General features: G+C 42.0%; 3 protein-coding genes across 7 annotated transcripts; 2 read left to right on the top strand and 1 right to left on the bottom strand.

Annotated features, from left to right (window-relative positions):
• The first annotated feature begins 11,055 nt into the window (after window positions 1–11,055).
• On the top strand, window positions 11,056–12,099 carry LOC127226884 (serine/threonine-protein kinase 16-like). Its single transcript, XM_051191004.1, has one exon. It carries the CDS (start codon window positions 11,367–11,369, stop codon window positions 12,042–12,044), a length of 678 nt encoding a protein of 225 aa, XP_051046961.1. The 5' UTR covers window positions 11,056–11,366; the 3' UTR covers window positions 12,045–12,099.
• Window positions 12,100–16,168: 4,069 nt separating this feature from the next.
• Mrpl40 (mitochondrial ribosomal protein L40) lies at window positions 16,169–20,211 on the bottom strand. The gene is made up of 4 exons (XM_051191003.1): window positions 20,057–20,211; window positions 19,387–19,470; window positions 17,681–17,839; window positions 16,169–16,558 (listed from the first exon to the last, which is right to left on the bottom strand). Exons 1-4 carry the CDS (start codon window positions 20,107–20,109, stop codon window positions 16,234–16,236), a joined length of 621 nt encoding a protein of 206 aa, XP_051046960.1. The 5' UTR covers window positions 20,110–20,211; the 3' UTR covers window positions 16,169–16,233.
• A 697-nt stretch (window positions 20,212–20,908) lies between these two features.
• LOC127226881 (protein HIRA) lies at window positions 20,909–99,083 on the top strand. Of its 5 annotated transcripts, XM_051191001.1 has the most exons (26): window positions 21,028–21,112; window positions 37,833–37,895; window positions 39,126–39,150; window positions 39,675–39,785; window positions 40,920–41,010; window positions 41,976–42,070; window positions 55,838–55,933; window positions 57,223–57,383; window positions 60,454–60,621; window positions 63,314–63,427; window positions 66,492–66,562; window positions 67,043–67,148; window positions 69,554–69,769; window positions 71,123–71,208; window positions 76,679–76,873; window positions 78,606–78,767; window positions 84,506–84,710; window positions 85,533–85,637; window positions 86,638–86,786; window positions 88,642–88,803; window positions 89,105–89,163; window positions 89,532–89,637; window positions 90,519–90,641; window positions 91,108–91,271; window positions 93,109–93,197; window positions 98,345–99,083. In XM_051191001.1, exons 4-26 carry the CDS (start codon window positions 39,707–39,709, stop codon window positions 98,459–98,461), a joined length of 2,919 nt encoding a protein of 972 aa, XP_051046958.1. In that variant the 5' UTR covers window positions 21,028–21,112; window positions 37,833–37,895; window positions 39,126–39,150; window positions 39,675–39,706; the 3' UTR covers window positions 98,462–99,083. The 5 variants fall into 5 exon arrangements, with proteins under 5 accessions (XP_051046956.1, XP_051046955.1, XP_051046958.1 ...); XM_051190999.1 differs by lacking the exons at window positions 39,126–39,150; window positions 98,345–99,083 and adding an exon at window positions 96,928–96,949 and having other exon boundaries at window positions 20,909–21,112; XM_051190998.1 differs by lacking the exon at window positions 39,126–39,150 and having other exon boundaries at window positions 20,911–21,112.
• Window positions 99,084–115,751: the final 16,668 nt, after the last annotated feature.

The raw sequence follows: 115,751 nt of genomic DNA, 5'->3' as shown, positions 1-115,751 counted from the left end.
GTGATATTACCATTGCAAAAGCTTCGCATAGGTTTTTGTTCTGTTTTTGAGACAAGGTCTCACTATGTAACTTTGGTTGTCCTGGATCTCACTGTGTAGACCAGGCTGGCCTTGAACTCACAGAGATCTGCCTACTTCTGTTTCCCATGTTCTGGGGCTAATGGTGTGTGGCACTTTGCTTGGCTATCACATGGGTGTAAGGAGTACGGGTTTTTCCGCCTGCCGCCTGTCTTGTCCTGCCACCGCGCCAGCCCCAAATAATGCACAGAGCCAGACCCAAATAATGCACAGAGACTCTGTATTTGATATAATGCTGTTGGCCAGGTGCTAGTTTCTAATCGGCTAGCTCTGCCTTAATTATTAACCCATTTCTATGTATTTCCACGTGGTCTCCTTACTGGGGAGTGAGGCAGGCATCTGGTCACCCTGGTCTCTCCATGCTGACTCCTCCCTACTTCCTATTTCCTCCTTGTCTCCTAGTCCCTCCTATCTTCCTTTCCTATTGGCCAACAGTGCGTTATTATTACCCAGTATGAGAAACATATACAGAATGACATCTCCCATCACATGGGTTCTTATCTAAACAGTGGAGAACACGTTGCTATTTTCATGAAGCTGATATGCATATAACGGCAACTTGGATAAAATCCAAAGTAAGTACCCTGGTTTTTTAAAAAAAATCTTAGGGGTCTGGAAAGATAGCTCAGCCATTAAGAGCTGAGCTACTTTTCCAGAGGACCTGGGTTCAGTTCCCATCACCCACATTGTGGTCAATAACCATCTGTAACTGCAGTTCCAGGGATCCAATTCTGCCTTCTGACCTCTGCAGGCACCAGGCACACAAGTAGTGCACACACATGCATGCAGGCAAAACATTCATTCATAAAATAAAAGCTGTAGAAATATAATAAAGATTATAATCTAGTATTTAAAAAAAGAAACACATCTTTAAAGGATACATGTAGGAGTCACAAGGCAGAGCTATGGGAAGAGAGAGGCCAGTCAGGGCAGACCCATGGTGAAAAATCCACACGTGTGGAAGGTTGGTGATTCTCCAGGACTATGTGATGAAATGTGTACAGCCAGATGCACACACACATAGATGAATGCTGATATAACTGAAGAAATTCAGATGTTTCTGAATCCTAACACTCTTCTTCAGTGTGTTGTTTAAACACATTAGTGAGTGTATCAGTGTCCCATTAAGGAAAATAAATAAATAAATAAAAGTACTTATCCTTAGAGATGTTTAACCAAGAACAAGTTCATATTTGAATTGTCTACTTTCTGGTCCCTGTGCCTCTCTCTTCTGTCTGCTGTATGAGTCTGTTCCTGTGTCTGTCTGTTGTTTCTATGTGTCTGTTTCTAACAAAGGTTTTTGTTATTGAACCACATGAAAAGCATCTTGTGGTGGCAGAATGAGGGACACTTTACAGAAGTATTTAACAGGGGATTAAGTGACCCAGACAACAATAAGAATTACAAAAGTCACTGTTTATCAATCAATATACAAATGTGTTCAGTATTACCCTTACATGCTGTGTTCAACATCTATGGTAGCTATTCATTTTATAACACTGTTTTCTTTGCTGGTTTCAGCAGAGGACACATATGCATTCCTCTGGTCAAGGGTATGGAAGAGTAGCTAAGATTACAGCTGGACATTAGTTTAGGTTGTAAAAGTTGATTACATGGGAAATCTAAGGCAAGTAAAGTTGATCATTACATTGTTCTCTGAAAGGCAGGTTACCCAAACAGGACAGCAGTCTTAAGTCTTAGTAAGCTCAGGATATATTAACTCTGGCTATGAAGTCCAGAAAAAGTTCTGGTCTCTGAGGAAGTAAGAGGTCTTCACAATATCACCACAGTTTCTCCTTTTTTTTTTTTTTTTTAATTAAAGAAGCATGACCATGGAGGTGGTCACTGATGAAGAGTTGGTTAAATTATGGTATACTACTGTGGGAGCAGGCCAAATTGGTGTCACCTCACTCCAGGTGGTCCCTTTGGAAAGCTGACAGAGACATGATAGAACTTTGAGAGGGAGGCAGACAGACAGAATGGCTATTCCTGTAAAAGACCACATCTTAAGATTTAATCCTGAAAGTCAGCTACAAGTACTTAGCCCTTTAATTATCAGTTTAGTTGAAGATAGGAATTTGCAGTGGCTGTGGTTTGGGTTAAAGCTACTGCTGCCATGTAAGTAATAACACCGGCAGCTGTCATAGCTGCCAGAGTCATCCAATTCATCTTAAAAAAAAAAAAAAAAAATACATTCCAAAGCAGAACTAAGTTGCCTTAGAGAAGATTTGCCATGGCAGGGATGAGTCAGGTTAACAGGAATCCAGGCATGATTCTGTCTAAGAATTAAAGCCAGGAGACAAAAGTACAGTGTGATGAGAGGAGACTTAGTAAATGGAGTAGAATTAGGAGTGACAGGCAGTTTGCATGTGAAGTAAGTGTCCCTCTTTTGTTACAAGGTTGTTTCTGGGTCAGAGTGCATTTCTTTGGCTCTGGTTACAGGGCCAAAATGTGTTTCTTTGGCTCTGGTCAGGGTGTGTTTCTTTGGCTGGTCCTTTTTTTCTACATAAAGCTTTTACCTTTCTTTTACCTGGACATATCCATCAATTTTAACATTCATATATAAATCCTTCTTTACTAGAATCTTTCCATCTTTCCATCCATTTAGCCCTTTTAAAAGATTTACTATTTTCCCCTCTTAATATTTTGCTTAATTATTAAGAGTAGTCACTGAGAAGACAAACCCCCCCACCCCTTTTTAAAATAATTTGAGCATAAAGGACTAGTAAAAGGCATTTTGTTTTGTTTTTTGAGACAGGGTTTCTCTGTATTGTTTTGGAGCCTGTCCTGGAACTAGCTCTGTAGACCAGGCTGGCCTCAAACTCAGAGATCTGCCTGCCTCTGCCTCTGGAGTGCTGGGATTAAAGGCATGCGCCACCAACGCCTGGCAGTAAAAGGCATTTTAAAAGTCAGCAGCATCAGGATAGCAGGGTCTCGCCTATAATCCCAGTACTCAGGAAGCAGATGGGGTGTATATCTGTAAATTCGAGGCCAGCCTGGTCTACAGAGGGAGTTCCAGGAAGGGCAGCCTGGGCTACAAAGAGAAACCCTGTCTCAAAAAACAAAACAACAAAAAAGAAAGAAAGAAAGAAAAAAGTGAAAGAAAGAGAGGAAGGAAGGAAGGAACAGCAACAAAAGCCAGCAGCAACAATGTGGTAGTTGAGTTTATTTTTCCCCCCCCACTGAACCTTGTTTGTGAGTTTCCCTGTCTCAGGAGGAAGGCTGTTAGTTCCTGCCAAGGCCTGTTTGTTACATGTGAAACATTAAGTCTAGTCAGAATGGCAGAAGCAATCTCTTTACTATCTGTTGTTTTGTAGTTTATAGAACAATTAAGAAGTCTGTAAAGGTCTTAGCAGGTTTTTGTCTGTTAATGGAAGAAGATTCTGAGTATGTCTTAAGAGCAAAGACATTTATTTACTTGCTTACTTATTTACTTTAAGCCCCTGTGGCAGAGTCCAAGCCTGTTGGGAGGCTCCATTGTCTATTAACCACTGAGTAGGGAACTGAGCCCCAGGTTTGAAGTTTTCTTGTTTAAGAGACCCAGGTAATTAAACTTCCCTTGAAGCCAGAGTACCGAGCTTGGTAGAGGATGTCAGGATTGAAACACTTAACAGACCACCATGAGAAGCGAAGAAGAAGCTGCTGCCATTTATTACAGAGAGTAATGGGCTTATATACCCAAGCAAGGAGATGGGCTAAGCATAGCAAGAAGTCATGCACCACCCATACCTGGGGTCAAGACACAGGCACTGCACACTGGAAAGTTCTGAAAACAACCTTGTTTGCTCAACCCAGTTTGCATGGAAGTTCTATAGCTGACTGGGGAGGAGAGAGCTGTAAGGGGCAAGTACTTAAATTTCCCAACAGTCCCACTGTTAGAACTGCTGCACCAAAGGGAGACAGCAGAAGCAGCAGGGAGCTACAGAGCATCAAAGGAAGGGGGCAGGAACAAACACTGGAGTAGTATAACAATTCATACCTAGCTTGGATGAAAGTGAAGGTCCCTTGCCAGTTTCTCCCTAGCAGATACATCAGGAACAAATGGAGTTGTAGGGTGGGAACAGAATGTTTTATTTGGGTAAAGAGGGAAGTTCAGTCAGTAAACACAAGTGTAGGATTAATAAGAGAGAAGTGCTGGAGGGGAAGAGCCAGAGCAGGAGGGAACCAGAAGCCCATACATAGGAGAAGGCTTGTGGCCGAGTGTTTTCTTGTCCCTGTATTTTTGGGTCCCATCTCAATCCAGTTAGTTTATTGGTGTGGAAGCAGCATTGCTCCTGGAAGAAGTTAGTTCCCTTTATTAGCAGGAGTTAGAAGTGGGCTTGGAACACTGCAGCAGTCAGTTGAGTTGGTCCTGAAGGATGCTAAGCTGATCCAAATTTTCTGTAAGGTTTTTGAGCAGTAGTGAGACAGAGAGGTTAACAAGGTCCATCTGCTCTGAGTCCTGAAAACAATGCCTAGAGTTGCAAGGGAAGAATGAGTTCGATGGCCCATGGCCCATTAGTCCCCTTCCACAGGCCATCCAAACTGCTTTCAGGATTTGAGGGCACCATTATCTCTTTAACTGCTTCAAGTTGACAATGTGCCTCAGTGGAGGGTCATTTAAGGGGATACAGTGAAACTTAACAGATAGCAAACATCCAGAGCATAAGTCAGGAAGCAGAAACTGTACAACCTTGTGGAGAACATTAAGAAACAAAATTCATGAGAAAAAAAAAACTTATGGCTTTTTAAGATAGGGTTTCTTTGTGTAATAATCCTGTCTGTCCTGGAACTCACTTTGTAGGTCAGGCTGGCCTCAAACTCATCAAGATCTACCTGCCTCTTCCTCCCAAGTGCTGGGACTAAAGGCATGCGCCACCATCACCCTGTATGAAGAAAATTTTACATTAATGTAAGTAAATTTATAAAATTAACATAAGATTAAATGCTCTTGTACAACTGCTGGACCATGTATCAGAGGTCTGTAGAAGGGTAAGGTAACTGTAATCAGCTGTTTGTTATATCAGACTCCTGCATATGGAACAAGCTCCTGGAAGCTTTGTAAAAGAAGTCAGTTAAAGTCAGCATCTAACTGACAATTTAAAAGAGAAATGGAATCCCAGTGAGTCATTTGTATAGGATTGTCTAGCAAAGTTTCAAAAGACACCCCTTGGAGACTCTTATTAACTTTCCAAAGCTGTGAGTTTGATGACAGAGGATTTGACAGCCTCCTTTAATCAGGGGACATGTGTGGTTGGGATACATGATGTCATTATTATAAAACTATGAGACATGCTCTTCTAGAACAGGATATTGTTACCAGGAAGAAAATCATTAGTGAGAAATAGTTGTTCAAATAATGCCATATATGGTTGAGGAATGTCTGAGGACTGTTAAAGGAACATATATATTGATAATTTTAATCCTGGCTATACTTTTCTTCTGGGTGTTTAAGACCATGGAGTTGGCCAAGTCAATCACTTTCTTTTTACTGCCAGGATCAGTTTGGCTTGGGAGGAGGCTCTGGGTCTTCTAGTCTGTCCTTTGCCAGTTAGTCCATCTATGTGAGACTAAATTCAGGCCTTCCTTGAAGGCCATTGTTTCATTTGTGGAAGAATTTTCTTCTTTGTTAACTATCATCCTTGCAGACTGCACACTGATTAGACTTTACTCAGTGGTGTCTCCATGCCTCCCTGAGCAAGAGAAAGGTGGCTTTCCATAGTTACAGGGCATTTTTGAGAGATGCCTCACTGTTTTCTGGAACGTAGCTGACCTTGGGTGACAAGGGGAAAATAGTTCCTCTGACCACATCAGTGTAGGCCTCCAAGCGTGGTTATTGAACACCCAGTGGGTTAGTTGCAACAGTTTGGTAGTTTTCTGTTTGTTTGTTTTTGTTTTGTTTTTGCTTTTTTTGATTTTTAAGCTAATGTATAATGTTTAGGTAAAGCTTGAGTAGAAACTAAACACTTAAAAATAAATCTTGATTAGACACACCTAAGTCTACTACAGCTGGACTCTGAAAGCACTCATCATGATTTTCTTTCTATTGAAAAGAGAGTACTATTTAAATTAGGAGATCCTTTTCATGATTCATCACATGTAAATTGGGTTTAAGTCCCTGTAATCTAGAGGGTAGTAAATTTAGAAAACAAAGCAGCACTTTGAAGGTGATTGTATAAGGTGATGACATGAGTGTTCCATGGATAAGGGGAAGGTTTTCATTGTGGATATGAGAGAGAGAACAGCCAGAAGTATCTGGAAGAGTCCAGAGCAGAAAAAAGAAATAGATTGAAAATGGTCAGGAAACTGGACCCAACCATGAGAGAAGCAGGAGGAGACAAGAGAGGGGAGGAGAGAAAACTGGGGAAAGCAAGAGATGAAGACAAAGAGTAGCCCAAAGAAGGAGCATAGCCAAAACAGCAGGGCTATAAGAAGCTTGAGTAGCTGGGGAAGGAAGCCTGGAGCTGGGCAAGTTTAAGGTAGTCAAGGAGGTGAGAAGAGCTAAGATGCTAGTGTGGGCTTTGAAATGCATAATAGATACTTGTGATACTAAGGGAGATTGAAGTCCACATGCAGTTTGGTATGCAAATAGGCACCATAGGGTAGTAGCCATTTGTACCTTCTGCCAGTGAAAAGGGAAATGGTTCCTTTTGGTAAAGGGGAATCAGAGTCACACATTCCTGAGGAATGCTGGCTTTTTTTTCTACCTCCAGAATATGAGGGAATGGAGTTTTCTTTGGACTTGACAATGACCATGTGAAGTTGTTTCTTTTTGTTAACTTTGAAAGACCCCAAGAGTTTGGAGCCTGTCAGGGGGAAGGCCCTTGCCCCCAAGAGACAAGACGGGACCACTGGATGCAAGTGTAAGAGGTTATTTATTGTTTACACACAGGTACCTATGGACGCCCTAGTCTTTCCAGAGATGGAGAGAGCGTGCCTGGTTAAAGCATATGCAGTTTATATAAGGTTGGTGTAGCAAGAAGCAGGCTTACAGAAGCAGAAGCATGGTTACAGGGACTTCATTGTTTCATCTAATGTAGCAGTTGTAGTTAACCAAGGACAGTTGGTTATTCGGGTTGGGCACAAAGAATACAAAGAATTCAATTATGACTCTCTCAGCATCCTGGATACCGTCCTGCTGACCTTGCTTTGGTCCAAGCTGCAGACCACAGATATCTGGTTGGCGTTGGATGAGAGCAGCACCTGGTTCCCTCCTGTACTTTTCTCATAACTTGACCTTGGCAAATTAGCAAGAGCAGTTTAAACAGGCAATAAGCATAGTGGAGGTCTTTCACCAGCACTTGGAGTGACACTCCTTTAATCCCAGCACTAAGGAGGTAGAGGCAGGAAGGGATATGGATGGGCAGAGAGGAATGTAAGACTGGAGGACACAAGTAAGAGATGTAGTCTGAGGATTCATAGAGACAGATTCAGTCTAGGCAGTCAGTCTGAGGATGCAGTCTGAAGATTTTCTGGAGACAGGATCACCTATTTGGTTTGAGATAGGGGTAAGAGCTAGTGGCTGGCTGATTTGCTTCTCTGATATTTCAGCCTACTCCCTCCTCCTAATATCTGACTCTGGGTTTTTATTATTAAGACTTATTGGAACTCATACTACATCTGGAACCCAGCTTTGGGAGTAGCCTGGAACTACCTGTGGTTGGAGTCACTGCTCACTGGCTAGGTTTTCCTTTCTTCTCTCCTGCTGGGCTTTCCCTGGACCCCCTCCTTGAGCTGCTGCCAAAGGTAGATACCTTGAAATCCAGTCAGGCTTATACTGTTCTACTAGAGAGCAGTCAGCCTCATATCTTCATCATCATCATTGACATATTTGTTGAGAAAATTGGGAATTCTTAAAGGGAGAAGATAGTTAAAAGAGAGAATTTTTTCCATGTTAAAAAATGGGAAACACAGCGGGGTATTGGTGTGACATGCCTTTAATCCCAGCATCTGGGAAGCAGAGGCAGGTGGATCTCTGTGAGTTCAAGTCCAGCCTGGTCTGCAGAGCTAGTTCCAGGACAGGTTCCAAAGCAATACAGAAACCTTGTCTCGAAACAACACCCCCTCCCCCCACCTCACCCCCCCAACCCTGCGCCAAAAATTGGGAAACATTATTATAATGGAGAAAGCTAGGTCTCTGTATGATTACACAATGGATGGTTTAAAATTAAAAATGATGGTTTAAAATTACAACAATTAAATGGATAATCAAGTTAACTGGGAATGACATACTGTTAATTATCATTTTGATAATCCTTGTTGTTTTGGTAATTCTTGGTTTATCTCTTAAAAAGTTGTTTGGTATGAAAGCCAAGACACAGGCCTTAGAAAAAACTTAAATTTAATTATAGCGATATTTGAATCCAAAGAGAGGAATTTAAAGAAGAACCAATCTCAACATTACATTATAAGGTTAGAGAGGAACAGCCTAAGGTTTTCAAATAACCAACATTAATATATTCAGTAATCTTTAGGAATTGTTAAATGGTAGAGGCTCTGTAAGAGCTGATTGGACTCCTGTGGCAATGTTAGATTAAAGAGATTCAAGGAAGTGATAGTCTCATATGGCATGCATTCCCTTTTGTGAAGCAGATGTTAAACTTATGGTCAACTTGTAATTTATCCCTAAAGACTGGAAAGGCTTGGGTAATGTTCTTATAGACCTGGTCCACAATTATATTGGAGGACCTGGTTCAATTAAGACTATTGAACCATGTGTAGATCTAGACGTATAGAAATCTCCCAAGATCACCTTCTTAGAGAAGAAGATTATGCTACTATAGAGAAGCAATCTCTATATGATGGCCACACCCTTGCTTTATGCCATTTAGCACTTTTGAATGCTTGGAACAGATTTGAAGAATAGGAAAGAAGATTAAGTCATTTATTAAAGTCTTACAGGGCCTGAAAGAAATCTTTACTGATTTCTTACAAAAATTGACATCAGCAGTAAGTAGAATGATACCAAATTTAGAAGCTAGACAAATAATAACTGAATCTCTGGCTTTTGAAAATGCTAATTCTCAATGCAAAAGGATAATTGGGCCTTTAAAGGTAAGGTCAGTACCTTTGAAAGAATGGAGCTGAGATAAAATCAATATTGAATCCCATGACCATAATGATGCTTGGATAGGAGAGTTAATTTCCAGAGATTTGAAGAAAAATGGAAATGTCAAGTTTCAATTGTGGCAAACAAGGTCAACTTAAAAGGGATTGTAAACAAGCCTTTCTAGATTATGCAGAAGGTATGGCAAAGGCAGGCACTGGTCATTCAAGGTAACCCTTTGTTGCTGGAAAACTCCTTGAGTGTCCTCTTGCAGGTCCCTATGACAGATTTGATTCAGTCACTTCCTGTCATTGTGGAGGGAATTCCTCCCTATAGCAATTGAAGAGCTTAATTCCTATTGTAAGAAATTGATACTGAGAACAATTGATGGAGAGAACAAAAAATTCAGGAAAAATCATCAAGTGATTATTTTGGCAAACATATAAATGAGCAAAGACCAAAATTAAAAGTACAAAAATTTGACATTATCATTGAAAGTCTGGTAGACACTGGTGTGGGTGTAATAATAATTTTACTGTCCTGGGAAAACAGCATAGGACCAACCCAGACCCTCTGAAAGTGGGTGTCAGTTAGGAGGCCTGGGCAGTCTAAGAGACCTCTGGTGGTGGAATAGTATTTATCCCTAGTGTACAAATGGACTTGGGGAGCCCATTCCACATAGAGTGATACTCTCAGCCTAGACACACAGGGGAGGGCCTAGGCACTGTTCCAAATGATGTGATCCTCCATGGAAGATCCACCATGGAAGGTCTCACCCTCCCTGGGGAGCAGAAAGGGGATGGGATAGGGAATCGGTGGGAAGCAGGGGAGGAGGGGAGGGAGAGGGATCTGGGATTGATATGTAAAACAAGATGGTTACTCACTTAAATTAAAAAAATATATAGAAGGAAAAAAAAAATACTTTCACCAGAAACTTGGCTTCCAAATTGGCCTCTTCAGGAGATAAATGTTTAACTTTTAGGAACTGGAACTTTATCTCAGGTAGAACAGAACACAATATGGGTGGAGTGTACAGGATCAGAAGGACAGAGAGGAAAATTGAAGACATATGTGGCTGACATAACAATGAATTTGTGGGGATGTCATTTATTACAACAATGGAATACTCAGATTAATATTCTCCCAATCTTAGAAACAAACTATAAATTGACATATGTTTCTGGGAAAATATTACAATATATTATAAAAGTTGTACAAGAATAGAGCAAAACAGCTGCTGATCTGTCAAAGACACTAATAGCCCTACCTTTAAAATGGTTGGCAGACAAACCTGTATGGGTTGAGCAATGGCCTTTAACAATAGAGAAACTGCAAGCCTTAGAACAGCTAGTACAGGAGCAACTAAATGCTCAGCATACTGAGGAATCAAACCAATCCTTGGAATTCTCTTGTATTTGTTATTAAAAATAAATCAGGAAAATAGAGAATGGTAGCAGATCTAAAGAGCTGTTAATAAGGTGATACAGCTAATGGGCTCTTTACAGTCTGGAATTTCTTTGCCTTCTCTATTACCTAAAGGATGCTCTCTTATAGTAATTGATTTAAAAGACTGTTTCTTCATTATACCTTTACAAGAAATAGACAGAAAAATTTGCCTTCACAGTTCACAGTGCCTACTTATACTAATTCTCAGCCTCTTAAGAGATATCAATGGCAGAGTCTTCCACAGGGAATGTTAAATAGCTCCACCCTGTGCCAATATTTTGTATATAAGTAATTGGAAATGATACGTAAGCAATTTCCTCAGTCTGTACATGAATAACATTTTACTGTCTGATTCAAATGTAGATAACTTAAAAAGAATGTTTGAAGAAGAGAAATTTGCCTTGTTGAAGGTTACAAATTTTTCCTGAAAAAATACAGAGGAGAGGTGGCTTCCGGTCCCTGGCCCTTTTGCTCAGGCCCGAGCCAGCATGCTCCGCTTGTCCCCCCAGCCCATTGCCTGGAAGAGCCCACTCTCGCTAGAAGAAAGACCATCCTTGAAGAGGATGACTGAGACATTATGGGCCACGCACTTTGTGTCTGCTCCCGGGGAACTGTCATCATTGACAATAAGCGTTACCTCTTCATCTAGAAACTGGGGGACGGTGGGTTCAGCTATGTGGACCTAGTGGAGGGGTTACATGATGGACACTTCTACACCCTGAAGCGAATCCTGTGTCATGAGCAGCAGGACCAGGAAGAGGCCCAGAGAGAGGCGGACATACATCGCCTCTTCCATCATCCCAACATCCTTCGTCTCATGGCTTACTGTTTGAAAGAACGAGGGGCTAAGCATGAAGCCTGGCTGCTGCTACCCTTCTTCAAGAGAGGTACACTGTGGAATGAGATAGAAAGACTGAAGGACCAAGGCAACTTCCTGACTGAAGACCAAATTCTTCCATTGTTGCTGGGTATCTGCAGAGGCCTTGAGGCCATTCATGCCAAAGGTTATGCGCACAGGGACCTGAAGCCCACCAATATTTTGCTTGGTGATGAGGGGCAGCCAGTTTTAATGGACTTGGGTTCCATGAATCAAGCATGTATTCAGGTGGAGGGCTCACACCAGGCCCTAGCTCTACAGGACTGGGCGGCCCAGCATTGCACCATCTCCTACGGGGCACCTGAGCTTTTTTCTGTGCAGAGCCACTGTGTCATCTATGAGCTGACTGATGTCTGGTCCCTAGGCTGTGTGCTTTATGCCATGATGTTTGGGGAAGGCCCTTATGATATGGTGTTCCAGAAGGGTGACAGTGTGGCCCTTGCTGTACAGAATGAACTCAGCATCCCACAAAGCCCCAGGCATTCTTCAGCATTGCGACAGCTTTTGGCCTCTATGATAACCGTGGACCCCCAGCAGCGCCCTCACACTCCTGTCCTCCTCAGTCAGTTGGAGGCATTGCAGCCACCTGCTCCTGGCCAGCACACCACCCAAATCTGACCAGAATCAAGGGGCATGTTGGAAAGATGACCTTGAAGTTTTCATCCCTCATTGGAACACTTTCCATTCTTCCCAGGACGGCTCTTACAGCTAGGGGCAAAGATGGCATGTCCTTGTGTGCTCTGCTCTTATCCCAGTACCTGGGCAAGGAGCCTAGGGTGAGTTGGGGGAAAGTGAAACAGAAAATAGGGCTCAAAGCTGGACTGCTGGACACACATCATGTTCTGCCTCCAAATCTGGGAGCAGGAGAATACATAAACAGGAGAATAAAGTGAAAATAGACCATGAAAAAAAATACAGAGGAGATTTTATTTAAGCTATAAAATAGGTTTACAAAATATTAGACCCCCAAAAGGTACAAATTAAGATTCAATTGCAGATTCTTAATGACTTTTCAAAGATTCTTTGGAGACATTTTCCATCTATAGCCCCCTATTGAGATCAGACCTGATGAACTGATTAATTTAAACAAAACCTTAGACGGTGACAAGGACTTCCATAGTTCCCAGGAGTTATCAGCTGAAGCTGAGAGAGAACTGGCTTTTTGGAAGAGGAATTACAGAAGCACATGTGGATTGTGTGGATCTGAAGCATACCTGCATTCTGGTCATATTACACTCTAAGCATCCCCTACAGGAATTTTAATGCAGAGGGAAGATATTATCTTAGAATTGATTTTTTTATCCACATAAACAGAGTAAAAAAATTAAAAAAACTTAAGTGGAAAAGTTCTCTGATTTAATCCTAAAAGGAAAATTGAGACTTCATCAATCCAGAAGGAATTATAGTATCTTTTAATCATGATGAAACTGACAAATTATGGGCAGAAAGTGAACCTTGGCAAAGAGCCTGCAGTAGTTTTTTTGAAGAGATTAATAACAAATATCTTAAAAGCAAGAGAATTCAACCTATAAAGAGAACTAACTAGATCCTTCCTCACATTGTATGGGAAACACCCATATTTGGAGCCCCTACATTCGATACTGATGCAAGTAAATCAGGAAAGGCAGGTTACAAATCAGAAAATTTAAATAAAGTGGATCTAAGGCCTTGTAATTCTGTCCAAAAGTCAGTATTATATGCTATTCTCATGGTATTAATGAATTTTATGGAACCTCTCAACATAGTTACTGATTAACAATATGCAGAGCTGTTTTCCATATTGAAACTGCTGAATTCATACCAGATGATACAGAATTGACTTTATTATTTATCCAATTACAAGAAATAATCAGGAATAGGAATCATCCCCATATATAAAACACACATTTGATCCCATATGATTCTACCAGGTCCTCCGGCACAAGTCAATGAAGAAATTGATCAACTATTGATTGGAAATGTGATGGAGGCCTCAGAATCTCATTAAAAAACAAAACAAAACAAAACATTATGTCAATAGCAAAGGTTTAAAAAAACTCATTACTTGGCACAAGTCAAGAAAATTATAAGGAAATGTCCTACTTGTTCTTTATACAACCAAACACCATTACCTGCAGGGACTAACCCAACAGGTACTCAAAGGAATGAAATCTTTAAGATGGATGTGTTTCATTTGGTAGGATTTGGAAAACTAAATATAGTCAACTGCTTTGGGTTTTGAAAAGGCCGATTCTTTAATCACATATTTGTTAGAAGTTATGGTCATCTTGGGAATACCTGTGCAAATTAAGACTGACAATGCACCAGCATATGTCTCTCGTAAAATGAAACAGTAAAGTACAAACTAAAAACTCAGCTACAGATATTGGGATTAAAGCTGAAGATCAGAGAAGCAAAGTGGCCAGCCACTAGAAAAGTTCTCACCTCTACCAATGCTCAGACTGAAGGGGCAATCCACTGAACCTCAGACTGCAATGCTCTCCACCAAACTAAGTCTGAGGAGGTGAGGGAGAACACTCTTTTGCAAGCCGCCCAGTGATAGGAGGACTTCCGAAGGCATTCTTGGAAGCAGGAACCTGCTGGTGTTCACCTATGTTGTGAGTTATTTCTCCCTGAATAAACATCTGTTTGGCCTGATTGTTTATCCTGATCCTTATTAAACCGAGATAATGGAGTTTACTTTTTTTGTGGCAAAAGTAAGCCACTGGGTAAGAAAGTGCCCTTGCCTCAATTTCTGACAGTATACTGTTCAAATTGGACCAGCAGAACACAAAAGGACTGCCAAACTTTGCCAAGACAAGGTATGACAGCCCTTCAAAACTCCTGTTCATAGAAGTCTGTCGAAAATTCTAGGCCTTTAGGCCAAAAATAGATGCCCCATTGTTGCAGAGGAACCTTGGCAGCCAGCTGTTTTGTCATTTCTCACATTTTTTGGAAGTCACTTGCTTGTACTTCCTGTTTACTCAGTTATTATTTCCTTCTTGGGTCTCTGAAGGAGACAAAATAATTACAGTTATAATTTTCCTTGTTTACCAGAAAAGTTTAGTGATATCAAAAGGTATTTTTGGATGGTGATTCAAGTTATAATAGAAAGTAAATTAGGTACAGACTTTGGACTTACCAAATTAGGATATAATGGAGTATTTTCTCTGAATTTGTCAAATGCAAATGGATTAGACATTGTTGATGTACTTCTTGCCTGTACATATGGTATATCGTTATTGTACTTATTTCATTGTTTTGTTAAAAAAGATTTATTATGTATATAAGTATGCCTATACACCATAAGATGGTACCATATCTCATTATAGATGGTTGTTAGCCACCATGTGGTTGCTGGGAATTGAACTCATGACCTCTGGAAGAGTAGCCAGTACTCTTTTCTTTGTTTGTTTCTCATTTTTTCGAGACAGGGTTATCTATGGCTTTGGAGGCTGTCCTAGAACTAGCTCTTGTAGACCAGGCTGGTCTCAAATTCACAGAGATCTACCTGTCTCTGCTTCCCGAGGGCTGGGATCAAATGCATGTGCCTCCCCTGCCGGGCTGTAGCCAGTACTCTTAACCTCTGAGCTACCTCTCCAGCCCCATGTAGTTTTTCTTAAACCAGTTATAGCTTTATTTTAGACAAAAAGGGGAAATGTAGTGATATTTTGTTTAACAAATAAAGCTTTCCTGAAGATCAGAGTGCAGAGCTAAGCCAATAGAAGCCAGGGAGTAGTGGCACATACCTTTAATCCCAGGATTTGGGAGACAGAGGCAGAGGGATCTGTTATTTCAAGGTCACGTTGGGCTACATGAGATCGAATCTGTGTAAAAGAGAAACAGAGCTCACACAAAGGTGATCTTGGTGTTGCTCTTTTGTTTCAGTTATAGGATAAAGCCGGAAAAGGGGGAGGGGGTCCCACATCAGGGGATAAAGCTGGAAGGGGTTGACTGAGGCAGAGGGATAAACACACCAGGCAGACAAGAACTTGAGTGAGAAGTTTTATTAGAAAGAGGGGTGAGGGGCAAGCGAAGAGAAAATAGGTAGAGACATAGAGACGGGGGTGGGTGGGGGGGTGCTTGCTTAAAAGGCATACTGAGTCCTTACTTAACTCCTCCCCCCCCAACTCATGATAGCCATGATGTGGCCACACTGGGCATGTGTGTCCCATCCATCGTTTGGGGGCAGGGTCAGCAGAATGGCAGTTTCCAACACTTGGCACTTGGGAATCCCATGCCTTTAATTCAAGCACTAGGGAGGCGGAGGCAGAAGTGATATGGCTAGTTCCAGAGAGGAATATAAGATGGGGTGAGACAGAAGCTCAGTGCAGTATAGGAAGTCTGTGTGAGGGGTCAGTCTAAGGATGCAGTCTGAGGACAGGATAGACCCTTTGGTCTGAGCATTGATATGAAAGACCCCCCACTATGCTTATTGCCTGTTTGAATTGCTCTTGCTAATTTGCCAAGGTCAAGTTATGAGAAAAGTACAGGAGGGAACCAGGTGCTGCTCTCATCCAACGCCAACCAGATATCTGTGGTCTGCAGCTTGGACCAAAGCAAGGTCAGCAGGAATAGAAGGTCCTGGGAGCATTCTATCGAGACCACCATAATTTCCCCACTGGAGGGTCAATGTGTTTTTGTCATTGTTTCACCATTGTGTGAAAACCCCACCCAAACTTAGGTGGATTCATTTAGGTTGAAATAAAGGACAGAGGCGCTTTTGATTTTACTTTATTTGAATGTATCTCATCTGTGGAAAGTAGACTTTAGCTCGGTCACTCTGACTCCTTGGGCCAGCATCTTCCAAAGATAGCAATTTTTAGTTCTATCTTTTGAATTCTATTTGTGTGTATACCTTGGTGATGTCATTGTACCTTCCTTCAGGGGCCTGGTAGTTAGAGATTGGTGGCGTGTGGTGTGGCCCTTCTTTCTCAAAGGGGAATAGGCTGGGGTCCCGCTTTATGGCCTCCGAGTAGAGCTCTGGAGACTCAAGCTTCAGTTCCTGAAGCGCTTCTTGCTGGGCTTCCAGCATGGCTCTGATGGCATCCCTCTCTGCTTCATGTTCCTGCTGCTTGTATAGTGCCCACCTCTTCAGCAGAAGAGCTCTTTGCTCACTCTCCTTGAAAGAATGCTCCTCCTGAGGTCGCTGTCTGTGAACACACAAGTCCAAAGTTGTGACCCGGAGGAGTACTGACTGTGCTGCAGAGGGACCCTTGTGACCAACTGTACATGACTTCACTGCTCAGTGTTAGGTACACCCAGGGTTCAGGAAGATAGTAAACTTGGGAGTAAATAAAGGGCTGGAGAGATGACTTGGAGGTTAAGAGCATTTACTGTTTAGAGACCAGAATTTCTTTTGTAACACCATATTAAATTGGCTCACAGCTATCTGTAGCTCTAGAGGATCTGCTGCTCTCTTCTATCCACTAGAGAATTTGCAATCACATGAACATACAACATACACAAGAACACATAAATAAAAAAAAATTTTTTTTTAAAGATGTATTATGTATACGGTGTTCTGCCTGTATTCTTCAGGCCAGAAGAGGGCTCCAGATCTCATTACAGATGGTTGTAAGCCACCATGTGTTTGCTGGGAATTTAACCCAGGACCTCTGGAAGAGCAGCCAGTGTTCTCAATCTCTGAGCCATCTCTCCAGCTCCTATAAAAAGAAATCTTAAAAGAAGAAAAAAGGAACACAGTATAGAACATGGCAGCAGTTGCTGTCCACCAGCAGCAGAAAAGAGAGCACTCTGAGAGAACTATGGTACCACTGTTTTTGCCCCATACAAAGCCTCCTTTTGGTTAGAAGGGTACAGAAGCAACAAACACCAAAATCTCAGAGACAAGAGCCTAGCTGGTCTGTCTTGGTCCCAACTTGCAGGGCTTTATAAACTGTTCATTCTTCCAGAAGAGCATGAGCTAGCTGCTAAACTTACACATAACACAACTGCAACACATACCAACTATGAACATTTGTAGGAGGGGCTGAGAGTTTTCTACAGTGGTGAGAGGGTGAGAGCCGTGGAGTCAAGGTCTATGTCATAGTTACAATCAACACTCATGGACATGAACACATGACCCTTGGAGCAAAGCTGATCCAAACTCTTGAATGTCTTTCTCCAAACCCCAAAAGCACAATCAAGATGAAAAAGACTTAGACTGGGGGGTCCACCCCACTCACTTGTTCCCATGAGACATGAACTTCAATCAGAACTACTCAAGGGAATTCCTTTGCATTGAGGATGTCAACCCAGAGGAGAGCCTTTACCTTGACTTATCCAAGAACCTCACAGGGGTAATAAAATCCTCAATAGGAATTAGTTCTTGGGTAGCTTTTTCCAGTTTTCGGATCCTCCTTTTTAAGCGATCCTTTGCCGCTTGATCCTTTCTAGGGTCTACCTTCTTCTTCTTCCGTAGAGGTTCTGCTCTAGTGGATAAGAAACAAACACTCAACGCTTCTACTTCAACCTCAGGACAGACATGATGCTAAATGAAGTGCCTACAAGAAAGAGTTATTCACAGTCCTGACTCTATGAGCTCAGTGACAGTTAACTCCAGGAAGCAGCACAAAACTATAGGTACTTACTAAGGGGAAGTGTTAATTTTTTTATTTTAAGATACATTCTCATAACCTTGGCTTGCCTTGAACTAGCTATGTAGTCATGTCCTGGAACTCTGATCCTACTGTCTACCTCCTGACTGCCAGGATCGTCCGTCATTTTCTACCAATCCTTGTATTACAGTGCTGGGGGCTAAACCGAAGGTTTTGTGCATGCTAGTCAAGGACTTAATAAACTGAGCTACAGTCTTTCTCTCTCTCTCTTTTTTTTTTTTTTTTTTTTTTTTTGAGGCAGGGTTTCTCTGTGTACTCACTCTGTAGACCAGGCTGGCCCTAAACTCAGAGAGATTCCCCTGCCTCTGCCCCTGAGTGCTAGGACTAAAGGTGTGCAATACCATGGCCAGCTCTTAGAAGTCTATGATTCAACGATACCCTGAAATTGCCTTGAGAAGTGAACTTACTGAACTATAACCAACTTACTTCAATGGATTAAAAATTCATTCACATTTTAAAAGAATTTGTGCTTTAAAAAATGCTTTAAGCATAAAAGAGACAGGTTAGTAAAAGTGACTGGCCATATCTTATTTACTTCTCAGAATTTGTTACCAATTTCTGGGGTGTTGAGATGGCTCAGTGGTTAAGAACACTTCCTCTTGCAGAGGACCTGTGTTTGGTTTCCAGAACTCAAATGGTGACTCACAACCATCATTAATTCCAGTTCCAAGGGAACTGGTACCCTGCTCGGGCCTCTGCGGGCATCAGGCAAGCAATGTAAACCCATACATGCAGATATAACACATTAAAAAAAATTCCATGTCCTAATTGCTTTAGGAATTTTCTAGTTTGCTTTAAGGTACACATCTCCCAGATATAATTTACCATTAGGAATATGTGATCTGGGGCTGGCTGGAGAGATGGCTCAGTAGTTAAGAGTTCTTGCTACTTTTGAAGACTGGAGTTTGGTTCCCAGCACCCACATCAGAGCCTCATGGATTCCTATAACTCTACAGGATCTGTAACCCCTGTCTGGTCTCTGAGGGCACCTAAAAACATATGTGTATACATATGACAGGCACATATACATAAAAACAAAACACCCAAAACTTGCTGGACGATGGTGGCACATGCCTTTAATCCCAGCACTCAGGAGGCAGAGGCATGAAGATATCTGTGAGCTTGAGGCCAGTCTGGTCTACAGAGCTAGTTCCAGGACAGCTAGGGCTGTTACAGAGAAACCCGGTCTGGAAAACAAAACAAAACAAAACAAAACTCCCAAAACACAGAAATACAGTGTGAGTTCCAGGGAAGCCAGGAGAGAGGCATCTACCTACATTTAATTAACTTGATAAGCTGATCTGCTAACCAAAGGTTGGGCAGTCTTGCTTTGTTTTGGTTGAATGCATGTTGAATTTTACCTCATGGGGATGAGCTCCCAGAAGGACAGCAAGGAAGCTCTCTGGTGGGTGTGTCTGGCCTGTGTCCGGCAGATTCCAGGGATCCTGAAGGAGAGAAGGGTTATGTATAAAGATCCAGAAAGCACATACACATAACTTCAGGACTCCCCAAAACCTGGAGGGCGTTTGCAAGTATTTATTTTGATTTTTTCAGACAAAAGTTTCTGTAATTCTGGGTCTTGCCTAGGGCTGACCCACCATGCCTTGTTCATTTGTATTAGGCTAGCAAAGTCAAAGTGAGTATTTTTCTGAACTCCGTTTCACATTTGGATAGGGCCTCTACTTACCTAAGCAGGATTTTTGCTTTTTCTTTTAAATAGAGTGTAATATTGCCTAGGTTTTACACGTGCTACGGAGCAGTTGATGACCTTGAATTTCTGACCTAGCCTCTAGCCTCTACCTCCAAACTCCGGGGATTACAGGCGTGCGCCGCCACGCCCAATTTTTTTTTTTTTTTTTGGTAATACTAGGATGGAGCCTTGGGCTCCAAACTCCGTAGGCGAGTAGTCTGTTTTACTGAGTTACATTCCCAGTTCAGATTTTCATCAGCAACAACGCAAGCTGCGAGCGCCAGAGCAGCTAGAGGCCGCGCACGCGCCCTGCGCACTTCGCCACCCGCGGCGGCACTCACCTGTTCAGCGACCGCAGAGCCCGCGCAGCGCACAGCACCACAGCGGTAGTCATAGCTTTTCACGCCACCCGCAGGTGGCCAGCTTCCGGGAGCGCGCCCCTGGGCCGTCTGACCTGCGGTACCGAGTAGGGTCAGGCCGCAGCCCGGAACTCTCCGGTCCCGGATTCGGAGAGGCGGGTCCGCTCCTGACCCCGCCCCTGACGCAGCCCCGCCCCGATTGAGCGCGGCTCGCTTCGTAGCGCCTTGTGGCTGGCGTTCCGCCTCCTGTTGGTGCTGCGGTGTAGGCCTGCAGCCCTTGCCCAAGTGTCTCCTGTGCTGGTGTGGCTGCTCTCTGCTTCGCCTGGCCTATGTGTTCACGTCTATTCAAACGCCCGCTCTTCCAATAAATGCCCCTCTACCCCTCCACCGGGTTAGCTCTTTTCGGCACCCATTCGAGCTCAGGGCTGTTGCCGTCTGCCGCTAGCTGCATGCTGGCACCGGCCGGGATGGCGCTCACGAGATGCCTAATGGAGTGTTGATGGGTGACAGAAGCTAGTTACTTAGCTGGACTCGAAGCCGTGGAGGCAGAGCTAAGACTTGGACACTACATTGGTCCCACATCGCCGGGCGGAATCTCGAGCTCGCTAGCCCGTTCACACAGAGCCTCACAAGACACCGCCGGTGCCGGACCAAAAGCGGAGTAGTCTCGCGCTCCCCCTGCCAGCCAAAGAGCCGAGGCGGCCCCGTCCGCGTAGGGAGCGGTTTCCCGCCGGGGCGATTTGGCAGGTGCGCGCCGTGACTTCCGGCGTTGCCCCGGAGCCGCCGGAGGAGGAGCGGCGCAGGGGATGCGGCTGTGGCGGCGGCGGCGGTGGCCGAGCGCAGAAGGCGGCTGTGGCGGCGGCTGGGGGCGCGGGCCGGAGATGGCGCGGCGGCGCTGAGGGCAAGGGTGGGCAGGCGGCGCTGGAGGAAGCGGCAGAGGCTCCATGGCCCAGGCGCGCTGAGGGACACGGCTCTGGCCTCAGCCCGGCGTCGGCCGAACAATGAAGCTCTTGAAGCCAACCTGGGTCAACCACAATGGTGAGTGCGCGCAGGAGTCGTGGGCGGCCAAGCCTGCTTCGGGGTGGGGTCTGGAGTTGGCCTTTGGCGCGCTCAAGCCCAGCCCGCCTTGCCCAGACGCCAGTGCCGGGTGCCGGAGCTGCAGAGCGGGCTGGAGCAGACTTTGTCCTCGGCTCCGGGATACCGGCGAGCCTGGGCACGTGCTTCGGGCTGGTTGCTGTGAATTCCGCCTTCGCTCCAAGCAATGGCGCTGAATCCTGCGCCGCCCACCCCTAGTCTGGAGCGCTGGACGCCTGGCTTCTGTGAGCCGGCCTGGTGCTGCCACCCGGCTTCACCGTCCAATACGTGCTCAGGTGGTTGAGGTGAGTATGAAACTGGGGCGACATCCCCCTTGTGGCCTTTCAGTGGCTCGGTGGAAACCTAGAATCTGCACGAGAGACGGACTGAATGTACTGCCGCTTCTGAGGCCTGGAGCTGCTGACAGTGCCCCCACTCGGGCTATTGCGGCCCTGGGCGCAGGGTCCTTTGGAGGGCCAGGAAAGATCCACATTTAACGCAGGGTCGGGGCTTCAGCGTGACCAAGATCGGGACCAATAGTGCACAGGTTATTTTATAAGAGCGACTTTGGATGTGTGGTAGTGACTTCAAAGAACAGACACACACCCTGGTGGAGAACGCTGATGCAAAGCAGCCGGTGACATCCAGTTTTGTGGAGGGCTACTTGCCTGGAGCCCTCTTCCAGCTGTTAGTACTTGAGTCTCTGGAAGCACCCGAAGGCTGCAGTAGGAAGCGACCACCCTCTGATCAAAGAGAGAAGAGTCTCCCTGATACTGTCTTGTTCTTCGTTTCTACTTTGTAATACATCTAGAGGGAGCTACGGTTATTTCATTTATTTCATTTATTTCATTTATTTATTTATTTATTTATTTATTTATTTATTTATTTATTTTGTAAAGCAAGACGAGTGGATGCAGTTTTCCTTTTTAAAAATCCACGTGGCCTTTTCATTTTGTATTTGGTCCGGGAAGCTTATTACTCCTACAGCCAAATATCTGTGTTTTGTTTGTTTGTTTTTTGTTTTTTGTGTGTTTTTTTTTTTTGTCACAAGCAAGGAGAGTGGTGTGGATATCTGCTCTCTGCTCTTCACGGTATCATTGTGAAGTAGTTGAGCTAAGCATAGAAACATTAACGTTCTCAGCCTAGAAAGTGCGTTAAAAATAAATCTAAGTAAGTGATGGGGAGGGGAAGGTATATGATCAAAATACATTGTATGAAATTTTTTAAAATTAAAAATATTGAATCGACAATTTTTATTAATAATAAAAGATGTTGAGACTTAAGCAACTTCTTTTTTAAATCTAAAGGCAACCTCCCTTTCTAAATTGTGTCTGTTTTGGAGAGGATGCTGTTGAGTCATTACTAAGCAGGCCTTTAAAAATGGCAGTGAGTAGTGGAAGTTGCTTGCTTGCCAGACATTGAATGGTAGTAGCTAGTAAAAACAAGTCTCCTTTTGTATGAATAAATGGCCCTACTGCATTGGAGGGATGCATGATTGTATTTCCTGGGTTTCTCACTCAGTAGTTGTGTTTTCTGTCTCCTTATACAGCATGAACATACTTTTCTGGAGTCTGAGAGTTCAGAGATGGGGGAAAAAGAGAGTGGAATGTTTTCCCAAAGACAACAGGGGATCCACTTAGACAAGGTAGCTAGAAGAGGTTAAAGGAAGAGAGAGAAGTGTTTGTTGGTCTTCATCTTTCTGCCCTAGTACTGAAGAAACCTCTCAGAAAGGATTCTTCCACCTGGGCAGTCACACAACTGTTTCAGGTCCTGTCTTGTATGTTAAGTGACCCTTACTTACCACCTACCACCATAACTGCTCATTTACCTGAACCTGTGACATTGCTGATGTCCACTTGTTAGCCCAAATCACTTCCACTTGAAATGTTCTGGTCTGTGGTCATCAGCATGTTAGTAAATCTTGACATTGTCATTTTGCGATGAAATTTGCCCTGCATGTGGATTTAAACTGAATTCAAGGTAACATCATTTACTAGTTAAGGAGTCTTGCCTTTATTAAGTCTCAGCCTTGGTAAAATCATGTAAAAAAGACATATTTCATCACCTTGTACTCAATATAAATGATTGCCCTAAAGTACAATGCAAAATAACAATTAGTATCCATTGTTTATATCGATGCAGTACACTTTATACACATACAGTTTTGAGATTAATCCTGCTGATTATATTTTATTTATTGAGACAAGGTAACCCTGGCTGTCATAGAATTCAGAGATTCTCCTGCCTCTGTCTTTTACTATTAAAGGCATGCATTATCATACTTGGCCATATAGCTTACATTATTCATGGCCAAAGTAAGTTTCATTTCTGAGTAAGGTTAAGATTATGTATTGGGTGCTAGCTGTGGCATACCTCTACAATTATAGTTTATTGGGGAGGCTGAGGCAGAAAGAGTGACTTAAAGGACTTATCTCCATGTGTGAATGCACTATGTAGATTAGTTGTTCTTGGACAGATCAAAGTCCCACCCATTTAGGAGACAATGCTGAAGAAGGTGAGCTGGGGAAGGAAAGATGATGTGGCTGGGGGATGGGTGGGGGCTTTCTTTTTTGGGTTTGGGGAGAGGAGTGTTGAAATTTCTGAGGGTTTGTATACCTAGCCTGTGTCTTAAGAAGTCCTTGTAGGACTTAGAAGGTGGTCTAAGTTTGAGAGAGAGAGGGAAGAAAATTCAGGGGTAGCGAGATGGAGAGGCACTGATACAGGAGCTTAGCCATTACATGCACGTATTGTAGATTCATGTCATTTTTTAAAAATTTATTTCTTAAGTGTTATGGAGAAAGAAAGATGAGAGATGGGCAGTGGTGCATTTGGAATGAATGTCAAATTCCCTGCTTTATTACCACTCTGTTGCTTACATTCCTGAGACAGGGTCTCTCACTGAGTCTAGAGCTACTCTGGCAACCAGGAAGTCCCAGTGATTGCCCTTCTTGCCCATCTCATCTCCCCTAAACTCGAGTTAACAGGTGGACATTTTTGGGTTTTTATATGGGTGCTAGGGATTTGAATTTAGAACCTCATACTTGTGTGGCAGGCTCTTTTTCATTCATGGAGCCATTTCCAGAGGGCCCCCCCAGTAGAATTCTTTCAGACATTTGTATATTTGTTTGCTTATTATTTGTATGTTTGTGGGCATGTGCATGTGCTTAGTGTGCCAGAGGTCAGTGTTGAGTTTCTTTTGTTGCCCTCTCCCTCTTTCAGACAGTGTTTCTTACAGAACTGGAGCTCATCCTTTGGGCTTTGACTGACTGGCCAGTGATCCCAAGATACCCTGTCTTTGCCTCCCAAGTGCTGGGATTGCTGGTGTGTGTGACACCTGGCTTTTTATGTAGACACCAGTGACAGAATTCAGGCCGTTGTTCTTTCGTGGCAAGCACTTTACCAACTGAGCTCCTGCCCCCCAGCCCCTTAAATATTTATTGAAATCTATTAACTATATGGTGGCTTATGACATTAAACCCAGAACCTAGGAGGCAGGAGGATTGCAGTGAGTTTGAAGCCAGCCTGGGCTATAGATTGAGATCTTTCTCGTATGTATGTATGTATGTATGTATGTATGTATGTATGTATGTATGTATACACACACACACACACCCTCTTTCCAGTCCTGAATGTTGAATCCAGGACTTCATGCAAGGCAAGTAATCTACCATAAATAGATATATAAATTTTTTTTTGTGAGTGTATGTATTTTTCATTTTAGAATTTTAGTCCAATAAATGGTTGAAAATATACTTTAAACTTTATAAGGAGATTCAGAGTTATGCATCTGGGAGGCACACCTGGGCAGTCCCTGGCTCTGACCAGTGAAGCTAAATGGAGGGCCTGATGTCATTGTTCCAATCTTGGTTATTGTGGGTGTCCATGGAAAGTATACATATTGTGTCTATCTTGACCCCACAATTTACCTAGATGTTGCTAGGTAATCCAATTACTTTCAGTATTTACTTATAGATTGAGAAGCCTCGCAAATGACACAAATCTGGACTAAGTCCTGGTATCTAAAAATTGATGCAAAAACATTTTAGTTCTTGCCAAGATCAGCAACATTACCCAGAGGACTGGGTGTGGTTGTTAAATAGTGGGAGGGGGAACTACTGTCCTCTTCTTTGCTGGCAGAACCTCAGGGCTCCTTTTGTTTTCTGCAGGACAATCTCTAGGCAGGGACACATGTGCTAATGCTCCTAACTTGGTATGCCCGTGAGTGCCAAGGGCTTGTAAAATTACTGCCATGAAATACTATTTCTAGGTAGCAAGGTATTTGTAGGGGGCTTCTAAGTCCAGCTTCTTCTGCAAGACTTCACTGGGTCTGAATGTGTCAGCTAGTTTATAACCAAAAGGACAGGCTCACACTGAGGTCGACGGGAGGAAGATGGAGATACTTAGCTCTTTAAGTTGCTCAATTGCATTAATAAACTCAGAAGTAGTGTACCTATTTCAGGACTTGCCATTCAAGCTAGTGAAATACTCTTAAGATTCTGAATAACTTGAATCAGAAATACCTGAGCAGTACAAACTTGCTGAGTTCTGCAGCCTTCTCTAAGATGCTAGTAGTTATGAAGGAAATGAGTTGGTAATCCTGTCTAGACCAACTCAGGGTTCTTCTTTCTAAATTGCCAAATAATGGTCTCATGTTGATTCTGACCACCTCTGTCTCCCTGGAGAGCTTGGGGGCCATTTTCTCCTTCAGAAGGACAGCTTTCAGAAACTGAGTGTACTTGGTATAAGGAATATTATTCTTGGAGGTCATTGTTCTGTGTCCAGTTTTGTAGTTATTTGGTACCTTGGTTCTTCCAACCTAGTAGATTTCATTTGAGTTGACTGGAGAAACTTCTCTGGTCCTGGGGGAAGCAAAGCTGTTTTGTGGGAGGAGCAGACCTGTGTTCCAGCCTTGGACCTTGAGTCTTCCCTGTTAGCCTGATTGGATCTTCTTGGTTATATGTCTTCTCTTGCCCTGGTTACTATTGCCTTCTTGCTTATATGTGTAGAGATAGATACTTGAATAAAATAAAATTTGAACCCACTGGAGACTGCCTACAGAGAATTAGCTCCCAGAAAGCAGACACTTTGTCTTGGCTCATGCTTTATTGCCAAAGCTGAGAATGGCCTGTGGCATATATATACTACAGCATTCACCTAATCCAATTAGTAAATACTTATGTGTGGGGATCCTGGAAGAAGGGGATGGTGGCTGTGTGGCCACCATTCTTGTCTTGCTTCTTGTTTGTCCTAGCTGTGTCTTTGTTTCTCTTGAGAAGGATTTCTCTGTGGCTTTTGGAAGCTGTCCTGGAACTAGACCAGGCTGGCCTTGAACTCAGAGATCCACCTGCTTCTGCCTCCCTAGTGCTGGGATTAAAGGTGTGTGCCATCACCGCCCAGCCTAGCGTGTCTTCTTATAGGACAGGTTTCTAGGTGGAATCTCCTGGGGCCTCCAGTAATAAGAAAATGTTTTGTCTAAGCTTCTGCCTAAGGAATTCATTTATGTCAGGGCTTCTTAAATTTTATGTATCTGTTTTTGTGGGGAGGGGAGAGAGAGAGAGAGAGACAGATAGACAGAGACAGACAGAGAGAGAGACAGAGAGAAAGGAAATGGAAATAAGGAGAACTTTTTATAAAGAGTCAATTCTCTCTTGCTACCTTGTGGGAACCAAGGATCAAACTGAGCCATGAGCCATCTTGCCAGCCCTGTTAGGGTTTAAACTATTCCACTCCTCAAAAAAATTTTATTTATTTATTTATTTATTTATTTATTTATTTATTTATTTATTTAAAGGCAGGTTTCACTGTATAATTCTGGATGTCCTGGAACTTGATCTGTAGACCAGGCTGGTCTTGAACTCAAGAGATTGATCTATCTCTGCCTCCCAAGTGCTGGAATTAAAGGTGTGTGCCACCATGCATGGCAACTATCCCACTCTTGACCACTTTTCACCCAATTTTTTTTTTTATGTGATTTTGGCTATATAAGTATATTAAATAGGTATACAAGTCAACATTTACTGATTAATGATATGTTTTATTTTAAAACAATTTTATAATACATAATATTACCATATTGAAGACAAGCAAAATTATATTTACTGAGATAGATATGTTTATTTTTACATGAAGAATTGAATTAGCTGAATAGTTGATACTATGTGATGTAAAGAATCTTAGACATCTTTCTGAGTTGTTATTTTGATTTTACAATTGTCAATGCTGAAAACTACTTCTAATGCTAAACAGCTGAAGTATCTTTAGGGACATTTTAGGAATTGTTGGGAGTATTATTCTGATGCTAAGTCCAAATTCATTAAATGGTTTCTTGTGACACTGAAATTAGTAACTCAAATAGCAACTTTAAAGTCAGACATTCTAATATGACACAGTCCAAACTAGTATCTTTCTATAAGCTGGAAACACTGTCAGCACAGTAAGAAAAAAAATGGTTCATAACAGAATAATCTTGACTCTGAGCTGAGATATTTCAACAGTGCTACTTTGTGTGATTGCATGTGCAGTGAAAAGTGTGTATATTGCATGTTTAGAATTGAGACTGCAGTGCCTTTGTGCAGGGCAACATAGGGAAGAACTGCCAGAAATACTCAGAACCATTACAGGTTTAATTTTGATTTTTGGTCATTGTGCTATTAGAAACTTTTTGTGGCTACAGTTCAAGAATCTGGGTCATATTCTGTAGTTTTCTATATTAACGAGTAATAGAACAGATGGCAAATAACTGACAATCACTCCTCCCCTGGCAAAAAGAAAACCTAATTAGGTCAAAACTTGTTTCTAAAACTAACATCTGCTTGGTGCATTAACCAATATAAGATAGACTAAGCTTATAGGGAGATTGCTTTGGAAAACATCATGGTAGTGAGGAATAGATTAAAGGGGCCACACGTTTCCTTTGAGGACTAAAGATAGTTGTTTGTTGGATCAGACATCAGGGCTATTGCACTTTGCAAAGATCATTCTACAGAGAATATAATAAATCTGTCCATTTGACACATACCAAAGGCTAACTGTGCTGGGGAGTGGACTAAGAACTAGAAACAGTAGGAAATTAAACAGCATCCCAGACTGAAGCCATCCATCTAGAGAGCCTGGGGTCCATCCAGAGAGCCTGGGGTGGGTATCTTGTTCACAGGAAAGAGGTAGTATAGGGAGAGAGCTTCCAGAGTAGTCCCTTAGCAAGTGATGGCTTCTGGGTCTGAGGAGGATGGAAAACCATCAGTGTCTGCTTGGCAAGTTTGTTGATAAACAAGTATGTTGTCATGTGAAAATGACAAGGACAACAGCATTGCAGGTAAGGCCAGAGAGAGATCCTGAGCAGGAGCTATCAACAGGGAGGAGGTAGGTCAGAGTGGAGAGTAACAACAGACAGAGACAAAAGCAGCACTAGGGAGAGATGGGCATTAAGAGAATTTAAGCTTTAAGTTCAAGAGGTCCTCCTGCCTCCCATGTTTCTGGGACTACATATATGTGGGTACCACCTGGAGTAGGAATATTATAAATAAAAGGTGTTTTGGGAAAAGCCTGAATAAGAAGAGTTGCCTGTCTGAGAGTACTGTATAAGGGAGGATTATTGGAGAGAATTCTTGGGAGTCACACAAGTGTGAATTTGAAGTGTTTGAATAGATGGTTAGCTGGAGTGGTGGCAGAGTGAGAGCCACAGGTGGCCTTGTGGGGAGGAAGTCGCTATACCACAGCAGGAGGAAGTGGGAGCCAAGAGACTTTTAGGAAGCTGATGGTCCAGGCAAGAGATGATTATATTTGATTGAAGTGGTAATGATCCTGATAGTCACAAGTGGTTTTATGTGGGTATGTATGGAGCTGAACTGTCCCAAATCAGACTGAGGGGTCAAGGCCTTTGTACTCCTGTGTGCACAATTGCTGAATGGGATGGATCCTGCTGAGGACAGCACCTATCCAAATAAGGACTGCTGGAGGCTATCTTGGTGCTAGCTCCATATTTTAGAGTGTGCCTCTTCCTAAAGGGAGGAGGCTGCATCTCTTACAGGCTTGTGAAAGTGGAAAGTGCCCAATGAGGGAATCACAGTCTAGTTAGATCTACCAGAACTGCCAGGATTTTGAAGAAAAGTACTGATGGCATTGTGGTACCAACAAATGGCAAGGGCCCACAAGAGCTGAGGGCAGAAAGTGAACAGTGGGACTGCATCTGGGGTGATTTGACTAGGGTCTTGGAGGGGTGCTGAAGTTAGATTGGGAGTGTGTGAGGTCTCTAGGACATTCATCTGTGTACCTCAAGTGGGGGCACTGACAGACCAGAGAATCAATTTTAAAAAAAGTCCATGTTGGTGAAACAATGAATTTATTGTGGTTGGTTATAGGAGCAAAGGGACACTGTTCTCCCATCCTCAGTCAGCTATATACTCAAGTGCCTTCCACACAGCCCAGAGACAGGAAGGAATTCAAAAGGAATCTCAGGTTAGGATCCTGTGACTCTACTGCTCCTTTTTGTGAGGGAATTATAATAGCTCCATTGCTGCTAATCATAGACTTAGTCTAGTCATCATTGACTTCCCATCTCTGACCTTTCTATCACTGACTTGGTCAATACTGCAAATTTTTGCTTATTTCTTTGCTGTGACTTTAGGACCAGGGTATTCTGTAGGTCATCACTGAAACCTCTGCATCCTGATGGTCATGGTCATGTTATACCCAGAGGGAGTAGCTGCACCCTAACAGGAGGAAGAGGGAGCTGGAGACTCCCAGGAAGCTGTATGGTGATCCAGGCAAGAAATAGTATATCTGAATGAGTTGATAATCTTGTAGTCACAGATTATTTCATGTGGGTATGTATATATGTATAGAGAGGTATATATACATATATAATCCCAAATGCAGGATGCTCCAAAATTCAAAGCTTTTTCAGTGCCACTGTGATATCACAATGTACAAATTCCATACCATGAGACATGATTTAAGATACTGTGTATGTGAAGTAAAAAAGAATCTCCTATTTTAACTTGGATCCAGTTCCCAAGAGAATTTATTATACATATAAAGTTAGACTGTAGTGGGATGTGGTGGTATACACCTATAATCCCAGCACTCAGGAGGCAGGCAGAGGCAGTCAGAGCTTTATGAGTTTGTAGCCAGCCTGGCCTGTATAGTGAGTTCTTAGAATCTGAAACAGTCACAAGCCTTTCAGAAAAGGAGTATTTTACTTGTATTATATACCATTCATTTTATATAATGTGCTTACATATGAATCGTACATAATATTATAACTAAGAGTTAGTATAACATATCATATACAGTGTGTCTGTACTCTTAAGGCAAAAACCACAGCTTTCAAGAGAATAAAAGAGTCTGTTCTGAATGACCACAGCCTGGGAAGTGGATTTAGGTTACCCTAAATGCTGTGTTCCAGCGGGGCAGAAGTTTTATAGTAATAGAGCAGAGAAAGTTATAAATCAAGATACTTTTGAAATACATTGGTGGAAACATTAAGGAGGTGGTTACAGCAAAGCATGGGAAGTTTCTGTTGTAGGCCTCAGATAATTAGTATAAACTGGGGGTCTGTATAGTTCAGAATTCTTTACTGAATAGTCACAAGGATATTAGGTCATAGAGAGATGGGAAATACATGGCTATTAAGGGTTCTAAATATAGTTCAAGATAACAACCCAACTTTTAATACTCCAGTTCTCTAATAATCAGTTGGTTTTTCCCCAAGAATTCTAATTCTCAATGTATGTATGTATGTATGTATGTATGTATGTATGTATGTATGTACACACACACACACACACACACCCTCATTCCAGTCCTGAATGTTGAATCCAGGACTTCATGCAAGGCAAGTAATCTACCATAAATAAATTTCTTTTTATTTGTAGTTTTAAGAATGTACATTGTTGTATTTTTTGTTTTAAATAAACTTTAAAACTTATTTTTATTTTATATGTATGGATATTTTTGCCAAACATACTACCATTCTATTGGTAGTATTTCCTTTATGTACATACATTAATTTTTAACGAGGTCCAATTTGTTATTTTTGTGTATTAGCTTTATTTTATTACATTTTTGTGTGTAGGGGTATATGTATGTTTATTACAGGGTGCACTGAAGGTCAGAGGACAGCTTATGAGATTCAGTTCTCTTGTAACAAGTGTGTTATGTGGCACTATTCCTGGGGAGATGAGAACAAATTTTTACTCAGCCCAGCAAAGGAATCAACAATAGACTAAAGTAAAGATTCCAACAAAGTCCATCTTGCTAAAACAGTGAGTTTATTGGTGCTATTTAAAGGGGTATAGATGAAGGATTGTTTTTCGGAGGAGGAATGACTGAAAGATAGCTGAATTTCCAAAAGCTCATTCTAGTGAGAGTGACAGCTCTTGAAAGCTGAAACCCAGGAGTTAACTTACTGCAGGGCTTGTAGGTAGCTCAGTGTCTGAATAACTAGCAGTTCTTAACTGGTCAGTTTTAGGGACTTGCTGAAACTTAAGACTTTTTTTCTTCCTTACTTTCAAGGAGTTTTATCTTTAGAATATATAGCCCTCTCCCCATCAAATGACCTTGTCAGGACTACAGCTCTCTCACTGGGCATATTAGCTTAAAACATGCTGTGAATGTTCTGGGAACTGGAGTCAGGGTAAATTTAAGGACTTCACTTATTGCATTCTGCCCCAGGAATTGCCCAGTAGAGCTTGGCTCAACAAATACTGATAATTTAAAATTAAGTGAAGATAAGCCAGGAGTGGTGGTGCGTACTTGTAATACTAGCACTCAGGATGCAGAAGCAGGCACAGCTCTTTATGAGTTCAAGGCCTATGATCTACATAGTTTCAGGTCAGCCAGAGTTACGTAGTTAGACCCTGTCAAAAAAAAAAACAAAACAAAACCAACTAACCAACCAAAAAACAAACAAACAAAACAAAAACAAAGACAACCCCCCCCAAAAAAAAACCAAAAGCAAAATTAAAAACAAAACAAAAAAGATACTCAAAACAAGTTTAATATAGTTTCTTACCAGAACTCTGGTAATGTTTTCTGTTAGAAAAGCCTTTTTAGAAAAGCCTTTTTAGAAAATTCTTCAAGAATTTTAAGGACTCCCTCCCCCCACAAGAGACAGGGTATCTCTGTGTAGCTTTGGAGCCTGTCCTGGAACTAGGTCTTGTAGACCAGGCTGGCCTCAAACTCACAGAGAACCACCTGCCTCTGCCTCCCAAGTGCTGGGATTAAAGGCGTGTGCCATCAACGCCTGGCTTAAGGGTTTCTTTTTTCTTCCTTGTTTTGTTTTTCAAGACAGGGTCTCTATGTGTAGCCCTGGCTGTCCTGGAACTCACTCTGGCCTTAAATTCAGAGATCCGCCTGCCTCTGCCTTCTTAAGTGCCAAGATTAACTCCTATTCACTGCCACCACCCAGCAGTAAGGATTTCTTAATAACCAAAATAACCTTAAAAAATAAAGTTATGGATCTTATACTTTGTGTTGGAAATAAAGCAAAACTATAGCAATCAAAACAATAGAACAGTGGAATAGACTGGGCAGCCTGGTTGAATATGGTCAATTGATTTATTGAAATTTGTTTTTGTTGAATATGGTCAATTGATTTATTGAAATTTGTTTTTGTTGGCACTAGAGATTGTACCCAGAGCATCACAACCCTGAGCTCCTGATGCTTACCAGCTGACTTTGAACCCATAGAGATGCACCTGTCTCTGCCTCCCAAGTTCTGGGATTAAAGGCGTGTGAATCTTGCATGGCTATTCAGTAGTGTTTTTTTGTGGGCTGAAGAGGGATGGCCTGGAAGCAAATCCTTGGAGAAGAACTGGCCTGTGATACAGGAATGTTCTAGTTCAGGTTGACTTGAAGAAAAGATACTGCCATCTTAGGGTTTCCATTTGCTGTGAAGAGACCATAATATGGCAGCTCTTAGCCAGGCATTACTCCTTAGGTGGCACATGCCTTTAATCCCAGCACTTGGGAGGCAGAGGCAGGTGGATCTCTGTGAGTTTGAGGCCAGCCTGGTATTGACAAGGTATAGTGACTGCTTCCCTGGGGCTGAGAGGCCTAAGCTCTGTGGAGTTGGGAGCCAGCATTTCACTGGCAGTGCTATGTAGGGCCACTTCTCTATTTCTTCTAACCTGTGATGGATACAGGTATCAGTAAGGAAGAAAAAGGGGTGTTAGGAAACCAGTCATATCTTTCACTAAAGTATATCCTAGTCTGAGAAATTTTAAATTCCGAAGTAGATGCATCTTAGAAGCATTGTGATACAGTATCTTGATTTGCCCACAAGGGACAGGTATTTGTAAGCTGAGCATGTCTTTGCCTCTTCTACAGATTAGGAAACTGTTGTTTGGGAAAATTAAACAATTAAAGTTGTATAACAGGAGGCAGGACTGAAGATTTAGTCCAGAGAGGCCAATGTTAAAATCAAAACCCGTTCCTAGTCTTTATTTCCATCTTCCTCTGGAGCCTTGAGTGTCCCCCTCCCCCCTTCCACACACATCATTTATTGAGCCAGGATGTGAATATGACGTTGGCATTGCTCCATTAAAATGGACCTTTTGAATAGGGTCTAAGCTCAAGAACTCTGGGGCACTTTATCAGGCTGCTTCTTGATTCAATGCTATGTGTCTTCTGGCTGATCCCACTCTTCTGCCTGACTTCCCCTCACCATTGGAACTTAATTCTTACTTCTGAAGGAAGCCCCAGGCTAAGTTGTGTTTTGTTTTTAAACTGTGTAGCTATCACTGTACATCTTCCATTTAGGTTTGTACGATTATCTTTAATTCTGGGAGCTTCCTATAGGTAAGGGCTATCATATGATATATGTTTTTATACAAGAACAGTGTAGATGTTTATAAGTGTGGGTTGGTGGAAAATTGTCTAGGTGGTGCTTTAATGTACATGTTCTAAAGGACATGGCTATAACTGGTGTCTGTGTAGTTGGTAACAAGAATGGTTTGTGGCATGCAAATAAGTACATTTCACAGACTTACATTCTTCTCTATGCTTATTAAAAGATGTAGAGCTTTTTTTTTTTTTTTTTTAAGTTAAAATTACAAATGCCTACCTTAAGTTGTCTGAAGCTAAAAGGTAGATGAATTGGCTTTTTGGGTTATTCCTTGTGTGACATATTGCCCTCTAGGCTTATTGACTTAAAACAGCCATTTTAATGATTTGCTTAGGATTCCACAAGTTGACAAGGCTCATCAGGTTGACATTACCCCAGATTTATTGAGTCTGCTGGGATGGCAGCTGCAGTTTGTAGCTAGAATGCCTCAACTTGTCTGAGCTCAGGGTCTTGATTCTCACTGTTGTGTGTAACCATCCATTCTCTCTCTTTGGACAGCTGAGGTCTCTTCAAAGTGTGGTAGTTGAACTGGGAACTAGATTTTTCCAGACAGCAAAAGCTGAGATACTAGACCTTTCTAAGGTTCAGCCTAGCATGGGGCCAGTCCCAAGTGCCAAAGGGCCTGAAGTGGTATGTCCAGCAGGTCTAAGGCTCACATTGTGGCATGAGGACACACTCATATTCTGGTCCACTCTCCTGCCCTTCTTTGCTTCCTTCCTGTTCACAGTGGTGGAGCTGCTTAGCTAGGTACCATATCACAGTCTTCAAAGCCTCAGGCTTTAGAGCTGGATGATGTGTGGCTCTGGGCAAATTGTTTCTTCGTAATGTAAAATGAGAATGTTAGAGTATTTATCCCAGAAAGTGGTATAAAATTTAGAAAATGCCTGTGGCTGAAGGCCCCCCCTACCCCATCACAGAGTGTTAGAAGCAGATCAGATATGCAAAAAAGCATGCTCTGCTAGTGAGGGTTAAGTGTAGCCTTGGAGAAGCAGCATTCACCAGGTGCATCTAGCATGGCCCTGGCTCTTTATCCCCCAGGAAGCCCCCAGTAGAGGTGGCTGTTGTTATCCTTTCCATACTTGGATCAGTAGCCTGACCTGAATGCTACAGGCCTTCTTGGTGCTAATTTGCCTTGGTATCTGGCAGGACTCATTGCCTTGGCCATTGGAAAAAAGTACCTGCATGAATTGAGATTAAACCCACAGCTCCAAATGTCTTTTCTGGTTTCTCAAGCCTTGAGGCACTCTTCTTAGATTGGGTAGGCAAGAAAGACACTGTCTTGAAGTCCCTTTCTTTAGCCTTTGGGTAAGTGTGATGCCAATGAAGAGCATGACCATGCCAGTGTGGCCCTGTGCGGGTACATTGACAGTGCACCAGGTGGAGCCCTTCCACTCTTCCTTACCTTGCTTTCAGGATGAACCTTCCTTTATGCCACCAGGTAGTTTTCTGTATCCTTTTTTTTTTTTTTTTTTAAACTTTTTTAGTTGTGTGGGCATGCACATTTGTGTGTCTATGTATATGTATCAATGTTTGTATGCTCTCATGTATGTGTGTGCGCGCACACGTGCATGCATGTGTGAACAACTTTCTTGAGTTGGTTCTCCCACTATGTGAGTTCTTGGAATTGAATTCAGGTTATCAGGCTTGGACTGACATGGGCCATCTTGCCAGTCCATGGGTTCTTTTCTTGAAGAGTAAGGCAAAACTAATTAAGATCTGCTCTGTCTGGAATCTGGGCAAGACTGACTTGCTTTTCACCTTCTACCTCTAAGTGCACCTACTGCCATGTCTGTTCTTTCAGAGTTATCTAGAGAGTGAGCTCTGTGGAGGATTATCTCATGAAGCCCAGGAATGAAAGGGTGTCAGAAAAAATGAAGACTGCTCTGTGTCAAGTGTTCAAGATAGTTTTTTTTTTAAACAATTAAGAAAGGTACCAAGCTGTGCTTATCTAGATGTGGCCAATTTTGGTAGAGTTCTGGCTCTTAATTAGCCTGGAGATCACTAAGGGGACTTGGGGGCCAGGCAAGGGCTGCCAGTATGGTGATGGGTGTCTGTTGTGTTAGCTTTTGTTAATTTGGAATTCAGCATTAGAGATCATGGAGCACATAGTGTGATTCCCAAACTTTCCAAAGATTTCTGTTTGTATTTGGTACACCTGTTCTGTATTGGTTTTGTACAACTGTTTTTCCCACTACTCCTGTGTTGTGGGAGTTCATGCTTGATTTGATTGCCCAGGTAAGACTCTGGAAAATGGTGCCAAGGGGCATCATCAAAGACCTGCATTTGTTACTACCTTTGGGTACCACATGGTATTTTTCTACACTGATATGGGGTCTCTCAGATGCACACCGTGGGCTTCCACCTTACTCACTTGATAAATCACCTAGAGCTGATGACTTTTCATCCCTTGTTGTAGTTGCTGATATTCAGTTGACTATCTGAGGATGTAGTATGAACTCAATAGCAACTGCTATGTCTCATGAAGCTTCTGTACTTTTGGCCTTGGAAGCACACTAGGGAGATGGACATAGATTACTTTCCACAGACTACTTGATTTTAGCTTCTTTGCCTTACTTGGTCTACCCTGCAAGCCATAAGTTCCTTAGCCAGGCTTGCGTGCAGAGGGGCCCTTTGTGGTTTTTGAGAATCTACTTTATTTAACCTTTTATTCTCAGGAACTGAACATCCAATTTAACAGTGTATATACTTTAATAGAGGGCACACATTTCCAGATGGAAATGCTGAGGTGGTCTCTCTGTGTTGTTGTATGACACTACTCTTGAGGGAATGTGACCAAATGTCTACTTGTACCATATAGGGAACCAGTGACCATCCAAAGTAAGGATATCATCAAAGTCCAAGTTGGTGAACTAGTGACTTTTTTTTTTTTTTTTTTTTTTTTTTTTTGTTGTGGGGGGGTTACTTACAGGAATATGGATGAGGGTTGCATACAAGACTCAAAGACAGCTGCATCTCCAAAAAGCCTACCCGACATGGGTGACAGCTCATGAAAGCTGGGAACCTGGAGTACACCACACAGCCTACAGGGAGCTTGACTTGGGGAGAGTTTTCTAAGATCCTTAGTTGGCCTAAACCTCTTCTAGGCATTTGTCAGTAGTTCTTAGTGCTTATATAAACTGAAGGAAGGGGGATAGTGTGTTTCTTAGGTTCAGGATTTCCTAAAAATTTTTTATTTACTTTGTAAGTTTTAAGAAACTTCACTTTGGTATGGAATGTTTCACCGCCCATCAGATCATTCTGAGTCTTAAGAGCTTCCCTCCAAGATTGAGTGCTTTATCTCAGAGGGAATTGCTACATACTATGTGTGTAGTATAGACTTATAGGACCACTGAGGAACCAAAAGGAAAGGGACAGCCCTAGACTTAATGAGCCATTGGGCCTGCTCATGACAGCCGGTCAGTCAGAATGGATGGAGAGGGCCCTTCTTTCGAAACTGCCAGCTAAGTAGAGACCCATGTGATAGGGAGATGTCCTTAGGTCACAGGAACTTGTGACTTGAGCTTATTGCAGACAGTTTATAGCCTTCATATATTAAGGTTTCTCAGTGATGAGATGCTTAGTCATCACTGTTGGATTTCATCTGTCTAATGTTGCTTAGTGAATCTCTAGCAGTTTTGACTAAATGAAGTGGTTAGATCTCTCCGTTCTTACCCATAGGTAGTTTTATCTGTAGCCTGTTGTTTTGTCCTAGGTGTAAAAATTAGAGATGTTATTTGAGTAATCAATATTAAAAAAAAAAAAACAAAAAACAAAAAGAGACTTTGTTGTTATTTTCCAGTGAATAAAAGCCAGACTAGATGTGTTTTTCTTTGTTTCCAGGCAAGCCAATATTTTCAGTTGATATTCACCCTGATGGGACCAAGTTTGCAACTGGAGGACAAGGTAAGTTTGTAGAGTGAACATCACTTCCATGTTATTCTCTGCTTCTCCTGGTGACCCATGGTTAGCTGTGAAGAGACAACTTGTTGCCTTGCAATATGGCTGTGACTTAGTTTAAAATACACAAGTTGAACAGGTTAAACCACAAACTTTTTTTTTTTTTTTTTTTTTGAGCTGGATATGGTGGCACAGGCCTGTGATCTCAGTACTTGGAAGACAGGAAAATATGAATTGTAGGCCAGCTTAGACTACAAAGTGAAGTACTACTTGAAGGTGAACACTTTTTGGGGTCTGTAAGATGATCTTATAAATATTGTGAAGCTGGCTTATCATTCTAATTTATTTCTTTCTTTCCTTCTTCTTCTTTCTTCTTTCTTCTTTCTTCTTCTTCCTTCTTCTTCTTTTTTTCCAGACAGTGTTTCTCAGTAGCTAAAAAGCCAGGCCTGGAGCTTGCTTTGTAGACCAGGCTGGCCTTGAACTTACAGAGATTCACCTGCCTCTGCCTCCCAAGTGCTGGGATCAAAGGTGTGTGCCACCACTGCTTGGCATTACTATTTTTTGTGTCACTGCATCCAGGGTTATTAGGTATAAATTTGCAGGAGGCCCCTAAGACAAAGACCAGCTACAGAGGCACAGATTCTGTCAGTGTTGTATTCAGTAGAAATGAGGAGTGGATGCTAAACTACCTGTTTTCTGGACATAGGGATTTGACTGTGCCACTGTGTTACTGAGAAAGAAAGAGTGCCCAGAACATTTAGAAATGCCATCCATAGTGCTTTATGCAGCATCTGTTGTAATACTGAGATAAATGGCTCTATTTGGAAAGATAGCAAATACCATTTTATGATAGGAAACCAAGCTTTTATTTATAGTGGTCAGAAGTAGCATTTGCTCAGGACTCCCACACCTTCAGGGTGTATTATTGTAGGCTGCTTTGCCCAGAGAGAGGTACAAGGAGGTTATGGTTAAGGCAGCTTTTTTCTCTTGTCTAGGAGAAATATTTAGGCAAATTTTTACATATTTGCAGAGAGGAGGTTTCAAGCATTTTGTAATCACTTTGGAACATCCATTCCAGACACTCATTTTTTTTTTTTTTTTCCTTTCATGATTTGTGTTATAGAGATAGAGAACAAACAAAAATAATTATTAAATGTATAGATAGTTTTTTCAGGACAGCTGGCATCAACTTGTGACCCTCCTAAATTCCCTCTTTTGGTTGATCTCCATCTATAGGTGACTGCAAAGGGCAGATAAGAAGGTAATGAGCCCTTTTTCCTGTGTTCAGGGCACATTTCAAATTTGGGTCTCAAAGCGTCCAGTCAATTCTGGAAACAGCCATCGGATCCAGGCAGCACCTTGAAGGGGAGGGAGACCCTGGTAGGGACTGCGCTTTTCTCCTTTTCCTCAGTGCACATGCACAGACCTGAAAGGGCCTGAATAGGCCCTCTTTGTTTTGTAGATGAGGAGTCTGTGTGTTCTGGATAGGAATGAGAATCTCAGAGGCCAGACAGGGGCTCTGTCCCCTCCTAATTTGTAGTTTAGTCAGTATTCTTTTCAGGCTGGCCTCAGCTACTATTAAGTCCCCTCTCTTTTGGGTCCCTGTAGGTCCTTGTTTTTTTCCTTCACCTTTTGTGTCATTTACATTAATAATTCAAGATAAGCCTGCTTAGATCTAGTCAAGTATGATTTGTAGAAACTAAATGAGCATTTTCTATAGTTAATGTTATCAATATCAAATTTCCACTCTTTGCATATTAAGCTTTTTTTGCTCCTTCATTCCAGGGCAGGATTCTGGGAAGGTTGTGATCTGGAATATGTCTCCAGTCCTCCAGGAGGATGACGAGAAGGATGAAAATATTCCCAAGATGCTTTGCCAGATGGACAATCACTTAGGTATTACAGAATGGCCTTTTGCAGGCTTTGCGTGTTGGCAGAGTGCCCAAGGTTAGCACATGTGTTTGTAATTAGAAAGATAAGGCCCCGTGCGTGTGGCGGCGTTAACTCCCCTCGGCCTGCTGTCTGAAGGCACAGATGTTGGCTGCACACCTGGGTGAGTTATTCAGCAGAAGACTCGGCCCGCCCACAGAACCATCTTTGGACAGTCTGCAGGTACCTCTGGTGATTTCCTGCTCATGAGTCGTTACTGCCTGATTCCATGGGGCTTTGGGGCCAGCGACTGGACACAGTAGAATTCTGGGGAAGGGACATAAGAGACAGCTCACCAGATGTCTCAGATTGGTGCTGTGTCAGTAAGAGTCTCTCTGCCAGGACCCTTTAGACTGGAACAATTTCATGTTTTCTTTCCTTGTTGTATGCAATGTAGTCCCATTGACAGTTACTATGTTTCAATATTTGTCCCTTTTTCTGTGTTGTGTGCTCTTACCCTGCCAGCAAACCTCTCAGAGTCACTGGGTCTAGAGCATAAATTGCTCACAGACCATGCATTAGCTTCAACTTTTTTAGGGCCCATCATATTTCATATCTCCTGAAGCTTCTGGAGAAGTCAGGGGGGACTCCTGTTGTACTTTAACTACACACAAAGTCATTCGTCTCCTGTGCTGATAAGTTTGGGAAATCCAAATTTAAAAGGTCTTGCTGGATAATTGAGGTTATTCAGAGCTGTATGTTCTACCCAGCAGCTTCTTGGAAAGTTTTGGAGAAGGCATCTTGGCCTTCCATAGTATATTTTTGATATTGAAAGTAATCCCTATTAAATTCATCTCATCAATAAAAAAACCCTTTGGAAATAATGAAGTTTATTGCTGTTCATAGAAATAAACCTCCTGTTGTCTATTTCATTTGGCACAGTTCTCAAGAGTATGTGTATATTTCCCCTGTAGACTATTCTGGTCATTTGTTACAACACAAGATTAGTAGTGTTAACTGAATTGTTTCTCTGGGACTCTTAAACAGTAGATGCTAGTAGAGTAGGCAGTTTTATAAGTCTTTTACTTCTTGCAGATTTTGTGTAATGCAAATGTTCATGCCTATTGGATTTTTCATTATCTTATTTTTTTTTCTTCCCAGCATGTGTGAACTGTGTGCGGTGGTCAAACAGTGGGATGTATTTAGCTTCTGGGGGAGATGACAAACTGATTATGGTGTGGAAGCGGGCTACGTAAGCATCATTTTCCTTTTTCACATTTAAGTTTTAGAAGCTTCTTTGCTGGCCTTTATCAAAGTTATCTTTCCCATTCTGGCATAGAAGTCCCAACATTATAAGTAGCCAGGAGTTCCCATAGGTCAGAAGTGATGAAGCCTGATGAGTGAATCGGAAAGGCTTCCATTCTGCCTGTGGGCCTGGTCAGCTGCTCTCTTGTAGGAACACACGATTTAGCTGAGAAGGAAGGGTTAATTCTTACAAAGATGTTGACATCTGGCTTCCTCTTACCTTCTTATTCAAATAAAATTTGACATGGGACCCTCACATACACAGCTAAAGTATGGTGGAATTGAGGCTGGGAATCTTTGCCTCACTTTGTGGTAACCTTGCCTTGTGGCACCTCCTGCTCTGCACCCAAAATTAGCCAAGGATCACCTGAGGGAATTTTCTCCTGAGTGCTGAGATTACTGGTATGCATCACTATGCCTGAATATTTATTTATTTATTTATTTACTTATTTATTTGTGATATCCTATCTTATATAGCCAACATAAACAGCATTTCATATACAATTTTGAAATGTAAAAGATAAAAATCTCTTGTAGTTCCACCACCTAAAGAAAGCCATGGTTAAAATTTTGTTTTTTCTAGTGTATATTCCTTTACTGTATTCCATGTGTAGAATGTATGTTACATGTATTTTTTACTCTGTGTAAAAGATCATATTGTAGATGATGTCCTGTAGTCTGCTTCTTTCACTTAGTCTGTCTTGAAATATTTCCTGTTCAAGATTTGTAATGGCTGAGTAGCATTTTTCAAGTACACGATTGTACCTGTGCCACAACTTTTGTATAACAACCTAGTGCTTTTTAGCTACTATCTGGTTTTGCTTTTTCTGTGATAAGCTGTGCTACAGGGAACATCCCTGAATAGCACCTGGAACACTCCATGAGTGCATGTCTCATGCCTCTTTCACACAGGTACATTGGGCCAAGCACTGTGTTTGGCTCCAGTGGGAAGCTTGCCAATGTGGAGCAATGGCGGTGTGTTTCCATCCTTCGGAGTCATTCAGGTGGTAAGTAGCTACTGGTTGGGGTGAGTGAGTCCCTGGTAGTTGCCTGAGGTAACCATTAGCACCTCTATGTCCCTTTGCTACTGTTGGTCCTTAATGTTCTATCTGGGATTTCCTTATCACCACTTGTCCCTTAAGATTTATGCATTGACTGGCTCTACTGCATGCCTCCACATGCATTTAATTACCAACACACACTCTTAGCATATAAGTATATGTGTTTAACATCTTTTCCCAGCCTCTGTTGTTTATTCTGTGGGAGTACTCTTGGATCACTAAGTCCATAAACACATTTTATTTATTCCCGAGAAACAGGCCTGTAGGTTCTCATTGGAAATTTTTTTTCTTTTTACATACATACATGGCACTCATAAGTTTGTGTGTGTGAACTCATATACCACCGTAAACATGTGGAGGTGAGTTTGCCTGACTTGTTTTCTTGTTTTACAATGTTGGTTCTGGAGATCAAAGTTAGATTGTCAGGCTTGATAGCAAATAACTTCACCCATTGAGCCATCTCACTGGTCCTATTGGAGACTTTCTTCCTTCCTTCCTTCCTTCCTTCCTTTTTTTTTAAAATTTTTTTTTAAAAATTTTTTTTTTTTTGGAGACAGGGTTTCTCTGTGGAACTTTAACTTGACTTTGAATATGTTTGTAAAATGGTTTCAATAGGTTTAGTTTGGAAAGAGTAACATTTTACGTAGTTAAGCTGAAGAGGAGGAAGTTTGGTCTTCAATCAGCAGATTGGCAGCAGTATAAATCCTGTGCACTTCAGGTGCCAAATGGCATGATCCACATCTGCATTATTTAGACTTCTTTGAAGAGGGCTGTGGTCCAGCCCAGCAGACACTGTGGGCAGCAGAAAAGACAAAGCTGGCTTGGGTGTGAGTATCAAGGTGGATATTATTTTAGTTTTAGTTTTTAAACCATAGCCTGTCTTCACAGGTACAACAGGGAGCAGCACAAGTGAGTTGTGAAAGATTTAAGTTGTTAAGAGCATTGAAACATGAGAGAGATTTATCTGACAGCTCTGTGGGAAGAGCTTGTGTCAATGCTTCAAATTAAAGCTGTAAGGGCCTGTGTCACTGTGAAGTGTAGTAAAGAGTAGAAAACCAGTTTGTAAAAAATGGAGGAGGGTGTATGTATCCTGACTAGGTGCTTGCACAGTCTGCAGTGTTCTCTGCTGAGACAGGCTTATGATACTTATGAAAGTGAGTATCAGTTTAGTGTGGAATGATGGATGGATTTGAGGGGTTGGGGAAGAAACACCAAAACTAAACCAAACCAAACTGTTAGGATCGAGCCTTCACTAGCAATATATGCCCAGAAAATCCTTGTAAACTCATTTCTGCAAAAAATATATTTAGAGATTATTTTTATCCTGGGTGTATGGATGATTTGTGGCATGTTTATTTGTGCAGTGCCTGTGGAAGCCAGAAGGGGAATGTTAGATCCTCTGGAACTAGAATTAGAGATGACTGATAGTCACAATGTGGGTGCTGGGAGTTGAACCTGAGTCCTTTGGAGTTGTAGCCAGTGTTCTTAACTACTGACCCATCTCTAGCCAGCCCTGACCCCTCTCTAAAAGATATTAATTTATTACTCAGGCCAGGCATGGTGGTGTGTGCCTTTAATCTTAGTACTCTGGAGACAGAGGCGAGAAGATTGTTATGAGTTCAAAGTTAGCTTGATGTACATAATGAATTCCAGGCTAGCCAAGGCTACACAGTGAGATCCACTCTCAGAAAAATCAAACCAAATAAAACCAACCAAACAAACAGACTTCCACCCACCACCAACCAACTAAACATAAAAACAAACAAAATAATGTAATTGTTGGGTGTACACATGTGAGCCCAGGTGCCTTGGAGGTCAGAGGCATCAGATCCTCAGGATCTGGACTTACAGGCTGTTTGAATTGCCCTGTACGGTGCTGGGAACTGAACTTGGGTCCTCTACAAGTGTTTTATATGCTCCTAACTCTTGAGTCATCTCATTAGCCTTCAAAGTGGGAAACGAATCATTCATTTTGGTTTATTTTCTTTTGAGATAGGGCTTCCCTATATAGCCCTGGTTGTCCTAGAATTTACTGTGTAGACTGGTGGGCCTCACACTCATTTCTTTTGGCCTCTGCCTCCTGGGTGCTGGGATTAAAGGCATGTGGCACCACCATGCTAGCTAAATTCATCTCTTAACAACCAAAGGTTGAACCTTAGTAACTGCACAACTGTGAGAGCTAAAGTAGTAAGTGTGTATTACAGTTTGATAACAAAAATGCTATTTCATAGCATCTTACAGGGAGTCTAGTTGGGACTCACTGGAGCTTGGTTACAAGTACCTAAAAGGGTGTTTAAGATTAAGTAGGATGTCATGTGAGCATTGTCATGGGGCCTTAACCTGAGACTCAGGCTGAGCTGTAATGTGAGTATTTCACCTGTACCACCACCCTTGGGTGTTCTTTACTAGGTAAGTGGGTTGGCTGTCTTCAAGTTGGCAGATTTCATACTTTTGTTCACTGGTTCTTGGCAGGTCTGGGCAGAACTGTCCAAGAAGGAATGCTAGTGAAAAACAGACATAAATGAGAAAGATGGCTCTGGGTCTTTGAAAAGCAAAAGCTGAAAATATATACTTGACAAGTTTAACAAGGTTTTTTTTTTTTTTTTTTTTTTTAAAAAAAAAAAAGGACAGAATTAGGCTGGGCAGTGGTGTATGCCTTTAATCCCACCACTTGGGAGGCAGAGGCTTTGAGCCTGAACTACAGAGTAAGTTCCAGGACCCTGTCTCAGAATCAAATACCCCTCCAAACAAACAAACAAACAAACAAACAAAAAACAGAAACCAATTTCATTGGTTCTCTGTGAGAAAGTTGGAAACCAATGAACCTCAAGATGGTTCTGGCTCTGACCCACTTCAGTGGTTGCTGACCTAGGGCTTCATGCATACTCCCTCATGCTGTATTCTCTCATACCCACACTGGGCTTGAACTCACTAAATTCCGGCCAGCCTTGAGCATACTGTCCTCCTGCTTTAGTCTCTCAAATTGCTGGGATTATTGGCCTGCCCAGTAGTCTCAGTTCTAAATTATGTATTGATACATTATTTCAAGTTTTTGAGAAACATTGTACAGAACATAGAAATATTTATTCTTCAAAGGAAGATAGAATACTTGATTTCCAAAATGTAATAGAAAACAAATGTAAAACAAAACTAACACAACTAAACATAGAAACATCAATAGCAATACTAAAGAATATAATATTCAAAAAATTACTCATAACAATGAAATTTGATCCATGTAGAAGTATTTTGAGTAGATGGAAACCTTTTATAACCTATTAGTAGATTTAAATGACTTATGATACATTGTTACCATAGGTATTCTAACAAGAATATTAGCTAATTAGTCATTAGTCTCTAATAATTATGCCTTTAAAAAGGTGCTCACAGAGTGCTTTTTCTTTAACATGAAAAAAAATCCTGTGTCTTTAAAACTAATGGCAAACTGGGTTCAGTGGCACATCCCTGTTATTCATAGCATTTAAGACACTGCAGCATGAAGGTTGTGAGTTTGAGGTCAGCTGGCAGTGCATAGACAGATTCTATCTAAAAAAACAAAACAAAACAAAACAAAACAAAAACAAGCAGAAAGCCAGGTGTGGTATAGCAGACCTTTAACCTCACCTGGCTTTCTGGAGTCAGAGGCAGGTATGAATGTTTCTGGGAGCTGGAGGCTAGCCTGGTCTATGTAGTGAGTTCTAGAACAGCCAGAGCTTCATAGTGAGACCCTTCCTTTAAAAAAAAAAAAAAAAAAAAGACAACAAATAGGCAAGTATTACAGTTCACAGTTAAGTCTAATTCCCTTTTATTTTAAGAATAGATAGGAAGAATTCAGCTATGTATTTTGCTCTGGAGGCTAGCAGTATAGGTACATAGGAATTAGAAGAAGGCAGGCATGCTAGAAAAACAGAAGGAAGTGAAGCATCATGTCATATCCAGCACAAAAACCTCTTAGAGCTGCTAAAGAAAGTCATTCAGTTTCCTCATGTGAAAATATGCCTTTTATTAGTAATAGCCAAGTAGAATATGTCATGATTTAAAAGAAATGCCTCATGCCCAATAAGATAAAAAAATTGTGTATAACCAGGAATAATATTACTGAGAAATCTATGATATCTCTGATTTAAACTATAGATTTATTGGGCTGGAGAGATGGCTCAGAGGTTAAGAGTACTGGCTGCTCTTCCAGAGGACACAGGTTCAATTCCCAGCACCCACATGGCAGCTTACAACTGTCTGTAATTCTGGTTTCAGGGGATCTGATACCTCCATACCAATGCAAATAAAGTTAAATAAATTATTAAAAAAAAAACCTATAGATTTATTTTAAGAAGTTTTATAGTGCTGGGCATTGACTCAGAGTCTTGCATATTAGTCAGGCACCTGCCCCTGAACTATAATTCCAGGTGTTCTCTTTCTTTTTGTCTTTTCTTTTTTAAATGAAATTGAGTCTTGCCCTGATCTCCTAGGCTCAAGTAGTCCTACTTTTGCTTCCTAAATAGTTGAGAAGGATAACAGGTGTATACTATCATCACAAACTTTCTTTTAAGAACGAGGCAAACTCTCACCAGTGCTATCTGGAACTTGCTCTATCTCCAAGGCTGGCCTCAAGTTCATAAGCCTCCTGCCTCAGCTTCTTGAATATTGGGATTATAGGTTTGAACCACTCTGCTTGGCTTCACAGTCTTTTTTGAGAGATGCATAATTTATAAGCAGACTAAATAAAATACATTGTTTATTCTCAGTGTGATTACTTATCCATATAACAATTAATTGATCACATGTTGTGTTCTAGGTTCTGTGGTTCCCTCAAGGACTGTTTATAAAAAGGACAGTTTTAGGTAGACTTAGCAGCATGGACCTGTAATCTGCTCCTTAGGAGGCTGAGGCAGGAGGGTCAAATTTCAAGTCCAGCCTGGGTAATTTAGTGAGATCCCTTCTGGAAATCAAAAGAGTGCTAAGGATATAGCTCACTGGTTATGAGGTTTAATCATCATGCAGGAAGAAGGCTAAAAAGGAGGGGTCAGTAAGCTAGTGATGTAGTAAGAAATGTGATGAACACCAGGGACAGAACCATGGGAACAGTTGGCAAGTACTAGAAACCAGTGAGGAGGGGAAGATGCTTTTGTGAGCATCTCCCAGTTACTGAGTTTGGTGACCTCTGAAGGGAGATGTAAGAGAACAGGCACAGGCAATCTAGATGGAGAGAATAGCTAGAGCAGACATCATGGGGTGTGAACTTGTGCTTGTGGTATTCAGGGAGCCACTAGTGGTGTTTGAGGGAGCAAGTTGTAGCTTCCGGGGTTGGGACTTTGAATCACTCTGAGAGCTTTTGTCTGAGTGTTTTGAAAGAGCAAGGTCAGGAGATTTTGCAGTGAGAATCTGAAGCCTGTGGCACTCTCTCATGGCCAGGGTAAAGGTGCCCCTGGGGAGAATTTCAAAGGGGGCTGATATAGGTGAAAGGCAGTGCTGGATCCTTACTTGGAAGTGATCAGAGGAGGAGTTCCTGGTGTATCTAACACAAATTCTGAGATATTTGGAAGAATTCAGAGAAGACTATGTTATACTGAACGTGGAGAGGGTGTCCATATTCCATATTCATCTTGAACAATGGAAAGGATATCCTTTCCAGAATTCAGAGATGTCTGTATGTGAGGAGGAAGGTTTCAGAGACTGGTTGTGGATGAGAATTTGGAAGTAGGAGTTCTGAACACAAGTAAGAGACAGAATGAAGGTATGGAATGATGAAACCATCAAGAAAGGATGAGTTAAGAAAGTGTATGTGTGCATTTCTGTGAGTCCTAACCTCTCCCAGTAAAGAAGGGCAACACATTGAGATCCCCAAATGTTCATTCAAATATTGCTAACCTTATGCTGCTTCAAATGTTAGTTGATTGTCCTCCCTTTAGTCTTCTCTAACCATTCCCTACTTCCTATCTTAAAATATTAAATTCATTTGAATCATTATAATAGTCATTCATTACACATTTTCTTATATCATTAGAGATAGCACCACTTCCAGAGTAAAGCTTGAATGTTGGCTTAAAAAACAAACAAACAAAAAACACAACCAAACAAAAACCTGTGTTACAGGGCTGGAGAATTGGACCAGTGATTAAAAGTGCTTGTTGCTCTTCCAGGGGACCCTGGTTCACTTCCCAGCACCCACATAGTGACTCACAAGCTGTCTGAAACTCCAGTTCCAGGGCGTCTGATGCCCTCTTCTGACCTCTACTGGTTCCAATATGCATGTAGTGTACATAGATACTCAGGCACACATACATACCACCATCAATCAACAAATATTTTTAAACCCCTTGAATTACAAAGTGTGCTACACCAAACTCAGGCTCCCTTGCAGATCTGCTGTGTGGTGGCTGGAAGAGCTTCCCTGGTAATTTCACACTCCTAAGTTACAATGGTAATACCTAAGCTCACACATTTATGTATTTCTCTAAGTTACATGAGGTAGCATATTGCTACAATTGCAATATAAAAAGGTAAATCGGGGAAATCAATTTAGAGATTTCAAATGACCCTTCAGGATAATAGGAGTTATGAATGATTTAACAGTGTAAGTCATCATAATGCCTTGTTTATAGAGAGCTAATTTAACTCATTTTTTTAAAAAGCAGTGATTAATTCAGTGGTCTTAGGACTTTTGTTCTTTTATATGAATTTTATGGCCATTCTATTTCTGTAAAGAATGACATTGGCAGCTGGGTGTGGTGGCACATGCTTTGAGACAGGCAGATCTCTGAATTCAAGGCCAGCCTGGTCTACAGAGTGAATTCCAGGATAGCCAGGGGTACACAGAGCAACCCTGTCTCAAAGAACCAATCAACCAGCCAGCCAGCCAGCCAGCCAGCCAACCAACCAACTAACCAACCAATCAGCAAAAAGAATGACAGCGCAATTTTCACTGAATCTGTAGGCTGCTCTAGGTAATGTGGCTATTCTCATAACATTCCTTTTTTTTTTTTTTTTTTTTTTTTAAGTTCCCTTTAGACTAGGGGAAATAAAAATTTTTTTATCTCTTTTTTGCCCCTCTTTCTCACTTTCCTTCCCTCCTCTCCTCTCTCTGCTTCCACCCTCTTTCCTACTCTCCCAATTTACTCAGGAGATCTTGTCTATTTCTCCTTCTTAGGCAGATCCATCTATATCTCTGCCAGGGTCCTCTTTGTTACCTAGGTTGGTTATCTTTTGCTTTATGTTGTGAGTGAGTAGATACATATTTGTCTCTCTGAGCTTGGGTTACCTCACTTAGGGTAGTTTTTTTTCTAGTTCTGTCCATTTGACTGAAAATTTCAAGATGTTATTGTTTTTTCCCCTGAGTAGTATTCCATTGTGTAAATGTACCACATTCTTCTTACCCATTCTTCCATTAAGGGGCATCTAGGTTGTTTCCATGTTCTGGCTATTACAAATAATGCTGCTATGAACATAGCTGAACAAATGTCCTTGTGGTATGATTGAGCACACTTTGGGCATATGCCCAAAATGGTATTGCTGGGTCTTGAGGTAGATCTGTAACAAGTAAGTTTTTCCGTCTGCCGCCTGGTCTGGTCCCGCCACCGCGCCAGCCCCAAATAACACACAGAGACTCTGTGTTTGATACAATGCTATTGGCCCGGTTACTTGTTTCTTATCCGCTAGTTCTATCTTAATTATTAACCCTTTTCTGTTGATCTATGTATTTCTTTTACTGGGAAGCCGGCCGGCATTCTGCTTTCTCCAGACTCTCCATCTTGGCTCCTCCTTACTACTTCCTCTTTCCTCCTTGTCTCCTAGTCCCTCCTATCTTCCTTTCCTATTGGCCAACAGTGCTTTATTCATCAACCAGTATGAGAAACATATACAGAATGACATCTCCCATCATCTCCTCTTTTCTGTCTAAATAAAAAGAAGGGTTTTAAGCTTAACATAGCAAAATATATAACACAACAGTTATCAATATTTAGTCCATTAACATTTAGTAAGATTTGAAGAAAATATTCCATCATCTATTTTATCTAGTGAGTCTAAAGTCCTATATGTACCTTATCATTGAATCCTAACTAAGGAAAACTATAACCATAACTATCTGTCTTCAACTCCTTCAAGGACCACAGAAGGATAATATATAAACTCTAGAAATGACTGAGACATCTTGCCTTTTCAGTCACCTGAAGTTCTACTGTAATCTTCCATCTTCAGCCCATAGGCCATAGTGTGTCTGGCAGACTCTTCAGCAAAGCAATAAACTTTAACTTTATTGGCAGTTTGTCATTCATTTTTCTTTGTGTCCTGCAGACTGTCTGTTAGACTCTTCCATGAAGCAGGAACTCTATAGCAATGTCCATCTTGCATCAGCAGTCACTTTTCTGTGGGTCCTGCATGTCCATTTTATACAGCATAAAGTCAAACAGTCCAGACAAGAGCAGTATCTTGTCCAAATGGCTAGTCTTGCCACATTGGAGGCAAACTCCATAACGACTTTCTTCAATATCCATCTTCCTTTCTGACTCAGGTGGTGTTGCCAGGAGCAATTGTGCCTCACTGTCAAGAAAAACCCTAAACCATTTTAAATGCCATATTCTGTAGGTCTTTGAAAGGTTTGAAGAATGCCTAATCCATCTCAAATACATCTCTATGTATCTAGAAAACCTAACTCACCTGCTATAAGTTTTGACTATTATAGGTAACTATCTAAAATCTGTACTACATTATACAATACCTTTCTGAATGAACTATATAAACACAATACCTAAACAAAAGGAGAAATATACACATCACAAAATTGACCTTAAATTGTATCAATAAATGAAAATCTGTTCCAAAACATAGATCCATTCCCAATTTTCTGAGAAACTGATTTCCAAAATGTCTGCACAAGTTTGCACTCCCACCAGCAATGGAGGAGTGTTCCCCTTCATATCCTCTCTCAGTTGTCATCGGTGTTTTTGATATTAGCCATTCTGATTGGTGTAAGGTAGTATCTCAGAGTTGTTTTGATTTGTATGTTCCTGATGACTAAGGATGCTGAATAATTCCTTAAGTGTTTTTTTGTCAATTGAGATTTCTCTGATGTGAATTCTCTATTTAGACCTGCACCCCATTTTTTAAATTGTATTATTAGATGTTTTTGTGTCTAGTGTCTTGAATTCCTTATATAGTTTGGAGATCAGCCCTCTGTCAGATGTGGGATTGGTGAAGATCTTTTCCCATTCTGTGGGCTGCCATTTTGTCTTGTTGACAGTGTCCTTTGTTTACAAAAGCTTATCAATTTCAGGAGATTCTATTTATTAATTGTCTATCTCAATATCTGTGCTTCTGGTGTTATATTTAAGAAGTGGTCTTCTAGGCCAATGAGTTCAAAGCTACTTCCCACTTCCTCTTCTGTGAGGTTCAGTGTGGTTGGATTTATGTTGTTGTGCATGGCGATAGACATGGATCTATCTGCAGTCTTCTACACACCAGCATCCAATTATGCCAGCACCATTTGTTGAAGATGCTTTCCTTTTTCCACTGTATAATTTTAGCTTCTTTGTCAAAAATTAGGTGTTCATAGGTGTGTGGATTAATATTAGTTTCTTCAAGTTGATTCCATTGATCCAACTGGTTGTTTTTATGCCAATACCAAGCTGTTTTCATTACTGTAGCTCTGTAGTAGAGTTTGAAGTTAGGTCTGGTGATGCCTCCAAATTCCTTTATTGTACAGGATTGTTTTGGCTATCCTGGGCTTTTTGTTTTTTCATATGAAGTTGAGAATTGTCCTTTCAGGATCTATGAAAAATTTTGCTGGTTGTTGCATTGAACATGTAGATTGCTTTTGGTAAGATTGCCATTTTTACTATGTTGATCCTACCTATCCAAGAACATGGGAGAGCTTTCCATTTTCTGATATCCTCTTCAGTTTTGTTGTTCTTCAAAGCCTTAAATTTCTTGTCTTACAGTTCTTTCACTCTAACTAGAGTTACCCCAAGATATTTTATGTTTTTTTGTGGCTATTATGAAGGGTGATGCTTCTTTGATTTCTTTCTCAGCAAGCTTATCATTTGTATATAGGAGGGCACTCTTTTTTTTTTTTTTTAGTTAATTTTGTAACCTGCCACATTACTGAAGGTGTTTATCATTTGTAGGTATTCCCCTGGTAGAGTTTTTGGTGTCACTTATGTATACTATCATATCATCAGCGCAAAGCGAAAGTTTGACTTCTTTTAACTTGTATCCCCGTGATTTCCTTTTGTTGTCTTACTGCTCTAGCTAGGACTTTAGGTACAACGTTGAATAGATAAAGAGAGAGTGGACAGCCATATCTTGTTTCTGATTTTAGTGGAGTCACTTTGATTTTCTCTACATATAGTTTGATGCTGACTGTTGGCTTGCTGTATATTGCCTTATGTTTAGGTATGTTCATTGTATCCCTGATCTCTCCAAGACCTTTATCATGAAGGGTTATCCATCCTCCGGTATCTTCTTGGACATCTTTCTTCAGTGTTTTAAAGTTTTAATTGTAGAGGTCCTTCCCATCTTTAGATTTGTTCTCAGAGTTTTGTTATTTATATATTTGTGACACTGTGAATGTGATTGTTTTTCAGATTTATTTCAATCCATGTTTGTAATTGTTATATAGAAAGACTACTGATATGGGATGTTTAGTTTATTATAACCAGTCATTTTGCTGAAAGTTCAGATCCAAGAGTTTACTGGTGAAGAATTTAAAATCTCATATATAGAATAAGCTGCAAACTTGTCGTGTGTGTGTGTGTGTGTGTGTGTGTGTGTGTGTGTGTGTGTATGTATAGGTATGTATGTGTGTGTGTGTGTAACATGTGAGCGGACTATTTACTGAGATAAAGTGAGGGTTGATTTGAACTTAACAGGGAAGTCATTTGTGGATTTCAGCAGTTGTAGGTTTTGTTGGTGGCATTGGGTTAAATAAAGCCTGTTGGAGGTGCTCAAGAAAGACAGAGAATGGAGCTGACCTGTTGGGAACCGGTGAAAACAGATAAAGGCAGGGTAGACTGGTAGAAGGAATGCATTGTTGGAAGGCAGCCTGGACTGCTGTTAGATGTGAAAATGACTGGATTTGGAAGCTTGGAATCAAGATCACAGGTATTTTAGTAATCTGCCTTGGAAGGTTTCTTGGCATGACTGTGGGTATGGTTGTAGAAACCAAGGGTTTGGAGGAATTTAAACAAGCTAGTGCCTTGTGTGTTGGAAGAATCATCCTCTTGGAATTGCTTGAATGATAGTGGCCATAGTGACCAGAAATTCCATCATAAGGGGTGTGGTCGGGGGTAGTAACTCAGGTTTGTTGATTGTAGCCAGAGGGAAAGGAATGGCATATACAGTTTAAAGACAAGCTCCAAATCTGGAGTTCAGAGAAAATTATTACAGGTGTGGATTCTCTGAGAGTCTAGACATAGATGTTAGAATGGCCAGTGGATAAATACTGTTAGAGCTGAGAACATTTGCAGTGTCAGCAGTTGACACATTTGTAAGCTTTGGATAAAACAACACTGAGGAGGCTACACTGTGTTGAAGAACTTGGTATATCACACGGACTATTCACTTTTCAAAAAGAGAATGGATTCTCTTCACATATCTTACAGTAATGTAGAGCCTCAATAAATACAACATAAACCCAGATAAGTAGAAGATAAATACTAGATAATTATGCCAAGAGTAGAAAGAAGTGAATATTCATTACATTTCTAGCCTAGGGACATTTTTCAAGGTTAGCAGGAATAGAAGAAAGTATGATGGATTATAAAGTAGTATGACAGACTACTTTATTAAGATCCTACAGTATGGGGACTGAATAGATGATAGTAGTGTCTTAATTTCTGGTTCCATTTGACTGCATCATTATGTAGACCATACTGGGTTTGAACTCAGAAATCTGCCTGCCTTTGCCTCCTGAATGCTGGGGTTAAGGGTGTATACTACCATACCTGGCTCCTGACAACATCTTTTCTGCTATGGATTTGGCATTATAGAGAAACACTGGAGCTTATGTGTCTACACCTGTAGAACTGTAAGCTCTTGTTCTCTTCATCAAGTAGACACTGAAGTCAGTTATATTAATATCCACTACTCAGAATGATTTCCCAGTAGACAATCATAAAACATGAGCAAATTAAACTTTAGATAAATAGTTTTCCTTTTACTAGCAATCTAATAATGCTTATATTGAAAAAGGGTAATAAGTTAGATGGAAAAATAGTCACAAGTCTTCATTGCTAATTAGGGAGTTTTGAAATAGATGTGTGTAGAAATGTAAAGGCACAAAAGTCTTTTTGTGTTTATCTTGAGACAGGGTCTTGATATTTAGCCCAGGCTGGTACCCACTATACCTGGCTCATAGAGGACTTTGAAAATAGCCTACAGAGCTATGGGCAGTGACAGACATCTGCCATTCTAGCAGCATATTGTGTTGAAGACTAGCATGGGTTACAGAAGTAATATCTTATCTCAACAAAACAACCTGCCTTAGAAGTTCAGTATTAATTTAGATCTGTTTGTAGTAATGAATGATTGCTATGTAGACTATAAGGTAAAACAAAGAAAGCTGTGAAGATGTCCTAGGCAGAGTATGAAATGAAGCATGCTGGTATATATGAATTGTGATCTATCAAACACAATGCAATGAAGGGAAGTCCATTAGGATGTCACCAAAGGTTAAAAATGCTAGAAAAAGTTTTAAGAGAAACTTGGAATATTTTTCTTCTATCTTAAAACAATTTCTGTATGGAAAGGACTAGGTGGCAATTAACTGTACCAGGTGTTGGTTTTAGGAAAATATGTGAGAACACATTCCTTACACCAGGGCAAGATAAGAATGGCCATTGGTACCAACATGGCTGGTTTGTCAATGTTTTGAAGTACCTGGTACTATACTATTGCAGCTTTTCATATCATCACAACATTCTTAGGAAGGTAAGATTAAAAAAAAAAAATCATTATTTTATAGTCAAGAAAACTGAGCCACAAAGAAATGAGTATTAATAAGTTGGACATGACAGCTCATACTCATAATCTCAGCACTTGGGAGGTAGAGGCAGAGTGGTCAGGAATTCAGAGTCATGTCAACCATGACTATGTATCTAGGCCAGCCTGAACTATGTGAGACCTTATCTCAACAAACCAGAAGGAAGTAAGGAAAGGAGCGAAAGGAAAGTAAAAAAGAAATGTCACTTGTTCCTGTTGGTGCTCAGTAGGGAAAGAATATTCCCTGTAGATTAGTAGTGGGACAGGCCTTCATGACATTCACATAATCACATGCTCTTGATTTAATTGTGTGTTGTGCTGCATACTGTCTCATCTAGTGCTGAGAAGTTCTGGAGAAGATCCACCTATGACTGTAGAAGCAAGTCAGCAAGCCAAAGAGCAGCTGTGAGGCCACAGAAGCAGGGAATGTCATGGGCTTGAAGCCACATGACCTAGAAGTTCTCCTTACAGGCTGTGTCCTCAGTTGTAAACAATGTGGGACACTATGGTCAATTTAGTGCATGAAATTCAGTGCCCACTGAAAAATGTTACATTGGATTTTTTTCCAGATTGGCAAAAATAAAAGTAGTTATAGTCTTAGGCTAAGAGTTCCCATGTATGAAAACCCCAGGGTTAGTTGACCTGGCCTACAAAAATAAGCTGCTGCTAAGACCCCACCATCACCCAAGTGTATACCAGGTAAGTGATCTTACCATATAGCACTCTGTCTTCTTTCAGATGTGATGGATGTAGCATGGTCTCCCCATGACGCCTGGCTAGCCTCATGCAGCGTGGATAACACTGTTGTCATATGGAATGCTGTGAAGTTCCCAGGTCTGTGTGGGGTTTCCCTCCTACTGGTTTAACAGCAGAAAAGGGCTGTTGCTAAACAGTAATGCCTGTCTGTTTGTGGAGCAGAGTGGGGATGGGGAATGGAGCCCAGAAAATTAAGTGGTCAAGGATTTTCTGTCTTGTCAGCCAGTTTTGCTATGCCTTATCAACTATATTTGTTTAATGTTTAAAAAGAGAGTTATGCTAAAGCTAGCTGAGTACTAGCTTGGGTGTTTCAGAGTTCATGAAGGTGGCATGTGGGCAACTGGCATCGAGAGATTGCTGGCACTCCACACACTGTTTGTACTTTAGTTACTGTCTCTGAAACTGTCCACCAGATGCATGTGGGCTACCACAAACTCAGTTTTTTTTTTTGCAAGAGAGTAAAATTTCTTGTTCTTTGTATTTAAAATCATGAGATGTTATGCAATTTGGTATAGTTTTGTAGTGTATAACTAGTAAAAATATTTGTCGTAGTTGTTGTAGCTGGGTGTGTGGTAAATGCCTTTAATCCTAGCTTTTAGGAGGCAGATGTGGGGAGATCCAATTTGAGGTCAGCCTGGTCCACAAAGGGAGTTCCAGGACAGCCAGGGCTATATATCCCACATTATTTTAGGGCCCATTTTTACCACTGGATAAAATACATCATCTATTGAGTGAATTCAAGGGATTTTAATTCCTTATGAAAGCTACTAATAGTATGTGTGGGGACACTTGTTTCAGCCTTAACAGGATCAGTTTTAGAGTGGTATAACATTGGCTACTGATCTGAATGCTCTTGGACATATTGTGTCTTCAGTACAGTGTTATAACTCACTTAAAGGATAATTCACTTTGAACTGATAGGCCTGCTGCCTCTGGGGCTGTCTAGGAGACTCACATCAGATTGCTAGAGGGCCTTCTAGATTACAGATATCTATGCCTGCTACAAATAAGATATGGAGTCAGAATTGGCAGTTGTGGCTCCACCTTGTACCCTCATTGCTGTCTTTTTGGGGCATGCATGACCCCCATAAGTGTGAGCTCATGCTGGCCTGCTTGTTGTAGCCATTCAGTTTGCTTTTGCCTTTGTGGAGGTGAAATATGGGACTATTCTGCTTGTATTTAGGGTGGGGACTGGTTAAGATAGATTACTTAGGCCCCCTCAGGGTTATTTTATGGACCATCACAACTTATGTTTCCTATATAGTATTATTTTTCTTATAGAAAAAAAAATACCTGCTCATTTTTTATATTTTTTTTTCTTTCTTTTTTCTTTTTCTTTTCTTTTTTTTTTTTTTGCTTTTTCACAGAAATTCTTGCAACTCTGAGAGGTCATTCTGGCTTGGTGAAAGGGTTGACTTGGGACCCTGTTGGTAAATACATTGCTTCTCAAGCTGATGATCGAAGCTTGAAGGTATGGAGAACGCTAGACTGGCAGCTAGAGACCAGCATCACCAAGCCTTTTGATGAGGTAACTGGGGACAGTTGATTAGAATTTGGCCTCAGCCCCTGCTATGCTTCTTGAGCAGACAAGGAGCTAGCCATGGTTCGACTCTGTGAGTGCATACAGTCTAGGGGTCTGAGCTTTAGTTTTATGAATTAGGTAATTACAACTCTTTCCTTTTTAAGAAAGTGTTCAATGCCCAGCTTTGGAATAAAAAATATATATTGATCTTCCTCTTGCCTCCCTAATTTTCATGCTCTATCTTGTAATCTTCTTTTTCTGATAGCCTCCTTTCTGCTCCCATGTTTTGTGTTTTGTTGAGTGTTCTACTTTCTTAACGGCTCTTTTTCCCATTTTGTGGTCTCCTTTCCAGTTTCATGACCTATATTCACACACACACACACACATACACACACACACACTCACTGTCTTTCTAAGAGAGAACAAACAATATTTGTCTGAGTTTAGATTACTTTCCTTAATATAATAATTTCCAGATCTATCAATTTTTCTGCAAGTTTCAGAATTTGATTTTTCTGTGTAGCTGAATAAATTTCCTCTTTGTGTAAGTCTACCATATTTTCATTATCCATACATTTGTTCCTGGACATCTGGGTAATAATAAATATGGGTGTACAGGCCTCTCTGTGGTAGAGTGTAGAGTTGGGTACTTGCCAAGGAGTGATAAAGCTGGATCATACAGTGTTATAGTTTTTATTTTATTTTTTATTTTTGTATGTTTTTGGTTTTCAAGACGGTTTCTCTGTGTAATGGGTCTGGTTGACCTGGAACTCACTCTGTAGACGAGGCTGGCCTCAAACTTACTGAGAGGTCCTTTTGCCTCTGCCTCCCAAGTGCTGGGAAAAGGCATGTGGTACCACTGCCTGGAAGTTTTTAAATTTTTGAGACACCACTGTACTGATTTGTATAATGGCTGCACTATTTGCACCCCATCAACATTGAATAAGGGTTCTTTTCTCCCATACCCTTATCAGCATTTGTTACTGCCTCTGTTCTTGATGATGGACATTCTGACTGGGGAGTGTGAGGTGGAATCTCAAAGTAATTTTAATTTGTGTTTTCCATATGGCTAAGGATAGCAGACACTTTTTAAAGTATATAAAAGTATAAAAGTATTCTTCTTTTGAGTCATTCCCTTTATTAACTCATTTATTGATTAGCAGTTTTACTTTTTTTGGTATTTAGTTTTTGCATGAACATGGCTGTTGAGTTATTTACTGCCTCCTGGACACATTACCAGTGGCTATACTCCTGAAGAAAAATGGCTGTCTTTCCTCCAGCAGCCATTTGCAGTTCTTTTATATTCTAGATATTAATATATATATATATATATATATATATATATATATATATATATATATAAAAAGCAGTAGAGATTTTTCTCCCATTCTGTAGGCTGTCTTTTGCTGTGCTGATAGTTTCCTTTACTGTGTAGAAGCTTTTTGATCCTATTAGTTTATTCTTAGGGCCATTTCCTTTCTTGTTAGAGTACTTATTGGTAGATTTTTAAAGCTAAAGAGAACCTTGTAGCTGTCTTTGTAGCATTGTGTGCCTGACTTTTCTTATCTTGGGGAATTAGCATGAGTCACTTTATAGTATGGCCATGTGGAGGAGGCTCTCTTGGTAGGTTATTGTTGTGCTTTTGCTTTGTCTGTTGACATTCCCTCTATAGGCCAGCTGACCTCTTTGTTGGGAAAAATCCAGCTTGTACATGTGGAGAGAGATCAGACTGCAGTAGCTTCTGTAGTACTGGACCATCTATTTGCATTCTGATTTCATGTGGCTTCTGAGTAAAGATGACTGTTACTCACTAGACATTAAGTATCTTATGTTTGTAAAGCAGTATTAGGTATAGGGAAATAAAAAGAGATTGTGATGTTATGTCTCTCCTTGATGTTTATTGCCCATGGTAAAGGCAGAGATAACCTAGGTAAGGGATTATATCAGAGAAGACCTTGTAAAGCATACGACACAGGAATGAATATTTGCAGAGACAATTAATCGTTTGCTTATTGGCCATGGTCAGTTGAGGTAAGAAACTTAAAATTACATATTTAGCTCCCCCTGAAACAACACCAGCTGCTGGGGGAGGTCTAGGACTAAGGCCAGATTTCACCTTTCTTACCTTATCTTCCTTGCCCACAGCTGCCTGGTGTAATGGACGTGGCTACCACGCCTAGGGTTTCTAGAGGTCTTGTCTGCCAGGGATGGACTTTTGTGAGCTGCATTCCTAGAATGGCTGTCGGAGGGTCCTGCATGCCAGTGAGGTCTGCAGTGCTCTGTAGCCTCTGTTGCAGCTGTCCTCACAGAGGGTTAAGGAGATACTTCCACTGTGCTGGGCCCAACTCTGTTACTCTGGGACCATGAAGTAAGACCTTAACTCTGGTCTTGAAGGCTAACTCAGGTTGATCTTGCGTTTGACTCTAGACCTAGTTCTTGATTTTTGTAGGAGTAATCCTATGAAGGGATACCTGCCCCAACCATCAAGCCAACACAGGACTAGTTCCTTTCTACTGTGCTTATCTTATATAAGGGCTGTACAAACCTCCTCTCCTTCACAGGTATCCTCACTACTCTTAAGAAGTGGAGACAACCTCAAGGAAGTGGGTTGCAAATTACTGTCACCTACTGTGCTACAGGCACAGGTTCCAGTTTGGCTTATGGGTGTCTGTAGGTTTTTTTTTTTTTTTTTTTTTTTTTTCCCTTCAAATTGTTGCATTTCTTGAGGATGCTTTGTAGATACTCTGTGCTGGGGCTAACAGACTGGGCAGAAGCGGCAGACCAGTGGCCAGATAGATTTGGCCGAAGTAGAGCTGTTGGTTTAAAGTAAAGGAATGGTCTTTCTGCAGATTCTGTTTCTGGTGTTTTATATTCAGTCATGTGGGTAAGTGGCGACTGGATGATGTCACAGTTTATTTGACAGAGAGCTCTTTCTGCTTTGTCACATGGAGCAACTAGAGTTCAGGCAGAAATGTGGTGTGTATCCCATGAACATTTGTTTGTAAATCACAGTTCACTTTATCCTTGAGGCTAGAGTGTTTCTTGAGCTGCTTTTAAACTCAGATGTTCTTTACAGTGTGGAGGAACAACACATGTACTTCGGCTTAGTTGGTCACCTGATGGCCATTACCTGGTATCTGCCCATGCCATGAATAACTCTGGCCCCACTGCTCAGATCATTGAACGAGAGGGCTGGAAGACCAACATGGACTTCGTGGGGCACCGGAAAGCTGTGACTGTTGTGGTGAGTGTCCCTCATCTCAGAGATCCTAGATTGTCTACTGCAGGGATCTGTATGTGCCTTCCGAGCTCAGGGAGTACTGACTTCCCCTCTAAGACTGTGTCTCCTTAGACAGAGTAATGCACTCTGAGAGGCAGTGCATTATGGTGCATCATTCATCATTGTAAGCATGCTTGAATATCTTAAGGCTATTTTTTTTTTAATAAAACAGGATATGCATGTAGGATTGTTTTATATTGCCAAAGTCTAGAATGATAAATGTCTTCTGGATCAGTCTTAGGAATTTTGTAGCTCAGCACTGCCCTGTTTTTAGGTCTGTGCTTGCCCAGTTCCTGTGAACAAAGAGCATTCTGGGCACCCTTGAAATGCTGTGGTTCTTCTGTGTCCAGCAGCAGGGGATGCGTAGTTGACTGCCTGTGCTGAGAGCACTGGGGTGTGCATCCATTCTTTGCTCCTGCTTTCAGTGTTGGAGCCCAGGCTTTGTGTGCTTGGCAAGTGCTTTATCACTGAGTGTGGCTAAGCCTATGCATGCAGAGAGCCATTGCTTATCTTCTAAGCTTGAGAGAACATCTTCTACACTGGGTGAATTTAATTAGAATGTTTTGAGAGTGCTCAAGGCAGGCTATTAAGGAGTTACAAATAACCTCTTAGAACCTGGATTTTTTTTTTTTTTTAATGTAGAGTGACTAAATAAAAGAGATTGATTGATGGTTAGTTTCACAACAGTGAAAGATCATCCAGAACCTGATTACAATGGGCTTTTGATTACATGGGTGTTGTTGTTGTTGTTTTTTTTTAAGACAGGATTTTTCTGTTTAGACCTGACTATTTTGGAATTAGCTTTGTAGATCAGTCTAGCCTTAAGCTCACAGAGATCCACTTGCCTCTGCCTCTTGAGTACTGGGGCCAAAGTTGTGTGTCAACTTTGCCCAGCTTGATCACATGTCTTTTTTTTTTTTTTTTAAGATTTATTTATTATGTATACAGTGTTCTGCCTGCACACCAGAAGAGGGCATCAGATCTCATTATAGATGGTTGAGAGCCACTATGTGGTTGCTGGGAATTGAACTCAGGACCTCTGGAAGAGCAGTTTAGAGCAGTCAATGCTCTAAACCTTCGAGCCATCTCTCTAGCCCCAGATCACATGTCTTTTAAATTGATTATAAATAAATGTAATATACTATACCTTAAATTTTTTTTTAGGAATAAAATAGAATATTACCCTTTAAATTTGTTTTATGTTGGGAGGTCATGTTGGATTTTGTTTAAGACTAGGGCCTTCTTGATCAATGTTTGAAATTACTGATTCATATTTAGTACAGTGGTTCTGTGTCACTCTCTTATGTGTTCTTCAGCAGCTCTGTAAGAAAATGACACTCACCTTACCAGGACCCACAAACTTGCCAAGACTCTATAGTGTAATCAGTGGTTATAGAAAATCAAACCAAGGACATACACCTTCCACGTTCCATCTTGTCCAACATTTGTTCTTCTGGTCATTCTGGCCTGCCCTCAGGAGGAAAAACCACTTTATGCCATCTGGTATCAGACTCTCAAGATCTACCCTTTTCAGTTCTAAGAGCTCTACTTTTAATCTATGAACGTGGAACAGCTCTCACTTTGCGTTCCCATTTTTTATTAAGGCATCAGCTTTCTAGGCCAGCAGGCAATTAAGGAGGCCATTGTCCATCAAGTCAAATAAATACATGGAGGGGAGAAGGAATTAAGAGGACCCTTTAAGAAATATGTCAAGAGGCTGGAGACATGGGTCAGTGGTTAAAATCACTGACTATTTTTCCAGAGGAAGAGTTCAGTTCCTAGTACCTATGTGGCAGCTCACAGCCATCTGTAACTCCAGTTCCATAGATCCAAACACCATCCTCCACAGGCACTACAAGTTGTGTATCAGCATGCATGCAAACAAAACTCTCATACCAAAAAAAAAAAAATGTAGTGAGCAGGCCATGGCATGGTGTGTGAAGTCCCCTGGCAAGCTCAACTTGTCAGATCCCAAGGTGAGTCTGCTAGGTGAGGGTGGATTGAGAAGGTCAGTTGACCTGTCTACTGGCTTCATAAATAGAGTGTGTGGTAGTACTTCTTCAAAATTTGATTTTGCCATTTTATGCATTTACTTTTTGACCTTGAACTTTCATTTGCATCATTAGCAAAATACCTTATTGTAGTTTTCAAGGTGGAATCATGCATACTCAGTGCCAAGTTTGGGGTGTGGGCTGGGAATTTGGTGTGTTTCTGATGCTTGGTGTTCCTCTAGTTTCCTTCCTCCTGCTCTAATAAACAACCCACAGCAACTTGAGCAGGACGTGATTTATTTGGATTGCACGTTCTGACTGGAGAAGTCAGGGCAGGAAGCCATGGAGGAGTGCTGCTTCCTGGCTTGCTCTCCATGGCTTGCTCAACTTGCTTTCTTATACAACCCAGGACCACCTGCCCAGGGGTGGCACTGTTCCCCCTGAGATGGGCCCTCCCACATTACATCAATCATTAATCAAGTAAATGCACATAGACACACCCAAAGGTCAATCTGATGGCAGTTCCTCAGTTGAGATTTCTAGTTTGTGTCAAGTTGACAAAACAAACAAACAAACAAAAAAACAAAAACAAACAAACAAACTATTCAGTACCCTTAAGCATTGGTACTTGATTATTTATTTTAATCTTGGTTGTTTGGCTGTAGAAATTCAACCCAAAAATCTTCAAAAAGAAGCAGAAGAATGGGAGTTCTACAAAGCCCAGCTGCCCATACTGCTGCTGTGCTGTTGGCAGCAAGGACCGCTCACTCTCTGTCTGGGTAAGCACCTGAGCTTTGGTTCCAGGGGGGTGGGTTGTGGACTGGGATGATGGTGTATCTGGATGACTTGGAGGGAAGAGAGACCCACTATTTCTGATGTGCTGAGTTTATTCCTCACCCTGTACCTGGGGTCGGTCAGCTCCTTTTCAGAAACATGCTGGCTATCCTGCTATTTAGAGAGAAGCACTGGCACTGGGTACTGGCCTGGCCAAGAAAGGGCATCCTGAGCCCCAGCTAGACTGCCTTCAGTTGTATCACAGCTGACATGGTGTATTTGCTTTCTGCTAAGACATTCTTTGTGTCTACATATAACAGATAAGTATGTTCACCTGAAAGACACAGTTAAATGAATTGTCATGGATGTGTGTTCTAGTGTCACTACCACCTTAAATACTTCTAATCCCTATCGTTAGCAAGGCAACTTCGCTAATAGCCTTTCAAATGGATGAATGGATGAGTTTGGCCTGTTCTTGAACTCAATGTAAATGCTGTTGCTCAGTGCATACTTTTTTTTGTTTTTGTTTCTTTCTTTTAGTTTAGTGGGTTTTGAAATTCTTGTGTATTATATTTAACAATAGTTTTTTTCTTCCTCTTCTTATTGTGTAGGATTTAATTGTATGAACATATCATGAACTGTTCATGTGTTTTCCTGTGGACAAATATTAAGATTGTTTTAGTTGAGATGATGAGGTCTTTTTGTTAGGCCCATGTTGCCCTTGAGCTCCTCTTGCCATCCTGGCCTGTCAGTATTGACTTCTTTATGTAATCAGTTAGTACCTTCATTTACTTGTCCATTTGGTTAAGACTATATGTCTTGTTCTCCTTGATGGGCAGTAGCAAATAGCAGTAGTGCTGGAGGGAGGTGCTATTTAAGTCTTTTTGGACCTAACTCAGTGTGATCCATTGTGCAGATTCTCGGCATATATTTAGTGATGGGTTGAGAGTGAAAGTTAGGGCTTTGAAAGGTTAAATTCCTTATCACCAGAGGCTGATGTTCTGTGACCTGAGACAATTCCACATTCTCTATGGACTGTGGTCAACCACTAGCGTACATGCCAACATTCTGAAAGTCTCTCTGTCTGTCTGTCTGTCTTGCTCTCGCTCTCTCTCACACACACTTAAAAAATTAAATTAAACCTGTTTCTTCAAAAGCAGAATATATTTGAGGCTATGTATTTGGAAGTTACCCTCTGGCTACATACATTACAATTTGTACAGAGATATATTGCTGGAAGGGACCCAGGTAGCATTCACTTCACACCTACTCTGAATCTTTGTTCATGGCAGGCTCTTCTGGTGTCCCTCCTACCTCAGGCCAGAAAGGGTTTTTGCTTAAGGTTGATAGAATTCTGTGATCAGGTAGGTGTACATACTCTAGATATCCATGGGAAATGGACAAAGCTGTTGTTTTCTGGAAGCGGAATTATGGTGGGCCAAGATACTTAGTATAGGATCCAGGTAGCTCAGATTCAGTTTTCCCTTCAGCTCTCAGATGGTTGTATTTCATCCTTGTCCACACATGAGGCTGCAGGTGGCACAAGGGAAGGCCATGATTATATGAACAACAAATGCATTTTTTTTTTTTTTTTTTGGTAAAACCAATAGGAAATATTTATCAGTCAGCAGAGATTACATGATCTCAGTGTAGTACCTCACCTTTCTCAGGGTGAGCTTCTAAGCACCAGAAACATTTCCTAGGGTGACATACTTCAGTTAACAAGAACAGTAAGCCAGAAGCAGAACTATAGTAGCCAAAATGCAAAGTCAGTAAGTACATTTAGAGCCTTTCCCAGAAGTATGGACTCTGATGGATTAGGTCTTGTACAAATGCACCCTTACCACATCATCTACGGGACCTGAATCTGGGCCTGTATTCAAAGTAGTCGGGCACTGGTTATGTTAGAATGAGTAGCTGGTGAACACCTACTGAATATTATATAATCACCTGCAAAGATTTTCACCGGATATTCATTGACATGTTCATGGTATGTGGAATATAAAGATAGCCACACACATACTTTATTTTGAAGACTAAAATAAATATTTACAAGCTTATCAGTTTTTTAAAAAGACTTATTCTTATTTTATGTGTATGAGTTTTGAATACATGTCTGTATATGTATCATGTGTGTACCTCATTGCCTGTGAAGGCCAGGAAGAGGGTATTCTGGAACTTAAATTTTAGTTTATTGTTAGCTTCCATGTAGCTGCTGGGAACTGAGCTTGTTGTAAGACATTAATTTGCTTTAATCACTGAGTCATTTCTCCAGACTCCTTTCCCCATTTTATCTCTCTCTCCCTCTCCCTCTTCCTTTCCCTCCCTCCCTCTCTCTCTCTCTCTCTCTCTCTCTCTCTCTCTCTCTCTCTCTCTCTCTCTCTCTCTCTCTCTCTCTCTCTCTCTCTGTGTGTGTGTGTGTGTGTGTGTGTGTGTGTGTGTGTGTTTGCTTTCATGTGTTCATGTTTCAGTACATGTGTATTGTGGCCAGAAGGTGTTGGATCTCTTGGATCTGGAGTTACAGGGGATCTTGAGCCATCTGAAGTGGGTGTTAGAACTGAACTCAGGTCCTCTGGAAGAGCAGCAAGCTCTTGATTCTTGCTAAGCCATCTCTCCATCCCCTCACTGAAGTTTAACAGTTTACTTTGTGTTTGGACCAAGAACAGTTTGTATTGGTGTATGTTTGTGAGCTGACACACAGGGTGAGCTTGGATGATTTGTGTAACTATTTACAGGAGCCTTGGAGAATGTGGGCCAGAGCTCAGTGCCCAGAGAAGGTGAGCTGGGTACTTTCTGAGACCATCTCATCCTGCTCTGTAGATCCTCTGCTTTTGCTGTTGCTGAGTGTACAAAGCTGTCCCGTCGCTAGGCTGTAGCTTTTCTAGTGTGTGAATTCCTGCCAGGCTTTGGTTTTAGCTTGGGGTTTTGGCAGATGTGTCTGGATTGAGTTGAATATGCTGTATATGTTAGTGGAGGTGACTGAAACCCCTGGCACATAAAGATGGTTTACCTGAGTGCGTGAGCTCGTTCTCAGTGACTTTATTAATTTTGACTTTTTCCTCCCCATAGCTCACATGTTTGAAACGGCCTCTGGTTGTTATCCATGAGCTGTTTGACAAGTCCATCATGGATATTTCCTGGTAAGATGGATTCTTACTGCATACATTGCCTATAACAACATGAGACCTCTTGAGTATATTAGGGCCAGGCAGCTTGTTCACCTTCCGTTGGTAGTGCAGACCCCAAGGTACTGTTTGCTCTCTACTCAGGCAGCAGCAGCAGTTCTGTCCTGCTGCTGTGAGAGTCACCACAGGTAAGATTTGTTAGGGAAATATTGCTTGGATAAACTGAGTTTCTGGCAGGTTTATAGCAAATATGCTTCTCAAGATTTATAAAACAGGAATTGAAAATGTTTAGAAAATTTGGTAGGTAAGCAATTCTTTGCACTGGTGCTCAGCCCTAAAGGGCACCAAAGGCTGTGATTATTGCCCTTCTTTGTCTGCCCCTATGCTCAGGTCACAGAAGGGAGCCTTGAGCACCTTGATGGTTCAGTGGTGTGGTGGACTACCATCTCAGGCTCATTGTCCCACCTAGGCTGCTGACAGCTATCTCTCTTTCAGGACTCTGAACGGGTTGGGTATCCTGGTATGTTCCATGGATGGCTCTGTGGCATTCCTTGATTTCTCCCAGGATGAACTTGGAGACCCCCTGAGTGAGGAGGAAAAGGTAGGTTGTGGCTTAGGAGCTGCCACAGTAGCTCTTAGGCCCTTTTAATTGGGTTCTCTTCTTACAGAAGATATAGACACATGTTTGCTTTTTATACATTATACAATCCTTTTTGAAGAAAAAAAAAAAGGATTAGTAATAAACACTTATGTCAGAAGTAAGTATTAGAACAAAGAATAAAATGAGCATCTCTGCCTAAGCTGAGATAGGCAGTCTCCATAAGGAGGTTTCCACTCTGGGAGAGAGTTTAAGTCACTTCTGTGGGTTCTTGTGCATGTCACTGTCTTCATTCTATTGTTTTATAGTAGCAGTTGTGTGACCAATATATACTGGCCGTTCTTAGCATCTGTGCCAGGCTCTGGGCCAGATAGAGGCTTTGCATATCATTCAAGCTACAATTGCTGGGTGCAGTAGCATGCATCTTTAATCCCAAAGAGGCTGAAGAGACTTCAGTGCCAGCCTGGGCTCTACAGTGAGTGAGGCTAGTTTAAAATGAACACAACAAAAATATGCAAGGCGAGGCTTGTAGACACTGGGGATCGAGTCTAGAGCCTCATACATAGTAAGCAACATGGTGAGCAAATGCTGTACCCACTGAGTTCCAGCTTTAGCAGTTTATATTTAAGGTATTTTAAAGAATGTCTGTAAGGTATTCTTGAGGCATACCAAGGGACAGACTTTTTTTTTTTTTTTTTAATAAAAAGTTAAAAAAAAAAAAAATAAAGTTGAAAACTTGGTAGAAAACTTGCCAAGACATTCTTTGTACCTAGAGACCAAATCCAATTATTGAAAAGTAGGAACTGGAATAATCCAATGATTATATGGAGATCTGTTTGTTATTGTTTCTTAACATTGTGTTTGACTTGTGCCCTCTTTTTTCCTAGTTTGTATTTTTTCCTCCTTTCTTCCTCAGTTTCTCTGTAACCCATTTCTTCCTAGATGCCATAATAAAGGACTAGTTATTTTATAAAAATAACATTTATAAAGCAGGTCTCATCTGTTTCATTGATGAGATAACTAAGCCTAAGAAATAGCATGGCTCGTTGTCAGGACCATTTTGTCCTTGGTACAAGAGTGAATATGTGAACTAGGCCTGCTGCCTTTGAGCCAGGCTCCTTCACCTATGTCTCTCCTCAGAGCATGGGGCCACCCTATACTTCTGTACGGGCTTTGGGAAAGGCTCTGCTTTACCTGCTGTAGACACAGAAACTGTTCTTTCTACCGACAGACTTTTGCCACCGTTAATGGGGTATTATATCCATTTGTCTGAATGGAGCTCTGTGGAAGCCCAGAGCAGGTCAGCAGCTATCCTCTTAGTGATGCTGTTGCTGGGGGTAAGCTATTCTTAATCTCCTGTGCGACGCCACCACCCTCAACTGAGATGTAAATCCCTGGGGTGGAGCTCTACCTTATGCACTGTGTCTGGAATGGGGGGCAGCCTGTCCACTTTTTTTTTTTTTTTTTTTTAAAGGAGTAAATTTCTGAGTGATCTCAAATCTTCATTCTGCTTTTTCCCTGTTATTAACGACTGTTGGATCCTTCATTGCCTCTTGGAGAGTCACTGTGAGAGTGTATGGAAGAATCCTGTGTTTCTTATCATTTCCCAGATCATTGGCAGTGAACCTTTGCTTAAGGAACTCTAGAAAAATTTTGGCTTGAGATTTCAGAGGTTGGATATGAAAGAGTGGACAGGAGACAGGATGGTAGAGGGGAAGATTCCTGGGACTACCCAGGTCCTGCAGGACTTAGTCTCAAAATTCCTGTTGTAGAAAGCTGCTTACTAACTGGATATCATCTGGCATGAGGCAGATACCCATTAACTGTAGTTCCTATCACCTAGGGATAGACAGGCAGGATACAGCACTGTCATTTGCACATCTTCCTGTGTATCCACTTCTTGACATGTTTTTATGAAAACTGTTTGCTATGGTGTTCTGAGATGCGGCCCCTCCTTTCCTGAGGTTCCTGTCTAGCTCCTTATGGCATAGGATTAACAAAGGCCTAGGCCTGGGAGGATATCTTGCTTGGAAGGACCATGATGGGGGAGCTGAGATGCCTCCTGTGCTCTTGAGATACAATGCTAGTTGCGTGGGGGATATCGTGCTGTGGTGGCTGGCATCCACAAGAGCAGAGAGAACAGGTTGGTGAGAGTGCTGAGGGTTCAATGTAAAAGATGATTTCTTGTCAGGATCTCACTGTAAGTCCATAGGAGGCTATAAATGTCTTGTGAGAGATGAGAGATTTTTAACAGATATGTCTAATCAGTGACAGGCAGTTGAGTGGGAACTGATGGTGAGCTGGCCTCCTGGGCTGTTCTGCTTTTAGAACCAGGAGAGTCAGCACTGGGTAACTATGGCCATGTGATGCTCATACCCATGTGTCAAACCTCTCCCTACTTCCTACAGAGCCGCATTCACCAGTCCACCTATGGCAAGAGCCTGGCAATCATGACTGAGGCCCAGCTTTCCACAGCTGTTATCGAGAACCCTGAAATGCTCAAGTACCAGCGGAGACAGCAACAGCAGCAGTTGGACCAGAAGAATGCCACAGCTAGGGAGACAAGCTCAGCATCCTCAGTCACGGGTGTGGTCAATGGGGAAAGTCTGGAAGATATCAGGAAGGTGAGGGCATGGTCCAGTGACACTAAAGACATTAGCACATGCACAGAGACAGGGCAAAGGGAATGAACAGATGGAACATAGCTCAGGAGGCCCACACAGGGTACAAAGATAGAACCAGGGCATGAATGGTAGTGAAGAGGGCATGTGGCAAGTGTGGGGCTGGACCTATAGCCAGCTGGGACCACACTAATGCAGGCTTGAAATACTGTCATGAGAGGTTTTTACCCCCAGGGAGCCATAGAAAAGGTTGTCCTTTGCAGGAACTGCAAGGCCTCCTCTACTCTCTCTCTAGGCAATTGTAGATGCTGAGAAATTAGATTACTTGCCCTCAGAGTTGTATGAGCTCCCTTTCTTCTGGAAGCCTGTATTTCTCTGGTGGATAGGGATAATGGGACTGGGCAGCGTGAGAGACATGGAGCTTACTGAGAACTTAGGTTCTGTCCAGGAGCTTAGGGAGGTCAGGCAGTGAGTCCCAAGTCACTCTGATGGAATGGATGTGTGACAGGGAACACAGTTAGAAGCCTTCCATGAAAGGAGGCAGCTGTGAGAAAGTCAGCATGGAAGCCGGCATGGTGGGTCATATGTATATTTCTAGCACCTGGCATGCTGAGGCAGGAGGATCACTGCAAATGTGAACCCGGCCTGGGCTGTATAATGTGTTCTAGTTCACAGAGTGGTATAGAGTGACACTTTTTTTTTTTTTTAAATAAATTTAAAATAAATAAAGTTGGTTTTCAAATCACCATTTTGTGATTGATGAATGTGGCTCACAGGTTTAGACCTTAATCCCAAGGTCCCTGTAGTACCTAATGGCTATTGAATGTCATGTGTTTATAACCTAAGTCTGGTCATGTCTGGTACTGATGACAGGGAAGAAGGCTCTTAGAGCCAGTTCATCTAGAGCTTTGTTTTTGCTTCTTCACTGTGTTTAAAATCAAGCACATGCCTTCAAGAACATGTCTGTGCTTGAGAGCTGCTTGACCAACAAGGTTACAAAAGAGTTAGAAGACATCTCCTTAACGGTCTTTATTTTTCATCATGACATGCCCATATTTAGTGCATATACCCTAACAGCGAAATAGACAGAAGCACAAATACTGCCTGATGACATAGGTTCAGAGAGGAGAACAGTGGGTGCCAGGGGCTTGGAACACAACATGAACACAAGTCTCTGTCCTGAGTTCTGTTGTGCAGTGTGAAGACTGCAGTTATTAATACTGTAGTTCATACTTATTTCCTAAAATAGCTAAGTGTTTTCATTATAAAGGGAAAAGAAAAAACAACTTTATTTTTTGATATTTGGATGTGGTTACTTGGAAATTTGTATTCACTTATTTGACTCTACTTTGCCAGAATCTTTTGAAGAAACAAGTGGAAACACGGACAGCAGATGGCCGCAGGAGAATCACACCTCTCTGCATAGCACAGCTGGACACTGGGTACTCATTCGTTCACCAAGCTTTCTGTGACCTTGTCTGGGGAGGTCTTCTTTTCTTCTTTTGCCAGTTAGCCAGCTAGGGTCTTGGAAGACTCTGGGGCCAACATGGGAGTATGAGAGTCAGGTCCAACTGCCTCATGCTCAAATCCCATAAAGCTGCCCACATACACATGTGGAAGCGTAGGAACTGAGTGGCCTAAGGCCAGGATGTCTCCATTTGTTGGCCACCTACTCTGCCTTGCTGTTGGCAAGGTACTGCAGGACAGGAAAGGAAGTTACATGTTCTCCCTGATTGTGAACGATAGTTGGAAAATTAGAAAGATAGTAAAAACTTCATTCTGCAGCTTCTGTTGTCATCTTGATATCTGTATTTCCAGTCTTGCCCACTGTTTCTGTATCTTGACCTTTCATCCACTAAATAAATAGTCCTCTAAAGCATTGCTTGCTGATTATCTAGATTCCTGTCGTTCGAATGCACCACGAGTTAACGAACCAGCTTCTTAATTGTAGACTTCTAGTTGTGTTCAGTTCTTGTGACTGTTAATCTTTGAACACACACGTGACTGGCCTCTTGGGTAATTCCTGAAGTGAAACTGATGGACAGAGGGTAGGGCTCTGAGATACATGGTTTGCTCTGTAGAGGCCTCTTTACATTTGTTGTCTGAATATGTGTGGTCAGGCATGTGTTTGTACTGATTAGTCTCTGGAAATGATTAATGCCAAATCAAAGGATACCGAGGCCTTTTGGGAGAGCAGTAGACCCCGTTGTCAGCTGGCTCTGAGTTTAAGACCCACACAGTGATCCACTCAGGGCATCAGGACATCTTTCACAGAGACCATACAGTAGTCTTGTACATTTTGCAGTTGCCCATCCATGAATTGTTCAGGTTTTCCTTGTCTCTCTCGAAAGCTAAAGAGGCTTAATTCATTGTGCTAACCCTGACTCTTAGGCTAGGTGTACCAGGTACCTGGTTCAGAATTTGCTTTCATGACTCCTTTCAGAGGGGGTATTTGAACTTTACTACCCTATACCCCTTTAGAGGAGTAAGGCCATTTGCCTAATTTTTATTAGAATCAAGTGTGGAAATGTGCTTTGAACACACTACAGGCCTGTGGTAGGCAGTGGTGGGGCACCTTGATTCAGTGAATCTTTCCATGCCTTACGTGGAAGTTTACAACAGTGAAGAGGCAGAGGAGATAGGGCCTTTCTGACTGGCACTTAATTCTACTATCAGAACTTGATTATTTTTGTTAAAGCTTTTTACCCTTCTGATTCCTATGTCAAAACACCTAGACATGTAGCAAGTTATTAGTTAATAAAGAATAAACAAATTTGCAAGGTAATTATAAGTGGAAAATAATCGAAAATAAGAATGAACCAAAAAACCAGGAGGTGGTAGCTCACGCCTTTAATCCTAGAACTCAGGGGCAGAGGCAGGTGAATTACTGTGAGTTCGAGGCCAGCCTGGTCTACAAAGTGAGTACCAGAACAGCTCGGACTGTTATATAGAGAAACCCTGTCTGGAAAAACTAACATAAATCCAAAAAACAAACAAAAAAGAATCAAAAGGATGAGAGACTTTGCTAAACTCTGAAAATAAATTTATATATGTATATATAAATACAAATAAAATTATGAAAATTGAAATATTGCTAGAAAAGAATTGTGTTTACTCTCCAGATTAGGAAGCCTTCACAGGAGAATTCTAACATGTTGTATATTCTAGTACACAAATAACAAAGAAGCTTACATCCATATGTAACACAGGTGGTGATTCACTGGTGTATCACATAGTCCCAACTGTTCAGGAGACTGAGGCAAGATGAACACTGTAGCTCAGGCTTGGACAGCATAGACTTGGTTATCACAAATTGCTTAATACATTTTAGGTCCAGGCCCATGTAGTTTCTGGATGTCAGTGCAAAATCTTAAATAACACAGTAATATGGAGAACCTGATAATGTGTTGAGATGCTAATATCAGGGCTATAGAGCACTGTAGATGCTAATATCAGCACTGTAGAGGCAAAGGAAGGCAGAAATCTGTGACTTTTAGGCTTGTCTTGTCTGCATAGGGATTTCCAGGCCAGCCAGGTCAGCATGCCTATCTCAGAAAAACAAAAACAAAACAATCAAATAAGGCTTATTTTAGCTAAGGATTTCAATATTGTTGAAATAATCTGTCTACTCATCAGCTGATCAAAACAAATAAATGGAATAATCACCCCCTAGAGGTATTTTAAGAGGCATTTTGATAAAATTCAGCAATCTTTTGACTTAAATTTAATTAAATGAAAGTAGGTAGGAGCTTCATTAAATAGTAAATAGTCTTCTGTCATAGTACATTTAGGGATGAAGTGACTTTTTACTCCCTTGATCATTATTTAATGTTCCTCTTGAGGCTTTTTGTAGTTAGTCAACACTGAGCTCCAAAGGACAACATGAAACATGTTATACAAAGTCGTTATGATCTCAAGAGATGCCCTGGGCATGTTGTGGATAGCAGAAGAGAGTACTAATGCTCATTGTGCTGTTTTATGCTGCTTTCCTGCATTTAGGAAGGAGAGGCAATCCAAGCTACAGAGTAGGCCCTGTCCTGAAGAATACTTGTTAGAAAGAAAGGAAATGAGATAAGTAATACCTTTAGAAGCAGTTCCTTCAGAAGATATAAAGGAAGGAATTGCATTCATAAATGTGTTTTTTCTTTCTTTTTTAAAAGGCAGTATCTGACTATGTTGCCCAAGCCAGTCTTGAACTTGGAGGTACAAGTAACCTTTTCACCTTACCCTCTTGAGTATCAGGGCTTATAGATGTATATTACCAGGTGTAGCTAGGAAATGTAAATCTGAAGAAAAATTTAAGGATTCTACTTAGTGGGCTGGGGAGATAGCTCTGTGGGTAAAGTACTTGCCACACAAGGTTGAGGACCTGAGTTCCTATTCCCAGCATCTGAGTAAAACACAGGTTGCTAGTGTGTTTCTCTCTGTGTGCTGTAGTGTGTGTGTGTGTGTGTGTGTGTGTGTGTGTGTGTGTGTATGTGTGTGTATGTGCGCGTGCGCGCGCACACACACACACACACATGCAGATAGATCTTTGAGGGCTTACTGGCTGGACATTCTAGCTGAACTGGTGAACTTCAGGTTCAATGTGAATGATATTGTCTAAAAAGGAAACGGATATAGAGTGGTTTCCACATGTGCATTTGTAGACACATGTACTTCTTTCAGAATTCTGAGAGACCTAAAGAAAACTCAACAAAATAAAAGTAGAAAGATATGCTACTAAATAACTAAGATGACTGAGTATCAAGACTGCCAGTTATTGCTAAACAAATTTGATCTGAACCAGGAGAAATAACTGTAATTTTCAGAATTACAAAGGTTATTATGAAGTTATATGGAGAAATAGTAATATTTCAGAAGGGGGGGGGATACCAACTAACCAACCAACCAAACAAACAAACAAACAAACAAATGAAAAAACCAGAGTGTTGAGTAGGTAAAATTAACTCTACCAGAAATTAAAATATAAAAGGTAGCATGTTTTAAACCAGGGGAGTAGGCAGACCAATGGAATATAATACAATTTCCAGAAATGGCTCAAATATTCAAGGAAGTTTGTGTGTGGGTGTTGGTGTGCATGTGCAAGTGTTTGTGCACATGTGGAGGCAGAAGCTGTCATAGGGTGTTTTCCTCAGTTGCTCTCTACTGTATTTTTTGAGACAGGATCTCTCCCTGGACCTGGAGCTTGCTAATTCAGCTAGACTGGCTGGCCAACAAGCACTAAATGCTTTGTCTTCACCTCCCCAGCACTGGAATTACAGGCACATGGCATGGTACTTGGCTTTTTATGTGGTTGTTGGATATCTAAACTCAGGTCTTCATGATTTTGTGGGAAGTAGTTTACCAACCGAGTTATCTCACTACCCACTTCAAGGGAGGTTTCTTTTTCTTTCTTTCTTTCTTTCTTTTTTTTTTTTTTAAAGGAGGAAAAAAAAAAAAGGACAAGGTCTCAGTATGTAGCCCTGGCTGGCCTGGAACTCATCATGTAGACCAGGCTGGCTTCAAACTCATAGAGACCCACCTTCTTTTGCCTCATGATTGCTGGTGTTACTTTACCAGAGTCCATTGAAAAATACTTTTACAATATCATAAGTAAAAGATGTCTTCCATAAATGATATAAACTTTAACACACACCAAAATGACTTTGTTTCAGCCAGGCTAAAATCTTATACTAACAAAAACTTATTCTGTTCCCTTCTAAGTCAGATGTTTTTATAGGAAAAATTTTAATGTTGTGTCAAGATAACTAGATCAAAACCATAGTAAAATACTACTTATTATCTATCAAAAGGACAGATAGCAAGAAGTTTGATAAAACTGAGTTGGGGCCTTGCAGGGCAGGTCTGTAATTATAGCTCCTTGAGAGGCCTGCCAAGCCACAGATTGAATTCACTGCCAGCCTTCATAACCTACTAAATATTATAGCTCAGTGTTACTACACTTGCTTTGCATATGTAAGGCGCTGGTTCTATCCGAGTACCACAGAACCAACCAACAAATGAATACAGCCACCACCACCAGCATGACAACCAAAAAAAAAAAAAAAACTCTGTTAGCTTGTGGGGCATCAGGCATTCTCCTAGAGGTTTGTAACTTAATCACTCAGGAGAGAGCTTGAGAAATGCTTGTGAAAACCATGTGTAAACATTACATTTGCTGTTATGACTACATTTCTTCCACGTATCCCGCATTGCACAGCAATGTACTTCCTTATCTTTGAGCAGCTACTATGTGCTCTGTATATGTACTGCCAATATTCTTTAATCCCATCATAACCCATTGGAAAGAGTCTAAGCACTTGGAGATGAGAACTTGAGGCACAGTGGAAGTGACTGAAGTGCTCAAATGTATAAGCTTGCAGTTGTCCATGGAGTTACCCTAGTTAGTTTGCTTTAGGTCCCTCAGTCTCAACGCTTATACCTCCTGTTGGGGCAGTATGTCACAAAAGCAGGGAGGTAACCCTGCTTCTCAGTAGAGGCTATTTTAAGTAAATTACATTCTCATTCAATAGAAGGGAAACCTCTGTAGGTGCCGTAGGGCACATGTAGGCTCAGTAGCCTGGCTGTCTTTTTGCAGTCTTATGTGTTTACTAGTTTACTTTAGTGTCGATTAAAGTATGTTAAGTACTTTGTCTTTTAAAGGTTTTTTGTTTTTTGTTTTTGTTTTTTTTTTTTGGAAGACAGGGTTTCTCTTTGTGTATTTCTGGCTGTCCTGGACTCATTCTGTAAATCAGGCTTCTTTGTAGACCATGCTGGCTTTGAACACAGATCGGCCTTCCTCTGCCTTCATTTTAAAAACAACTTTCCAAATTACCCATTCCTCAAAACCCAGAAAAATGTTTTTTTAGAAATTATGAAATACTAGATGTGACATTTCTGTGCTGATTTACTTTTCCTTGTTAATGACAGGGACTTCTCCACGGCATTCTTTAACAGCATCCCACTCTCCAGCTCCCTGGCAGGCACCATGCTCTCCTCTCCTAGCAGTCAGCAGCTGCTGCCACTGGACTCCAGTACACCCTCCTTCGGCACCTCAAAACCTTGCACAGAGCCAGTGGCAGCCACTGGTGCCAGGCCTACAGGCGAGTCTGTCAGTAAGGACAGGTTAGTAGACACCAATGATCAGTCATATCCTTGGGGAAAGTTCAGGTTTGGTACATGGTTCCAGAGATAAGAATTCCATTGTATTCTTAGTTCATGGCCACTTCACTAGAAAAAAGGGAAGAAATGCTTGATTTCAAATGAGGGTCTTAGATGGGAGGATTTGTATAAATTAGTCTCTGAGACTGTGTGAACTTGACAGAGAAGCTGGCTGACAGTAAAGCTGCAAGGGGACATGCCAGTGCAACACTGCCTACAAGATCCCACTTTCTGGCAGCTCTAGACCGGAGATAGCCTGATATTTCTGGCTGTGGCCTCCATTGTGCTATGAGTTTTCACAGTTCATCATGGCTAGGGTGATCCTGTGAACATGTAGATTCCCTATCACACTTAGAATCAAATTCACTCAGAGTTCTTGTCTTCACTGCCAATCCTATCTAGTCAGGGCTAGATGAGCATGAGTAAGAGCCAAGACTGAATATTAGCTACATTCCTACTCTGGGCTATACACTATAAGGACCAGGTGTGTGTGTGTGTGTGTGTGTGTGTGTGTGTGTGTGTGTGTGTGTGTGTGTGTATTTGATTGACAGGTCCTTGTCCACCAATAGGGAAGAGGCAACTACCAGGTTGCAAGATACCTTTCAGGGTCCTTTTGCAGAGAAGGCTGTTTGTTGCAGGAGCTTAGCAAGCAGATTTTGTTGAGACTTTTCAGAATGTGTTTCTCCCAGAACCCATACAAGACAACCAGAGAAATCTGGGAGCCAGAACAATATCAAAAACAGAGCCCCATCCTATTTTGAACTCAGTATCCTGGGCTTTTCTCAGAGGGGAGACAGAAGGCTTGTGACTTGGATTTTAGGAAGATAGTTCCAGTAGGTGTGGGGCTCAAATTTAACCAGCACTAATCATATCTGATAAAGGAGAATGCTTCTCTGTCAGCAGAACAAATTTTGGGTTATTGCATCCTCCTCCTTTGGGGCTTTGGCATGAAGGCATCAAGCAACAGTTGTTACTGCTCATAGGAAACAGTGAGTGCACATCAGAGAGGAGAAAGTACAGCATGGTATTCAGGAAGCAAAGCAAAGGGTGTCTGGGGAGGACAAGTGCCACCAGAGCTGAGCAGGTTTTTGTGGGTTAGAACTAGAGATCATGGAGTAGGATAATGGCCAAGCATCTGGTATGAGAATGGATATAGACAGATGGAAGTAGAGTGACCTGCATAAGGTAAGCCAAGGCCTGGTAGCTTTGCTCAGGAATTTGGAGAGGTTTGAACAGGAGAAAAGCTGGACAAGCTATTCTAGTGAGCAATGAGTAGGGCCACTTAGGACCAAGGGGATTAGGGTAAATGAAGGGCAGGATTAGTTTAGGACTTCAGACCCCTCAGGTTTTCCTCCCTAGAGCCACAATGGAAGTCGCAAAGCTAGTGGTTGAGTCACTTGGGGTAGACATGCTGTATTCAGGTTGTGGAGACCCAGTATATAGTCTAATGCAAAAACTGTCAGAACAACACAAAGGGAAAATGTGAATGCATCTGCCCTTGAACTTCTCACATAGACTTACAGAATTCTAATGCATGAACATTAAAAAAATAGAAACATCATATTTTGAGGATTTCTCATATTTGTACAAAGTTTGATGCTTATGCTTCTTTAGTTAGGCTCCAAATTATATAAATCCTAGACCTCTAAGTCCTTTGTTGATTGTGTTTGATGAACCTCCTGTCTTTACTCTTCAGTATGAATGCTACCTCTACTCCTGCTGCATTGTCACCTTCCATGTTAACAACCCCATCCAAGATTGAACCCATGAAAGCATTTGACTCTCGATTCACGGAGCGGTCCAAAGCCACACCAGGTGCTCCTTCCTTGACCAGTGTGATCCCAACAGCTGTTGAAAGGTGGGTGGTAGATGTTATCATTTCCCAGATCTTCTACCATGCATCCTGGATCCAGAGGCCTCTGTGAGTGGCTGCTAAAAGTGGGGAGGTGGCTGGAAGGAGCTGTTGGGAGGATACTGTGATCTAAGGATAGCAAAGGAAGAGTTCCAAGAACCAGGTGTTCTAGCCTTCTGAGACTACTCTCCTTTGAATGGATCCCAGAGTTTGTGCAGAAGTGGGGCATAAGTATGTTTGACGAAATAGAGGGCTCTAATATCAAGTTTTTCTTAGAAGGTGAAGTATGACATGAGATCAAATGAAGTTTTTGTAGGACATATGACCCTCTAAGTTCTGCAGACTTGGTATGACTTGTCTGTTTCTTCTGTCTTCCTAACAGACATCAGCCAAAATACATAGGTTGTGATTTTCTTTTAATTTCTTGGAGTTATGGAATTGTGTCCTCCTGATGTAGCTGGGACAAGCTTCTGCCATTGGCACTAAGTTGACTGCCTCCTGGAAGGGCCCTCTCTAGACCTGCCACAGTGAGGAACTCATTGCATATCCTAGTGATTTAGAATCTAAAAGAACTAGTCACAGACTGTTCAGTGAGTCGTAGAGTTGTCCACTTGTGGATATATCATCTGTGGGCAGTAAGGGCCTGGTAGTCCAAGATAGAACCACCCTTATCTTTGTTGCCTACAGTTAAATGCAGGGACATTGGGCAGAGTCTATTGCAGTGGGTACTTAGCCTATAGATGTCCAGTAAGATGGACATTTGTATGAGGTCTGTTCTTGATGATTGGCATGTCTGAAAAACTGCAGTGGGCAGTTTCTGAGATGTTCCTTGTCTAATAACTGCTTGTATACTTTTGGTTTGCTCTTAGAGAACAGTCCCCAGAGGTCAGCATAGGTTTGCTGCTTTATGAAGTTGTTGTTGAGTCTAGTATTCCAATTGGATGTAATCATTTTTGTATTCACATGTTATCTTTTTATTTACTGATTTCTTTATCCAGCCATAAGGAAAATCTGAAAAACTTGATACTAAGCACATTGAGATGCTAGATCAGCACTTATGAGGCAGAGGCAGGAAAATTGCTGCAAGTTTGAGGCCATACTGGTTTACACAGCAAATACTAGGCTATCTGGGGACCCCTGTCTCAAAACAAACAAACAAACCCAAATCTCTAAAATATGTCATTATTCACAGTACCTATGACATAAAGTCTGTGAATGAACAAAAAATCCAAGCTGGTTGGTGGTGGCGTATCCCTTTAGTTCCAGCACTTGGGAGGCCACAGAGTGAGTGTCAGGACAGCCAGGACACTCTTACTTTCTTTTTAAAACTTTACAAAGTATCAGGCCTCCTTACAGCTTTTTTATACATCATTAGTTTGGGTTGGTCCTGTATCCTCTTGCTCTCCATCTTTCTGCTCTTTACTCTTGCTTAACCTTTTGACTCCTGGTATTCCTCCTCCTCATTCATACCACATGCATTGTACTTCCCTCCTCCGTATCCATACCACATGCATTGTATCTTCTCTTCCTCATTCATACCACATGCATTCTACTTCCCTCCTCCTCATTCATACCACATGCATTCTACTTCCCTCCTCCTCATTCATACCACATGCATTCTACTTCCCTCCTCCGTATTCATACCACATGCATTGTACTTCCCTCCTCATCCATACCACATGCATTGTACTTCCCTCCTCCGTATCCATACCACATGCATTGTACTTCCCTCCTCCTCATCCATACCACATGCATTCTACTTCCCTCCTCCGTATTCATACCACATGCATTGTACTTCCCTCCATATCCATACCACATGCATTGTACTTCCCTCCATATCCATACCACATGCATTGTACTTCCCTCCATATCCATACCACATGCATTGTACTTCCCTCCTCCGTATTCATACCACATGCATTGTACTTCCCTCCATATCCATACCACATGCATTGTACTTCCCTCCATATCCATACCACATGCATTGTACTTCCCTCCATATCCATACCACATGCATTCTACTTCCCTCCTCCGTATTCATACCACATGCATTGTACTTCCCTCCTCATCCATACCACATGCATTGTACTTCCCTCCACATCCATACCACATGCATTGTACTTCCCTCCTCCTCATTCATACCACATGCATTGTATTTCCCTCCTCATCCATACCACATGCATTGTACTTCCCTCCTCATCCATACCACATGCATTGTACTTCCCTCCTCCGTATCCATACCACATGCATTGTACTTCCCTCCTCCTCATCCATACCACATGCATTCTACTTCCCTCCTCCGTATTCATACCACATGCATTGTACTTCCCTCCATATCCATACCACATGCATTGTACTTCCCTCCATATCCATACCACATGCATTGTACTTCCCTCCATATCCATACCACATGCATTGTACTTCCCTCCTCCGTATTCATACCACATGCATTGTACTTCCCTCCATATCCATACCACATGCATTGTACTTCCCTCCATATCCATACCACATGCATTGTACTTCCCTCCATATCCATACCACATGCATTCTACTTCCCTCCTCCCGTATTCATACCACATGCATTGTACTTCCCTCCTCATCCATACCACATGCATTGTACTTCCCTCCACATCCATACCACATGCATTGTACTTCCCTCCTCCTCATTCATACCACATGCATTGTATTTCCCTCCTCATCCATACCACATGCATTGTACTTCCCTCCTCATCCATACCACATGCATTGTACTTCCCTCCTCCGTATCCATACCACATGCATTCTACTTCCCTCTATATCCATACCACATGCATTGTACTTCCCTCCGTATCCATACCACATGCATTCTACTTCCCTCCTCATCCATACCACATGCATTGTACTTCCCTCCTCATCCATACCACATGCATTGTACTTCCCTCCTCCGTATCCATACCACATGCATTCTACTTCCCTCTATATCCATACCACATGCATTGTACTTCCCTCCGTATCCATACCACATGCATTCTACTTCCCTCCACATCCATACCACATGCATTGTACTTCCCTCCTCCATATCCATACCTCATGCATTGTACTTCCCTCCTCATCCATACCACATGCATTGTACTTCCCTCCTCCTCATCCATACCACATGCATTGTACTTCCCTCCTCCTCATCCATACCACATGCATTGTACTTCCCTCCATATCCATACCTCATGCATTCTACTTCCCTCCATATCCATACCACATGCATTGTACTTCCCTCCATATCCATACCACATGCATTCTACTTCCCTCCGTATCCATACCACATGCATTGTACTTCCCTCCTCATCCATACCACATGCATTCTACTTCCCTCCTACATTTATGTTTCTTTTTTTCCCCCTCCTTTCATTGTCTTTTTCCCTGTTCTTAGACTCACATTCTCACACGAATGCAGATATATAAAAACGAAATGCTGGGATCTGCATTTGAGAGAGAAGTATTTACTGTGAGCCTGGGTTACCTCAGTTAATACATTATTTTCTAGTTCCATTCATTTTCCTCCAAATTTTATAATCTCATTTTTCTTTACAGCTGAAAAAAGTGCCATTGTATATATGAAATAGAATTTGATTATCCATTCATCTGTTGTTGAATATCTAGTTTGATCTCATTTTCTTGCTACTACACAGCAGAAATAAACATGGGTGTGTAAGCATTTCTGTGGTGTTCAAGAGTGGCATGTCTGAGTTATGAGGTAGTTTACTGATTTCCCCGCCCTTTTCCCCTCCCTCCCTCCTCCCCTTCCCCTTCCTTCCTCTCCCTTCTCTTTCCTCTTTTTCCTTTTCCCTTTCTTTTCTTTTTGATATTTTCTGCCACAACATTAGTATGTTAATGATATTTCTTTAAAACTTAATTGGGTAGTTCTAGAAGTTCTGCAATGTCCAAATCTGACTCTACTTTTTTGAGATGGGATCTCTGTGTAGCTCTGATTGATCTAGAACTTGCTATATAGCCCAGGCTGGCCTTGAACTCACCAAGATCTACCTGCCTCTGCCTCCCAAGTGTTGGGATCAAAGGTATGCTACCATGTCTAGACTTTATTATTATTATTATTTTTTCTTTTTTAAAGCTGTGTTTTGTTTTGGGATTTATTTTTGTCTTTTTGATTTTTGTTTTTGTGTTAGGTTTCATTTATTTTTCATCATGACTTTTATTTCCTGTTGTATAGGCTGGACGTTTAGCTATGTTTTCTGTTTCCTATAACTACAGGTGTTAGAAGTATCATTTTGTATGGCAACTTCCTCTGTCTATTGAGTTGTCTTTGAATGTGCCCTGAAGCAGCTCCCTCACTTGTAATCTGCTATAGCAGTCTGTGGTGGTGGTGTAGTATTGATGTTGTCATGGTGAAGTTGTCTGGGATGTCAGGAAGGGATTCTTTTCTGCTGCTTTAAAGAAGAAAAATGCAGAAGCAGGAAAAGCAGGGTCTCCACACTTAGCCAAGTTTTATTGAAAATGAAAGGACACTCATATAGCAAAGTATACAAAGACAGATTCTCCAGTGGGAGATATAGAGCTGGAATCCAAGCTTGTCTGGAAAATCAGACTTTTTATATATTTAGTGGTAGGATGGGTTCCTTTCCCCAGAATTGGCTGGTTTGGGCTCATTCAAGGGATTGGATAGTCCAGACAAAGAAAAGAAAGCTGATTGCTTCCAGACATAGGAGCTATGCCTCCCACCCCAAGAATCAGTCTCTCCAAAGATCTCCCTGTGTTGAAGAAAAAGCCCACCAAGATCTTATCAAGGGTCAGGAACTTGGTCTTCTGAAATGCTTAAGCAGAAAGTACCTAGAGCCTCTTGTCCCTGTCTGCTTACTGGGGAGTTGCCTGACTCTTGGTCCCCTTGTGTCCAGTAGGAGAGCAATACTAGAATCTTATGATTGACAGGGGAGCTGCCTGACCCCTGCCTCTTAGTGTCTAGTAGGTGAACCATACTAAAATTTTAGGATTGACTTTGTCCCTTTTGTGGTTGAAGCAGAATCCCTAGGCTCTAGTACAATCTATAGGTTTAACTATCCTCTTTCTTAGCCTAGGGAGCAGGCATTAGATGGACCTGGGAGGTTTCTGTAGTTGGCTACTTGCTTGCCCCACCCACAGTGAGCAAGGCCCTGGTAGAATAGATTTCCTGCAGGTAGGGCATTGTTTTGGAGAATGGAAGGGTCTTGTTTCAAAAGGGTTGCTTTCCTCCAAGCCATGGGGAATTTTCCATCTTTGACTGAAAACCTGGAAGGGTCCTTGGGAGAAAAAGAAGTAATGACTGTAGCTCCTGTCATTAGCCTCCAACGGTTTTAACTTGAGCTTGCACACACTCAGTGTCTAGTATGTGATTGGCACCTTCATCCTTTGATCGGTCCAGGAAGAGTTGCTGTTTTTCAGTTTTTCAGCTCTCTTACTGTTATTTGTTGGAATAGAACCAGAATTCTCTGCATTGTTTATCAACTTTTGTAAAGAGTGGGTTAGAGAGATGGCTCAAAGTTAAAAGTTTTGCTGTTGTCACATAGCAATCTCACAATGGCTCTCAACTGTAACTATAGTTCCAAGGGGTCCAGTGCCTCTTCTGACCTCTGGAGAGCACCAGGCATACATATGGTACAATGATACACATGCAAGCAAAACACCCATACACATAAAACCACAAATAAAAAAAATCTAAAACAGCATTACAAAATGAATGGCCTTGTAGACAGAATTACGGTTGTCTTTGTTTTCAGGTTGAAAGATCAGAACCTTATGAAAGAGCTGAGACCCCGGGACCTCCTGGAGAGTAGTAGTGACAGTGATGAGAAGGTCCACTTGGTCAAGCCCTCCTCACTATCCAAGCGGAAACTTGAACTTGAGGTAGAGACGGTGGAAAAAAAGAAGAAAGGTCGCCCTCGGAAGGATTCTCGTCTCTTGCCCATGTCTCTGTCTGTCCAGGTGAGGCCTATGGACTGTCTTACCTGCTCCACCCTGCCTCCGTTGCATGCGGAGGGATATCTTATTAGTGTGGGGTGCTTAGACATTCATTGTACCTTGTAGGCCATGTTCCTTCAGACCTGCCTGACATTCATCTAGACCTTGAGCAGGCATGTTAAAACTTGATGGGAGACAAAAAAAGGAGTGCCTGTTTACCTCAGATAGGTGCCAACACGTCCAAGAAACGATTCCATCCAAGTCCAGCTGGACATGGACATCATTGAAAAGTCCCACTTAGCAGATAGGTGATATGTCATATAAGCTGTATTACTGGAGTTCTACCTTCAGTCAAGCTTTTGCCTCTTGCTTACTTTAACCCACTTCTTAAGACCACGTGCAGCCTGGTGGTGGGAGGGTGTGGTGTTTGGAATATTAGGTGAGGGTCAAGTAATACCGTTCCCCAATTTCATGGAAGGTATGTGAACAGCTCCATTACCAGTACTGTAAACCCAGCTATCACTGTATTGTTTTGCTTATTTCATTGCCATGACGTGGGGCCAACATATTCTGTAGGTCACCACAGCAGTCTCTGATCCATGATGGCGAGATGGTACTCAGAGGAAATAGCTACACCACAACTGGTCCCCTGATGTCAGCCCCCTCATCTGTCAGGTGGGGATCCTTGTAGCATTCCCTTGTGCTTTCTGTCTTCCAGAGTAGGTGGACATACCTTGGGAGCAGGCCCAACCTCATTTTAGGTCCTTACTTCTGGGTGACTTACTTTCCTTAATACTACCCCTGTAGTGTTGAAGCGGGCCTCAGGGTTATTTCTGGCTCTTTTAGTCTCCAGCTGCCCTGACTGCGGAGAAGGAGGCCATGTGTCTGTCTGCACCAGCACTTGCACTGAAGCTGCCAATTCCAGGTCCGCAGAGAGCATTCACCCTCCAGGTGAGGACCTACCCTACAACTTCTTCACAAGTACACATATGTTCTCTTCCCTAGAGTATAAATAAACCCTATTTTGTCACACCTTGGGGACTTGTTTGCAGTGGCTCTCCATCCCTGTCTGGGGGAATACTAGCTGACTGGGGTGGATTGCTAGCTTCCTATCTCTCCCTCATACCTCTTCCTCTCTCTAGTTTTATTTTTAATTCTCAACTGCCAGGGCTGCCCTTTCCATCAAGTCTGGACACCAGCTCCTTCAAGTCCTCACTCGCATCTCTTCTGAGAAGCCTTCTGCATCTCTTCTATCACCCTTGACAGCTTCAAGGCACATGTGTTTGTGGTTTGTCTAGTCTCACTGTCCTTGGCTGCTTCTTAGTACCACATGGAGCCATCCTTGTTTCTGGTGTCAGTAAAGAGAATGTAGCTCCTTGCTTTTGAGCACCCTCCATGTATGGCCATTTATGAAAACTTGTTAGCTGTTTTTCCTGGGTTTCCTTACAGAAACCCAGCTTAGATATATATCAGATCTGTAGATATGTATACGACTGAATCCATTTCATGCCATGGCATTGAACTATACCATGATGTTGTTATGTAATATCATGATATTGCATAGGGAAGTTAAGGTGGAGAACACATTGGGGTATATTATGCTTTCCTCTCTTAGCAAATATTGAAGTCTTTGGTAATCCTTCAAATGGGAAGTTTCTTCCTAAGTTTCTGTGTGCCTGTAGTCTTTACAGTATATTCTTGGGCAAGTTACACCCTTGTGAGACGACATGGTAACATTCCTTTCCTGTTCCCCCTTACCTAGTCCCTCTCTCTCCTAGTCCCTATTACCCTTCTCTGGTGGCTAGCCAGCTAGTCAGACTGTTTGTTGTCTGCCCTGCCTCAGAGCCCAGGTTACCATATAGTTCCTGAGTGTTCCACATGCCCAGGGACCACCACCTGAACAGGTCTACTGTTAACTGCAAAGACATTGTGTTTGCTTTTCTTCATCCAGGTGAGCTCTGACCCCTCCATGTATATTGAGGTGGAAAATGAAGTGACTGCTGTTGGGGGGATAAGGCTGAGTCGCCTGAAGTGCAACCGAGAAGGGAAGGAGTGGGAGACAGTGCTTACCAGCCGTGTCCTCACTGCTGCTGGCAGCTGGTAAGGGCTGAGATGCACAGCACGGGCACAAGTAGAGGATGGCTCCAGTAGAGGCTTCCATTGGGGCCTTCTCAGTCCTTATAGTACTGTCAGTGTTAGTGCCGTCACCTTATACCCTCACAAGGCAGTTTTGAGAATGGTGTTTATTATTCTGTCTAGCAAGACCCTGTCTTAGTTCTGCCTGCTTTTCCCTGGCCTGGCAGGTGCCTTCCCTGGACCTCAGATTTTCATCCAAGGTCCTGAGGGTGAGGTAGACTAATGGTGCTTCAAGTCCTGGCCCTGCTGGCTGGAACCTGTACTGCACTGGAGATGGGAATGTCTTTGCTCAGTGCTGTCACCCAGTGCCTTCTTATAGCAGCACAAGAGTCCCATCCTCCTTGTATTACTCTGAAAAGATGACCAGCACTTTCTCAGGCACCTAGCAGGCTATCTTGTTTACAAATGTCTATTTTCAAAGTCTGAATACAAGAAAACTTTGAGTAAGAGCCAGTAGCTGGGAGGGAGCTCTCTTTCTGATGTGGTTGTGTGCAGTCAGATCACCTCTCATGATCAGGACCTGGTCAAAACAGGGTAACAGATGCTTTTAGGGCTTTACAGCAGTGCTCACTCAGAAGACCTTTTCAATTAGATCCTTAGCTGTCTGTCTTGAGGTCAGGTCTTAAGAGTCCCTTGCACCCAAGTGAGGTTCAGTATTAGGTCCTGAACAACCCCACAGTTCTGTTCCTGGGGTTTTCCCTTGGGAGAGCTCACTGAGTTCTAAGTCCTGACTTCCTGTGTGTTTGCGACTGCTGTGAGCACCAATTGTATGACGTTGATCCCAAGGTAAGTGACATGTCCCAGAAGGGGGCCCAAGGATGTTAGCACAGACTCTTCTGCAGCAATAACTGATGAAACTGGGCCTTCTATATAGTCTCAATGTCAGGCCTAGCCCACAGAGAGCCTTGCCCAGTACTGCAGCCTATGTCGAAGCTTCATTACTGGGAGCTAGCTAAAGGAAGGCCCCGATCCTGAGAGATGATCAGGTTGGATCTAGTCATATGATAAAGAGCACTCCCTCCCTGCTGCTGGGTCCTTTTCAAAGTTTTCTTCTATTCATACTTTGAAAATAGGCAGTTGTTAACAAACATGCCTGGCTTGCCCTCCCTCCTTAGAATCCACTAACATCTCAGTATGGAAGAGTTGGGAGTACTTTTATGCAGGGTTAAATTGCTCATACGATGTCTCACCCATGTGCCCTGGCTCATTAGATTAGATATAGTGAAGGGGGCTCCATGTTTTGCTAGGATGTAAGCTGTAGTGACCCCTACACCAATGGCCTGGCCTTAGAAGCAATACTCAGAACATAGTGTTCTCCTTGAGGACCATATCTCCATCAGGGGTGCTGCTGTGAAGCCCTCTTTGCTCATAGAGTGGCACACCTCTAGTGTCCCAGCCCTGACAGTTCGCACTCTGTAGTATTAGTGTTTCCACCCTTTTCCTAGCCTGTCCCCAGGTCCTTGTCTGGATTCCCCTGGCTATTTGTAGACAGGAGACTGTCACCAGGGCACTCTGGTCTTATCTGATGAATTAGTGATGAATTAGACACATATTTTTTGGGGGGAGAGAGTGACCATCAGGTGCAGTAGTTCTGAAGCACCTTGCCCATTGGTCAGCATCAATGTGAGCAGCTTTTTGGGTGAAGAGGGGGAAATCAGAAGTTCTCCTACCCTGATCCTTGCATAGCCTTTTACTTGCCATTCCAGTAGCAGCACCCACTAAGTGCAAATATATCAGGCCCATTGGGGCCCTGGTGGAGGGAAAGCTCTGCATCATTCACTTGGCCCCTGTGACACCTTCTCCTCCTCTTCTCTTGCAGTGATGTGGTCTGTGTTGCCTGTGAAAAGAGGATGCTGTCAGTGTTCTCTACCTGTGGTCGCCGTCTTCTCCCTCCCATCCTCCTCCCATCTCCCATTTCTACTTTGCACTGCACAGGCCCCTACGTCATGGCACTCACTGCTGCAGCCACACTGTCTGTTTGGTGAGAGACAGGCACAGGTTGGGGCCTCCAAGCTATGCAGGGTTCTAGTGGGGAACCCACAGAGGAGTGGCTAGTGGGCCCAAGAGAAGTTAACAATGTTCACTGGTATTGAGGTGTCTTAGCAGAGGTGTCTCTGTCAGTGTGGGTATGGGTGTGGGAGTGGCTCAGTGGCTCTACTGCCTGAAGCTTCTTTTGTAAATTAGGGCAGAATGGGCTGGGAACATATACAGGGTGTTGTGCAGCAAAGACTTTCTGATGCCTTTGACTTGGGTATAGAGTAAGCTGTTTCCTGTCTCTTTAGGGATGTTCACAGGCAGGTGGTTGTGGTGAAAGAAGAGTCTCTACACTCCATCCTGTCAGGTAACCCCTATGCTGGGCACTTCTCTTCCCCTGGGGGTAGAGTCTCAGGTCTGATCAGGTCAGATACAGATATGGACCTTGAGCTCTAGTCTATTATATAGAGAGCCAGACTTAGGGGACAACCTGAGACTTTCAGTGAGACAGGCAGAAGGTGTATAGCAGGGAGGCATGCTTTCTGGGCAGATGATTAAATGGGTCCCTATCAGAATGGCTTGGCTAAAGCACCAAGCAGCAGTATATAGATTACCTATCAGTGGTCCAGAGGCTTAGTGTTGGGATTGTGGGAGCAAGGGGTCAGATTTCTTCAGTAGTGAATATGCATTCATTCATGCTTACTGATTAGAACTTAATCCTGTGGTATCCCCCAGGAAGTGATATGACGGTGTCACAGATCTTGCTAACACAGCATGGAATCCCAGTGATGAACTTGTCTGATGGGAAAGCTTACTGCTTTAATCCATCACTCTCCACATGGTAAGAAACTGCCTCTCTGTCCTGTTCCCAAGGACTATGTCTATACTAGACACCAGGGCACAGTTCTGGTCCCTGGTGGTCAGTCCTGCTTGGCCTTGCTTCTTTTGAACTTTCACTGATACTGTGTATGTGCCCTACTATTTCTGTAGAATACGGTGAATCTGGGCTTCTCTCCCTTCACAGTCTGTGTGTAAGTCTGTGTTGTTTCCTGGAGCCAATTTTATCAGAACAGATACTGAAAAATGTTTGTGGTTCTTGCTAACCTGGCCTCCTTCATCATCAACAAATAGGGTTATCAGCTCTGTGGTTGTTTTATTAGTAGTCCCTTTTGTAGGCTTAACTGGACCAAATGCTCTCTGTGACTTACTGAGAAGATTAGGCTGCTGTTGTGATTTAAGAAAAGACAAGCCAGGCATGGTGATACATGTAACAGTACTTACTCAGAAAGGAAGATGAGACAGGAAAATCCCATGTTTGACTTTTCAGAAACTCAGAAGAAGGAAAAGACATATCAACTTTCTGTTTTGGTTCTGAGAAAGTGGGAGAACTGTCTTATCAGGAGGTTGCAAGTACTTGAAGCTGGAGGCCTGGTATTGCCCAGCTGATGGATCAGGCCTAGGTCATACAGGGCCATGGGCAGCTACAGCATTGTGTGAGCCAGGCATTCAGAATACATTTCATACAATGTTCAGTGAAACTCCTCTCATCAGCCTTGCCTTAAAATATTTATTTTGTCAGACTCATGACTAGAAAAGTTGCCAGTAACTGGCACCTGTCTCCACTGGTGTGCTGCTAGGGTGGTTGGGCAGGGCTTGTTCTACTCCCCTGGTCTTTTTGTTGTCTTGTTTTCCTGACTTTTGTTCCTTCCTTTGCTTTCTCAGGAACCTGGTTTCTGACAAGCAAGATTCACTGGCTCAGTGTGCAGACTTCAGGAACAGCCTGCCATCCCAGGATGCCATGCTGTGTTCAGGACCATTAGCCATAATTCAGGGCCGCACCTCCAAGTATGTGAGCTGAGAATCTTGGTCACTGCAACAGTGATGTATTGGGTGGGAACTGAGTCTAAAACTTGATTGTTTCCTGTGTCCTAACTAATGTTCAGTGCAGAAAGGGTTTTTAGTTTTTAACTATGTCAAGTATGTTTCAGGGATGCCCCATAACTTCAAAGGCCCAGGTGATAGTTTATGAGGGTCCTAAGGGTCATAGATACCCATTTGGTACAGGGATCTAAACAGCAGTTATTGGGCAGGATGCTCTGGAACATCATGATGCCTAGCTTGTGATGAGGTATAGGGAAGCTGGCAGAAATCTGGCACCTGTTGATAGATTTTAGCTGATGAATGGCAGGGCTTGGGCGACTTAATTGCCTTCCCTGTACTTTTCCATCTCCTCTCTGGCACATGGGAGCAGCTTCCTGACACCCATGTAGTACACCTTGTCTTATTGTGCCTGCCTTGCTGGTCTCTACAGCTCTGGAAGGCAAGCTGCCCGGCTCTTCTCCGTGCCTCATGTGGTACAGCAGGAGACTACATTGGCCTATCTAGAGAACCAGGTTGCTGCGGCACTTACCCTGCAGTCAAGCCACGAGTACCGCCATTGGCTCCTCCTCTATGCTCGGTACCTTGTGAATGAAGGTAAGGTCACTCCAAGGAAGGGCATCTGTTGACAGTTATTTTTCTTCCTCCTCTAAGCCCCTTATGCTAGAAGATTCTGCATGCCCCCCAGTGTCTCTCTGGGCCCTCCAGTCCACACCCACCTACCAGGGCTCTCAGAGTGCCTGTGTCCTTAGCAGCATCCCCCACAAAGAACAAGGTATGTTGGAAAAGGACTTTGCAGTGACCTCCAACCACCTCTCATCCCTTGGCAAATTCCCATCCCATCATATCTTACCAGTCTGTCCTCTCCCTGGCTGCCATTGTGTGGCACAGACTAGCCCCTCCAAAGTTCTCCTGTGACCCACATAGCCCAGCTCTGCTTCCAGAGCTTCTCTGTAGCTTTGTTGTTCTTTGCTTTGACTGTTATAGGAATCTAGCAGAGTCACTATATCAGTGGTAAGCAATAGAACAGAATAGTTGTTTTTCACTGTATCTAAGGTTAACATTAGAGTGAATAGTTGTTTTCTAGAAGTACTTTGACCTTGAAGAAATCTTGCTGGAAATTAGTGATTTTTTTTTTTTTTTTTCCTGTGATTTATAGAGTTGTTTTTCTGAAGCAGCTTTACAGCCTTTCTATTACTTTAGTCACAAGATGTTCCTGGCACACCTGGAACTCTTGGATTATTGGGTACTGAAAACAGTATGCAATAAGGAATAAAGTGGCAGGGTGTGATGATTTTTTCCTTCAGAAAAACATGGGTTAGATCAGGGGCTTTGATTTGAGGAATTTGTTTACCCAATAAACCAACTATGTAACCATCAATAAATCTGCCTTTGAACGGCTGTTCAAGGTTCAATCCATCAAAGGCTGGACCTTCCTGCTGCCACATCACCTCCCCCATTTTTATATATTTTAAAGAAATCTGGTATCTAAAAGATAGAGAAATGTACCAGTTGTCTTCAAAAGTAACTCACAGTGTTATTATCTCATGATTATCTGAGTAAATCTGAATGTATGTGTTTGTTAATAAGCCCTCTAGTCACAGTAGACATTACTGTTGAGCCTACTTCCCTCTCATTCTTTGTGTGCTTAGTATGGTAAACATGTTGACCTCCCAGGTCCTTAAACCTGGGCTATGTAACTCATGTCTTAGGTTGTGTACCCTACCCTTGAGAAATGGTTTGCTCTTTCCTGGGTGTTAAACAGAAATCTTATATAGTATGGAGGCTCTGCCTCCTTCGAGATCATTACTTCTTGGACAGTAGTTTTCTCTTGCTTTCTTGGCTGTGAGAGGAGGAACCATCTGTAAACCATGTGAAACATTCTTCACTTCTCCAGTCCCTCAGATTCTAGTTCAATCCTTTTGATTCTCTCCAGTCCCTGTGGCTTCAGCTATTTTAGCACTGCCTAAAACTCTGCCTCTAGACTTTCTGGTAGCACCACTCACACTGTAGTGTCTATGATCCTTGATGTCACCATATTCAATTGTCATTCTTCAGTCTGCTTCCCAATTGATACCCTCCCTTTTGAAGTTGTCTCCTTGCTTCTGATCTCTTCACATCAGCTGCCAAAGTCGCTCCTATAACCCACTGCCCTCCAGCAGTTCCCATGTTTCTCCACAACTTTTTACCCCTGAGCTGCCTGTGTCTTACTTCCTTGGGCCTAGCAGTGAGGATGCTACCTATCTTGTTCAAAGGCTAATGAATGAATGAATGAGAAACTATTTATGAGTCTCTAGGCTCCAAACAGCAAGCGACAGACATTTTTTGCCCATCGTAGGCAGTAAAATATTCGGGTGTGTGTAACTTAGCATATTCTTGATTTTCATTTCCTTTAATATGTGTTCCTGTTTTTGTTTTGTTTTTCTGTATTTAGGGTTTGAATCCCGACTCCGAGAAATATGCAAGGACTTGCTGGGTCCAGTTCACTGCTCCACTGGAAGCCAGTGGGAGTCAACAGTAGTGGTAGGTGCATCTTTCAGTCTTGCCATAAGAAGCATATTGCATTTCATGAAGGTACAATTTTGCAAATAAGACAGACTGCTTTGAGAGTTCTTGCCATGAGGCATCTAATGCCTACTTGAGCTATGGTGTCAGTGGGATACTGGCATACTGGCACTACACACCTGGGCAGGAGTTCAGTAGGCATTAGTGCTGAGGGAGGTGACCTACCAACACTCTTGGTGTGGCAATAATTCAGGATATGTCAGGCCTAGTGGCACATGTCCCTGATCCCAGTACTTCAGAGGCAGAGACATGCAGATCTTTGTGAGTTCAAGCCCAGACTGATCTAAATAGAGAGTTCAGGCTAGAACAGCCAAAACTGCATAATGAGACCTACTTGGAAAGAAGGAAGGAAGGAAGGGAAGGAAGGAAGGAAATCATGCCTTGTCTTTGTGAGGACCAGTGTCTCTAGTGAGGGAGCACACATAGGCAGGAAGGTTAACAAGGTGCTCTGAGACTGAATTGCCCCAGAGCAGTGACTAGACTGTAGAGAAGAGCTTTGTAAATGAAACCCTTGGTTGAGGAGAAGCAGCCTGCAAACCCGGACCAAACTTTGTGGTGGAGTTAATGAGGAAGGCAGTAAAGGCTTGCTGTACACATGAGGTTATTAATGGACACACAGAAGGCAGAGAAGGTGGTGTGAGATGATGGGAGACATGCAGGAATTAGACCTTTAAGCTCTCCTGAGGACCCAGGAGTCAATGGTAAGTTGGATTAATGTGGCCATGGAGATGAGCAAGGAGATAGATCCTATATGTATTTAGTAGCAGAACCAACAAGGCTTCCTAAGTAGGTGAGTTGTGTGGGAGGAAAGGAGATAATGAACTTTTCACCTTCATAGTTTTTGGCCTGACAAAGGTGGATGAAAGTGACTTTGAGTGAGTTGGAAGAGGAACTAATTGGCAAAGGATAGGAGGAACTATCCAAGAGTTAGCTTCTGATGTACAAAGTTGGACTTTCTTAGCCCACCACTCCTTAGCCCAAGGGCCCTCAGTGGCCCTTAAACAATTTCTTTCAGTTTCTGAGGCTAGGAGGAGGTCATCTACATATTGTAAGAGCATGACCCTGGGAACCTAATGGAAGGGCAGGAGATGCCTCATCAAACAGGGTTGGAAGTTTTTAAATGCTTTGGGCAACTTGGTCCAGTTAAGTTTCCACTGTAACCTCCCTATGGGTCTGTCTATTCAAAAACAAAGATGGGTTGACTCACCTCTGCCAATGGGAGGTTAAAGAATCATCTTTCAGGTCCAAAATAGCGAACACCTGTTTCTCTAAAGGAATCAGAGTCATGAGAGTGTCTGTGTTTGGGACCATTGGGTGATGGTGTCAACCCTTTTAATTTACTTCCCTCAGATCTTGGATTGGTCTATAATCAGAGGTCCCAGTTTTCTTCATAGGCAAGAGACATGTATTCCAGGGTGATTGGCAGGGCAGCAGGATGTGTGGTGTCTCTAAGCCAGTCAATGTGGACTGCAATTCCTCTTTTGCTTCCTTGGTCTTTGGGTATTATTTCATCTGGATAGGGGTAGCTGGACTGGAATTTGATGTTGGGCCAATTGGGTGGGGAGGGTTGGTTTCTGCCAATACTCCCAGAATTCTTTGTTGTAAATCTGAGAAGTAGTTCAACTGAACCTTTTGATTGTGGCAGGACTTTCAGCTAGTAGATATTCTTCTGACAGAGGATAAGACACCAAAATTTTGTTGGTGTCTGGAAGTCTTAACTGGGTCTTATCATCAGAGAAGGTGGTAGTGCTTTTTGGTTTATGCAAAACGTGTCATCCCAACAGGGGGTTGGGACAGTCAGGCATGACCAAGAACAAGTATGTACGGTTCCCTTTCCTAAGTTGTTGGAACCACCAACAGTTGTTGGTGGTTCAGGGTAGTAGGCTGTTTTTCCTATTGCTCCTTAATTGGCCTAAGGGCTTCTCAAAGACCAAAATATGTCACCCCAGTACTTAGAGGTTAATTGCTTCTCCCTTAACTGTGTTTCCTAGGTTCCCAGGGTCTTAAAGCTTAGGTGCTTGGGCCCCATTACTTTTTCTCTTCTCATTAGGCACTCATTTTTCTAGTGTCCTTTGTCCTTGCTTTGATGTACCCTGTATGGCCTCACTTCCCCTTGACAGGTTTGTTGGCTTCCTTGTTTGGAGCCCTGCCAGGAAAGTCTGGCTGTAGGTGTCTAGTGCTCCCTTACGTTAGTTGGTGTTAGGATCTCAATTGGATCAATTGGATGGGAACATAATCTCAATGTGATAAGTGCTATTAGCCAGAGACTCCTCTGTTGAGAGTCGAGACTACTTTCTTATCTTCCAACCTTATGTGGTCCCTTTCTTCTGATGTGAATAGAGTGGCCAGTGACTGAGTAACTGTTGACAGTCATCCTAGGTGGGATGGTGGGTATAGAAAACAGCTTCTAGGAGAGAGATGAATGTCTGGGGTTTCTCAGAGAAAGGGGAGTTCTGGGACTTGAGTTCTACACATCATTGTGTGAGAAGGGAACATAATATTGTAAATGGGGATGAGGGCTTCTTGCTTGGCTCTTTCTTCTCAAAAGGACTCTAGGGGTTTTCCAGAGGGGAGGAATGACAGGAACTGCCAGGATTCAGGGAATCAGTGATGGTACTTGAGACATCTGCTAGAGTTCGGTAGCAGGCATAATTGGAGCCCTTCAGTATGCAGGGGATATATAAACTTGGGAAAAACCCTCTATAGGAAAAGAAGAAGAGTAAAAGGCCTCTGGGCCCAGGCCCAGGATGGGGTTATCCTTCATACAGGTACAAAGGGTAGGGTAGTTCTTCATTCTGGGTCACTGGATAAAAATTTTGGTGCTTTTTCCTCTTAGGGCTTAGCTACCAGAATCTAAGGGAACTGAGCCATGGAGGAAGCTGTTGTAAGAGACTTAACCACACCTCTATGTAAGGAAACTGATCAGAGTGGCCAGGGTTCCCTATGCTCATCAGTCGTGCTGCTTGGTCCTTTTGGCTATCATGTGTTCCTGCAGATGGTCATCAAAAGAGGGTCACTAACTCAGAGAGGTTCTGGAAGATTTTGTATGCTTCCTGAAAACAGTTCAAAGGAAGGAGCTGGTTAAAAGCAGAACTGCCCATAGTTTTTCTTTCTGGACCTCAATTCACAATGACAACTAACAGACCCACCAGAAGAAACAAAGATAGACAACAGGAACAACAACAGTATGGAGACAAATTAGTGGTGGCCACAATGTACTCATACATCTGAAAGACCTGGGAAACCTGTGACAACTCACACAGATCCTGGACACTGATTGGTGGCTGTATCTGTCTTCTCCTTAAAGAATCCAGGAACACTACATCCTGGTTGGCAGTTGCAGTTTCTAGAACAGGTTGGGTGCCTTCCCACAGGACTTTATATGGTGGAGATAGAAAGGGGTGCTGGTGGTGGTGTCACTTTCAAGTTAAACCACAGATGGCTCTAGCTGAGGGAAGATGGAAGAGCCTTTGCCCAGTCACAGTTGTTGCAAATTTGTCTAATAGTTTGCAGTTTTATTAATCCTTTGAAAGAACCAACTCTTCCTTTTGTTGACTTTTTTTTTGGTGTGTGGCTGGGGGAGAGGTGGACTATATCTTCTGGTTTTGTTTCCTTAACTTCAGCCCTGGCTGTGATCATCTCTTTCTGTTTACTGTTTTTGTCTTTGGTTTGTCCTTGTTATTCCAAGGCCTAAAGGAACATCATTAAGGTATTGATTTGAAATTTCTCAAAAAAATTTTTTTTTGATGAACTAAATGCATACAACACATGGATTAATTATAACATGAATATTAAAATAATGTCTACCCACATTCCATCCTTGGTGTCCATACACAACGCAGGAAACTGCCTTCAGACCCCTGGGGAAACTAAATCTTGAGCAGGAAGAAGTAAATTCACTGTGTCAGTATGTGGAGGCTGGCACTGATTCAGAGAGGTATCTCAGCAACCCCAAATACCTTGCAGAGAAGGCTGGAGACATTTTGAGCACTTAAGAACAGGGTAGGGATGGCTCATCCTCACCATATAAGAGGCCCATGGGGTATTTCTCTGGTGCTTGGGGGTCCTAGAGAAAGCTCCAGAGGACCCCACTAGGTCTGAATCCTTGCTGAGAGGCAGGCTTACCTGGGTGAGAGACTCATTTCCAAGGTGTTGTTTTTTGGGGGTATGTTCCCACATTGGGTGACAGGTGGTCCTGAAACACTGACAGACAATGCCCTAGGTGTTATCAAGGAACTCTGGACAGTCACACCTGATGTGGATGGTTTGGGACCCTGAGGTCTATTGGTCTAGGGGGCACTGGTAGCTGGGTGAGCTCTGCAGAGGGCAGGGACATCTACCTATTCTAGTGCTTCTGGGAACCTGTTGCCACCCTGGGCTCTGTCCTAGAGGTTCTAGCTGGGTGAATGGCTTGCAGTAGGGTCTTCCTGTGGAGTTGATCCCTGGAATATTAGTCATTACTACTATAGTAAATGATAAAGGCTCACAGCACCTCCCTCAGCCATTACTCATGCTGCTTCCCTCCCTTTCCCCCATCAGTTGGGGCAGTTCCTGCATCTGAGTTGCCTTCCTCATATGACCTGGCTCCTGGCAGCTCCCATTTTCTGCCTAAGTTCTGGGCTTTCTCTCCTCTGCCTTTGACAAATGCCATCTGCCTGGCTGATCCCATTTGGTACTATTGTTTAGATTTACTCTTTGGCCTGTGCGGTAGAGAGCCTACTTAGTAATGACTGCTACAAATGTCCAGCAGGAGCCAAGGGAAAAAATACAAGAAGAATACCAGATGCCACCCCTGCCCCTAAGTGCCTTATTAGCCCAGGTTACCCTGCAGTGCCTGGAGTACGAGAACATCCATCTGGGTGGCAGCCTAGCAACCCTCAGTCCTGGTCTGCTACTTGCTCTACTCTACAAGGAAGTACAACCTTAGTAGGGACTGTCAGCAAATGTAGGGCAGGTGGGGACAGAGCTTGGTTTTTCCTTCTTGTGCTACAATGTCTCTTCTAGCTACCCTTTCCTCATGCATACTCCTCTGGTTCCACCTTTTAGCTCTCTGGGTTCATCAGATACTGAGTTTCTGCCCTCAGCTGTTTCTCTTGTATCTACAGGGTCTGCGGAAGAGAGAGCTGCTGAAGGAGTTGCTGCCAGTCATTGGGCAGAATCTTCGATTCCAGCGTCTCTTTACAGAGTGCCAGGAACAGCTGGACATCCTGAGAGACAAGTAGCCTGCCCTGGCTTGCCCAGCTTCGGCAGGACAAAACCACCCTCTTGCCACTGGCAGGTGCCAGGGCTAGCCCCCGCCTGTCAGGGTGTAGTGGAAAGAGAGAACTTGGCAGAAGGTGTACTGTGCTGCACCAGCACAGGCCCAGTTCCCTGGATGGACATACCCTATGTCCCAGGCCTGGGATGACTCCAAAAGAGGCCAACTTGTCCCTCCACACAGGCCCAGCTGTGGACCTGGGGCTGGGACTGGGGCTCTGCCTCACTGCCTTGGGGCCAGCAGTGATCTCCTGAGCCTGTCTTGAGCTCAGTCCCCAGGTAGACATTGGCTCCTGCCCTGGCAGGTACTGTGCTGCTTCCGCTCTGACAAATGAGCCATTTGTGAGAACAAGAGCCTGGGAGCGTTAGGGGTCATGCAGTCAGCAGAAGGACCCAAAGCCTGTGTAAAAGCAAAGCTGTTCTGACACATGGACTATTTTTGTACTAGAATTTGCTAACTTGGAATACGGAGTTTCTTTTGGTCGATCAGGATATCCCTATAAGTTACTTGGACATTGGTCACTTGTAGGAAATTTAAACTCTAATTATGACAGCTACACTGAAAAAAAATAATTGTACTGAAATTAACTTGTCTATCTTCATTTGGTTTAATTTTTAAATGTTTGTAAAAAGAAACTTTGTGTGTTTTGGGGGGGGTGGGACAAAGGGGAGGGCAATTTCTTTTCTAAGTGTATAAAATAAATGGACATGCATTGGATACCAAACCACCTTCTTTCCTTGCCTTTTCCTTCTAATGTCCTATCCACCCTCACATGAGTCTTTCTCCTACTGTGGCAGTGACAGTGTTGAAACCTGAAAGATCTTCCTGTGTAATCTGATGCCTGCCCCCTGCTCCATGTTATCTTTAGTGTGTGGGAACCACTTACGTGATCATCCAGCACCTCAGGCTAGCCTGGGGCCAGCAAACAGGCCACTTGGCACTTGTCATCCCCCAAGTGTGGTGTTAGGACTCTTGGTGCCTCTGCTGTTGTGGTCACTCTGGGCTTCAGCTGTTTGTTATGGAAAATAGAGACTTGAGAAGCCTGTATTTTCAGAAGCCTGATGTGTTGACCAGTGGTCATAACTTTAGCATATGGGAGGCTGAGGCAAGAGGGTTCAGGGCCCGTTAACGCTATGCAGAAACTCCCACATATATACACTCTGTGTGTCTCCCCCCACACTCTTTCACATACACACAATCACATTCTCACACACTCATATACACACACTTTCTCACATACACACACTTTCTCACCCACATTGTCTCACACACACTTTTTCTTACATACACACTATCACACACACATACTTTCTCACATACACTTTCTGTCACGCACACACATACACTTTCACACAGACACTGTCACACACACATTCACCTTTTCACAAATACATGCACACTCACTATCATACACACTTTCTCATACACACACACTCATACTCACACACTTTCACATACATACACACTTTAACACACATACACACACACTTTCTCATACACACACACTTTCCTCTCACACCCACATATACACACACATTCACGCTTTCTCACACATGCACACTTTCACACACTATCACATACATACACACATGCACACACACCTTCTCATACACTCACACACACACACATACTTTCACACACAAATACACTCACACTCTAACTTTCTATGACAGACACACTATCACACACACATTCACACTTTCTCACACATACATGCATACTCACACACTATTACATATACACTTTCTCTCATAAACACACATTTTTTCACATACATACACACTATTACATACACACACATGCACACACACATTCTCTCACACATACACACTTACATATACCCTATCTCATATACACACATGCACACTCACACTTTCTCTCATACGCACACTCACACATACACTTTCTCACACGCACTCACATACTTTCACACACACAAACATGCAGTCACACACATTATTACATACACACTACACACATACATGCACACTCAACACACACTCTTTCACATACACACATGCATACTCACACTTTTACACTCACATATACACATGCATACTCACAAACATATACACACACTTTTACACACATACACACACATTTTCACATACACACAAAGATGGAAAAGGAAAGACTTGTCAGGAAGCTGGAATTTTCTCAGAAAATAAGAAAGGCTGACCAGCAAACACAGCTGAAGGCAGCACAACCCTCTCTGTTACACTTGGAGCTGTCACTGGTACCCTGTCAGAGGCTGGTGCCCTGTATTTGGAATCAAGGCCTGAGAAACTGACCTGACTACCTCTTACCTTGAGTCCTTGCTATTTGTTTTCTTATCTAGGTACATCCTAGATAAGATCCTGGAACACAGGTATGCTAACAAACACAGCAATGAAGAGCTAAGCCTGTAAGTGGGGAATGCAAGTCACAAAGCAAATGGCAAGGAGTCAGCCAGGCAGGCAGTTCTGTTCAGCTGCAGCAACATAGTCACAGAGGTGTCCTTGCAACTAGCAGGCTTGTATGAGATGTAAACCAGAGTTTCCTCAGCCTGTCTTTTTTAAAATCTGCTATCAAACAGGTGAGGGTATCCTGTATGGTTATGAGGAGCTGAGTCATGTGGGCAAAGTCCTGCCAACTAGAAACTACTCTTGAAAGGAACTAGCAATTATTTCTCTCCTTCTCCCTCTTTCTCTTTTAACATTTACTCATATGCCTGTGGGTGTGCATGCCATGCTGCTTCTGGAAGTTAGAGGACAACTTTGGGTGTTGTTCTTTCCACTGTGAATGCTCTAGAGATTGAACACAGTCTAGCAAATCTATTTTTAGCATCACTATTTGTAGTTGTTGGAGGCCAGGGACTGCTGTTTCCAGTCAAGATGGATAGCAGACCAGATTTACTTCTGCCCAAGTCAGTCAAATTCATGAGGGAATGGTTTTAAGAAACTGGATATGAGAAGAGGATGGGGGGCTGGAGTGTTCATCTGGTAGTGCAAGACCCCGAGTTTGATCTTAAGCATCACATACATGATGGGAAATGCTGAGCTCCAAAGTGCTGAGCTTGCATGGAGAGAGTAAGGAGGTGGAACACAGGAGAGGACAGGCAGCGAGAGTTGATGGGACAGAGTACCAGAGGTGAAGAACTCCAGGGCCCCTGAGCATTCATTCAGTTAAATAGTGCCCAGTACATTCATTGAGGAAGCTCCCACATGGGCAGACCGCTGGGCCAAGCCAAAGATTTCAGGCTTATTGTCTGTAGCTATTACAAGCATTTCTCATATTGGAAGTGCATATGGGACTGAAGAGATGGCTTGATGGCTAAGAACACTTGTTGCTCTTGCAGAGGAACTGAGTTCAGTTCCCAACATCCACTGGTAACTCCAGCTCCAGGGGAACCGATGCCCTCTTCTGGCTTACACAGCTCTCTCTCTCTCTCTCTCTGTCTCTCTCTGTCTCTCTCTCTCTCTCTCTCTCTCTCTCTCTCACACACACACACACATACACTCACATGTATACACATAATTTTAAAATGAAAATAAGCTTTTTTCTTTTTTCTCTTTTCTTTTCTTTTCTTTCTTCTTTTTTTTTTTTTTTTTTTTTTTTTTTTTTTTTTTTTGAGACAGCCTTGACTGTCCTGGAACTCATTTTGTAGACCAGGCTGGCCTTGAACTCATAGAGTTCTGCCTGTCTCTGCCTCCCTATTTCTGGGATTAAAGATGTGTACCACCACTACCTGTTTCTTGTTTCTTTTTCTTTTAAAAAATGAAAATAAATCTTAAGAATGCATATGTAGTTTGAAGTGGGTAATTTGATGATCTTAGTGCCATCAAGCATTATGTACGTACATACCTAACCAGTCATTTTTGGAGCATTTTCATTGACTCAAAAAACCTCCATGTAACTCAGGTTATTGCCAAGGCTATTGGTTGCTCTCCACAAGCTAATGGTAAGGCCCTCTTGCTGAATAAAAAAACCTATATATCTCATTGAACATGGAGAAGTTGAGCTGGTAACTAACTAGAGCCCTCATCTGTACTGGAAAGGTACTCTGCATGCTACCAGAGAAGAAAGGTAACACTAACCCTGCTACAAACCTTTTTTCTATAAGGATGACGTGCATTCATGGCGCACTGGTGCAATAGTGGTACAGATGTTTTGGGAGTAACCGACGACTATCTGATTGGATTTGAGGCTCACTCCATGAAATGAAAACCATTTCTGACACTATTAGGGGGGTCCCAAACCTGAGACTAGATAGCCCATGGACCTAGGGGAAAACCAAACACTATTTTCATCTAGGAACATAGCAATAAAATAGCTCCTAATGACATTCTGCTATACCCATAGATCCATGTCTCACTTAGCCATTATCAGAGAAGGTTCCTCCTGTGGGAGCTGAGACCAAATACAGAGACCCACACTGGATAATGTGTGGAGAGAGAAAGATCTTGGAATAATTGTCCTAAATGGCATGTCTCCACTAAATGCTCCTCTCAGGGCTCAAGGGACAATGCAGAAGACAAGGCATAAAGATTGTAAGAGCCAGTGGGGATAGAGGACACCAAGAAAGCGATGTTTTCAATCCACAACAGGAATGACACACATCAACTCACAGAGACCGTGACAAGTATGCTTAGGGCCCTTACAAATCCAAACCAGCTAGGGAACCAGGACTGAGATGGGGATGTGGACATGATCTCACATTGCTAATCAAGAAGCTGTTATCAATTGGTAGCACACAAATAAAAAATTAGTTTTTTTCCAAGGGAGTCTTATTGGGTACAAACCACTCTTAAGGATAAGGCCCATGTCCTGCAGTGGATGACTAACTGAAAATGAACTCCAAGGAACTATTTTTAGAGATTTATTTTTATTTGAACCTTACTTGTCTTTTGCTTGTATTTTATGGTTTTGGATTTTCAAGATTTTTTGAGTTTTTTTTTTTTTTTTTTTTTTTTGGTCTTTATTGAAAATGGGATTTTCCTCACATAATTTAACCTGATTATGGTTTCCCCTCCTTCTGCTCTGCTCAGTTTCTTCCCACCTCCCCTCCAATTCAGATCTACTCATTTTCTTTCTCTCATTAGGAAACAATGAGGCTTGTAGTAAGGGATGATAATAATAAAAAGAATTAACACATTAGAATTGGACAAAACAAACAAGGAAAACAACTCAAGAGGAGGCCAATAAACAGAGCTATTTGTTTTTATACTCAGATATCCCATAAAAACACTAACCTGGAAGCTGTAATATGTACACAAAGGACCTGGTGCAGAGCTGTGCAGGCCCTGTGTATGCTGCCTCCGTCTTTGTGAGTTCATATGCATTTTGCACAGTTGTTTTAGAGGGTCACGTTCTGGTGTCCTCTACCCTTTGTTCTTCTATATTCCACCTGCCTCCTCTTCCATGGGGTTCCCTGGGAGGGATTTGGTGGAAACTCCCACTTAGAGCTGTTTTGTATAATGTTTGGTTGTGAGTATCTGTATTTGTTCCCATCTGCTGCAAGAAGAAGCTTTTCTGATGGTGACTGAAAAAAGCACTGGTTTATGAGTATAGCAGATTATCACCAGGAGTCATTGCTTTTTTTTCTTTAGAACCCTTAGCCCCTGGGCTATCCAGACCCAGTTTCTTACTCTCACCCAAGCAGTGTCATGTATGGGTTCTATCTAGTGGAGTGCAACTTCAGTCAAATCAGATATTGGTTGGTTACTCCCACAAATTTTGTGTCACCATTACACTAGCTTATATTGCAGGCAGGACACCACTGTAGATCCAAGGGTTTGTGGCTAGGTTGGTGTTTACGTTTCTCTTTTGGTAGAATGCAAAGTGCCTCCCTGAACCAAAGACACTAAAACTTACATGTGAAGGCACTAAGTAGGAACCAGCTCAAATTCTCTATGTTCAATGAGTTATCTAGGTGTTGTCTTCATCAATGGGACAATGTCATCAGCTTAAGAGTAACCTATAGTCTTGGCAACAGCCTATGTTGTTTTGGGGTTCCAATGGGAATCCTTTGACCAACAGCTCAGTTAGATGTAACCTGATCCTAAGACTGGAAGCTTCTTCATTTGGTGCTGCTTAATAAGCTTAACAATCTAATGATTGTTCCTCATGGTTTGGTCAGACTACTTTCTTTTAGAACCCAGGACTATCAGCCAGGGATGACATCACTCACCATAGGCTGGGCTCTTCTCCAGCAATCACTAATTAAGAAAAGGCAGCCAGGTAGTGGTGGTACATAATTCTAAGCCCAGCACTTAGGAGAGGCAGGAGAATCTCAGTGAGTTCAAGACCAGCTTGGTCTACAAAGCAAGGTATAGGACAGGCAGGGTAACATAGAAAAACCCTGTCTCGAAAAACAAAAACAAACTCATGCTGTACAGGTTTACCTACAGCCTGATCTTTTGGGGTATTTTCTTTCTCTCTCTCTCTCTCTCTTTTTAAACAGGAAGAAATGTTATATTTAATTTATATATTTTATTTTTTCCCTCTTTTAAAATTAGAAACAATCTTGTTTTACATATCAATCCCAGTTCCCTCTCCCTCCCATCTTCCCCTGACCTCCACTGACCCCCCCTTCCCATTCCCTTTCTGCTCCCCAAGGAGGGTGAGGCCTTCCATAGCGGATCATGAAAGTATGTCACATCCCATGTGTCTAGGCTGAGAAAGTATCCTTCTATGTGGAATGGGCTCCCAAAGTCCATTCTCATAGACTGTCCAGGCTTCCTAACTGACACCCACATTCAGGGTGCCTGGGATGGTCCTGTGTTGGTTTCCTAGCTATCAGTCTGGGGTCCATGAGCTCCTCCTTGTTCATTCAGGTCAGCAGTTTCTGTGGGATTCCCCAGCCTGGTCTTGATCCCTTTGCTCATCACTCCTTTCTCTCTGCAACTGGATTCCAGGAATTTAGCTCAGTGCTTAGCTGTTGGTGTCTGTATCTGCTTCCATCAGCTACTGGATGAAGGCTCTAGGATGGCATATAAGGTAGTCATTGATCTCATTATCGGGAAGGGCATTTAATGTAGCTTCTCCACTATTGCTAAGAAGTCTCTGGACATTTCCCTAGTGCCAGATTTCTCTTTAAACCTATAATGACTCCCTCTATTAAGGTATCTCTTTTCTTGCTCTCCTCTATTAGCCCCATAACTAAATCTTCCTGATCCCTCATGTCCTCTCCCCCCTTCTCCCCTTCTCTTTCTCTTAACTCCCTCTCTCCTCCTTCCATACTCCCAATTTGCTCAGGAGACCTTGTCCCTGTCCCCTTCTGAGGGGAACCATGTATGTCTCTCTTAGGGTCCTCCATGTTTCCTACCTTCTTTGGTGGAGTGGATTGTAGGCTGGTAATACTTTGCTATATATATAATATCTATATATGACAGAGTACATATCATTTTTGACTTTTTGTGACTGGGTTACCTCATTCAGGATGGTTTCTTCTAGTTCCATCCATTTGCCTGGGAATTTCAAGATTCCATTGTTTGTTTCCGCTGGCTGAATAGTACACCCTTGTGTAAATTTACCACATTTTCTTTATCCATTCTTGGGTTGGGGGCATCTATAGGTTGCTTCCAGATTCTAGCTATTACAAATAATGCTGCTATGAACATAGCTGAACATATGTCCTTGTTCTATGAATATGTGTTCTTTGGGAATATGCCTAAGAGTGGAATTGCTGGATCTTAAGGTAGACTGATTCTCATTTTCTCGAGGAACCACCATACTGGTTTCCAAAGTGGCCGTATAAGTTTGTACTCCCAAAAGCAGTGGAGGAGTGTTCCCCTTTCTCTGCATTCCCTCCAACATAAACTGTCATAGGTGTTTCTGATTTTAGCCATTCTGACAGGAGTAAGATGGTATCTCAGAGGTGTTTTGATTTGCATTTCCCTGATGGATAAGGTTCTTTTAGCCATTTTAGATTCCTCTATTGAGAATTCTCTATTTAGTTCTGTACCTGACTTTTTAATTTAATTATTTGGTGTTTTGGTGACTAGCTTCTAGAGTTCTTTGTATATTTTGGAAATCAGCCTTTTGTCAGATGTGGGGTTGGTGAAGATCTTTTCTCAGTCTGTGGGCTGCTGTTTTGTCTTGTTGACTGTGTCCTTTGTCTTACAGAAGCTTCTCAGTTTGAGGAGGTCCATTTATTAATTGTCGATCTCAGTGTCTGTGCTACTGGTGTTATGTTCAGGAAACAGTCTCCTGTACCAATTTGTTCAAAGGTTCCTCCCACTTTCATTGAGGCTGGGTTCATTTTGGCTGGGTTTATGTTGAGGTCTTTGATCCATTTGGACTTAAATTTTGTGCATGGAGATACACAAGGGTCAATCTACAGTCTTCTGGGTAAGGACCCAGTTGTGCCAGCACCATCTGTTGAAGATGCTTTTTTTTATGTTGTATAATTTTAGCTTCTTTGATAAAAATCAGGTGCTCATAGATATTGATGTTTAATAAGGATCTGAATAAACATTTAGGCCCAACAGATGTTTATTCAGGGAGAAATAACTCACAACATAGACAGGTGAACACCAGCAGGTTCCTGCTCCCAAGGATGCCTCCAGAAGTCCTCCTGTCCCTGTGCAGCTAGCAAGAGACCATTCCCCCACTCCTCTTCAGACCTAGTTCCACAGGTCACTTCCGCCCCTGGCTCCACCCCCAATGGGCGTGGTCAGTGCCATAGAAGGAGACAAAGTGAATATCTCACTACAATTCCCCTTTTCTAAAGAAAAGATTTAGGCTTGATACAAAACTATATACAAAACAGTGAATAACAAGTGTGCTCTAAGAAAAGGAAAATCGAGTACAAAATGACCTACATATCTAGTCGTAGGGTGACGGCATAACGGCGTTTACAATAGGGTTGTCCTAAGCTGGAAAACTTAAGTCTAGTATATCTAACTAGGAAGAGAAAATAATAGTTGTGATAGTTTAATCTCCAACCTCATCAAGACCTGAGAAGGAAAATAACAATACTAGGAAGTGCGGATGGGCAACTTCCAAAAGGTGCAGAGAGGACACAAACATCAGGCTACCTGGACAGTCACCCAAGGTCTCACAGCAACGTTGGTACACCCAGTTTTGGCTAAGGCCAAGAGTACTTGACAGACCATAACAACAGCAGGGAGGTAGAAAGGCTGTCTTACCCTGACTTGGCAAGGTCAAGCAGTCTTCTATATTTGTCTCCTGCAAGCACATAGGACCGCATGTCCAAATCAGTGGTCAAGGTGGGGGGCATTCTGTATGTATGTTTCTCATACTGGTTAGTGAATAAAGCACTGTTGGCCAATAGGAAAAAAAATAGGAGGGACTAGGAGACAAGGAGGAAAGAGGAAGTAGTAGGGAGGAATAAGCATGTAGAGAACGAAGAGAACAGAGGTCTCAACCCCACTCTCTGGTAAGATGAGACCACATGGAAATACTTAGACTAATAGAAATGGGTTAATACTTAAGACAGAACTAGCCGATAAGAAACAAGTACCTGGCCAACAGCATTATATCAAATACAGAGTCTCAGTGTGTTAATTGGGGCTGGCGCCGTGATGGGACAAGACCAGCGGGGAAAACCTACTCGCAACACATAGGTGTGTGGGTTAATATTAAAGTTTTCAATTTGATTCAGTTAGCATACCTGTCTATTTTTGTGCCAATACCAAGCTGTTTTTAGGACTATAGCTCTATAATAGAGCTTAAAATCAGGGATGGTGATGCCTCTGGAATTTCCTTTATGTTACAGGTTTGTTTTGGCTATCTTGTGTATTTTGTTTTTCCATATGAAGTTGAGTATTGTCCTGTCAAAGTCTGTGAAGAATTGTGCTGGGATTTTGATGGGGATTGCACTGAATCTGTAGATTGCTTGATCCTCCCTATCCATGTGCATGAGAGATTTTTCCATTTTCTGGTATCTTCTTTAATTTCCTTCTTTAAAGACTCAAATTTCTTGTTATACAGGTCTTTCACTTGTTTGGTTTGAGTTACCCCAAGATATTTTATGTTGTTCGTGGCTATTGTAAAGGGTGATGTTTCTCTGATTTCTTTCTTAGCCCCTTTGTCGTCTGTATATATTAGGGCTATTTTTTTTTTTTTTTTTGAGTTTATCCTGTATCCTGCTATTTTGCTGAAGGTGTTTATCAGCTGTAGTAGTTCCCTGGCAGAGTTTTTTGGGTTGTTTATTTAAACTATCATATCAAGTGCAAATAGAGAAAGTTTGACTTCTTCCTTTCCAATTTGGATCCCCTTGATCTCCTTTTGTTGTCTTATAGCATTAGCTAGAACTTCTAGTACGATATTGAAGAGATATGGAGAGAGAGGGCAGCCTTGTCTTGTTCCTGATTTTAGAAGTATTGCCTTAAGCTTCTCTCTATTTAATTTGGTGTTGGCAGTTGGTTTCCTGTATATTGTTTTTACTATCTCTCCAAGACCTTTATCATGAAAGGGTGTTGAATTTTGTCGAAGGCTTTTTCAGCATCTAGTGTGATGATCATGGAGTTTTTCTTTCTCAGTTTGTTTATTTGGTGGATCACATTGATATATTTTTGTAGATTGAACCATCCCAGCAAACTAGGGATGATGAAGCCTACTTGGTCATGGTGGGTGATTTCTCTGATGTGTTCTTGGATTCGATTTGCCAGTATTTTATTGAGTATTTTTGCATCAATGTTCATGAGGGATATTGGTCTGTAGTTTTCTTTCTTAGTTGTGTCTTTGTGTGGCTTGGGTACCAAGGTAATTGTGGCCTTGTAAAAAGAGTTTGGTAATGAACCTTCTGCTTCTATTGTGTGGAACAATTTGAGGAGTATTGGTATTAGCTCTTTGAATTTCTGGTAGAATTCTGCACTGAAGCCATCTGGCCCTTGACTTTTTTTTGGTTGGAAGGCTTTTGATGACTGCTTCTACTTCATTGCGGGTTATAGGTCTATTTAAGTTGCTTATCTTAAGTTGCTTTTGTAAGTGTTAGGTATCCAGAAAATTGTCTATTTCCTTTGAATTTTCAAATTTTGTGGAGTACAGGTTTTCAAAGTATGACGTCAAAATTGTCTGGATTTCCTCTGTGTCCGTTTTATGTTGCCCTTTTCGTTTCTAATTTTGTTAATTTGGATGTTCTCTCTGCTTTTTCGTTAGTTTGGATAAAGGTTTGTCTATCTTGTTGATTTTCTTGAAAAACCAACTCATTGTTGCATTGATTTTTTTGTATTGTTTTCCTGGTTTCTACTTTATTGATTTCAGACCTCAAGTTGATTATTTCCTGGCATCTACTCCCCCTGGGTAAGTTTGCTTCTCTCTGTTCTAAGGCTTTCTGTTGTGCTGTTAATTCTCTAATGTGACTATCCTCCGTTTTCTGCATATGGGCCTTAGTGCAATGAATTGCTTCATAGCACTGCTTTCAAGGTGTCTCATAAGTTCGGGTATGTTGTGTCCTCATTCTCATTGAATTCTAGGAAGTCTTTAATTTCTTTCTTTATATCTTCTTTGACCCAGGTGTGGTGCAATTGCGCATTGTTCAGTTTCCATGAGTTTGTAGGTTTTTTGCGATTTGTGTTGTTGTTGAATTCCAACTTTAAAGCATGGTGGTCTGATAAGATACAGGGGACTATTCCAGTTTTTTTTGTATCTGTTAAGGTTTGTTATGTCGCCTAGTATGTGGTCGATTATTAGAGAAGGTTCCATGTGGAGCAGAGAAGAAGGTATATTCTTTTGTGTTTGGATGGAATGTTCTATAGATGTCTGTTAAATCCAATTGAGACATAACTTCTGTTATTCTTTTGTTTCTTTGTTAAGTTTCTGACTGGTGGTCCTGTCTACTGGTGAGTGTGGGGTGTTGAAGTCTCCCACTATAAGTGTGTGAGGTTTTATGTGAGCTTTGAGTTTTAGTAGCATTTCTTTTATGAATGTGGGTGCCTTTGTATTTGGGACATAGATGTTCAGAATTGAGAATGTGTGCTGATTGATTTCTCCTTGATGAATATGAAATTATCTTCTTCATCTCTTTTGATTGATTTTGGTTTGAAGTCTAACTTGTTAGATATTAGGATAGCCACACCTGCTTGCTTCTTGGGTCCATTTGATTGGAAGATCTTTTCCCAGCCCTTTACCCCGAGGTAATGTCTGTCTTTGAAGCTTAGATGTGTTTCTTGTATGCAGCAGAAGGATGGATTCTGTCTTTGTATCCATTCTGTTAGCCTATGTCTTTTTATAGGTGAGTTAAGACCATTAATGTTGAGGGAAAGTAAGGATCATTGATTGTTAATGCTTGTTTGTTTTAGATTTGTTGTTGTTGTTGGAATTGTGAATATATTTGCCCTGCTTTATCCTTGGGTTCTGGTGAAGTGTGATTATCTATTGCATATGTCTTTGCGAGTGAGTATAGTTACCTTCCTTGGGTTGGATTTTTCCTTCCAGAACTTTCTTTAAGGTTGGTTTTGTAGACATGTATTGTGAAAATCTGGCTTTGTCATTAAATATCTTGTTTTCTCCATCTATAGTGATTGAAATTTTTGCTGGGTTGGCATCCATGGACTCTTAGTACTTGTATAACATCTATCCAGGACCTTCTGGCCCTGAGAGTTTCCATAGAGAAGTCAGGTGTAATTCTGATAGGTCTGCCTTTATATGTTACCTGGCCTTTTTCCTTCACTGCTCTTAATATTCTTTGTTTATTCTGTATGTTATGTGTTTTGATTATTATATGTTGAGGGGTCTTTTTTCTTTGGTCCAGTCTATTTGGTGTTTGGTATGCTTCTCTTACTTTTATGAGCATGTCCTTCATCAGATTGGGAAAGTTTTCTTCGATGATTTTGTTGAATATGTTTTCTGCACCTTTGAGCTGGGCTTCTTCAGCTTCTTCTATGTCTATTATTCTTAGGTTTGGCCTTTTCATGGTGTCCCACATTTCCTGGATGTTTTGTGTTAAGGATATGTTGGATTTAAAATTTTCCTTGGTCAATGAATCTATTTCCTTTAGTTTATCTTCAGTGAATGAGATTCTTTCTTCTATCTCTTGTATTCTGTTGGTTATCTTTGGGTCTGTAGTTCCCGATTGTTTGCCCAGTTTTTCTATTTCTAGCATTCCTTCAGTTTGTGTTTTCTTTATTGTCTCTATTTCAGTTTTAAAGTCTTGAACTGTTTCTTTTACATGTTAATTGTTTTTTCTTGGATTTCCATCCTTTCTTTAAGAGATTTGTTCATTTCTTCCAATTTTTTTGTTTTTTTTTTTTTTGATTTTCTTACATGGTCTTTGAGGGCCTCTATCATTTTCATGAAGATTTTTTTTCTTTATTTTTTTATAATTTTTTTATTTAATTTTATATAACAATGTCCAATTAAATGAAAACAAACATTTATACACAATATTTGGGAATTTGGGCGTCGTTCTTTCCAAACTACTTCCTGCTGGTAAGGGGCGCTGTCTTGGGGGATTCAAAGAAGATTCAGATATCCTAGCTGTAGTCTGTAGGGCTGTTTTGTCCAGCTGTTTTGAATGTAGGATCACCTCGTACTCTGTTTCAGGCGGTCTGGCATGATCAAACCACATTAGTCTGGAAGGAATCCACATCTTTTCATTTTCTGTGGAAACAAAAATAGAAATCCTTTTCCCCAGTAACTTGTTCTTCAAGTTAAATTTTGGAGTCAAAGCATTTTTTTTTTAATTTATTATTTTACCTGTCGATCCCAGTTCCCTCTCCCTCCCTCCCTTCACCTCTCCCTCCCTCCTTCCCTCCCTTTTACCCTCTCTGCCCTCTCACATACACTCTAACCACCCTCCCCTCCCATCCCCCCACCCCAATTCCATATGTAGGGGAAGGACATCCAGTTGGGGTCATGTAGGTCTGACAGGTCCTGTGAAGTAGGGACTAGGGCTTCTCTCCTGTCTCTAGATTAAGGCAGTTATCCCTCCATGGTGGATGTGTTTGCAAAGTCCTTTTGGTGTACCAGGGATACATCCTGGCTCCACTGTCTGAGGTCCCTTAGACTGCTCAGTCCTTCTGGCTGAAACCCATATTCAGGGGGGCCTGAGTCAGTTCCATGCTGGCTTCCCAGCTATCAGTCTAGTGGCCCTTAGCTCCTCCTTGTTCAGGTAAGCTGTCTCTATGTGCTTCTACCGCATGGTCTTGTCATCTCCATCTGCATCTGGGTTCTAGTTTGACTCAGTGTTTATGTATGGGTGTTTGCTCCTATTTTCAACAGGCATTAGTTGAGGACTCCATGGAGATGTTAGTTGTTGATCTCACTCTCCGGGAAGGGCATTTGTGATAGCCTTTCCATGGAAGCTGAGATTGTTAGTTGGGAGCAGTCTTGTAGTTCTCTCGACTTTTTTTGTATTCAATTTTATCTTCAAACCAATATTGGCTTCCTCTTGTATGTTCTCTCTCTCTGTCTCTGTCTCTCTCTCTCTCTTTCCTATCTTCCATTCCTAACCAGGCTCAATCCTCCTGGTCGCACATGCCTTCCTCTCCCCCCCCCTCATTTTCTCCTACTTCTCTCTCCATTCGCTGTCCTCCCCCACTTCACCTGAGCTCTGGGGGACTTGTCCCTCCCCAGTTCTGTGAGGGACTTTATATGAATCTCTTAGAATACACCTTGTATCCTAGTTTCTCTGGTGATGTGAATTATAGGCTGGTGATCATTTGATCTAGTTCTAAAATCCATATATGAGTGAGTACATACTGTGTTCCTCTATTTGTGACTGGGTTACCTCATTCAGGATGGTTTCTTCAAGTGCCATCCACTTGCCTGCGAATTTCAAGATATCATTATTTTTTTCTGCAGAGTAGTATTCCATTGTGTAGATGTGCCACATCTTCATTAACCATTCGTCAATTGAGGGGCATCTAGGTTGCTTCCAGGTTCTTGCTATTACAAATAGTGCTGCTATGAACATAGGTGAACAGATGTCTTTGTTGCATGGATGTGAATCCTTTGGGTATATGCCTAAGAGGGGGATTGCCGGGTCCTGTGGTAAACTAATTCCCATTTTCCTGAGGAACCGCCATACTGATCTCCAAAATGTCTGTATGAGTTTGCACTCCCACCAGCAGTGGAGGAATGTTCCACTTTCTCCACATCCTCTCCAACATAAGTCATCACTGGTGTTTCTAATTTTAGCCATTCTGGCAGGGGTAAGATGGTATCTCAAAGTTGTTTTGATTTGCATTTCCCTGATAGCTAAGGATGTGGAGCACTTTCTTAAGTGTCTTTCAGCCTTTTGATTTCCTCCATTGAGAATTCTTTCTTCAGTTCTGTACCCCATTTTTTTAAATAGGGTTATTTGGTGTTTTGTTGACTAGTTTCTTGAGTTCTTTGTGTATTTTGGAGATCAGCCCTTTGTCGGATATAGGATTAGTGAAAATCTTTTCCCAGTCAGTGGGCTGCCGTTTGGTCTTGTCAACTGTGTCCTTTGCCTTACAGAAGCTTCTAAGTTTGAAGAGGTCCCATTTATTAATTGTTTCTCTCAGTGTCTGTGCCCCTGGAGTTATGTTCAAGAAGCGGTCTCCTATACCAATTTGTTCAAGGGTACCTCCTTCTTTCTCTTCTAAGTGGTTCAATGTGGCTGGATTGATGTTGAGGTCTTTGATCCATTTGGACTTGAGTTTTGTGCATGGCGACAGACATGGGTCTATCTGCAGTCTTCTACACACCCTCATCCAATTGTGCCAGCACCATTTGTTGAAGATGCTGTCCTCACCCCATTGTATAACTTTAGCTGTTTTGCCAAAAATCAGGTGTTCATAGGTGCGTGGATTAATATCAGGATTTTCAATTCGATTCCTTTGGTCTACCTGTCTATTTTTGTGCCAATACCAGGCTGTTTTCAGAACTATAGCTCTGTAGTAGAGCTTAAAGTCAGGAATGGTGATGCCTCCTGACGTTCTTTTATTGTATAGGGTTGTTTTGGCTATCCTGGGTCTTTTTGTTTTTCCATATAAAGTTGATTATTATCCTTTCAAGGTCGGTGAAGAATTGTGGTGGGATTTTAATGGGGATTGCATTGAATCTGTAGATTGCTTTTGGTAAGATTGCCATTTTTACTATGTTTATCCTACCTATCCAAGAGCATGAGAGATCTTTCCATTTTCTGGTATCTTCTTTAATTTCTTTCTTTAGAGCCACAAAGTTCTTATTATATAGGTCTTTTACTTGTTTGGTAAGCATTACACCAAGATACTTTATGTTGCTTGTGGCTATTGTAAGGGTGATGTTTCTCTGATTTCTTTCTCTGCCTCTTTGTCGTCTGAAAAAAATAGGGCTACTGATTTTTTCGAGTTTATCGTGTATCCTGCTAGTTTGCTGAAGGTGTTCATCAGCTGTAGGAGTTCCCTGGTAGAGTTTATTGGGTCGCTTATGTAAACTATCATATCATCTGCAAATAGAGACAGTTTGACTTCTTCCTGTCCAATTTGGATCCCCTTGATCCCCTTTTGTTGTCTTATAGCATTAGTTAGAACTTCTAGTACGATATTGAAGAGATATGGAGAGAGAGGACAGCCTTGTCTTGTTCCTGATTTTAGAGGAATTGGCTTAAGTTTCTCTCCATTCAGTTTGATGTTGGCAGTTGGTTTGCTGTATATTGCTCTTATTATGTTTAGGTATGTTCCTGTTATCCCTGACCTCGCTAATACCTTTATCATGAAAGGGTGTTGAATTTCATCGAAGGCTTTTTCCGCATCTAGGGAGATAATCATATGGTTTTTCCTTTTCAGTTTGTTTATATGGTGGATCACGTTGATAGATTCTTGTATGTTAAACCATCCCTGCAATCCAGGGATGAAGCCTACTTGATCATGGTGGATGATATCTCTGATGTATTCTTGAATTTGGTTTGCCAGTATTTTATTGAGTATTTTTGCATCGATGTTCATCAGGGATATTGGTCTGTAGTTTTCTTTCTTAGTTGTGTCTTTGTGAGGTTTGGGTACCAAAGTTATTGTGGCCTCATAAAAAGAGTTTGGCAATAAACCTTCTGTTTCTATCTTGTGGAACAGTTTGAGGAGTAGTGGTATTAGTTCTTCCTTGAATGTCTGGTAGAATTCTGCACTGAATCCATCTGGCCCTGGACTTTTTTGGTTGGAAGGCTTTTGATGACTGCTTCTACTTCATTGCGGGTTATAGTTCTATTTAAGTTGTTTGTCTGTTCTTGATTTAATTTTGGTAAGTGATAGTTATCCAGAAACTTGTCCATTTCCTTTGAATTTTCAATTTTTGTGGAATACATATTTTCAATGACCTGAAAATTGTCTGGATTTCCTCTGTGTCTGTTGTTATGTTCCCCTTTT

The sequence above is a fragment of the Phodopus roborovskii genome, unplaced genomic scaffold (assembly GCF_943737965.1).
Source record: "Phodopus roborovskii unplaced genomic scaffold, PHOROB, whole genome shotgun sequence".
In the NCBI taxonomy this organism is placed as follows: Eukaryota; Metazoa; Chordata; class Mammalia; order Rodentia; family Cricetidae; genus Phodopus; species Phodopus roborovskii.
This window is presented reverse-complemented; position numbering and strand designations above follow the sequence as displayed.

Coding starts and splice junctions, on each gene's coding strand:
- LOC127226884 (XM_051191004.1), top strand. CDS start 11,367: ATGGCTTACTGTTTGAAAGAACGAGGGGCTAAGCATGAAGCCTGGCTG.
- Mrpl40 (XM_051191003.1), bottom strand. CDS start 20,109: ATGACTACCGCTGTGGTGCTGTGCGCTGCGCGGGCTCTGCGGTCGCTG. Junction 17,840..19,386: donor TGGGAGCTCATCCCCATGAG/GTAAAATTCAAC, acceptor CTTATCCACTAG/AGCAGAACCTCTACGGAAGA. Junction 16,559..17,680: donor AGGTTCTTGGATAAGTCAAG/GTAAAGGCTCTC, acceptor GTGTGTTCACAG/ACAGCGACCTCAGGAGGAGC.
- LOC127226881 (XM_051190998.1), top strand. CDS start 21,076: ATGAAGCTCTTGAAGCCAACCTGGGTCAACCACAATG. Junction 60,622..63,313: donor GGAAAGCTGTGACTGTTGTG/GTGAGTGTCCCT, acceptor GTTTGGCTGTAG/AAATTCAACCCAAAAATCTT. Junction 89,164..89,531: donor TCTACACTCCATCCTGTCAG/GTAACCCCTATG, acceptor GGTATCCCCCAG/GAAGTGATATGACGGTGTCA.